This window comes from Perognathus longimembris, chromosome 5 (assembly GCF_023159225.1).
Source record: "Perognathus longimembris pacificus isolate PPM17 chromosome 5, ASM2315922v1, whole genome shotgun sequence".
Classification (NCBI taxonomy): Eukaryota; Metazoa; Chordata; class Mammalia; order Rodentia; family Heteromyidae; genus Perognathus; species Perognathus longimembris.
In genome coordinates, this window is record NC_063165.1 from 40,560,594 (window position 1) to 40,692,559 (window position 131,966).

At 38.8% G+C, this 131,966-nt stretch overlaps 3 protein-coding genes across 3 annotated transcripts; 1 reads left to right on the top strand and 2 right to left on the bottom strand.

Moving 5' to 3' along the window:
• Positions 1–21,424: 21,424 nt before the first annotated feature.
• On the bottom strand, positions 21,425–31,605 carry Cd200r1 (CD200 receptor 1). Its single transcript, XM_048345818.1, has 6 exons — positions 31,562–31,605; positions 28,976–29,298; positions 28,618–28,866; positions 24,011–24,110; positions 23,240–23,288; positions 21,425–22,487 (listed from the first exon to the last, which is right to left on the bottom strand). The coding sequence occupies exons 1-6, from the start codon at positions 31,603–31,605 to the stop codon at positions 22,347–22,349; spliced, it is 906 nt and encodes a 301-aa protein (XP_048201775.1). The 3' UTR covers positions 21,425–22,346.
• Positions 31,606–60,704: 29,099 nt separating this feature from the next.
• Gtpbp8 (GTP binding protein 8 (putative)) lies at positions 60,705–70,688 on the top strand. Its single transcript, XM_048346614.1, has 6 exons — positions 60,705–61,467; positions 63,512–63,610; positions 65,233–65,363; positions 66,549–66,648; positions 67,903–68,021; positions 70,490–70,688. The coding sequence occupies exons 1-6, from the start codon at positions 61,132–61,134 to the stop codon at positions 70,563–70,565; spliced, it is 861 nt and encodes a 286-aa protein (XP_048202571.1). The 5' UTR covers positions 60,705–61,131; the 3' UTR covers positions 70,566–70,688.
• Positions 70,689–72,107: 1,419 nt separating this feature from the next.
• On the bottom strand, positions 72,108–88,388 carry Nepro (nucleolus and neural progenitor protein). The gene is made up of 9 exons (XM_048346613.1): positions 88,221–88,388; positions 86,366–86,520; positions 82,187–82,266; positions 81,492–81,623; positions 80,987–81,064; positions 79,178–79,539; positions 78,844–78,905; positions 75,436–75,695; positions 72,108–73,625 (listed from the first exon to the last, which is right to left on the bottom strand). Exons 1-9 carry the CDS (start codon positions 88,324–88,326, stop codon positions 73,160–73,162), a joined length of 1,701 nt encoding a protein of 566 aa, XP_048202570.1. The 5' UTR covers positions 88,327–88,388; the 3' UTR covers positions 72,108–73,159.
• Between the last annotated feature and the right edge of the window lie 43,578 nt (positions 88,389–131,966).

Here is a 131,966-nt window from a genome sequence, read left to right on the forward strand (position 1 = left end):
GTGCACATGAGAAATTGGATTTTGAGGAATTACTTGAGAAATGAATTTCTAGGTCACACAAACTGCTCTCTGGAATGGCTACTCTGGTTATACAATCTCACCAAAAGCAGCTTGTATCCCATGCCTCTTTCAGTAGTTGATGCTGTCTAGATTGTTAATTTGGCCAATCTGAAATGTGAGAAACATATTTTGATCTTCTGTAAAGTTCTAGGAAATGTTTATTTTAGTATAAAATGGTCAAAATAAGAATAAATGCTGCTCCCCATGCAAGATATGAGAGTTCAAGACTCCTATCATGGCTTTTTAAAAATCAATACTTTCTTTACTACAATTTAACTTCAATGTTATAATCATAGTTCCCATTTTATAAAAGGGCAGGCCTTTCAAGGCATGTCTGGTTTTGCTTCTTTCCTTTTGATTTGTTGGAGCTGATATATTCAAAGCAATAAGAGTTTGTCTATTATATTACAAATATTTTCTCTCATCTGTCTTTGACAGACAGCTTCATTTATTCACAGTCAAATGTATCCATATGCCCTCTCATGTTCATATATTTCAGAATTTATGTGTTTTAAGTTCTGTAATTCAAATTCAATATACATTTATCAAATACTATATATATGTATATATATATATATATATGACATCATGCAAGTTAGTCGGGAGTTGTAAAAACGTGATCTAACATCTGTCACTTGAATCTTATAGCTTACTAGTAGAGGGCATAGGTCAAGTGCCTTGATATTCCCCAAAATATTATTTTAAATTGTTCTATGGTGGGTCCATGCCTAAAAACCAGGCACCTGGAGGAGTTTCACAGATGCAATAGCATTTTAGAGAGGTTATAAATGGTCTCAGAAGGAACAGTATAAGCCCAGGCAAAAAGTGGAATAACACAGGACCAGAGAGATGTTTTTGATAAAGCTGGACAGTGAGTGTGTGAATACAAGGTCCGGGTACAACTATCTTCATCTTTGACCCATAAGTACTACTGTCCTTGAAAAGTAGTCATTAAAGAGCACTACTATTGTCTACCAAGAAAGCAATTGTAATTCAGGATTCGATAAAGACATCTGCACACCATGTTTGTTACACTATTACAATAGCAAAGCTATGGAAACAACCTAGATGCCCTACAACTGGCCAGTGGATAAAGAGAATGGTATATATCAGAATATATATACATATATATGATACATCAGAGTATTACTCAGCCGAAATAAGAATGAAATATGTCATCTGTAGGAAAATGGATGAAACTCCAGATTTTCATGCTAAGTAATGTAATCCAGACTCAGGCCAAAGACCTTATATTTTCTCTCATATGTAGAATCTTGTCTTAAAAGATATACATATGCATAGATATAGATATGTAAATATATAGACATATCTAAATATAGATATATGCTATGTACACCTATCAACATATATATCAAAATATGCTGGGTACTGATGGTTCACACTTATATTATCCTAGCTACTCAGGAGTCTGAAATCTGAGGATCAAGATTCAAAACCAGCCCATGTAGAAAAGTCCATCAGATTGTTATGTTCGATAAAGTACCAAAAAACCAGCCTAAATTGAAAAGTCCATGAGATTTTGTTTTCTCCGATTGACCACCAGAAGTAGAGGTCTGGCTCAAGTAGCAGAATGTCTGCCTTAATTGAAAAAGCCAAGTGAGAGCCGGAGGCCCTAAATTCAAGTCCCAGTATCAGTACATACACACACAAAGAAAAACAATATCAAAATAAATTGGGTTTATGTATGAACATGGTATAAGGAAACTCATTGGAAGCAATTTAATAATAAAGAAGTAATGAAGATGTAGAAGGAGAGAGTTTATAGGGGTGTTAATCTGACTAGAGTATAATATATGCATGAGTAAAATACAATAAACTAAACCTTTTGTATAATTATTACGCAATAAAAACTGAATAACAAGAATGTATAACAGGTTCTCTTGTAGGGCAAGTACCAGTGAAAGGGGAAGAGGGAAACTGAGAGGGTGAAGGAGGGTCAATATGGTTGGAGTATTTATATTACATACATGTATACACAACAATGAAATCTACTGAAATTGTTTTCAGAAGCAGGAAAGGGAAATAATAATGGCATGAGCATGGGACATAATGTGAATGGATAGAATTATTACTATAAACTGCCCTTGTTTAGCTAATGTTTGCTGACAAAAATGTAAAATAAAACCTTGGAGAGATCCCATTAAAGATAGTCATGTAGTCGGTCTTGTGTGCGCATATGCTTTGCCAAAGTATCTGCTGACTCCTGCCTGGGTCAGTACCCCTGTGCCCCCCAAACACCTACATTTTAAAGACTTAATTCTGTATTGCCATCCAACAGAGGTAAAAGTTGGAAAATTTATCATCTGTGACTTTACAAGTCCTCTGGGGAGACTGCCAAAGGAAGCAAGTTTGGGGTAGAAATAGTTTCTAAGCAAAAATAAAATAAAACATTAAAAACCCTAGTTCAGTTTGGCATAGGGATTAAGTTTCATAAACAGATTGATACAAGGGTCTTCCATTTTAATCGTCCTCTGGGACACAAGGGTTGTCATAGGTTACTGTGGGTAGCGATAAGCCACTTGTGTCTGCACCAGCCCATTCTTTCTAATAAGCACTGCAGTGTAAGGAGATTTCCGTTTTAGTTGTAAAAGAATAGTGGAAAATGTTATAAATAGATGACCTTCATTGCCCCCAATGACATGGCAGCCTTGCTCTGCACATTTTCTCTTCCAATGGGGATAATGAGAAAAGACAGATGTACTTTACTGGAATGCTAGTGGTTTCATCATTCTTTCTAGTTCCATGACATTGACTGTAGCTTCTTCGAGCTGACATCTTGAGTTGCTCCTAGGCTTTCAATGTTTGATAAGTGATAATGCCATTTTCCATAACATGGAATGTGGGAAAGTCCTCCTCCTCCCCCTCTCCCTCCCCCTCCCCCTCCTCCTCTCCCTCCCCCTCCCCCTCTCCCTCTCCCTCCCCCTCCCCCTCTCCCTCCCCCTCCCCCTCCCCCTCTCCCTCCCCCTCCCCCTCCCCCTCTCCCTCCCCCTCCCCCTCCCCCTCCTCTTCCCTCTCCCCCTCCTCCTCCTCCAAAAATACTATGCCTCCTAAGATGGTATCCTCAGGCCAAAAGCATTAAAATTAGCAATGTAGACATTTTTTTAAATAAATTGTAAGTTCTTATAGTGAGACAAAAAAAAATGCCTAACCTGGTTTGGCTCTAAACTCCTACATAGCCTCCATCAGAGCTACAGTAGTGTTTGTGTCCATTGAAAGACCCAGCAGATTCATTTTCTCAATAGCATGGACAGCCGCAGAGCACCCACTAAGGAGGAAAGCCACTTGCTCTCCAGGTTAGCGCTTCCCACAGACTCATGAGCTCTCACTTGGCAGGCAAAACACCTTTGAAAGTCATAGACATCTCACCTCACTCACAGACCATCCTCTAGAAGAGCTCTATTTCTAGAAGAGAGACTGAAAATTTGTAATGCAATCCAACATTTTAGTCATGTTCAGGAAAAACAATGATAAATCAGTATCTCATCTGCAACCTTATTTTCCCAGGAGGATCCCATGCTGGCTAACAGGCAAATTGTAACAGATAGTGCAATGATTCAGTCTCTTTCCCTAAAAGTTATAACATTTAGTGGACCTTCACCATCCCCATTTTAATGGATTGTGTTACAGCTACTTTTTTCTGCATATGAGCCTGTGAATGTTTTTCCTCGAGGTGGACTTGCAGGTTCTCTTGATTCACCCAGGGTCTCCCTCTGCTCTGCCCATTTCTTGCTTCCCTCTGGTGACAACTATTCCAAAGAGCTCTCTCTGACAGTGGAGTTTTCAAGAGAGCCAATACCTCTCTACCTCCTACACCTCACTGGTATCTGTGGTTTCCATGTGTGGGCTTCTAAGTCTATCACCCTCCATTCTTTTTTCCTATATATTCATATGTGCACCAAGGGCAACTGGAAGCAAGTAGCTCAAGAAATTCGATTTTGTGTTTCTGTGGCACCTTTTCCAAGGACATTTAGAGACATAAAGATTATCTTCAAAGCTCTTTTAGGGCTGGGAATGTGGCTTAGTGGTGCAGTGCTTGCCTAACATGCATGAAACCCTGGGTTCGATTCCTTAGTATCACATAAACAGAAAAAGCCGGAAGTGGCACTGTGGCTCATGTGACAGAGTGCTAGCCTTGAGCAAAAGCTCAGGGACAGTGCCCAGCCTCTGAGTTTAAGCCCCAAGACTGGCAAAAACAAACAAAAAAAAACTCTCTTTAAAACAAAGAGTGTGAACTGTTTTTCTACTTTAGAAACCAGAATAAGGAGAAGCACCACATCTCTGCCAACTTCATGCAGCTCAGAAGGGGATCCCAGCTCTTCCAAGGTCAGCACCTTCAATGCAGCCCGTTGCCTCTCTTTTGTTTTCCACTGTGTGTGAACGAATGTTCTTGGATCCTTATTCGATCTTAAATTTGACATTTGGTGAATCAGTCAGAAGATTTGAACATTCTGTTCAGAGAACCTTACAAATGCATTAAGATTTGCTGGATCATCAAAACTCTCCTAGCACTCTTAATAGAATAACTTGTCTTCTGTCCCCAGATGACTTCATGAAATGTAAGATTTGTGTAAGGAGATAGTTTGTTTCCTCCTTGCCCTGAAAAAGATCAATCCTAGCACATCTCTCCGCCTTCATTTCTTTTTTTTTTTTTTCAAATTTTTATTATCAAACTGATGTACAGAGAGGTTACAGTTTCTGCCTTCATTTCTTTAGCCTTCCTGGAAGGCTTTTCCTCCCAGCCTGAACCTTGGGTTCTTCAGCATCTTTTGGGGCTCAGTTCCAGTCTCATCATCTTCTTTATCAAAGCTTCACACAAAGCTTAATTGTTTAGCTCTGCCTTAAGAATGCCCCGATTTTGTTCAGATCTCCACTCACTCTTCTACTCAAACATGAGTCAAGTGAAAGTCATTGATCTTACCTCCAGTTCCACAGAAGGTCTTATCAACTAAGTATTACCTCATTCCTTCTACAAGTAATAAGATAACGAACTGTGACCTTGACAGTCAGGCAAGAGAGCAAGAATAAACATGGGAACTCTTGGCCCTCACTAGTAAGATAGTTACTAAGGGGTCAATCCTTTTCCATTGAAAGTTTCAGTAAGTAGATGGCTTCATTTTTCTCAACACAAGCAAAGCAAGTAAGCTAGCTTTTTAGTAATACCCTATGGTCACTTAGGTCTGAGAGTTTCAAGTTCCTCTTTTGTAGAATGAGGAAGTTGGCATAATTTATCTGTAGCTTCCTTCCTACATAATAATGTTTGTAAGAGATGATGGAAGAGTACCTAGGAAATGGAAAGACCAGCTAATTTTATTTGTAGCTGCAACCATCTGAAGTCATTAACACTGACAATAATTTTGGTTTTCACAAACTAGGGAGATTTCAGTTCTCTAGCTTAAGAGATGAGTGCTCAGTTTAGCTTACCATGAAAACATGCTCATACTTCCCTTTCCCTGAAGTGAGGGTGTTAAGATCCACTCCCCTGTCATTTGGTAAACAAAATGATTCTACTAAAATTAAGTGGGGGGAAAATAGTACAAGTTTAGAAACTGAAAAGAATATTTGTTTCTCCTTAATTTTAAATTTAACCGTTCCACCCTTTGTGTAATTATTTCCAAACCACTGTTAGGAAAAAAAATTAATACAGAATAACTTTGCTTCATAGTAAACTGATTTTAGCTTGCTTCAAATATGTTAAAGAATTAAGTTGAAGCACCACCTAGTGGCTCACAGTTCTGTTTTGCTAAAAGGTGCTCCAAATTTTCTTCCATTCGAAACTACCATGAATTTGTTGTGCACATATATACATATGTATGTATAAGTATGCTCAGGAAAGAAAAATAAAGGATTTTTTTCCATCTTTGTGTAGAGTTGGAAAGACAGGAGTTAGGAAACAGGAGTCGTAGCTTTGAAATGCTTTTCTAATGTCACAGCAGCCACAAAAGCATGGCAGTGAGAATGGGAAAGAAAAGACACATGAATCCATCCAACTCCCACAAATGATGGAGTCCATTTATTCAAAAGAGAATTAGCACCATGAGGTCCAACAGCTCTTGGTTCCTCTGTGTTTCCTTCTCACCTCCTTTCTTAAAGCCCACAGTGGTCAATCCCACAATGCAGACACATCTTCACAGAGCTCTGGATTGGCTGATTACCAGATGGTTCCACAATCTCATACCACTTCCCGAAGCCTTTTCATCCACAAACCCACAGCATCCCTTCAGCTCCCATAACCTGCTGTTCTTCCATCATTATCGTAGAAATGGTTCTTCTACTTATAATTCCTACCTTCTGAAATGATTTCCATTCCATTGCTTTGAGAACAAGGACAAAATGTAGGCTGTAATATGCACACAAGTAGAGCATAACTAATGCTTGTAAGATGGACAGGAAACCTTCAGGTTGACCAATTAGGTGTTTGTTTCAATTAGGATTAAGTTTTGTTGTGTGTAAATTAGAGCAGCGGTGTCATGAACTAAGTAGTTTATTTCTCTAAGTCAATAGATGGGTGGATAATATTTTGGGTTGGTAAGGCAAATCCATGGTCATAGGCTCAGTATCTTCCCTCCTAAATGTCACTCATGGTTCTGAACCTCTGGTCATCTCACCAGTGCTGCAGTCCAGGAGAAGAGGAAGAAAAGCAAAAGAGGACCCTTGCTTTCTCTCTAATGGGCTCTCTTGAAAGTGCCTTACAAACTTGATGCTTGTATCTCATGTTCTAAACCTAAGGTCATTCTTAACAACAAGAGAAACGTCTTCAGCTACAACCATCTCTACAGCAAATAGAAATTGCAGTTAGCTCACTAAGTGGTGCACTCGTTATCTGATTTCACAATAAAACTATGAAAAATAACCACAGAACCACTGCAGTAACTATTGTTCCGGTCAGCATCAGTGCAAGAGAGTGATCTATTTATCTTTGAGCTCCCTTACATGGCTAACCTGGATTATCCAGGCTGACTTCAATAGAGAGATGGGGAGGTTAAACCGATTCAGCTCAGCTGTGTGTTGTTCTATCTCATCATCGAGCCAGCTAGGCCAGGCATATTCTCCTGGAATAGCAAATAGAAAAATGCAAGACCTCTTGAGACCCACATTCAAATCTGCTCTACTCTCATTTCCACCTCATTTTATAGGCAAAGGAAAAAATAGATGCAGCAGATAAACATGTGTTCTCTTTCGAGAAATAATTTTAAAGTCAGATGCTGAAAAAATCACATGTGCAGAAAAATGATGAAGATTTAGTCATGGATATACTCATTGGCCACAAAGAGAAAGGGGAGGACAGACATAGGATCAAACAACTTGCGTTTTCCACCATAGACTTTTGTGGTTTTCTAGAAAATTATATTACTATGTTTTTCCTTTTCTATGTTCCACTGAACTAAAGTGTAATTTTTAAAAATTGTAATTTTTTAAAAGGAGGTAAAAGAGATCATATCTTATAGAAAGTGACATTATTTCCTAAATCAATTCAATAGTTAGCTTTCAATTGAATAATTTAATCATTTAAATAATGAAATAGCTTAAATGATTACAATAAATTACCAGTAGAGTATATGTTCATCTCACTACTTAGCCTGTTCTTTGTTGTACACAGACTTTGCTAGATATGTACCAAGCTTGATTCTTCTTCTTCTAAGGCAGTGAGACAATTATTCTCAACCTCTGTACACTTAGTCTAGCCATACCACTGAGTTCTTGCCAACAGACTGTGAATAGACGTGTTTGCTTCTACAAGTCCAGCCTATACAAAACTCCCACATAAAATCCTCTCTGTTCTCCATGTACTAGCAGAATAAGGAATACTCTGAGAGAAGCACAGTCATAGGATAAAATACTGTTTTTACAGGGGTGGAGAACTCCAGTTGTTGGTGCTATCAGATTTGTGAGATCCACAAGAAAACCACAGACAGGACGCAAAACTAGATACATCTAAGGGCTTTTTTCAAAGTGAAATTCAACAACTCTAGGCCTACATATGATGTTATAAATATCGAAATGGCCTTTTACAGGAAGAAGCCTTTTTGTAAACTCAGCTCTGGTTAGATTAACATCTCTCTATATCCTGCCCAGGTCCAACCAATGACATTAGAGTATGGCATGAGCAAGAAATAAAGTCTTTTAGTGATGAGCAACCAAAAAACTAGGAGGAGGTCAGATATCATGGCTCATGCTTGTAATCCCAGTCACTTGGGAGGAGGAAATGGAGAGGACTGTGGCTGGCCCAGATAAGAAAAGTTTGGAAAAACATCTCAAGTAATAAGCCTGTCATAATGGTACATAAAATCCCTTCTATGTAAGAAGTATAGGTAGGAGGGTTGAGGTCCAAGACAACCTGTGTAGAAATGCAAGATAATAGCCCTCCAAATAATGAAGAGCAAATAGAAAAAGATCTGGGGGTATGGCTCAACAAGTGTCTGACCTTGAGTTTAAATTCCAGTACCTAACAAGTGTCTGACCTTGAGTTTAAATTCCAGTACTGCCAAGACAAAGAAAGAGAAAGAGGAGAAGAAGAGGAGGAAGAGATAAAGAAGCCCAAACCATTTACAACTTTACTTAAGATATGATTTCTTTAGAAAAAGATACTTGTCCTAGGTTTGCCATGTGTGTCAAATGGAGATAAAGTCTCACTTAGAGACCCCAGAAGATATTATGGTTAAATCAGTGCCTTGAGAGGTGGGAATTTGGCTTAGTGGTAGAGTGCTTGCCTACCATGCATGAAGCCCTTGGTTCAATTCCTCAGTACCACATAAAAAGAAAAGGCCAGAAGTGGCACTGTGGTTCAAGGGTAGAGTGCTAACCTTGAGCACATAAAGGCTCAGGGACAGTGCCCAGGCTCTGAGTTCAAGCCCCAGGACCAAAAAAGAAAAAAAAGAAAAAACAGTGTCTTGATTTTCTTTTCTTTCTTTCTTTCTTTTTTTTTTTTTTTTGGTACTGAGGCTTTTCTAATTAAATTTTATTGACAAGGTGATGTACAAAGAGGGTACAGTTACATAATAAGGTAGTGAGTATACTTTTTGTCACATCTGTTATACCATCCCTCATTTTTCTTTCTCTTCCCTAGTTTGGGTAAGCATATATACAATATCCAGTGTGCCAAAATCATATACAGTAACCACATGGGGTATGCCAAAGGAAATTCACCTAGTACATTAAACTTAATGGCAACAATAAAATCCTCCTGTTTCCTTCTCTTGGAGTTCATTTTGCTTAATCTCATCTTATATAATCATATGTACATAGCTGTTGAGCTATTGTGATCCTCTGATAGGTCTATCCTAGACCTTTTATGTTTATTTAGTAATTGTTTGGTTTTGGATACATAATATAAAGTCCCTGACCCAGACATGTGGAAATAGCATTTGAAAAGAAGTTTGTAATTTTACAGACATGATCTCTACTGTTCTCCCCCCCAACAATCATATATCAAGAAGACCATGTGCCTTTGTTCTCTGTGTTCTAGGCTTGTCTCACTCAACATTATTTGATCAAGATCTGACCATTTCCCTGTGAATGCCATTACTTTCTCATTTCTAATTGCTATGTAGTATTCCATTGTGTACTGGTACCACATTTTTTTATCCATTCATCAGTAGTGAAGCATCTGGGTTGCTTCCATATTTTGGCTATTGTGAATTGTGCAGTGATAACATGGATGTGCAGATGTCTTTGTGGTATCCTGGATCCTATTGTTCAGGATAGATGCCTAGGAGTGGTATGGCTGGGTCATAGGGTATGTCTATGTTGAGCTTTTTGAGGAACCTCCATACTGTCCTCCAGAGTGGTTGTACTAAATTGCACTCCCACCAACAGTGGAGAAGGGTTTCTCTTTCCCCGTACCCCCTCCAGCATTTGTTGTTGCCTGAGTTCAGCGTATAGGCCATTCTAACTGGAATGAGGTGGTATTTCAGGATTGTTTTTATTTGCATTTCCTTTACTGCCAGGGATGTTGAACATTTCCTCATATGTTTCTTTGCCATTTTTATCTCTTCTCCTGTGAAGTCTCTTTTTAGCTCCTTTACCCATTTAATAATTGGTTTACTGGGTTTGGAAGGGGTTAGTTTCTTGAGTTCTCTGTAGATGATGGATATTAAGCTTTTGTCTGTTGCTGTGCTGATGAAGATGTTTCCAATATGGTTGTCTGTCTTTCTAGTTTAGTAGCTATGTCTTTAGCTGTGCAGAAACTTTTTATTTTGTAGTAGTCCCATTTGTCAAGTCTCTCCCCTATCTGTTGTGCCCCTGGGACTCTGTTCAAGAAGTTCTTGCCTATGCCTATAAGTTCTAGCGTCTTTCCTACTCTGTCCTTCAGTAGTTTCAAAGATTCACGTCTGATGTTGAGGTCCTTGATCCATTTTGAGTTGATCTTGGTACATGGTGATAGGCTAGGGTCCACTTTGAGTTTTCTACATGTGGCTTCCCAGTTTTCCCAGCACCAGTAGTTGAAGAGGCTATGTTTTTTCCATTGTATGTCCTTAGCTCCTTTGTCAAATATCAACTGACTGTAAGTATGTGGATTTATTTCCGGGTCTTATATCCTATTCCATTTATCTTCAGGTCTGTTTTAATGCCAATACCAGGTTGTTTTTGTTACGGTGGCTCTATAATAGAGCTTGAAATCTGGTATTGTAATACCTCCTGCGCTGCCTCTTTTACCTAAAATAGCTTTGGCTATTCTAGGTACTGAGGCTTTTTATCAGGGCCGCAGGCTCTCACAACTGGTGCTCTCCCACTTGAGCTGTGTCTTCATTTCTAGCTTTTTTCCTAGTGAACTGGAGATAAAAGTCTCTGAGATTTGGGTCCTCAGGCTAGTTCCAAATGTTGATCCCCAGATCTCAGCCTCTTGGGTACCTAGGATTATAGACATGAGTCACCAGTGTCAAGCTTTCGATGCTAGCTTACTCTTATCCTCATTAATCCATCCTAACTTCTGTAAGTTTGAGTATAGAAAGCAAAGCGAATTGGGACACTGGAGCTCTACAATATAAAGGAACTTTGGAGTTGTCTCCAATGGCAGTAGCACTTCTTTACTTGGGCTCAACTTATAACTACAATGTAAGCACTGCTAAAAATTTTCCTGGACATTTATTCAGTGATGAGAGGAAACAAGGGTTTCTACGGCTTGGTTACTTGCTAGCAAGTACCAAGTCATGGGCTGCTCCAAGCAGGCTTGCATATTGATTGCAAACAACTGCTTTCTGTGGTGTCTCCTCAAGTCTGCACTGACTTGCAGCTCTTTTGATGGAGTTGGTTTAAATCATTAACCAAACAAGTGCTAAGAAGAGAAATCGGGGCAAAAACACAGAAGAGTAAGGAATGAGGCAATAGTTGAAGCCATGTGTATGGTCCTGGGCTCATTCAAGGAACAGAGAGAGATAAATAAAGAAGAGGGAGAAGGATGATAACCACTAAAATGCTTTTGATCACAATATGAAAACTGAAAAACTGACTAAAAGATAAGAACAGAACCAAGTGAGAATCCAATTCAAATGGTGACTGTCAGGTTGGTTCACCTATGATTGAGTACTGGATTGTTTTAGTTTACTCATGCTTGCTTAGTTGATATTAGGGGGACATGAAACAATTGTTCAAATAAAGTTGATATTAGATCAGCCTGATCACGAAATTCTGCTTCTGTAAATGGCTTGCTTAATGAGACTTGCTCTATCCCTGGTGTTAACCCCCAGAGTCTGTGCTACATGACCACCTGCTGTAGAATGCACAGCTTCTACCTTCAAAAACTCAGCCCTGTGGCTGAGCTCTTTGCTGTTCTTTACCATCCCGATGGTGGAGAGCAGATGCTGTGCACAGCTAAATAAAGACTCCTAGCCCAATTGACTGAGTGCTGGTAACTTTCTTGTCGTGGGTGCAAGTCCTGGGTGGCCAGGATACTGCACTTCCCTGTATAACTTCTTCTGCTGTTCAAGTATGTCAGAAATTCCATTCTCCCCAGCCAGCTTGCATCATCATCATCCTTCTCCCCCACCTGCCTCTCTAACGTGCACATCTAACATTTAACACAGAAATGGCTGTCCTCATGAGTTTCCTGTTGAGGTTGAGGTCAGCATAGATACTTCCTCTGCTAATAAAATCAGATAATATTGCTAATTGTACAAATGCAAACAGCACTCAGAGCAGGTATCAGGTTTTCACAGTGTGGTCACTTGTGGTTGCTACAACGGCCTTAGCTTAAAGTATACTTGTCTTTTGTTTGTTCCTTATCAGAACCATGGCAAAGTAACTTGAATCTTACAGCTTTTGTATCTGCTCAAACATTTGAGAGGGAGAAAAAAATGGTTTAATCCTAATAGGTATTTTAATTTAATCTTTTTGTTATTATAAAGGTGATATACAAATGGATTGCACTTGCGTAAGTAAGGTTAAGAGAAATTTTTTTTCAGTTATAGGGCTTCAACTTGGGTCCTGGGCTCGGTCCCTGAGCCCTTTTTGCTCAAGACTAGCACTCTACCACTTTGAGCCACAGCACCACTTCCAGTTTTCTGGTGGTTAATTGGAGATAAGAATCTTGTGGACTTTCCTGCCCTGGATGCATTTGAACTGTAATCCTGAGTTGTCAGCTTCCTGAGTAGTTAGGATTACAGGCATGAGCCACCAGTGCCCAGCATTTTCTTTTTGGAAAATGTTGACCCTTCTCTCACTCTCTCCAAGTTTTTCCCTCCTGTTCTCATCTATAGAATCTATGTAATGTCTAGTAATTACCACTGCTGCACTTGTTTGCCTCTTGTCCCTCCATTTCTGTGCCCCCCCTTACTCTCCTAAAGATAGGTAAAATGAACAAACAGACAAAAAGAAAAGAAGCAACAAAGAAAAAACTCTTGCTTCCATTTCCAAGAGTTCATTTTCATAAATATTGTTTTATATGATCAGGTGCACATAGGCACTATGCCTTTGTGTTCCTCTCCTAAGAGTATCTTCCAAATCAAACTATCCCTATTCGCAGATGACATGATCTTATATCTGAAGGACCCAAAACACTCAGTCCCCAAACTCCTACACCTAATAAGCCATTTGGTAAAGTAGCAGGATACAAAATCAACCCACAAAAGTCAGCAGTTTTTCTGTACACCAGAAATGTACAAGCAGAAAAGGAAATTATGAAAATAATCCCATTTACAATAGCTAAAAAAAAAAAAAGAATAAATTACCTAGGGATCAACCTAACTAAAGACGTGAAGGACCTATTTAATGAGAACTATAAAAATCTAAAAAGGGAAATAAAAGAGGACACAAGGAGATGGAAAGACCTCCCATGCTCATGGGTAGGCAGAATCAATATAGTGAAAATGGCCATATTGCCCAAATTGTTATACAAATTCAATGCAATCCCCATCAAGATCCCAGCCACATTCTTCACTGAAATAGAGAAAACAATCCATAAATTTATATGGGACAGCAAAAGACCTAGAATAGCCAAAGCAATTCTAGGCAAAAAAAGCAGTGCAGGAAGTATCACAATACCAGATTTCAAGCTCTATTATAGAGCCATCATAAAAAAAAAATAACAGCCTGGTATTGGTATAAAAACAGACCTGAAGACCAATGGAATAGAATAGAAGACCCAGAAATAAAACCGCACTCTTACAGTCAGCTGATATTCGACAAAGGAGCTAAAGACATACAATGGAAAAAACATAGCCTCTTCAACTACTGGTGCTGGGAAAACTGGGCAGCCATATGTAGAAAACTCAGAGTAGACCCTAGCCTATCAGCATTCACCAAGATCAACTCAAAATGGATCAAGGACCTCAACATCAGACGTGAATCTTTGAAACTACTGAAGGACAGAGTAGGAAAGACGCTAGAACTTATAGGCACAGGAAGGAACTTCCTGAATAGAGTCCCAGGGGCACAACAGATAGGGGAGAGACTTGACAAATGGGACTACTACAAAATAAAAGTTTCTGTACAGCTAAAGACATAGCCACCAAACTAGAAAGACAGCCAACCATATGGGAAAGGATCTTTACCAGCACAGCAACAGACAAAGGCCTAATATCTGTCATCTACAGAGAACTCAAAAAACTAACCCCCTCCAAGCCCAGTAAACCAATTATTAAATGGGCAAAGGAGCTAAAGAGAAACTTCACAGGAGAAGAGATAAAAATGGCAAAGAAACATATGAGGAAATGTTCAACATCCCTGGCAGTAAAGGAAATGCAAATAAAAACAATCCTGAAATACCACCTCATTCCAGTTAGAATGGCCTATACTTTGAACTCAGGCAACAACAAATGCTGGAGAGGGTGCAGGGAAAGAGAAACCCTTCTCCACTGTTGGTGGGAGTGCAATTTAGTACAACCACTCTGGAGAACAGCATGGAGGTTCCTCAAAAAGCTCAACATTGACATACCCTATGACCCAGCCATACCACTCCTAGGCATCTATCCTGAACAATAGGATCCAGGATATCACAAAGACATCTATCTGCACATCCATGTTTATCACTGCACAATTCACAATAGCCAAAATATGGAAACAACCCAGATGCCCCTCTACAGATGAATGGACCCAAAAAATGTGGTACCTATACACAATGGAATACTACGTAGTGATTAGAAATGATAAAATATTGGTATTTTCAGGGAAATGGTCAGAACTTGAACAAATAATGTTGAGTAAGACAAGCCTAGAACACAGAAAACAAAGGGGCATGATCTCCTTGATTTATGACTGTTAAGGTGAGGGGGTGGGGGGGACATCAGAGACCAGGTATGCGAAACAAAAAACTACTTGTCAAATGGTATTTCCCACAGGTTTGGGTCAGCTACCTTACATTTTGTAAATAAAACCAAACAACTACTAAACATAAAAAGGTCTAAAATAGACCTCTCAATGGATCACAATAGCTCAAAAGCTATATATGTATGATCATATAAGACAAGGATAAGCAAACTCTATTGTTGATGTTATATTTAAAGTTCTAGCTGAATTTCCTTTGGCGTATGCCACATGGCTACTGTATATGTTTTTGGTACACTGGGTATTGTGTATTTGCCTACCTGATCTAGGGAAAGGAAAGAAAAACAAGGGTGTAAGATATCACAAGAAACGTACACACTACCCTATTATGTAACTGCACCCCTTTTGCACAACACCTTGTCAACAAAATTTAATTAATAAATTTAAAAAATTTTTAAAGACATAATAAGAAAAAAAAGAGTATCTTCCTTTGGTCTCACTTGAGTAAATACCTAGAATCCTGTATAACTTATCATGTCTCTGTGTATTTTAGGTCTAGCTTCCACATATGAGAGAAAATGTGTGCCATTTGTTTCTCTGAGCTTGGCTTATCTCACTTAGCATGATTTGTTCTAACTCCATCCATTTCCCTGCAAATGATATAATATTTCGAATAGCTGTTTAAAATTCCATTGTGTATAAGTACCACATTTTTGATCCATAATGCTAATAGGCTTGATAAATCAGTTTGTTTAAATAAATAAAAACAGAAAGGCAAGAAGAAAGAAAAGAAAATAGGGAGGGAGGGAGGGAAGGAGGAGGAGGAGAGAAGTTTGGAGATCAGGAACAAATCTTTATCTTGACTACTGGGATTATGTATTTGCATCACCATAAAATAAAATCAACTTGCTGGGCTGGGGATATAGCCTAGTGGCAAGAGTGCCTGCCTTGGATACACGAGGCCCTAGGTTCGATTCCCCAGCACCACATATACAGAAAACGGCCAGAAGCGGCGCTGTGGCTCAAGCGGCAGAGTGCTAGCCTTGAGCAGGAAGAAGCCAGGGACAGTGCTCAGGCCCTGAGTCCAAGGCCCAGGACTGGCCAAAAAAAAAAAAAAAAAAAAAAAAATCAACTTGGAAAAAAGAAAATAAAAAATTTATGTACTTGTGTTAATATGTTTATATTTCATTGTATCTTTGTAACTTTATATAATGGCAAACATATATTTTCCAAAGTTAAAATTAATTCAAATATAAGTGGTCATAGTATATTTTTATCAACAAAAATGACAAGTAAAACTCTCAGATGGTTTAGTCTCTAGGTTATTTATATCCTTAAAATTTATTGAGAATCCTGAAGGATATACCTTAGAAAATTCAAAAAATATACAAATATTCATTCTATAAACTATTAGAGCAATTCTATGAGCACATGCTATGTAGCATCTGGAAAACTCCACAAGCCCACAGAGGAGAATGTCAAGTGCCAAAAGCAAACAACACCTTAGTGTGATACAATCTTGAGATCTTTAAGGGGACCACATTTGGTTCTTGGTCCACACTTTAACTACAGCTAAGTTGAAATAAGCTTCAAATCCAAAAGATTGAACTTTCCTATCTTCCTGAGTGTCAAAATATTAGGGAGTAAGAAAATATAGAGTAAGAAAGGAAAGTGATTTTGTAGTAGCTCCTCTCTGCTAAGCAATTGTGAATAAGAAACTATTTCCACTTAACAAAGGAAAACAGGTTTCTCCTCTCTCTCTCGGCCTCCCTCTCTCCCTCTCTGTCTCTCTGTCTCTGTCTCTGTATCTCTGTCTCTCTGTCTCTCTCTCTCTCGGTAATTCAGTAATGAGGTTTTGAAGAAACATGTTTCCTGTTACTGTTTCCTCCCCAAAGGTCCTTGGAAACTGTAAACAATAAATTATTTCCATTTATAAAGGAAAATCTGTTCCTTCCTGTTATTTTCTTCCATAATGATCACTTCTGCAATCTGATGTAGATTTTTTTAAGTATATGTATAGAGAACATAAATACAACACAAACAGTAACCCTTAATCTTTAATTCCATCCATGTTAATAAGAAAAAAATAACAAGGAAAGTTCATTACAGTTTGATGACTCAGAAGCAAATTAGTTAAGTAAAACAGGCATTTCTTAGGATTGGAGGTTGCATCTTATGATTCACATACATTTTCCATAATATTCAACAGACAGTACTTATGGCCTGATGTATTTTAGGAGTGGCTGAAAATTTAATGAAAGTAGAAACACGGGCTGGGGATATAGCCTAGTGGCAAGAGTGCCTGCCTCGGATACACGAGGCCCTAGGTTCGATTCCCCAGCACCACATATGCAGAAAACGGCCAGAAGCGGCGCTGTGGCTCAAGTGGCAGAGTGCTAGCCTTGAGCGGGAAGAAGCCAGGGACAGTGCTCAGGCCCTGAGTCCAAGGCCCAGGACTGGCCAAAAAAAAAAAAAAGAAAGTAGAAACACCAAATAGACACAAATCTCTTCTATTCCAAATGTATGAGGAAATCCAAGGGCAAAGCCAGTTCACACATGGCAGGTTGGGAATCTGTCAGATCTACTTTGTCCTTCATGATCCTGGCTCTCTCTAAACTTCTGATTCATTTTCCCCACTGATTAATGAATAAAAGGGCAGGAACATGTTAAAGGCAGGCAGAGCAGGTTTACTTGAAAGCAGAAGAAATGGTGAAAGAACTATGGAAAAAGAAATGCTCAAGGAGAGGTGTCAGAGGTGTCTGCTGACTCTGCTAGACAAGGCCCCTTACCTCCACCTCCTTAGGGTGTACTTCTGGTCTGACTGGTGGAGGGGTGAATACGCATTGTGGGGAATCTCATGACTGATTCCCTCATCTCATCCTGGAGCTGGTCTCTGCTTCATCTTGGACCTAGCCAGAGAAGCCTCAATCTCACAACCAGATTAAGATTAACAACGGGTCTGAAAAGACTCTGAAACTCAGTTCCTCGGAGTTGAGCTCCACTTCTAACTGCAAGGAGATGTATTCTTCATTTTAGTTTGACAGAGATCAGTTTTGTTCCTAATCCAGATAAATCAGTTAGAACCACAAAGATAAGGAAGAAAAAAATAATACCACAACAAAACAGAGTTCTCATGCACCTTTGCATTTTCACAGACAACATCCGGGTTCCTTCTCAAATCTGTTCACATAAACTCTGGAGGAAAACTGATAATTCAAAGCATGGTTAAAATGTAACCCTATAGGGTGCTGGTGGCTCACACCTATAATCCCAGCTACTGAGGAAGCTGAGATCTGAGGAGTGTGGCTTGAAGCCAGCCCTGTCAGGAAAGTCTGTGAGACTTTTTCCCCAATTAAACACTCAAAAGCCAGAAGTGGAGCTGTGGCTCAAAGTGGTAGATCTCTTGCCTTGAGCAAAAGAGCTCAGGGACAGCGCGCAAGCCCTGAGTTCAAACCCTATGACCAATGAAAACAAACAACTCCTGTAACTCCTTCTCACCTATGTATTAACAATAAAAAAATTAAGAACAGGGGCTGGGGATATAGCCTAGTGGCAAGAGTGTCTGCCTCGGATACACGAGGCCCTAGGTTCAATTCCCCAGCACCACATATACAGAAAACGGCCAGAAGCGGCGCTGTGGCTCAAGTGGCAGAGTGCTAGCCTTGAGCGGGAAGAAGCCAGGGACAGTGCTCAGGCCCTGAGTCCAAGGCCCAGGACTGGCCAAAAAAAAAAAAAAAATTAAGAACATACTGAGCCCCACATGGGAAAGACAATCCACACTATGGGACTCACAAAGCACAATTTTGATATGTCCATAAGGGAATTTACAGAGGGAATTAACTAAGGAGAAATCAACACACCTTGAATATTGGCAACATTTTCAGAAACTGGGGCCCAGATGAAGATGGAAAGGGATTTTCCAACTAGCAAACCACATGAAGGAAAACAATAAAATAAAAAGAAGGGGAGGGAAGAACACAGTATATGAGACATAAAATGAAGTAACAATATAACAAAACATGAAAGTAATTTCAGTGAGTATATAGTTTACATGGCCTTAGTAAGATAACTTAACACAGTGAATAAAAGTCTATCTACTTTACCAGAAAAAAGTTGATAATTTCTTTATACAAAGTTTACTTGAAATAAAGTTCACAGAAGAATTGAAAGAGTGACATACCACAGCCATGCAGGTGCACTGTGCAGATTTTCCATCAGTAAAACATCCCACTTTACTGCCAGGAACTCAGTTAACTGATGATCTCCAATTGCTAACATTCTCAGGATCCACTTCCATTTGGTTTGAGTTTGGGTTTTTTTTTTTGTGATATTAGGGCATGAACTCAGGTTCTTATGCTTGCTACAAGAGTACTGTACTGCTGAGTCATACCTCCAATTCTTCGTTGCATGGAACTATTTTTGAAATAAGGTCTCACTTCCTGCCTAGATTTGTGCCTAGACTGTGATCTGCCTACTTACACTTTCCATGAAGCTAGGATGAAAGACCATTGCTAATACATCCGATCATTGGTCAAGAAAGGGTCTTGTACAAAGGAAAGAGTGACACTGACCCAAAATCATTGTACTCATAACCTGACTTATAGGATTACAACCCCTTTCTACAACTATTTAATACATAAAAAGTTTTTAAAGGGTCTTCAAACCTTTTTTGAGGGTGATGGAGCCAAAGCTATAACCCCAATCCTCCCTCTCTCTGCCTTTCCAAGTACCTAGGATTGCACACATGAGCCACTGGCTCCTAGCTCATTCTGCTCATTCTGCTCATTCTTCTCATTCTGATACCATTCTCTTTCCAGGCACCACCCAGCTTATGCCTAATTATGAAGGGGTATCAGGGTCCACTCATTTCTTCACTTGAAAGATTAGATTTGTCTAGGGCTTCCCCTCTGGCTTGGCCAAGACTGGAAGAAATCTAGTGTGATAATCTGAGGTTCTTGTTCATCAATCCTGCTTCCTCCCCTCTTCTCTCACAAATTTCATTCTGTTCAGCACCACAATCTAAAGGCTTGTTTTATTCTCCCACATGATTCTAATGTTCAGCCATGTTTCCTCTGCAGAGTGAACAATTCTCATGCAATTTATCCAGTATAATAATAATAAAGTTCATAAGCATTTATGAATTCTTTGGCATTATTTTCTATGCCTGCTTTGGCATTATCAAGTTAAAACAAAATGCAGTTCTGTTATCTTTTACTTTTCAATAAAGTATGGACAGATCATCTTAGAGCTAACTTATGAGCCTCAACTCAACCTGGGAGGAATAAAGAATCAATGAAATTCTAAGAACAGGGTTAAGAGGTTATGATTGCTATTGCTTCCACTGCTTGGTAATATTTACATGCAGAAACTTAATGGATTGGGTTTTCTCTTGGCCAAGTCAAAATTGTTTGATCAAAATATCATATGCCAAATACCATATTGGTTTTATACCTGAAATAGAATAAAGATACTTTTTATAATAAGCCTATAATATCCACAACATCTGTAAGAGAAAAATATATTAGGATAAACTGTCTTGTTTGTCTCAGAAGACACAACTGAAAAATGAATAAATTTTGTTTTAATTTCTATTGTAAGAAAAGAACTTACACAAGGCCTGGTAGCACACATCTGTAATACCAGCACTGGAAAACTGTAGCAGGAAGATTCTGATGTCGAGACCAACCTAGAGTACATAGTTAATTCACGATCAGTCTGATTGATTTTCCTGCTATGGAACAAACAGGTTTATTTTTTTATCATTTTCATAACTAAAATATTTTCTGAGATAAAATATTATTAGTATTAATATTCATGTTTTAGAGTAGAACTTTATAACTCCCATGTGCACTTTCTTAGCATGTGGATATTCCAAGTATCTACAGAGACAGCTACCTGCTAAGTGATACAGAATCTGGCATCTCCACAGTGCTTGCTAAGCTATCTATTAGACCACAGATATTTACCCTATGATAAATATATTAGAATAGAATGTGCGCCACAGGAAATACACAATTCCAATTTATAACATCTTCACATGTCGGGCCTTATTACCTCCTGTGTAGTCCCCTTTCATCCTCCAGCGTAAGCGGCCCATCCCGCAGGCAGCAAAGCCTTGGCATGTGTGGCCCAGAGACACCCCCCACCCCTACTCACTAAGAATAAGGATGCAGGACATGCGGGCTGTCTCGGGGAAAACTTCTGGGAATTCCACCGGTTTACTCAGGGGAGGGGTTTATATGACAGTAATGGCACCACAGGAAGGGGAGGGATCTGGAGTCACTAGTGATAGGCTGATCTGGGCTGTCCATCACAGTGATGTCACGGAACTTCCCCCAGAGGCTGAGATCACAGCCCACAGGACCTCCCCTTTGGGCTCGGGGCCATTATGATATCCATGTGCTGTGAGACAGGAGGCGGGCTGGTTTGGGCTGCCTTTCTGATGGGGGGGGGGGGGGAAGGTAGGAGTGGCTAACAGCCACCCAGCCCCAGGGCAGGAGAAGAGGCAGGCCTCTCGGGACTGCCCCTTAAAGGTATAGCCAGAGCCCAACATTCACACATGTGTTCTCTCATGCAAACATGAAGAACATGACAAAAATAGAAATCCAGTTTTATTAAATAATATAATTCTTATTATAATCATACATCTTATTAGCCAACTTGTTAATGAGAAAAGGAAAATAGAAACTAAAAAGAAGAGATCTTGCAGATACAAAAATGAGAATACACAAAAAAGCACATTCCAACACTGTTGGAGGAATGTAAATTGATACAATTCAACATATCTATCAAAAACAAAAATGCATACCAAATGACCTGACAACTCCATTCAAGGAAATTATCCAAAAGATATACACCCTCACAGAGAGAGGTGTCCACAAAAAACATTGTATATTATTTAGACCAGGATGAAACTTAAAATGTTCTAAATTTCCATTGCTAGGGCCGTGATTAATTATACTATGACAGTAAAATGTATGAGCTATTAAGAGAATGAGATAGCTTTGCTTGTGCTGATATAAAGAGATTTCCAGGATATAAAAGATTTCCAAGACTCACATTATTAGTTTTTCAGAAGTACAAAACAGAATTAAAGTATGTTCCATTTGTGATGATAGATTTTTTTGTGTAAACATATATATCCATCTATACACATAAACACACATATGTAAACAGATATAAATGTATATGTACACCATAGGCATATAGACATGTTATATATACAGAAGAAATTTCTGGAAGAACACATAGGAAACTGTTAATGGTTGTTTTTTCAGAAGTCAGTCTGGAGGAAACTCAGTGTCCATTCTGTACTCTATTGCACAATTTGAGTATTTAATGAGCATATGATTTCTTGGTAACAATAACATCAGTTCTTCAAAGAACTAGCTAGCAGCAGCTAAGATTCTAAACTTCCCATGGTAGATAGATATCAATGAAAATTCATTCACTGAATCTTTATGGTCTAAAAACCTTTTTCCAAAAAGAATAACTTCAAACTAGGCCCTCCATTCTAGAAGCACAAGACAACAGCGATTGCAATGTATCTCGATGCGTTTCTCCTGGTTCTAGACTCCAGTGACCAGTGAGGTAGGCAGGCCCATGTGGTTAACCTTACTACCAGACAGTTGAGGCATCCTCATGAGATTTGCGGTGTCATAGAGTGTGTTGCTCTTCTCTGTGTAGCTAGCATAGGGTTGCATTTCATCCTAAGAAAGAACTCCAAGTCAGTTCACAAAAGCTACAAATCATTACTGTAAAGACCTATATTTTCCCAACAGGCGACTACCACTTTGGTATCCACCAGTACCACTTATATCTGTGTCTCTGACCCTATGTGAACACAAGGGCAAAGCTTCATTCTAACACGTAATTAGACAAAAGATTTTCATTCTCTGTGTGAAAGTACAGTTGGAGAGGAATGATATGAGAGTGAAAGGCTCAGTAAACCACTGATTATAGGAGATTAAGAAGCAGGCCAGATTTTCAGTTTTGTAAGAGAGAAGTGGTAACAGTATTGAAAAAGAGAAGACAAGAATTTGGTGGGCATGTAGCTCATTCCTATAATCCCAGCTACTCAGGAGGCAGAGATCAAGAGGACAGCAGTTCTAAGGTGGCCCCAGAGAAAAAGTAAGTGACTTTATCTGAAAAGAACTAAACATAAAGAGCTGGAGATGCAGTAGAGTGTTTTATTTCTCAAAGGATAACAGTTCAAATGAGATAAAAATGTGATTAGGATGCATTTTTGAGATAAAAATCTGAGCTTCAGTAGTGTACAATAGCACTAGATAAGCAAATATATATATATATATATATGTGTGTGTATATGATGACTACATTGTAAAATTCCAGACCTTTTGGATTTTTTAACTAAAATACCAATATTGAGGACAATTACAAACTACGTGGCTAGATTTCAGATCATGTAGATTTAAAATTTGAAAATGTTATTTCTTCTTACCTCCTCTATAACAGCAGTAGTGTCTACAGGCTTTTCTGATTTACATTTTCTAAAAGAAAAGAAAAGACATAATCTTGAATGAATACAGGAAACATCATTATTTATATTTAAACGTGAAAATAAAACACAGTTTTGAATATTGTGGATAATTTTGATAGAAGTAATAAATTAGAAATGCGTTGAAGAATATTACTTGTGATTAATATACCCAAATAAAAATATTCTAGATTTTAGAAAAAGAAGTAAAATTATGAAATGGGAAGTTGGTACAATAGAACATATACAGCCTCTCTCTTTGATACATGAATGGAATTACTGTAACCATTTCCCACTTAAAAAATTATTGTCAGGTTCCAGTGGTTCACATCTATAATCCTAGCTACCCAGGAACATGAGCTCTGAGGACTGCATTTTAAAGCCAGTGTGGGCAGAAAAGTCTATGACATTCTTATTTCCGATTAATCAACCAAAAAAGCTAGAAGTGGAGCTGTGGTAGAGAGTTAGCCTTGAGCAAAAATTGTGGGCTGTGCCCTGAATAAAAGCTCCAAAATTGGCACGCATGTGCACACACACACACACACATACACACACACACACACTTAACCTTTGCCTTCTTCCCCATGCTCAAAAATCTACCACCTTCAAAATACTCTTTGAAATTATGAGAGAATTACTCTTACACGCTAATTTACCCATTCCACCAGCTGCATCTTTTTTACTCTTTTCTGGTCCAATGAAACTGAAGAAGAAAACACATTCATCATTCAATACCTGAAGCTGCTGCTTTTCAAGAAACAAATGAATCCCATGATGATCAAAAGAATAATAGAGGAAATGACGTATTTAATATACATTTTTTCTGTTTGGGCACCTGTAATGATAGATTCAAAAAACAAATGGTTGAAATATGGTAGTCCAAACAATGGGATATTATTCAGTGTTAAAAAGAAATGAGCCCCTGAGTTCAAGCTCGACCACCAACTGAGAGAGAGAGAGAGAGAGAGAGAGAGAGAGAGAGCTATCAAGACTCTGCATTACATATTACTAAGTGAAATAAGTCAGTCTAGAAAGACTCTACACTGCATGATTCTAACTGTAAGACACTTCAGAAGGGCAAAACTGGAGAAACAGCAAAAAAGAAAGAAAGAAATCAGTGATTTTTCAGGTAAAGGAAGATGATGATGAAGTGTCATTGTACATTCTTGCATTGTAATAAAAGTACACTGTGATAAAGATTGTCCATAGAAAGGCTTTCCTTGGTGGGGTCAAGGGTTATATGAGAACTTTCTGTATTTGTATCTGATTTTGCTGTGAAAAATAAAAATATTGAGCTCAAGAATTTCTCTGAGCACATAAATTGATTTCTGCGATTTTGTTTTAAATACTTTTTTTGACTCATTCATAGTTCAAAGAATTATTATAATAAAATTGCTTTATCAATTCAGTCTCTGGAGTTTCCAGCAAGATATCATGTTGGTTAAGCATTCATGAATGGTGAATTCCTAGAGGAGAGAGGGCAAATTTTGATTTCACTGTTTAGTGACAGTTCACTGGTTTTATTACCAATGGTAGAAATAAATGGGTTATTGTAAGAAGGTAGTTGGAAAAAATAACACTATCACTGAAAATCATCTTTCTTTCAAGACACTGACATGAAAAATGCCAGCCCCAGCCCAAAGTTCAGCAAGGACATACCCGTTCCAGAAACTGGCCATTTCCAAAACCAGCTTCTGGTGTTCCAGGTGTGCAATTGGGGAGTGGCCGAGGAGGTAATGTGGAAGATGGCACTGTGTCCTCAACACCCGCCTTCACCAATGCATAGTTTGTTTTTTATTTTGTTTTATGCCAGTACTGGTGCTTGAACTTAGAGCCTCGGCACTGTCAGCTTTTTACCCAAATCTGGTTCTCTAACATTTGAGCCACAGCTCCACTTCAAGCTCTTTGATGGTTAATGGAAGGTAAGAGTCTCAGAGACTTTACTGCCCAGGCTCACTATGAACCACAATCCTCAGAGCTCAGTCACCTGAGTAGATAGGATTGCAGATGTGAGCCACCAGTGCCCTGCCTAACTCAATTCTCTTTGAATACTAGATTTCTCAAGTATTTTGTTTTCAAAGAAATAGTTTGTTTTTACTGTAAAAAAAAAAAAAGAAAGAAAGAAACAACATTGCTATAAAAATTTCAAGCTAATGACCCCTCTCTTATTTGATATGTGGGAGAGACCTCTGCACTATATGGACTAGATGGTCCCTTCAACTCTGACATTTGATATATATGGCATTTTATTGTAATGCTGGATAGTAACATTTCATACATAACGAAGCTACAAATATTTGGAAATACATGAACTTTAAAAAAAAAGAAAGAAAAACAACAGGAGGGAAGATTAGAAAATGATGGTTGAACCACATCATTTTTCTCTTCTCCTTTCCCAAAACTTGCCAAAATACTTATAAGAAAATGTTTGAAATGCAAATTTACTAAGACACAGCTAACAGGGATGCAGATAAAATATTTCAGTCTGCTTAATCAATATGAATAGAAGAATGATGAATAATTTACAAAGGAATAAGTAGAAATCTTGGTTGCCCTCGCTACCTCATGAAGAATAGGAACCTATGAAATATTTCAAGGTAAATGAAAGGAAAGATTTTACTACACATTCTTACCATAGGAAAATTTAAATGTTTGAGGTGATGAATGTGCTAATTGTCTTCACAATGGATAAATGTATTTAAAATACCACTTTATACCCATGTATATGTATGTATTATATACACACACATATATAATGGTAATTTGACTACTAAAAGTAAAACAAAGCTTACGGTCAGATAAACTGGAAGAAAAGCAATAGAAAAAACCTGTTGTATGGGAGGGGAGTGTAGAGCTAAATGTTGGGAGCTTCCTTGCAAATCTATGTTAGAACAGATGGGCTGCCAAATCCTCTGTGCAATAGTCTTCACCATTCAGAAGCAAAATGAAAGTCTAGTCTCAAAAAGATAACACAGGGAGACTTCAGAGTCCAGGATCCACACATCACTGGGAGTAGAGATGAAGCTCTAGACTGATGAGCTATATTAAAAAGAAGTCAGAGCTCCAAACAGTGTAATGGACTCACACACACTTCACTGCTTCTCACAACACTCTCATACTTAACCCTGCCAGGCAAGAGACTGAATTGTCCCAGGAAAAAGATCTTCAGTTATATATGGAAGCCCTAAGAATTATTTTCCTCTATTTCCCTGTATCAACTGCTGATTGGTTGGTGAGGCCCACCCTTGGAAAGAAGAGTTACTAATCTGATTGGCAGTGTGTGTGTTTGTGTGTGTGTGTGTGTGTGTGTGTGTGTGTGTGTGTGTCAGTCGTGGGGCTTGAACTCAGGGCCTGCTGCCCCTAAGCTCTCAAGTGCTCTACCACTTTGAGCCACAGCTCCAGTTCTGGTTTCAAGTGCTCTACCACTTTGAGCCACAGCTCCAGTTCTGGTTTCTGAGTAGTTAGTTGGAGATAAGAGTCTCTAGAGGAGTTTTGTTTTGTTTTGTTTTCTAAGAGGACTTTTGCCAGGGCTGGCTAATAACCATGATCCTCAGATCTCAGCTTCCTGAGTAGCTAGGATTACAGGTGTGAGCCACTGGTGTCCAGTTGGCAGCATGTATGTTACAACAAATCTATAGCCAAAGATTACCAAAGAATTAAGAGAAGATTCATATGTAAAGGAAGGAGATTAAATGTGCAAGTGTCTAGAAGACTGAACTCAGATTAAATAGACACAGATCAAGTAGAGGATGGAGGGAGAGTAGACAAGCCAATATCTATGTAGGAGTTCACATGACCAACCAGGACTGATAAGTCCAAGAGCACAGAAAGACTCAAGAAGGGATGGCTACAAAAAAAGAATTGAACTGATGAAAAATCTAACAAAGTAGAAGATTACCTAGTGAGTCTGATGATGAGAATAAGATTATATATGGCTAACACTCTGCCAACCTGAGCCACAGCGCCACTTCTGGCCTTTTCTATATATGTGGTGCTGAGGAATTGAACCTAGGGCTTCATGTATAGGAGGCAAGGCAAGCACTCTTGCCACTGGGCCATATTCCCAGTTCCAGGATAATATTATGATAGATTCTCTAAATTTTGTCTGTGAAGTTGGAGAGTTTCTGCATTTTCTTTTATGGATTTTCTTTCATTTTCAAATAGATGTTTCCTTACTCAAAAAAGAAAGAGAGAAAGAAAGAAAGAAAGAAAGAGAGAGAGAGAGAAAGAAAGAAAGAAAGAAAGAAAGAAAGAAAGAAAGAAAGAAAGAAAGAAAGAAAGAAAGAAAGAAAGAAAGGAAGGAAAGGGAAGAAAAGGATTATTACTATGAAAACCACTAAAAGATTTGAAAGTGTGTGTCTCAAGGGTAAAATGAACACAAGAGGTATGTTTAGAAAGACAAGGATAGAGATAGTATTTGAATTTATGTAAGTTATGATGATTAAAATTAATACTTGGAATGTTAAGGAAGAAGAAAGGGGGTCCAATTAAAGCAGAGAAGGCAGAATATAAATCACAGATATTATTTTAAGATGTTTAAGAAATTTCACCAGGAAAAATCTAGATGAGAAAACCCTACTAGACTAAAATCATGAGGGTAAGTTATGGGTGGCTTTGTTTTTCTAACAAAATCATAAGTACCTATTTAAACTAGACTTTATTCTTCAATTACAATCAAAAATAGGCTAGGCACAGGTACCTCACTGCTATAATCTCAGCTATTTAGGAAGTGAAGCTCTGAGGATCAAAGATTGAAGCCAGCCTATGCAGACAAAACAGATTCTTATTTCCATTTAACCAGCAAAAAGCTGAAACTAGAGGTGTGGCTCAAGCAGCAGAGTCACCCATGATTGAAAAAGCCAAGTAAGAGCCTGCAACCCTGATTTCAAGCTTCAGTTCGTCCACAGAGGAGGGAGAAAGGAGGAGGGAAGGAGGGAGGTAGAGAGAGAGAAGGAGATAGAAGAAAGAGAGGGAAAGGAATGAAAGAAGGAAGGAAGGAAAAAAGGAAGGGAGGAAGGAAGGAAGGGAGGGAGGAAAGGAAAGAGGGAGGGAAAGAAGGAGGTGTTCTTTCAAAAGTACAATACTGGAGTTAACTTCCTACTAATATAGGAGGGAACACTATTACAAGTACAATAAACTATTGCAAATTATGGCTTTTATAATGAACTTCTGCAATATTTTCCTAGACATGTCTTTGTGTTTTGAGAAGGAGAAGGGTAAAATAGAAGCTGAAGAGTCTGAGTGAAAGGTTGTCTGCATACTACACTCTTTTTGTCCTTTTCAACATAGCTTCTCCAACAGAATGAAAAAAGAATCAAACCAAAAAAACTAAAATTACCAACCAAAAGGCAGCTCTATGGACAGATTCCTGTTGCCAGTCAAATGGAAGATGAAGCAGGTCACAACAGTTACATTACTACTTAAACAGCGACATGTACTCCTGACTGTTCCTGTGCCATTGCTGGGCGATTTTGTCTCAGTGACACAACCCCACTCTGGGAACCAGAAGATCTGGGCAGCTGGCTTGCCTGCGATGGCCTCACACACCGCAGTTCTATTCTTGTGTACAGACAGGTTCACTTTAGGGGGCACTGCAGAGATGGAAGGGGGAGAATGCTTTAGTCTTCCCACACTGAGGAGGAAGTTGCTTTCATCGCAAATCCGGTGAACTGAAATACCATGGTACATGACATTCTTTACCTAGCACTTGTAGGTTATAACCAAGATAGTAATTCCCATTAGGTTCTGCCATTTCACACTTGTAATACCCCTCATGAATGGGGGCCACCACATCAATCTGAAGATCCAGACTCTGATCAGGCTTGGAGGCCCATGTTATTCTCTCATCCGTACAGTTTTTTTTCACAGTCTCATTTGTGGAACTTCTGTAGGCAATTTTGCAGGGAACCTTGTTTGTCAGGATTATTTCCCACGTTGTTACCAGTACTTCTTTCCAAGGTAAACGAGGGCAACAGAGGATAGCCCGATCACCCATCTGTGCCATCACCGTAATGTCAACTGGACTTACACAAAAGAAAAAACAGGAAGAGAAAAGTTTAATAAAATACCCTGTGTGTTCAGTTTATACATAGCAGATTACACAAAACTGTACTAGAAAATTGCTTTGCATTCCAGAAATATGAGATTCACATAATAAATTAATATTCATCCAATAAGTATGATGGATCAAATTAAATACATGTGTTAATCAAATTTAATCTGCAGGATATATATTACTCATGAATCAATATATATTATCAAGTATATGGAAATTTTAAAAAAGACTTGATAGCTAGAAAGAGATGAAAATATGTAATCTATACATAGGCTTTTGATTATGGGTAATACTAAATTTATTAAATTTATCATATAATTGTGATCCTCAAGAAAGAAAATAGAGAAATTACTCTTGTGGAATTCACTTCCTAAATTTTGATTAGTGTTGGGTCTGCTTTCTCTGCTCCGGCTCAAATGCTTATTTTCTCTCTTATTACCCTCGTATCGTCCTCTCCCCTAACCCTCGGCCTGCAGGTCTGTCAGGGTGAGACGTAGGGGCGGCTCCGGTCTGGCGTGCGCGCGACCCGCGTGGCAATGTGACCGCTATCCTACCCTGGGAGCTAACGTACATAGACCACGGGTCAGCTTCTGAGAGCGAACTAACTTTATTGAGAGAGGGACAAGGGGAGATGATCGGGGGAAGGGGGTTGGCCAGGATTCCCATAGGCCATGAGCTGTCCGGTGACCTCCAAGGGGCTGGTCACTTGACCTCCAAGGGGCTACGTCACTCTGAGCGCGCCAAACCAGGGCGGGGCTGGTAGGCGCCAGGCTGGCTGCCAGCTAAGTCGGGGGTCTCTTTGCCCGACCGGTTTCTCCGGATTCCAATGTAGAGAGGATGGAAAGGCCGCATTCCCCAGCTGGGGGAGGTGCCTCAGGCCCCTTCCATCTAGGGGGGAAGATGGACCCCAACAGATTAGTGCAAAAAAATCAGGAAAGGAATAATTAAATGTCTGTCACTAAAGGTAATATTTCAGAAAAATCATAAATGTGACAAGCACATGGTATATGAAACATTCATTAAAAGTAATACTCAGGCTTAAATAGTCAAGAGCCACTAAGTATACTTTTTAATAGAAAAACAAAAGTCAGTGAAATCAACAGAGCTAAAAATATGACCTATAATTTTACCACCTAGCAATTCCAGGAAAATGAATTTGGGGTGTCTCAGAAATATTTGTTTCTGGTGAAAAAAGACAGAAATATTCAGTTTCATCTCATATGTATTTATATATGAAAGAGCAAATTTCTTCCCAAATTTCTTCCCTTTGGGAGTTTTACATAAAAGGATTTTATTTCAAAAGAGTGTTATCAAACATACCCTTCACATAAATCCACTCACATGCAACTGACCTGTGATCTGAGATAGCATAGTTTATTTCTGTATGTTCATTTAAATTATCAGAATTAAATGTGAAAGTTGGCCCTTATGCCCATGTTCTAAAGTAAAAATCTGTTGGCATATAAGTGGCATCCATCATGCAACTTCACACTTCTGCTACACTGACTGAAGGGAACCATTACTGATAAGGGTTTTCTGAGAGGTGATTAGTCACTGAAGCATCGGTTTCGATTTATCTGTGACTTAGGTCAGTGATATCATTACTTTTACATGAGCAGAACTAGCGACATTGAAGAAAATGTTTTATATGAATGAGCCTTGTTCTTGCTACCTTCTACATTTAATATCATTCCTTCTCTGCTTTAGTGTCAATGGTCTCTTGTAGGTTTTGTTGTTGTTGTTGTTTTTGTTTTGTTTTGCCAGTCCTAGGGCTTGGACTCAGATCTTGAGCACTGTCCCTGGCTTCTTCTTGCTCAAGGCTAACACTCTACCACTTGAGTCACAGAGCCACTTCTGGCTTTTTCTTTTTATGTGGTGCTGAGGAATCAAACCCAGGGCTTCATGCATGCAATGCAAGCATTCTACCACTAAGCCATATTCCCAGCCCTCTTATAGGTTATTTATCATAGTTCATAGTGAAATAAAGATCACTTAACTAGTTGAAAGAAAAACAGGTAAGATTTAATCATAGACTTGAGAATTAAACACATGAATTACACTCTTTTCTATCCACCACTCCAGGTCGGCAAAGGTTTAGAGAAAATCAAGAACATCCTTTTTTGAGAAACAGCCAGAGATTGAGCCATTCAAAGTCCCCCATACCACAACATTAAGGGCTACTGACTCTTCAAATAAGTTACAAGAGTGGCTTGAACCAGATTGTGAGTTACTGCTTTTCACCAAGGCCAACTCCACCACACAATGCTAGAGGCATACTAGATAAGGAAGCACATTACCTACTGCAGGAGGCAATGTATTGTTCCATGTCTGTGCTTTGTAACTTTCATCTGGACATAGACTAGTTGAATCTAGAAAATATGTAGAGAAGAGAAAATAAAATCAATGATGTTTTTTCAAATAGAAGAGAAGCCACTGTACCCCAACAGTTTCATTCAATATGTTAGGAAAGCAGTAATATTCAAATGAAGTATGCTAATAGTTTGAAGATTACATTCACAATGCATTTATGGTTGAGGATTCATAAAGAACTGTCATTTGTCAACTATATTACACAAAATGTCTCCCATTGCTTTCTCTAGCCCCTTTCCCAACCACGGTGTTTAGTACAATGTGGGTATCAAGCATGTATTGCCTACATAAACTCTTTTCCCAGGTGCTACTCTATAATTTAAATTATCTGGTCCACTGGTGATCACCTCACTCCTATGTCAAGACAAAGCATGTTCTTGAGAATTTTAAAATCAGAACTGTCCCTTCATATATATTTTTTTATTTGTATACTGTCCCTTTATTCCTCATTTTTACCTTGTAAGCAGGGAGAAAGGATGGGACATAAAGCAGAAACAGAAAGAGGGAAAGTCTTCATCAACGTCAGCCTTCTTGGTCAAAAGTTCCTGCAATATATATGAGCTCCCATATATGAGCTTTACTTCAAACCTGGCTTTGAAAAAAGTCTGAAATAAAAGGTCTTGTACAAGGTAGAAAAAGAAGGAATCTGGATTATTTTGTTACTATACAATACCCACAGAACCCATGAATCTATTATATTATTTGAAAGCTGATATGTACTAATTGTAAACATTTGTTGAAACTGTTGATCAACCACTAAACAATAACGTATCTGATTTTCTAAGTTTCTGCATGGCAAAGAACATAGCTACCAAGTTAAATAGAAAGCTCACAGAAAGGGAGAAGATTTTTTACCAGTTATATATTAGATAAAGGCCTAATATCCAAAATATACTTAGAGCTCAAAAAATTAAATCCTCAAAAACAAAACCCTCAAAGAAACAACAATCTAATAAATAAATAGTCTAATGACAGACTTCTCAGAGGAAGAAGCAAAAATAGCCAATAGACACACGAATAAATGCTCAACCTCTCCGGCCATAAAGGAACCATGAATCAAAACAACACTGAGATTCCACCTAACCCCAGTTAAAATGATCTTTATTAAGAAGACAAGCAAAAACAAATACTGGAGAGGATGTGGCCATAAGAGAACTCTATTACCCTGTTGATGGGAATGTAAGCTTGTTCAAACGCTCGGGAAAGCACTATGGAGATTCCTCAAAATATAAAACATAGGCCCGGCTCTACCACCTTTGGATACCCCACCGCCCTCGGGTACCCCACAGCAGCCGCCATGTCCTCGGGGCCAGCGTCAGCGCCCTGCAGCGCCTGGTGGAGCAACTCAAGCTGGAGGCTGGCGTGGAGCGAATCAAGGTCTCCCAGGCAGCCACAGAACTTCAGCAGTACTGCATACAGAATGTCTGCAAGGATGCCCTGCTGGTGGCGTTCCCGCAGGAAGCAACCCCTTCCAGGAACCCAGGTCCTGTGCTTTATTTTAAATAGAAAAGAAGTTCGCTGAGGAATGCCTTCAAGTACAAAGTGACGAATGCCTCCAAGTCTCAAGAAAACACTTTTTTCTAGTCAAATAACTATTAGATCTATTTCTTATCTTGTCTGTGGCCTGTACAGGCAGAGTTACACAGAAATTAATGATTTTCTACTCAACTAAGGTAACTGAGTGAAGGAGTACAGTTCTAAATAATAATGACCTAGTTCTTTTGCTGAAGTGATTTTGTATTAAGACAACCACCCTAGCCACCAAGTATACCAAAATACACCTTTTTCATAAGTGAATTTCTGGTTTTGCTATATCTGGAATATTATATATGTTTACATTTAGGAAGGAAAACATTTTTGTTTATTAAAACAATTTGAGTATTTGTAACTTGTTCCTAAGACTTTTATACTAAATACAGCTACTAGATAAAGTATAAAATTAAGAGGAATAAATAGGCTTTACTAACCAAAAGATGTCTTTTTTTCCTTTGCATGAAAAGATTTTCATTTTTAAGTGAGAATGTAATTTGTTTTAAACACTAAACTTGGGAGATGTATCTCAGTAAACTTAAAATTATTAATGTTAATGATGTGTATTAGTTTTCCCACCTTGTACATGAAGCAGATTTGTCCTTTTTCTTAAGTTCTTATAAGTTACAGTTGTGATGGTACCTTAAAAAAAACTAAAATACTTATTTTGTCTTTAAAAATGCTTAAATTGTTACCTACAAACAACTTTTCAAATGGTTAAAAACAAAGTAAGGTGAAAATATTACAACCAAAGGAATTCTTCATGTCACAAGGGTTTTACTTGGAAGATGTGCCTTTCATTTAGTTTGGGGATACTTGTAGAAGACTTTCTGTAATAATCTTTGAAGAGCTTGGAAATAAAATTTCTTATATATATATATATATATATATATATATATATATATATATATATATATCACAGACTACCCTGTGATCCAGCAATCACACTCATGGGCATTTATCCAATAGAACACAAGCAAGCTATTCATCATAGTCAAGATACAGAATCAGCCTAGATGTTGCTCAATGGGTGAATGGATCAAGAATATGTGGTACATATATACACAATGGAATTTTACTCATCTATTAGAAAGAATGTTATTGTGCCATTCCTAAGGAAGTGGAAAGACTTGCAAAAAATTGTATTACGTGAAGTAAGGTAGACCTGGGGAAACAAAGATTGCATGGTTTCCTTCATTGTGATAGCTAAAATGTACCTATAAATCTACAAGTAAACACACTGGGTGGTTTGCAAGTGGTGACAAATGAATTCACTGAAGTATAGTAGACACTACGGAGAGATGAAATAGCATAATCTTTTAGAAAGACTAGGTCAGAGTCCCACAAAATCAGTACCAGGAAATGGGTCCAACCAAGGGGGCAGGCAAAGAGAGGGGGAAGATGAATGAAGGGGGAAAGGGAGGGAGAATGCAGTCAAGAACTCATTGTATATGTCACAAAACTAAGAAAAGTAAGGGAAGGGTGGTCCAAGGACAGGTGAGAATTTTGAAGGGGAGACACTGATCAAGATGCATTGTACTCATAGACTGCTTTGTTACACAGCACCTCTTTTGTACAACTACATAAAGATAATGTTAAAAAAAAAAGCAGAAACATAAAAATGTGTTGAACTAAAGCTATAAAAGACAGTAGATAATGTATGACAGATATAGGAACAGATACCAAGAGCAGTCAGTATAAAATAGTAACCATTATGATAGGTAATAATTCAACTATATCAGTAATCAGTTTCAACATCAATGATCTAAATGCACCAGTAAGATTTGTCACAGAGAATCAAGGAGTAAGATCCAATTAAATGTTTTCTTTGAAAAAAAAAACTACTTTAAACACACACACACACACACACACACACACACACACACACACACACTATAAATGTAAAGGGATGGGGAAAGTTATACTGTATTAACACAAATCAAAAGAAATTAAATAGTATGTTAATTTTGGGACTGAAGTGTTCAGAAGCAAGCATGTTATCATAGAAAAAGAGAAAAATCACATAACAATAAATGGGTCAATTCTCAACAAATATTTAGCAGTCCTTAACATATTCGTGTCTAACCATAGAACACTAAAGTACATGAGACAAAAATGGATGCAAGAAGAAATAGATGACCCAATATTACAGTTAATTCATACTTCCATATTCAAAACAGACAGATCCAGCAGGTATGCAATCAAGAGGGACATAATTGAAAAAAGAAACAACACCATCAACACAAGGAGTATAATTGACATAAGTTATGTTCACTAGAATGTGAACATAAATTTATAAGTAAACACACTGGGTGCTATGCAAGTAGTTACGAATGAATTTGTTTGTTTTCTTGATGATGGCCATTCTAACCAGGGTAAGGTAAAAAAATCTTCCTAAAACAGTAAAATATACATTGCTAACTAGCTTGTATATTTGTACCAAAACAAATCACATCTGAGCCATGAAACCCATTTTAACAAATTAAAAAAATAAAATTCAATGTCTGCCCCCAGGCCACAAATTCTTTGAGATTATACCAAACACTTGAAAATAATACATGGATAAAAGAGGAAAACTCAAAAGAATATATTTAAATATTCTGAGATAAATAAAAATAAAATCATTATCTACCAAAATTTGTAGGAGGTAATAACAGTAGCACTTAGACAGAATTTAATAGCATTGAATGAACATATTAGAAATTTTAAAAAATCTAACTAAAATTATCCAACATCAACTTTAGGATACTGTTAATAGAACAGCAAATTAAATTCAAAGAAACAGCAGAAGATAATAATTAGAGAAAAATTCAATAAAATTGAAAACAGAAAGTGAAGAGAAAAATATAAACAAAATTGAAGTACAGAAATTGAAGGACAACAAAACTAAAAAGAATGATAAATGTTTATATAAACTACTTTGGAGTGACCAAGATATATAGGAGGAGGTTTTGTGTGTGTGTGTGTGTGTATATATATATGTGTGTGTGTGTATGTATATCTATCTATATATATTATATCTGTTATATACAAATGGATCAATTCTCAAAGAATATATAATAATCTTTAACATATTTGTGTCTAACAATAGAGCACCAAAATACCTGAGGCAAAAATGGATACAAGAAGGAATAGATGACCCAAAAGATTACAAGCAAGACCACACTAAAACCACTAGCACAACAATGTTTATCACAGCACAACTTGTCATTGCTAAAATATGGAACCAACCCAGATACCTCTCAGTAGATGAGTGGATCAGGAAAATGTGGTACATATACACAATGGAATTCTATGCCTCTATCCGAAAGAATGGCATTGTCCTATTTGTAAGGAAATAGAAGGACTTGGAAAAAAATCATACTAAGTGAAGTGAGCCAGACCCAAAGAAACACAGACTCTATGGTTTCCCTCATAGAGAATAATTAGTACAGGTTTAGGCTAGTCATAGCAGAAGATCACAATTGCCCAATAGCTATGCCCTTATGAATACATAAGATGATGCTAAGTGAAATGAACTCCACGTTATGGGAACAAGTGTTATATCATTGTTGTAATTATTTTCAACATGCCATGTGAACCCATACCTTTGTTTGGTTTGTTTGTTTCTCTCGTATTCCCTTCCTGTGGTTGTACTCGCATTTTCACTGTATCTCATCTGAATACACTGGATACTGTATATATGTGTATTAGAACTAGGGAAGGGAAAGGGAATAGCAAAATCTAGAGACAAAGGATAAAAAGACAAATGATTCCAAAAGCAATACTTACAAAACCATTTGGTGTAAACCAACTGTACAACTCATGGGGGGAAAGAGGGAAAGGAGGAGGGGTAAGCAGGGGGGAAATGAGAGAAGAGATAACAAGTTGAACAAGAAATGTACTCACTGGCTTATATATGAAACTGTAACCCCTCTGTACTTCACTTTGACAATAAAGGAAAAAAATACTTAAAGAAGAAGAAATAGGTGACCCAATATTACAGTTAATTCACACTTCCATATTCAAAATGGACATATATGTGTTATATATATATGTATGTCCATTTATAACATATGTTATTATATAACATTATTGTGATAATAATATACAGAGGGATTACAATTACATCAGTCAGGTAATGAGTACATTCCTTTTGGGTTGTTTTTGTTTATTTGTTTTTCATTTTGGCTGTAGGGCTTGAACTTAGGGCCTGGGTGCTGTCCCTGAGTTCTTTTACGCAGGCTAGGACTATACCACTTTGAGCCACAGTTCAAAAATACATGAGTACATTTCTTTTTGAGCAATGTCACTCCCCTCCCTTGATCTCTCCAAGTTTTTCCCTCCTATCCCCACCTACAATTGTAGAGTTCACTTTCCACATAGTGTCTAGTGAGTATCGTTGCTGCATTTTTACCCTTTCTCCCTCCATTTTTGCGCTCCCCCTTATCCTCCCGAAGACAGATAAACTAACAAACAAAAGGAAAAGAAAACAAAAACAGCAACAGAGAAAAAAACCTTTTGTTTCCATTTCTTGGGGTTCATTTCAATAACTTAATTTTTTATGATCACATATAAGCACATAGCTATCAAGCCTTTGTGATCCTCTCCTAAGAATTTCCTCCTTTGCTCTCACTGTATGAACGTCTCCAGACCTGTATAATTTATCAGGTCCCATTGTGGTTTTTTTTTCTTTTCAAGATATATTGTCAAGTGAACAAAGCAAAACAGATGGAAGTATATGAAGTATACAAACCAGGAGCAGGGCAAAAATATCTGTTCTTAGTACTTCTTCTAAATTTGTTCATGGAGTTTCTAGCCATTGCAATAAAGCAAGGTGAGAAAAGGAAGGATATAGATCACAAAGATACAAAACTGTCCCTTCCTAGATAACATAAGGATCTACAGAACAACTTCTAAAATCAACTGAGTTCACCAAAGTCATAATATAAAAAAAAACATTTTGAAACTTTAATTATATTTTCTGTACTGGCTCAATCACAAAATATAATTTTAAAAATCAATTCCATTTGCAATAGTACAAAGACAAACAAAATAGAAAGAAATGTAACAAAAAATAGGCAAGACTTGTACACTAAAAGCTCTAAATAAAATGCTTTTCAGGGATACATTTAAGAAACCCCTACACACATAAAGTAAGCTGTTGTGAGGCAGTCTCAATATTGTTTATTTATTCTCCTCAAATTGATGTTTAAATTCAACATAACAAAAATCAAAATGAAGTGATTGTTGTTATAAAAGTTGAGAAGCTGTCCCTGAATATATATAGGAATGCAAGCCTAGACTGATACATGCAATTTAAACACACACACACACACACACACACACACACACACACACACACACACACACGAAAAACATAAAGAAGCAACCAAAGTTCAAGCTTCACTTTGAAGCTAACCAAGACACTTTGAAGCTATAGTTAACCAAGACACTTTGGTACTGGATAAAGGATAGACATTGATCAATGGAACTGAACATATAGTCTGTACATAGATTCACACTTCTATGATTTATGTATTTAAAATAAAGAAAAATAATGGAATGACAATTTAAAGTAGGTAAAAGTCTTTTCTTTTCTTTTTTGCCAGTCCTCAGGCTTGAACTGAGGGCCTGAGCACTGTTCCTGACTTCTTTTTGCTCAAGGCTAGCGCTCTACCACTTGACCCACAGTGCCACTTCTGGCTTTTTATATATATATGTGGTGCTGGGGAATCAAACCCAGGGCTTCATGTATACGTGGCAAACACTGTTGCCACTAGGCTATGTTCCCAGCCCTTCCAGTAGCTTTTCTCAAAATTAAACATGTACCCACCAATTTGGTCATCCCAGAAGTCAAGTGTTTAACAGAAATGAAAATATACTGCCACATAAGATAGATACATGAATTTTCAGTGGCCTTATTCACATGTATTTATTCTCACTAGCCAAAAACTATTGACATCTAGTGTCATTAGTGGATAAATGGATAAAATAACTATATTGTAGTACTATTCAGCAAAAAAAAAACAACAGGAAAGCACATAACATTGATGAACCTCAAGATCACTCTGCTAAATACAAAAGAGAGAGATAAATACATCCTACATACTGTACAAAATAATCTTCAAATACAAAATGGCAAGTCTTCTAGATGACCACTGGTTTCCTCCAAATGACAGAAGCAGTCTGTAGAAATCCCTATGAGACACTAAAAATGGTGGAAATGTTTTATGTTTTCTTTGTTTTGTTTTTTGCCAGTCCTGGGGCTGAACTCAGGGCCTGAGTAGGAAATGTTTTATATCTTATGTAGGGTGCTAACTCTCAGAGTACATAACTCACAACACTCATCAAATTGTATATTTTATACTACAGTGTACAATAAATGATGTGCAAATTATTACTCAACAGAATTGAAAAGGGGACAATTAGAAGTAACACAGATTAGAAGCATGGCTCTGGTGGTAGAGCCCAGCCAATGAGCAAAAGCATCAGATACCGAGTTTGAGTCCTGGTCTTGGGCAAAAAAAAAAAAAAAAAAAAAAAAAAAAAAAGAAGTCATAACAGAAGTTCTAAATTTTAACACATAGAACATTAGAGCATACATCCACAAAAATAAACACAGCATACAAACCAACATCTTTGGCCCTTAGATGTTTAAAAACAAACACCTGCGTCTGAGTCATCAGCAAGAGTATGTTTTATAATTTTAGCACTAGTGAAACCTCTTAATTTCCAGCACTAGTGATGAATTTACTTTCCCAGATCATCAGTTGCCTGAATAAGCAAAGCCACCCCCACACTGCCCAACTGGTGCAGCTGTGACTATGCAAAACCCAAACTCTAGAGAGGCTTCACCCTCCCAGACAGCACATGACTTTCTCGTGATGTTGAGCAGTTTTTAATCTATTGTAAAATGCTGCAGTGTGAGCTCTGATTTCTAAAAATGAAAAACCCTACATATATTCATTTCTGAAATCACAGCATTAGGGATGAGGCTTGGTTAACTGTTATTAACCAAAATAGAGCATCTTTTCTGCTGGACTTGTTTAGACAATTTTACTTTCAATACCCACTTGTTATTTCTAATGTATAGGGATAAGAGGAACCCTTTCCTTCATTTGCAGGTCTTCTAGAGGAATATAAACAATAATATTTGTGGTCTAATGAGTGAATAAACTTCACTTAGCACTCTTGAATTCGTGGAAAACTGTAGACCTAAAAAAAAATAATAAAGCTATGATTGTGTAAGATGCCTCTATGGCTGCAAAAGAGAGTAGAGCATAATGGTTTTTATTTTTTATCTTTATGTTCAGTTCTTTATATGTCTTGGGGCCTCTTCATAGAACTGTAGCATCCATCCTATGGCTTAATATGATCCTTACAACATCAGTATAATCATTACAATTTAATGAATTTACTACTCCTAAAAATGGCCACAAAATAAATAGATGTTGAAATATGTGAAAGTAGCCTCTCATTTTGTATTGGCAAAGCCAAATGAAATAATTTCTCTCTTCATTTGGTTGTTCTAGCGTTCAAATTTCAAAACTGTCTCAAACTTCAATAACTTTTCAAAATTATTTTAACAAATTTTGTGGTGAATCTTAGAGTTTAAGCATTAAGTCATTTTTAATAGCTAGAAAACGATGAGGGTTGTTTTACTTCTCCTTTAGCTTCCTCTTTCGCCCCTAAACTTTTGTCAATAATTAAATGAATTCACTTTGATTTGTTTTGGGGTTTTGTTTGGTGATACTGAGGTTTGAACTCAGGGCCTTGTGCTTTTTTAGGCAAGTACTTTACCACTTAAGCTGTACTTCTAGCCCAATTAAATGAGTTTAAGTGTCATTATTTTCCCTCTTTATAACATGGATTGTTGGGATTTATTTACCTAACAAGGAATGAACAAAATATGAGAGAATGCCACAAGCTGATGTGTTAAATACATTATAATCAACCAGTACATTTATCCTAAAAAATCAAATGTTTCATTTAAAATAAATGCAGCTTTGTGACAGAGGTTTTTGTTGTTGTTGTTTGGAGCTTTTTGTTGTTTTTGTTTGTTTGTTTGTTTGTTTTTTGTCATGGGGCTTGAACTCAAGGCCTGGCATCATCCTTGAGGTTTTTTGCTCAAGTCTAGCAATCTATCCCTTTGAGCCACAGACAGCATCACTTCCGGTTTTTTGGTGGTTAAATGGAGATGAGTCTCATAGGGACTTTCTCAACAGGGCTGGTTTTGAACTGTGATCCTCAGCCTCCTGAGTAGCTGGTATTATAGGTGTGAGCCACCAGCACCTGGTGTGACTGAGATCTTTTTTTTTTTTTTTTTTTTTTTTTTGGCCAGTCCTGGGCCTTGGACTCCGGGCCTGAGCACTGTCCCTGGCTTCTTCCCGCTCAAGGCTAGCACTCCGCCACTTGAGCCACAGCGCCGCTTCTGGCCGTTTTCTGTATATGTGGTGCTGGGGAATCGAACCTAGGGCCTCGTGTATCCGAGGCAGGCACTCTTGCCACTAGGCTATATCCCCAGCCCGTGACTGAGATCTTAATCACACGATGACTCAGAAGTTCAAACAGCAATGACAGAGACTTTTATTTACTGCTTCTAATACCTTTATTTAAGCCCATGACATTTTCTAATCACCAGTAAAGTTAACATAGTACAGAAACTTTTAAAGATGAGTTCTTTGGTGTAATATTAAATATTAAAGACAAAAGTGTTATTTTAGAAGATTTGGGAGTTATGAATGGATTTAAGTAAAAATTAAATTGCCTCTTTTTTATGAGGTTCTAAAAATAAGATTGTCATCCACATGGGTTAATAGTATTTCTACCTCTCTGCAGTCATTTTTATTGAATTATATAAGCATTGGTTGAAATCCATGATAGTTGACCAGAAAGTACAAGAAATTTGTAACTGTGGGGGAAGGAAGTCCTAAAATTACAATTTTATTTCTGACACACAATTAAAAAAAAGTATCATCCTGAAGATACAATTGAAAGCAAGACCAATTTTTCCCTAAATGCTGTTATTTCTAAGAGCTAAACAGGAATGCTTGGAATTACAAGCCTAGGCAATCTTTTCCTCACCTAAAGCTATCTGAGGAGTTACTATTTATTTTATGGTGAATTTATATGATTACTAAGTAAATGAGACTATAAAGATGAATTGCTAAAATAATCTATGATAATGATGAGTTTCTGAAAAATTTTGCCATTAGATGGTACATGATTGGCCACTCATCAATCAGTACATTAAAGTTTTTAGACTGATAGAGTATGGGAACTTTGAGAATATTCATGTAGAGTTATAATATCTACACATTCAATGTCTGTTTATCAAGGGGCTTTTAATCTAATTGAGGCAGTAAATATTAAATCAATTAAACAATTTGCACAAGTATGTGATATTGCAATAGCAATAGCCAGCCTGGCCTGGTTCTGAACCTCAATTCTCAGATCTCCACCTCTAGAGTAGCTAGAATTATAGGCATGAGCCATAGGCTTCAGTTGCTTTCTCTCTTTGGTTTTAATGCTCATTTACTTCGTATGCATTATCTGATCTAATCTTCACAGCAACCCCAGACAGTAACTTGGGAATGACCAGTAAAATCTCGCAAATTTATTACTAGTTGGCAGCTAATTGGCTCATTAAAATTCTTTTTAAAATATTATATGAGGGGCTGGGGATATAGCCTAGTGGCAACATTGCCTGCCTCGGATACACGAGGCCCTAGGTTCGATTCCCCAGCACCACATATACAGAAAACGGCCAGAAGCGGCACTGTGGCTCAAGTGGCAGAGTGCTAGCCTTGAGCGGGAAGAAGCCAGGGACAGTGCTCAGGTCCTGAGCCCAAGGCCCAGGACTGGCCAAAAAAAAAAAAAAAAAAAAAATATTATATGAGCCAACAAAAAGATCTACAAGCCAGAAATTGCCCAGAAGCCTGCCAAATTGCTGTCTCTAGGGTAAATATTAGAGAAAAGGTCACACACAGAATCATGAAAACACATAACTAGAAATCTGTTGAAGGCAGTTTTCATTAGCAAAAACAATAACAAAAAAATTAGAAAGAAAATGCATTGCTATAAAACTAGACAAAGACAAAGTTTCGCGACAAGAAAAATCAAAATCAAATCACATGGAGACAAAAACTCTAAAAGTTATAACGGAATGCTTTATGATCAATAGCAAGAATGTCACCATGACCTTTAAGACTGTAAAAAAAACATGTTTTAGTAAAGTGATAGAGCAGAAACCAGACTAGAAAACGTTTTACTGAGAGAACAGAGGCAACTAAATCAACAGATGCAGATTTAGTCTCTCAAGGATTCTGCCTTCCAAAGAGTAAAAGAAAGGGCATGTTGGCTTCTTTATCTGTCCATGTCAAACTTACAAAAATTTATAAAAGAGGTAACTATGGTCCTTAGAACCCAAACTTAAACATTTCTAATGCTTATTCTATTATTATTTCTAGGTGTATTCTCATTGCAGGCTCATTCACTCCACAGATGGTTCACTAACACTGGAATTTTCTACACTTCTCTGTGACCACACTCTAAATTGGGTTTAAGTTCTGTCTCCACAAACTTTCTTCCTAGCAATCCATGTGGCATCATGACACTTTCAAAAGTAGGAACCCCAGAATGGAAATCCTTGATTCCTTCTTCACAGTAAATTGTGTACTAAATGCTGCTACTACTGCATAGAGTATTGTTGACACTTTAGTCTCCAAAAATATTGCCTTAGTTTACTTTTCAGAAGTAACAGATGGCTTATCATCGTCTACTTCACAATACACAGATTCCTCTGTTTCGCTATCAAGAACCCATGAAATCCAGCCTTATTTCCTACTGCATGATACACAATCTCTATTCCATCCAGATAAAATTCATTCTCTCCAAGAATCATCATGCCTTTGCACTTGTTGCACATTTCCTCCCAATTTCTTTTTCTGAATTCCCCCATCGATCTAAATCTATTGTTCAGGCCCAACTCAAGACACTTCTCTCTAAGAGAGCCTTCAGCAAGAGAAATATACCATACTTTTGACATTCTTCAGATCTAAACTCAGTTGCTAGGCTGTTACTAGATTTACTGATTTTAAATGCCAACAGTTTTATCTTAGCCCTGGCTTTCTAATTTAGATTGTTATAACTCTCAGACACTATTCTACAGAGACACCTCAATACATAGTGCTTTTGATAAGGAAGTATGATTTGTATTACTTGCTTAAGAATAAGTAAGTAAAAAAATAAGTAAAAATTATAATAACAACTTCACAAGGATCATCACAAGCAAGGAAACAAAGGACTGAAATGAATGAGAACTAATCTTTACTGTTCCACAACTGCTATTTGTCTCTTTGTCCATCTTCAACAAATTTGCTGAACCTACCAAAAGACTAGACTGTCTAGATTTTATCTCCTCTAGTTACAGTCTGCTCTCTAGTAGAAGATAATGACAAATGAGTAAAATTAACCCAAAGAAGGAAGATAGATATATTCAAGGTTTTCTTTTCAACAACGCCTATTATCAAGACCAATAACTTGCATAAAATATGCAATTATTTTACTTGGAACAGAAAAATAAAATTTAGCACAATAAAACAAATCTAGAAACTATGAGGGGAAAGAAGAAGAAAGAAATGGCAAGCATATGCATAAAGAATGGAAGAAAAGAGGACCTAGGTATAAGGTTGCAAACCTGACTCTGGGGTAGATTATTTAGATTATTGGCAGTTTTGTCCCCAGGTATTTTCTTATTATATCCTGTTTAGCAACTAACACATTGCTGGAAGTTATGAACAAATAGAAAGTGAAAAAATGACCAAAAATAGCTTGGGTTTTACACTGATAGTACGTAGATGTACAGCAATCACAAACCAGAAAACAAAAGCAAGTCTGAAATTGAGACCAACTCCTTTCTTTAATTTCTTCCTCCAGGTCTCATGCTCTTTTGTAAACGTATCTTGCATATCGTAAGTTATTTCCTTTGGTAGTACAGTCAACAATGCATTAATGGTAAAGTGGAGAAAAAGTCATTGCTCCATGTAGTTTTATTATGACTTATTCTAAATCATTTGGTAAATCCATCACCAAATCACTTTACATAAAGGGACTTGCTTTTCCATATCTTGATTAAAAACACTTTGATAATTTTAAAATGATACAAGCATGGGCATCAACGATGTGATAAGCATAGTATCTCATCCACCTTACATCCAGAATCGTTTTAAAATTTAGACCTTTCATTTCTTTTAAGATTCAAAGTACTTAGTTCGTTCATCTTGCTATTTTTTCCCTTTTGTAAAAGTAATAGTTCAAATTGTCATTGAGAGTTCCTTGTCTACCTCACTTCCTTTGCCAAATTGGATCCTGTACAGATTTCTAGAACTTCTCTATAACAAAATCACAATTATGGAAAGATTCCAATCATATGTTCTGTTTAAGTGAGTAACAGTCCATTAAGTTTAACTAAATTTTAAATCTAACTTTGAGTAATTAAATATTAGCTCAGCTTTTTTCAGTAGTGTTATGAGTAGCATGCTCTTTAGTGAGAAGCATAAGGGTTAAAAACTGAAGAAATCCAGTTGGCCAACATGCATTGTACTCAGAAACTGACATGTTGAGTTGACAACCTTTTCTACAACTACTTAAAGATAATTTAATTTTTTATATTGAGGAAAACTGCCCTCTCAAATGGTTCATGATGATTGCTGATATATACTATCACTAAACCTGTTCTGCTATACACTAACTTGTACCTAATTTTGTATAAGTTTGTATCAAATTATTTCACCTTTCTAAGCCTTAGTTTCTATATTTGTAATGTGGAGAAATACAGTTTATGCCCATTGCACTGGGTTTCTGAGAAGATCAAGGAAGAAATGTATGCAATAATTCTTGACAGAAAGGTACATTCATAGAGAATGGTTATTTAATGTATATTCACTAGTAAGATTAGCATGTGGCGTTTTTGCTGGAAGACAGGCAAAAAGATTTTGATGTCATACAGATGAGGAAAAAAATACCCTTTGTCCTTTCAATGACCATAATGTAAAATTTTAAACCACCTCTACTGTTCCCTTACAGCTGGCTCCATCTGCTAAAAACAAAACCTGAAAACTCCCTCCTACACCAACTCCTACCAACCCTCTATAGTGAAACAAGGACACACCCACAGTAGCCCCAAATTCTCTCCCACTTCTAGGGAACCCAGTAACTAATTAATCCTTTGATTCAGAAAATATCTTCTATAGCCCATATATTTTCAAGGTAAATACAGATATTCCAAAACAACTGTATGCATATTGTGTTTCTTTAATCCTAGTCATAGAAAGTGATATATATATAAACATTCACAATTTATGCTATTAACTATGTGGATCCAGGTGGTACGGGGTAATTTTCTCAATTTTTTTAAGCAGGGAGGAAGAGACAATAAAGTGACTTTGATTGCCTAATTTTTCTTGCCTCCTCCAAAAAACAGGGGATGGGAGAAATGAGAAGAGGGAGGATAAGAACTGTAGAAATGCATGTAATCACCATAAAATAAATAAGAAAAGACACAAAGCAAAGGTGACTCGGTAATACAAATCTAAAGATATATCTATGATTGCAACTGGCTTGCATTGTCCCATAAGAAAGCTCAAACTCTAGGAGAACTCAGATCAGGTCTCTGACCTGTCATTTTCCCAAAAGGAATTCAGACTCACCAACCACCGATAGCGTCAACATCAGGAGTAGCACTGGGTCCAAAATTCGCCGAGGAATGATCATTGCTGTTTTCCTGGTTTCTGCCCTTCACTCTGTACTTTTCCTCCTAGGTAGAGAAGCAGCATGTAGCATGACGAAGCTTGCGCTGGTTGTCTTTGTGGCTCTGGATCCTCTTAGCCCAGCCACCACTCCTTTCCCACTGCTCGTTCTTCTCCTCAAGAGATGTTTGCACCTGATGAGTAACTTGGGAGAGAAGAGACTCTTCTCTGGAACTTGACACAGCACTAGATTTCCTGTATGAAGCACTGAAGCAAATACAGAGGAAGCAGATGGTCTGAGAGAGCTTTCAGCTCATTGGCTCTCCTCTCACTTCTGCTGCTCACAGATAAGCTCCAGTAAGGCCCTGAACAGGCCCCAGATAAATGGATTTGTCTAAACTTTCATGAAAAAAATAAAACAGGATACTTCTTTACTGCTAGCTCCTGCGTGTAAATTTCCCAGTTACTCTTAGAGGCTTCTTTCAAGTCTCAGTATTGAAGTCTGCAGGAGAGTATTTCCCCTTGACAATCCTTTGATGAGATTGCTGTCTAGAATGGGAGTTTACACACAACTCAGTAAGCATCATTAATATGTGAATTTTCCATTGCTAATTTAAAAAAAAAAGCAAACAGTGGCTTAACACAACACAAACTTGGTGTCTTTCCATTGTAGAAGCTGAAAGTCTGAAATTGAGTTCACAGGATTATAATAAAGGTGTAGAAAGGGCTGTACTTTTCCTGGAAATTAACGGAAAGAATCTTTGCCTCTTCTTTTTGAACTACTACACAATGTCTGCTTTCATTGGCTTGCTATTCCATCATGCCAGCCTCTACTCCATTGCTGCATCTCCTGCTCTGATGTGACACTCCAAAATCCCTCTTACAAGGAACCTTTGTGATTATTTTGGTCTTACGTAGATAATCCAGGATAAGATCTCTATCTAAAAATCTTTAACCACATTTGCAAAATCCACTCTGTGTGTGTGTGTGTGTGTGTGCGCACATTCACAAACTGGTCCTGGAGCTCAAATTCAGGATGTGGGCACTGTCTCTGAGCCTTTTCTTCTCAAAACTAATACTCTACCACTTGAGCCGTAGCTCTACTTCTAGCTGTTTGGTGGTTAATTAGAGATAAAGTGTCTCAAGTACTTTATTGCCTGGGATTACTTTGAACCTTGGATCTTCAGATCTTAGCTTCCTGAGTAGCTAGGATTACAGGTGTGAGCCACTGGCACCCTGCTACAAAATCTATTTTGCCATGTCAGTGAACATTGTCACAAGCTTCAAGAATTTGTAGATGGACATCTACTTGGGGAATCTTTATTCTACACCAAAATTCAGTACCTATGGCCATTCACTTTTACCTTTAAAGAACTAGCATAATCACTTTAACAAAATCATAAACATTCTTCTTTTAGATATTACTCATCTGGAGTTCTGACTTTCCAGAAAAATTCTGGAAACTTAATGTGCATTAAGATTACATTTGAGAGGAAAAAAGAAAATATGGGTACACCAAGACAAAACTCCAAGAAAGGGAAGAAAACATTTCAAACAGGGGGGAAAAAAAGGATTAAACAATATGCACTTTTTTCTCTACGTTAGCAGTTCCATCTTCCCTCTTGCCAAACACTAAACTACACATATTTCCTCTTCCTCTTCTCAATCTTTCCTTCAGTATAATCAGTTTGATTCAGTGAAATGAAACCTTTACAGGTCCACACAAATGAGTAGGCTAAACTCTTCTGCCCAAAGTTATCTAGACTCAGAAAAAAACAGTGAAGAAATGTCACTTAAATAGTAGTACTCGGGTTTTCTACCACACAAAATCATTAACCCTATGGATTTGATAACAGGCAGATTTAGTATACTATTCAATTAGTCCAATGATACTGAGTAATTTTCTTCAGTTGATAACTGTTTTCCTCTTGCTTAGTTTAATTTTTATTCTCTTTAAGTAGTTGTACAGAAGTGTCAGTTTATGAGTACATTTCATCTCGATCAATATCAACAAAACTTTTTTCCACTTCTTATCTTGTCATGAGGTTTATCTCAGGTGAGATAAAAAATTGAGGATCACTTATTTTATTTTTTTGATCATTTATTTTAAAACCTTGATGGCATAGCAAAATCTGAAGCAGAGAAGAGCAAGGTAGCCTGTCCAAAATCTCAAAGCTCAGAACAATTGTTACATGTTTGGTAATGTTGGGGCTTACAACTAAACTCCTCTGTTGGAAATTTCAGGCAACACCATTCATAGCCTCACTCTCTGATGCATATATGAGATCAGACCACACTCTGTAGTCAGCAGTGTAGGAATCAAGTGAGTGGTGGTGTCAAAACACATAGAATTCACAAAGTAGATTCCACAAGATTTTTTTCTCTCTTTGTCTTTCAGTTCTACCACCCTCAAATCTCTTCCCCATCTCCCAACTCCTACTTTTACTTCTGACAGAGAGCAAATATTTAAAATAATAAAAAGATCAAGAATTGGTTAGCATGGTCATAGCAGTGTAATAGGAGAAAAATGAACATGGCTGGGTAGACATCTCTGTAAAATCTGAAAACCCCAAATTCTTCTTGTGGTTTCTTTTTTTCTTTTTTTTTTTTTTTTTTTTTTTTTTTTTTGCAGTCCTGGGTCTTGGACTCAGGGCCTGAGCACTGTCTTTGCTTTTTATTGCTCAAGGCCAGCACTCTACCACTTGAGCCACAGCTCTATTTCTGGCTTTTTCTGTTTATGTGGTGTTGAGGAATCAAACCTAGGGCTTCATGTATGCAAGGCAAGCACTCTACTACTAGGCCATAGTCCCAGCCCCCTTGTGGGTTTTCTTTAAGTACAGAAACCTAGGAAATAAAACATAAGAGTAGAAAAAATGGAGAGAAAAATAATGCTTAAAAAGAAAGCAAAATCTTTTATTCCACCATTCTTCCAAGTACTTTTCTAATTTTTTAAAAAATAAACAGCAGCTACAGCAAACAAAACCAGAAAAATGAGATACAAGTCAATATTGTAGTCGACCAAAGCAAAAAGTAAGCTTATTAACTAGAGCTCCATTATGGCATAATGTCTCAAATTTGTACCACCAGTTTGTTCAAAATGGACTATCTTCCTACAAATGTTATTAACAGAGACTTTTTTCCCCAGACTTTCTGTCTCTATGTCAGATTTACACTTATTCACAAACTACAATCATTTAAGATAAAGACATTGCACTTTCCCCTGAAGATCCTTCCCCGTTTCATACAAACTTAGATTCTTACAACAACAACACTATGACTTTGTATTGCTCATCCCATGTTCCCTGGGCCCCTTGTCCCTATGTGCTCCTCCACCTCCTAGATTTCAGCTTTCACTGCCTGGGGATCCAGTACCCGCCTGTTTCTCCTACTGTAGATGAATTCTCTGCACGTGTATCCTTTAAAGAAAATGGGTTAAATGCCTACTTGCCTTGGTATCTTTACTTTTGGTTAGTTCTCTCACTTAGACATCTACCCTGATGTAACCTTTCATGCACACACATGCACACTATGTATGTGCACACACACAATCATGAAAATAAAATAGCTAAACAGTCCCAATCCCCTCATTCTATTCTGTCACTCAGGAACAATATACTAGTTTCAGGGGGGAAGGGGGAATGAGGAAGGAGGTAACAAACAGTACAAGAAATGTATCCAATGCCTAACGTATGACACTGTATCCTCTCTGTACATCAGTTTTGAAAATAATAAAAAAAGATTGCAAAAAATATATATACTAGTTTCATGAAAGTAAGAGAATAATGTGTAACAGCATAATTTCTCTGTGTTGTGTGTGTGTGTGTGTGTGTGTGTGTTGTATAGTGCTGAGGATAGAACTTAGGGCTTTGCACATGCTAAGTGAGCTTTGTACCAACTGAGCTACATTCCCAACTCTTGGTGTTCTGACACAGGGTCTCTCTCTACCCAGCTCAGGCTAGCCTCAAAATTGCAATCCTACCTCCACCTCCCAAGTGCTGGGGTTACAGGCTTGCACCACTAATACTCCACTCTGTTTTTATTTTTTTCCCTGCTCCCTGTACAATGCTTAGAGATTTAAATCTAACAAATAACTGCAGAAGTCCTATGAAAAATAAGCAAAATGACTACTGTCCTGGCAGTATCTAATTTCCTGTTTTCCAATTTGCCTCACTACCATTTTATTTGCCTCCAGTTCACAAGATTCATTTGAAATCCTGGACCTTCTACACACAATGATTTATAAGTGCTGAATGTACTGAAAACATACTTCAAAGAGCCATACAAAATGCATATTTTCTATTTTTACATCCTATTGTTACATTGATACTTGCCTTGAAATTTCGCTCTTCCAACAAACATTTGATCTAGTCATATACATAAAAATTATCCTAGAAAGCTAAAGAAAATGCTTATTACATGAGATTTAATGATTATATTTCATTATAATATTACAGGGGTACAAGAGAAATATTTAGGATTACATATTTGAAAGCAAAATGTGCACAATATCAAATAAGCAAGCAAAATCAGAGGAATTGTCAATATTTGCTTGCTCACTAAGTGTTATTGCTAGCTCTCACTAGTAACAGTCATAGTAATATTATCAAGTCCTGAATCCTTTTCTAAGCACTTTTTTATATATATATATATATTGCTTCATTTAATCTTCTTAACAATCTTACACAATAAATATCAGTGTGTGTGTGTGCACACACACACATGAGTGTGCACAGGGACTGGGACTTGAATTCGGGGCCTTCCAGCTGTCCCTGAGACTTTGGCTTAAGGTTAGTTTAGCACTGAACCAGTTAAGCCACAGCTCCACAACTCCTGGCATTTAGGTGTGGTTGGAAATAAAAGTCTCAGGGACTTTCCTGCCCAAGTTAGCTTCAACGGTAATCCTCAGATCTCAGCCTTCTGAGTTGCTAGGATTATGGGCATGAGCTACAAGCACCCTGCAGAAAATACCATTTGAATCCTCAGTTTCTATTTTACCTTTGTTACTCACAAAGTAAAAGTAAATTTTCCAAAGAACCTTATAATAAGTGATAGAGACAAGATTCAAGCCCAAGAAATCTCACTCCAAAAACTACCTCTCACCTACTTATACTCTTTTCCTGCCTACTTTGTCATTCTCTTGTGTCCAATATGTAATCTTATTAGTAATCTACTTGTGTTCACTCACTTTTCCTCCCATTGCACTCCCTTACCATTTCACCGTTAATCTGTTGTTATTTAAACTCTGTGCTGTCACTGATGCTGTTTACAATAAGATTACTCTCTGCTGCCCCCTGCAGATAATTTGATGAAAACAAATGCTAATGTTTTCATATAGCTAACAAATTCATTAACAGCTGCTCTTTGAGACATTGATTACAAAGCATTCTAATATGCCTAATTATTGCACATTACAATGTATACGAAATTAAAAAAGAGTGAAGGAAGGAGTGAGTTGGGAAGGAAAGGGTAAGAATGCTGAAAGGGTTCACACAGATCAAGATTCTATTCATAAACATTTTTGATAAATGGCAATTTCTTTGGATAACTACTTAAAGATAATATTTTTAAGTAAAAAAAATCAGAAAAAATAAAGTTAATATAAACCAAAAGGAAGTTATTTAAACATTAAAAAGTGGCTGTCTAAAGGATAGTATAGATGTTATAACATTTTTTAAAATTATTGAAAAGAACAATAATGGATATTCTCAATTGCCAGGATAGTTTAATAAAAACAATAATATAAAGATATGGATGGATGCATGCATGCATGCATGCATGGATGAATGGACGGACAGATGGACATAATGTTTCCCTTGCCTATTCCAGGGGAAAAATAAATATTGTCATTATTAGTGTGGAAGATGATTATTAGTAGCAACCTTAGATCATTACTGTAGAAATGAATGATAGAAATTGCTATGGGTGGGGGTAGAACTCAAATAAGAAAATAAATCAACACAAGATTCCTCTAACCACATGTAGAGCTCTGGAGTTTAAATTGTCCCTTAGAATTGTCTTCTATTGGCCCCAAATGCCCAGGCCTTTATGGTCATGAATCTATCCCTCACTAGAAGTAGCTACAAGGAAAGACAACTTGGGTAAAACAATTCGTGAAGGGGCTGAACTGTGGAAAACACTGTCAACACCAGAGCAATGAAATAGTTCACTGAAAAGGACTTCATACTGTCTGCCACGCAAGTAACTACTGGAAAATAATCTACTCTAAGTTTGGTCTCAAGTACAGTGGTATTTCACTCAACCAATTGTGTATATTCCCACGAAACCACACTCATGTGAAATCTTAAAAATATGACCTTCAAATAGTTCTGTATTAAGATGCTTCCTATTTCAGGAATTTACATTATTTTCTTTTATGAGTGGCAACTGGGAAGTCCAGAAAAATACAGAAATAAACTGAAAAACATGAGAACTCTTTTCATATATTTTGGCTAAAAGTTAACATTAGAGCAAAGAAAGAAAAGGATCATCTGATTTCCAAAATACCCTAATTATTAAAGTCAAGGACTGAAGATTTTTAAAAGGAGTAGTCCAAATGTGGACAAAAGAGATTATCTTAATTGTCTCAGGCAATATTAAATTAATAAATTAATTCTATACAATCATGTAGTAAAAATAATTGGAAATATGAAAATCTCACTTATCATTGAAGCTCATACTTATCTGCAATTTCATTCAAATTTTATTAGGCCTATATTTCTCAGGTGAATAACAAATGTCCACTGAACTATCATGATATCGTTATAACAGTGGTTTAAAATTTTGTTCCTAGGTTATATATCTGGCCATGCTGTTGTTCATAAAGTGATATAATGTTTTCAGTGAATAACTGAAAGGTAGTTTAAAATGGCTGAACTCTAATATGTTAAAATTGGAGTTTAAGAAAATCACAGTTTTTCCACAGTTTTGAAAGGATGTTGAAAGCCATTTTGAAAGCTTTCAGGATTTTGTTCTGAAAGTTGAACTTGTCTCCAACTTTACTTCCACTACTTAGTTTCAGGTTTCTTGTTCTTGTTCTAGAATGTCTATTTGAGTCTTTTCTTTAAAAAAAAAAAAAAATCGTACTCGGGCCTGGGCACAGGGGGCTTAGGCCCTAGCTACTCCTAGCTACTCAGGAGGCTGAGATCTAAGTATCATGAAAGCCAGCCCAGGCAGGAAAGTCCATGAGACTCTTCCCTCCAAAACAAACTACTTAGAATAAGGCAGAAATGGTGCTGTGGCTCAAGTGGTAGAGAGCTAGCCTTGAGCACAGACAGGCTTGGGGACAGAGCCTAGGTTTTGAGTTCAAGCCTCAGGAAGAGCCTAAAGAAAAATTCTTATTTTTTTTTATCATTTCCAATTTTCCACCAACTTTTTTGTCTTTGATATTCTGAAACATCAAAAGAATATTTCAAAGTTTCTGTGGGTAAATGTCTATTGAACATAGCCATAGCTGTGATGCCAGCTCCCTTTACATGCCAGATAAAGTAGATTTTTTTATTGTAGAAAATTTGAAATAATTTGAGCCCCTGTATCATAACACTGGCAATCTGCAGTTGCCTTAAACCAATTTTAATGACTGTGATTTGACTGACTACTGGGTGACTTGAAGCCAGAGGGAAATCTGTGTGAGAAGAGCTTTTATTGTTTCCTCTATCCCACCATATGCTGAAAGCAACCAGGTCTTATTCATTAATCTGCAAATATCCTCAGGGTAAAAGTAGTTTGCAAGCTCTTCCACCTTTCATTTGTTTCTTTTTCTGAATCTTATGTGAGTAATTCATCAATATGTCCCTAGCTCTCAAATACCTTCCAGTATTTTACTGCTGTTTTGTCTAACTTTTCTACTTGTCTTCAATGGGAGAAATAATCGAAATATCTTGGTCGGTCATCACCTCGTATGCCTTCCCTTGATTCTTCCTCTTTCCTCATTTTTGCAATGCATCAACACGTCTTCTCTGTTTCTTCTTTAGTGTACATTCTGAACTTGACCATTTCACCCAATCTCCTCCAAAAAAGATAAAGTTACAAGTTCAAAAGCATGAGATGGTTGTTTGTTCCGTGTGTGTGTGTGTTTGTGTGTGTGTGTGTGTTGCCAGTCCCTGAACTCAGGCCCTGGGCACTTTTGCTCAAGGGTAGCACTCTACAACTTGAGCCACAGTACCACTTCCAGCTTTTTCTGTGGTACTGAGGAATCGAACCCAGGGCTTCATGCATACTAGGCAAGCGCTCTACCATGAAGCCACATTCCTAGCCCACGTTTTTGTTTTGATTTTTTAAAATAAAACACTGTATATTTTAACCTTCCTGATGACAGCAAGAAAGATAACCAAAGCAAAAGAATCCTTGTGTTTGAGGTTGTACCATTTGATCACAACTTTCTTCACTCAGTTTTATTAAAATTTTTGTGTATTTTAGTCACTTGAAGCATTGATTATGTTAATGAAATACAAAGGTCAGATAGGCTATCCATGAATTGAAATAACTTGAAGTCCTATAGTATGATACTTCTTCCTAATATAGTTTATGCTATTTTAACATCAAAGTTATGTTTCTATAACTATTTTCCATTTATAGTTGCAGTATCTTGGCCACCCAGGACTTGCACCCATGTCAAGAAAGTCACCAGCACTCAGTCAATTGGGCTAGGAGTCTTTATTTAGCTGTGCACAGCGTCTGCTCTCCACCATCGGGATGGTGAAGAACAGCAATGAGCCACCACAGGGCTGGGTTTTTAAAGGTAGAAGCCATGTAGTCTATAGCAGATGGTCATGTAGCACAGATTCAGGGGCCTAACCCAGGGGGTAGAGCAAGCCACAAACGGGTTAAGCAAGCCATTTACAGAAGCAAAATTTCGTGGTCAGGCTGACCTAATATCAACTTTATTTTAACAATTGTTACTATGTTTCCCTAATTTCAGCTAAGCAAGTGTGAGCGGGCTAAAACAATGTGGTACTCAATCTTAAGTGGACCAACCTGACAGTCACCATGGTATTTCTATAACTACTACTACGATTATTTCTATAATCTATTACTATGATCATTTTCACAATCCATTACTATGGTTGCTACCTAGACACAGAGGGAAACAAGGGTTACCTATATTTTTAAATGTCCAACTACAAGGAACTAGTCTCACGGGTAGGGGTGCAGCCCTTTGCATGGAGTCACCAAAATGGAGTTATAGAAGCTAAGTGTAAACTCTAAGACAGTGAAATTTTACAAGGCTATTGTTTTCTAGGAGCTTGGGGGGCTACACTTTTCCTTGGTTCTCACAATAGTCTTTCTTTGTTGTATGCACTGATTTATTTTCTTACTGCATGATGGTGCCAATAATTTTGGAGTGGTTTAATATGGTGTGAAAGTGTATCTAGGGGATTTTTATTTAAAATATTGCTATGGTTATCCCAGCTTGGGAAAAGAAGAAGTATAAGAATGTTGAAAGTGTTTAGATATTGAGTGGTTTGCATCAAGAAAAGGAAGTAGACAAGGTCTTTTTTTTACTTAGCGTTTTTATATTTTACTTGGCTGAATATAATAAAACAACTAAACATGTAAGAGATGGTGTTCTGCTTCTAATGAATTTGTCCTAAGTGTAAACAAATCAGTTTGAGCTCCTGCTGGTGATGTAACAACCTTGTTAAAAATGAACCTGGGATGAGCTAGCACCATGAGTGGACCTGAGAATTCTTCCAAATAAGAACCCAGAAACAATGGTAGAGGGACCTCAAGTAGCCACACTCCCATCTTCAGCAGTTAATTGCTTTCCATCTTCAAAAGCAATGCGCTTACATAATACTATCTGCAGACACATCCATCCTCAAGAAAGAAAGAAAGAAAATGGACTGAGGGCACAGTTCTAAAAGCATGGCACCACCATTGGCTTCTGGTGAAGGCCCCACATCCCATAGAAGCACATGGTAGGAGCCGACACATAGCAAGAGAAGGAGTTGAGAAAGCTGAGGACAACACACTGCTGTGGTTATTTATTCAATCCCACAAAACCTAACTTACGGTTGTAAGATGGGTGTCAATGTTTTCCAAGTGTCACCATGATTGCATCTCACTAGACTCCATCTCGCAAATGTTCTAACACTTTTCAACATTGCCACACTTGGAGAACAAAGCTTTCAGCACATAAAATTTTGTTAGACAAACTATTTCCAAACCATAGCACTGTGTATTAAGTAAATATCTTTTTAATAAAATGTTTTATGACTGCTTAAATTTTGTTTCCTATGTCAAATCAGAGAAAGAAAAAAAAAACTATTGCTGCTGCTGAAACGTACAAGCTTTCCTAAACATTCCATAAAGAATTTAACTTAATATTTACCTTGGACCAATTTGGAAGTAACAACAATTTCTTGGCACTAGGACAACAGTATTAATGAGTAAGACAATATATAAATTGGAACTGACTCTGAAGAAGTGACATACTGAAATACTTTCTGAGCCTCTTTTTTCTGTGCTTTATTTATAGTTTTTAAATTCCACTCAGTTCTTCTGAAAGCTATTCCTTCAAGTACAAATATTAGATAATGCAATGTTCACTGTGTGCCAGTTTGTATCTCTGTTAAATGAGATTATTTAAACACAATGACTCTTAAAAATACATTTTAAATTAACTACAGGTATCCTTATAAGGGAAAAAAGGCAGAAGAGTCTGAGGCAGGGGAGATATTATACTGCTGGCTTTGACGATAAAGGAAAAGGCCATGAGTCAAGGAATGTAGGCTGCCTCTAGAAGCTGGACAGATTTTTAAAAATAGATTCACATTGATCTCTCAGAGGAACCACCAGCACATAATTTTAGTCTAGTAAAAACTTTGGTATGTATGACCTCCTTAAGAAAAAATATTGATGTTGATATAAGTACTTGCTTGTTTTGGGGTTTTTTTTGGGGGGGGGTTACATCGTTAAAGCAACAATACTTAACCATGCCAGAATTTGTACAGTCTTCCACTAGGAAAACCTGAGGTGGCTCTTGTTTATTATTCTTCCTTCTTTAATATATCTACCCCAATATTTATGGGGCTTAGGTAAGGATATAGATAGAGGCCTACAAATCACCTGTCTAGATATTCTAAAGATATAAATTAAGGTATTGTCAAATGAAATGTGTTCTATCATGCTTCCTTATCATATAGTATAAACAACTGTGTCAATAAGACAGGTATGGATATACCAGCCTTTGATAAGAAACTTAAGCTCCAAGGAGCTTTCCTGATAGACAGCAACATTTCACCTGTTACAATTTGTTGTTACCAGAATTCAGTGCATCCTGTGCAAACTCCACTGGGAAAGGACTCTGAGCAGCTTGTGTCTATTTCCTTTAGAACACACCTGAAGTGCTTATACACTTCGCCTATTTTACTTTGTACTTTTATGTGTGCTGTGGTAAAGTACAGCCATATGCAGAAGCTAGTAAATCCCACTAGTGTATCAGCAAATTTAGGATCCAGACTTGTAGACACTTAACACTACCCATGAAAGAGTTTGATAAATGGAATATATATGCCATATCTTCTGGTACAATATTGCCTCACTTTCTCGGGAATCAGAGTGTATCATTCTCATCCAATAGGGGAATAATATGCAAACGAGAGGTATAGCACAAAACACTGTCCACCAAAATAATCTTGCCTAATAAGAAATAAAAATTTAAACAATAATAATTAGTCAGAGCAGCAAAATCCATTCTTTTAAAAAAAAAAAAAGCCACATGCTGATGGCTCACACCTGTAATCCTAGCTACTCAGGAGACTGAGATCTAAGGACCAAGGTTCCAAGCCAATCCAGGCAGAAAAAGTCTGTGAAACTCTTATCTCCTCTGGAAGCACTCAGAAAAAGCTAGAAGTGGCTCTGTGGCTCAACTGGTAGAGTCTAACAGCCTGGAGCAAAAGAAGCTCAGGGACAGTGTCCAGGACCTTGAGTTCAAGCCCCACAACCAGCAAAAAAATAAATTAATTAATTAATTAAGAACTTAAAAATTCATATTTTCAATATGAAAGCTCAAACTGAATATTGCCAAATTATGAAAAAATACTTTAAGAGCAATCTTATGACAGAATCAAATATCAATGAGAAAATTTATGCTTACCTAAAACAACTGGTTTTCTCTCTGTACTGATAAAAAATACATCCTTGAGGGAAGCGGATCTTTATTCTTCTTCCTGAACCAGTATAATTCTAAAAACTTACCTCCTACACATGTCTGATAATCTCCAGATCTATGTAGAGAAATCTGTCTGTACAGCAGATTCAACCTTAAAACAAAGCTTAAAAGGCTTTTTCTGATAAAAGGAAGCTTCTACAGTTAGAGATGTTCTCTCAAGGTACATCAATGAGATACAAATAAAATTCAGTGATGTGGTGAACTTCCAAAGATGATCACTAGAGATATGTCGCTGCTGGTTTTTGAATAATGGTAAAACAGTAGATCTGAATCATAATATATACTTCAATAAATAAGATGAAAAGGCCATGTGTCACACTGTATGTGTGCCACAATTCTGTCAGTGCATTGAGTGATATATAATGTAAATTTTTAGTGAAATATTTTGCAGATTTGACAAAAATGTTATTGAGCTAAGTAAGTCCTCCCAATTCTAGTTTTCCTTCCCTTTCACTAGTAATTCTTTCTGTGATGCATGTTTTATCTTTGACCTGCCTTTACTGAAAGTTCAGAAAGTTCCCTCATATATTTCTGAGGAAATCATACCATATTCTGACTGTAAACTATGTTACTGAAGTTTTATATGCCTAGTTTATACAGATGTCTTTTAAAAATGGAAACACATAGGAAAAAAGATGAATAGTCAAGTGGCTTGTCCTAGTCAGATTTATTTCCAGTGAGCTATGTGCTTGACTTCCCAACCTTTGCATGACAAGACAATTTAGGTTGTAAGGAATGCTGTCAAGGGGTGAGTCTGACTGAGATACAATTATATGTGTATGGAAATATCACAATTGTCCAGAAACCTCTTCTTGTACAACTAACATATGTTAATAAAAATAAATTTTAAGAGTGTCCTGTCAAATGATTTCAAAATGATTTGTCCTGTCAAATGAAAACTAAAATGATTTAGGACTCCCTCATAAAAGATTACAAAATGAACAGCCTGATGCCCACAATGGCTTCCAAAACTCCTTCAAGGATTGCCAAAAGTGCTTTGTTTTCGGGTTTATTTCCAAACCTGCAACTGTCGTTTTTGGAAATAAAATGACATACATGAAAGCATTCTCTAAGTATATAAGATACACAGTAACATTTTGTCTCCACTTCCTGGATGTGTTCGATATAGTGCCTTATCATGGGGGGAATGAATGAGGAAGTAGAGGGGAACCTCAGGGCCGAATGGAAAGTCCAGTCAAGAACTAGCCAGCTGGCAGCATATTCTGCTGCTGGGTTAGCTATCCGCAAAGTTTTGCTAATAATTTAATCGTGCTTATGCCCTGCTTTGTTACTGGGCAATCTGGAAAATAGGTCGAGATTGTGAGTTGCAGTGTTAACTCTGATGTTACTTTACACTGTATTTGGATTTTCCACAAGCATATGCTTCAATTACTTATCAAAGAAGACCTGTCATTCTTGAGAATAAATATTTGACATGAGTGCAACTTCCATAAAACGAGTTTGTAACACCTGTGCCAAATTATCGGTTGCTTTCATTTATTTGCTTTTAATCTCAAAAGTATAACACTTCCCATAGTTATAAGAGAGCTGAACAGATCCCCACCCTCCACCCCCCATAAAAAAAAAACCAAGGTGCTTTTCCAACCACATTTCTCACAAGCTCTTCCTTTTTTATTTTTCGTCACAAATGCTTTTCTTAGTGAGATGAATTTATGATGTCAGACAACCAGAAACTGTGAAATTAAAACAGGCTTCAGATATATCTTGAACTTCACACCAAAACTCCTTCCACGGCCACCGCGGGGGGCGGGGGGATCAACTTTCCCACAGTAAAATACTAGGCTAAAGGGCTGTGGTTAAAGCCAGATGTTAAAATAAGCCACTGGGCTTACCCTAGCTGGCTCCCGCCAGCCTTTGGGGCCAGGCAAAGAACTTGAATAGAAGAGGGAGAAAGGACACTAAAAGACTACAATTCCCAGCAGGCACAGCGGCCACGGAGGTCACGCATGCGCAGCTCCCATGATTTCTAGGAGAAAGAATGGCGGCTCCTGGTCTGCGGCGCGGAATACAAAGGCTCTTAGGTGGGTCGCCGAGTAGGGCCCGTCTGAGCCGACCGTACAGCTCGGGTCCGACCTTGGCTGAGGTGCTACAGCTGCCGAAGAAGCAAATGACGAAACTGCTGTACCCGCTGCAGGAACTCGAGCAACACCTGGTTCCGGACACGAGGCTCAACCTTCACCTCAAGCTCTTCGACCCCAGCCCGGAAAACATTGAAAGGGCTGAGGGCATCTTCGCCGCCACCGCCCGGAACCGCATCGAGTACCTCAGCTCCGCGGTCCGTCTCGACCACGCCCCGACCCTCGCCCAGCCGGAGGTGAGGACTGCCAGGCTCCTGCTTCCCCAGCCCGCCCGCAGAGAGACGGGAAAAGTTTGCTATGGGGTGGGGGCTCTGTCACTTCCTGTCACCCTGGGAAAGGGGGCTGTCACTTCCGGTAACTCTGGGAAACGGGGATGGCTGTCACTGGTCAGCCTGGGAAAGGGGGGGGGGGCTGTTACTTGTTAATCTGGGAAAGGGGGGTGTCACTTGTCACCCTTAGAAAGGTGGGGGGAGGGGCATCAGTCACTTCCTATCACCCTGGGCAAGGTGAGGTGTGTGGGTCACTTATCACTCTGTGAAAGGTGGGGAACTGTCACTTCTGGTCACCCCGGGAAAGGGGGTAGTTATTTTTTGTCACTCTGGTAAAGGTGGGAAGATGCTGTCACTTGTCACCCGCGAAAGTGTTTATTAGCCTTATGTGGACGTACATATGTGATATTTATATAATATAAGCTATTACATATAAACTACTATAGCACATATACCGTTTACATTATGATGATGATGAACATGTTAAACGTTTTTTAACACTAAGCATCCAGAATGTTAATAATGCCCTTTATCTTTTAACTATTTAGTTGAAATAGAGGGAAATTGCTGAGACAAATAAGTTTAGACACCGAAGAATAGGGAATGTTTCATAAATGCGATGATCCTTACCAATGTGTAATTTTCTTATCACGATGCAGAAATCTGGCAGTAATCTGGAAGAATTTTACAATTACTTTCATAAGTGAAATCCCACGAGTGTGCGCTTTTTGCATGCCCTACAGCTCAATAATACAACTGTTTAAGTCTGGAAAGATGGCTCAGATCTCTCTCTACCTGTGTTCTTCAACTGGACCATTTCCCCTAATTTTTTCTTACAAATTATATTCAACTCCTATAATTAATGGGCTCTTTGTATACTATAATTCATGTTCTAAATTCAGTTTTATTTGTCTATTAGTGTTGGGCTTAATCTGGCCAGAGCATTTGAAATCTATGCAGGATTTACAAAGATTAGTTTGCTGTGAAGGACTAACCTGAATTTCACAAAACACAACAGCATCACTGGTCCTATCCCCCTTCCTCCAAAAAAAAAAAAATGCTCCTCAATTGTACTGATAACCAAGAATTGTCTTTTAATTGTATAGTGGCCCCAAATGGGCGCTTCTGACCTCATTTACAAATGGTTGGAGTTGTCTCTTTCTATACCATGTTAAAAGAATGGGATGTGTAAGAATGGGATTATCCAGAGAGCTTTGCTTTCCATACTGCAGAGAAAAGCATGACTACTAAAACAGAAGCGATCAAGGGAAAAAATAAACAAGAAAATCCTTAGATTGCAACAGTGGTAAAGGGTACTGTGAAAGTTCTTGAGAAAAATGTTAATTGTCTCGAGTTGCACTTTTGAGCACTTTTTTTTTTTTTTTGGCCAGTCCTGGGCCTTGGGCTCAGAGCCTGAGCACTGTCCCTGGCTTCTTCCCGCTCAAGGCTAGCACTCTGCCACTTGAGCCACAGCGCCGCTTCTGGCCGTTTTCTGTATATGTGGTGCTGGGGAATCGAACCTAGGGCCTCGTGTATCCGAGGCAGGCACTCTCGCCACTAGGCTATATCCCCAGCCCTTGAGCACTTTTTTTTAATATACTGTTTTCTACTTCAGAAAATCTTGTAAATATGTATTAATAGAGCTTGCATATATTCTTGAGTGGCATTGTGAAAGGCACAGTATAAATGATATAAATATTCTGAGTCAAATCCCAATCCCTCCTGTCTATCTCTATAATTTGGGGCCACTATATGTTGTTAAATATAAGATAGGAAAATATTATGCATCTCATAGAAGTGTTGTGAAAAAAATAAACAATAGAGTTTAAATAGTACTTGGCATTTTAGTTCACTGAATTGGCTGTTAATTAGAATTTAATTTTTGATTAGTATAAGCCATTTTTACATGGCTTAGCAAGACTGGATACTAGACAGTTTGACGGGAAAAAATATCATTCAATGAATAAACATACATCAACTAATCCTCAGTTCTCTTTTTTTCTTGTGTAAGGTATGTTTTATAGGCAGAAGCAATGTTGGAAAATCCTCTCTAATCAAGGCTTTATTTTCACTGGCCCCTGATGTTGAAGTCAGAGTCTCAAAAAAACCGGTATGTAAAGATTTTTAGATATATCTGGACTGTCTCTTAAATTGACTAATATGAGTAATAAATACCAGAAGGTACAAGAAAGTTTTTGGAGAAGAGGTTTCTTTCAAACAAATAGTAAAGTAAGACATTTCACTATTACCTATGCATTTCTCTGAAAAAAAAGAAGTATAGCTTGATGTATTTTAATAGTCTTGCCAGTGAGGAAAGCTTCCTTTTCCAAGGAGTTGTCTATAAAGTGTTTTATTGTTTGATATTTACTTCTACAAGAGTGATCATCAAGTTTACATTGATTTTCAGAGTGAACAGCTTTAAAGTTCACTTTTTTGCTTTTGTCCCTTTCCAGTGCACATGCTTTCCTTTTATACCCTCCCCCACATACAAACACAAAATACACACACACACACACAACACACACACACACACTTACACATATACTATCAGGCATATTATTTTACCAAGAGTCAAGTGATGTGCTGACATTTCCACTTACTCGGCCTTACTAGCCTAGCCTTCTGTCATTCCAGTTCATTTTACTTGCCTCTCAATGATGTTAACTTTGCCAGTATCTAAGATAGCCTTTCTTCAAAGCTCACCTCCACTTTCCCTCCTATCCATGACAAACCTTTCCACCAGCTATAATGTTCACTGCCGCTCACCTCTGCTATTGCATTGGAGTTTTCCACTTGTTGTTTGATCTCTAAGTGTATAATACACTTTTGGGCTTCCTTAGCCCTTCCATCTTCACACTTGCTCTGTTTCACCAAATAAACCAGCTAGACTATCACTTCTAGGTAGAGTGAATCCCTTTCCTTTGTAAGAGGACACCAATTGACATTCTTTACATTCCCAATCTGTAATTTAAAAAAAAAAATTCCTAGTAGACAAATAAATGCTGGGAACTTAGTCACCACTTACAAAAATCTTTAACAGTTTATCTTAGTGTTCAAACAATTGGCTAAAATTTCAAATTGGGTATTTTTGCTTTCATGATTAGTAAATGCCCCATGGACAAAAAAGCATGAATAACTGACATTTTCTCAACTTTCCATCTGTTTTAGTTGCAGATATTCTAGAATTACATTGTTGCAGGTACTTTCTAAAAAAACTGTTTAATGAGAGTAGAACACTAAAAACCACATAATGAAAAATGCAAAACGTCTTGATTTTTAAGGAAGTATACTTTGGGTATGCAAAACTGTCAGACTTTGGGTCTAGATGTTAGGAAAACCAGTCTTCCTGACAGTCATCATCCATTTTTCTTTAAAGATACATTAGTCATCAGAAAATATTGACTAATATTACAGGTAGAACAGGGTGACTTTTTCATGGAGAGTGAAATAGGTATAACACCAGAATACTTTGCCTACTTACTTCTGATATGAACTCTAAAGTTCTTAGGTAATACAGATTCTATTTGAAGAAAAATGAATTGGAAAGAATTAGTACGATCTAAGCTTCTCTCTAGGCACTTCCCTTTTATCTGTTTTTCTCTGTCATCAGAATAACTAGGATAGTATACTTAGGCTTTAACAAATATTTTGTTGATTGAATAGAAAACATTTCAAGTGAATTTACGTCGGCTAACTTTACGTCGGCTTTTATTTTTCCATTTACTTTATCAGGGGCACACAAAGAAAATGAATTTTTTCAAAGTTGGAAAACACTTTACTTTGGTGGACATGCCAGGTTATGGCTATAGAGCACCTGAAGACTTTGTTGACATGGTAGAAACCTATCTAAAAGAACGAAGGAAGTAAGAACAACTTTTCTTACAATAGTTATTTTATCCCTTAGCACATTTTCATCAAGAGCATTCTCTACATGATGAATTCAGTTTTACCAAATGACTTATTTTATTAGGTCTATTCTATTCTCATAGTATTTTACAATACAATATATAGGACTAAGGTATTTGCTGCTTGTTTGGTTTCTGCTTGTAGGCTACTGTCAAATGTGTTCCTAAATTAAAGCTGTAAAAAGTATTCAGTAGAGAGAGTTCATTAATTTTTTTTTAAAAAACAAACTTAGCTGGAAGATTATGAAATGAAAATTATTGGTTAATGTGATATTTACTAGATTTAAATAAACCAGTAAATTCTGTTCACATTTAAAATGCCACAGACATCACATCCTCTGAAAATGTTATCTTTATTTTTTTTAGTCAAGAAATATTTCTGTGTTTAATTATATAACATAGAAAAACAATGTTAAACTTTTAAAAGTGTCTATGGCTGAGGATGTATATACAGCTCATGGTAAAAGCTCTGCCTTCAATCCTCAGTACTATAAAAACAAAAACAGAGCTGGGAATATGACCTACTGGTAGAGTACTTGCTTCACATACATGAAGCCCTGGGTTTGATTACTCAGCACCACAAAAAAGGCAGAGGTGGTGCAGTGGCTCAAGTGGTACAGTGCTAGCCTTGAGCAGAAAGAAGTCAGGGACAGTGCTCAGGCCCTGAATCAAAGCCCCAGGACTGGCAAAAACAAACAAGAAACCACCTTAATAGCATTTTAAAGCAAAAAGAAATATTTGAGAAAATGCAATGCTTTTTTTCTCTATTAGTCTTAAAGTTGTATTTCAAAACTTAAATGCTTCTATAATTAACTTACAGTAAGTTGGATTTGTATCTTTTCCCACTGCAGCTTAAGGTCTTAGAGAAAGGAGCTCACTCATCTTTGCACCACGTTTCAGGAAAACTTATTTTCAATACATGTGTATTGAAATAAATAGGAAATGTAGTACTGACACTAAAACCACATTGATACCTATTGGACTATAGGGTGAACCTCCTCTGGTGAATTAAGAATTCTTTTACCTAAAGAAATTTTTAAATTTTGAGTTGAGAATGATTGAAAGAAAAGTGTCTCGGGTAAGTAGGAAGACAGATGAATGAGTTTATCTTATTTGCCACTTATCTTTTCTGCATTCTTACAGCTTAAAAAGAACATTTTTACTAGTGGATAGTGCTGTTGGAATCACAAAAACAGATCATATTGCCATAGAAATGTGTGAGGAATTTGCACTACCTTATGTGGTAAGTGTTCCTACTGACTCATGTTTACAGTTAGATATCAGATATCTGTGTGTGTGTGTGTGTATATATGAATGTGCTACATACACACTTGGTAATGAATGAGCAGGTTTTCCTTCCTCAAAAGGAAAATGAAAGTGCCTCGTGACAGTCTCTTTTTCTTCTCACAGTATTAAGTTTTTAAATTATGGTCAAAGTTTCCTAAGCTTTCAATATTTAGTATTCTAAAGGCTTTTCTTTTCTATTTTAACATTTGTATAAACCATGTTAATAGCTTGACTTGGCAGCTTGGCAGATGGCACTTATCAAAATCTAAGTAAACCTAATTTGGGATTTAAACCTCATTGCAAGAACACAGCAGGCTCCAGCACATACAAATAGGGCTTTTCTATTCCTAACAAAACTGTACAGAATTTCTTCTGGGAATACCTTGCTGGTGTTCTTCCTGTCAGTTAGCCTAGAATAAAATACAGACTGGTGTCCACAGGTTGGTATCCACACTAATATTGCACTGTAATAACTTCCAGATAAAATAGCATCCTTGAAGTTGCTTTCTAAAGAAAATTGAAGACCTCAGTGATTGTAACTTAGTTTCCACAAACACAGAACACCACTAAAGTATAACAATGGAGATTAATATAAACCAGACTATGTTACTAATCAGCCACTTTTGTTATGAGTTATGAATTTGGGGGGATTTGCAAAATGCCTATGAAGCATTAGGAATAACAATTGCAAGACATCGGGGACTGATAGTCCCTAAATGCCTAAATATTACCAAACTGGTTTTATTAAGTAATAATATTCATGATTTCATATCATAGGTACCAGTTTGTGAAATCAAACTTTCTCAGGTGTTTTGTGTGTGTGTGTTTTTTTTTCCTGCCAGTGCTGGGGCTTGAACTTGAATTCTACTAAGTTAACCTACACATGGCCCAATTTCTAATTTTTTCTTTAGAATACTAGTTATGAGGTTGAAACATTTTTGGTATGAAAAATATTACCAGTTGGAAGTTTCATATCAACCTAATAATATTCATTTATACATCTTTGCCCACAGGATAGATTGGGATCTTTGAAATAATCGCAATTACAAATACGGCTCCAAGGTCCTTCTCAATGATCTTAAGTTCAAGAGAGTCAAACATATGGTCAAATAAGTGGTACATACTTTAAACATTAGTTCACTCTTCAGAGAAAATTCTTCATGGGTTATTTTTATTACTACTAATGCTTAAAATTTTTGTTTTCTTATAGATGGTGTTAACAAAAATTGACAAATCTTCCAAAGGACATCTTTTAAAACAAGTACTTGAGATCCAGAAATTTGTTAACACACAAACACAAGGATGTTTTCCTCAGTTGTTTCCTGTAAGGTAAGAATTGTTATAAATACATTTATGTACTGTAAACCTTTAATATTAAATTCATGTTTCTTAAATTGAAGTGTGACTTAGGTATGATTTGCTGGTAGAACCCATTTGCACGCCTGTTCTCCATCCTCCAACTTTCTTCTCTTGTTTTTCTACCCTAAAGGCATGTAAATTTCTATCTACTTTCTATTTTAATCCTAGACCACCACAGAAATGAATTTTTTTCTTTTTTGCTGGTCCTGGGGCTTGAACTCTGGGCCTGGGTGCTAAGCTTCTTTTCCTCAAGGCTAGTGCTCTACCACTTGAGCCACAGCTCTACTTCTAGCTTTTTCTGTGATTAATTGGAGATAAGGCTGGTAATGTTTCTTAGTGGTAAAATGCTTGCCTAGCATGCATGAAGCCCTGAGTTGAGTTCCTTGGAACCACATACACAAAAAATAAATGGAATACATTTTTAAATACCCTCTTTAAAAAAAAGAAATTAGCGATAAGAGTCTCATGAAGTTTCCTGCCTGGGCTGGATCCTCCTCAGACCTCATCCTCCAGAGTAGGATTACAAGCATGAGCCAGTTACAGGCACCCAGTGATGAAAACTTCATTTCTCGAAACAGCCACAAAAGGAGAATAAATCATCTCTTCCTTAATTTCAAAGACATCTTATCTTTAGGGGAAAAAGCTCATTCTGGCTGGGAGGGGTAAAAAAATTTTCTGGAAATTTTTATGAAAAATTTTTATGTCAAAAGACTTAAGAAAAAAATTATAAGTTCACAAGCTCAGCAGTGGTAATAAGACATGAGTATTTCCTGAACTGATAATTTTTGGAGATATCACTGTGGTTTTATGGCAAAAAGTGGATTTCTACTTTGTATATCTAGGGTACTGTAATGGAGCGATAAGAGTCCCACTCCTGATTTCTTCTACTCTTTGTGGATGGCACTATGTGTTAATTGTGAATAACTAGTGAAAACAGGTGATGCTTTGTTTTATGTGAAACTCCCTCAGCAGTTAATTTAGGTCCTACCAACCAAAAGTGTAATTTTAACATGCCTATCAGAATTCCTCTTCCAAAAAAATTTTTTTAAAACTTACATTCTAGTATCTATCTTGTTCATGTCTTTGTCTCATATATAAATGAAACTCGAGTGAAATCCTAACTCAGAATCCTGAATGTTGAAGAAAAACAGCTGTTTCTCTTAATTGTTTAATAAGGAAATGAGACTTAAGCTTAAAAAAACAACACAAATCCAGCAAACCCTGGCTAACCAGTGGCATTTGTTGAAATATATTTTAAGTTTTAGTTGACTGTAAGTTGAATTTGAATTAAAAGTGAAATGAGGCTGGGGAAAATTGATGGTTGTGGCAAGGATACACCAATGGAATTATGATATACCAATGGAATGATCAAGCTAATATAGCCCACATTACTATGAACTACTACCACAAGGCCATTCCACTCAGTGGTCGGTTAGTAAATGGTAACTGTTTACTAGTACTTTTTTTTTTGTGTGTGTGTGTGTGTGTGTGTCAATACAGGGGATTAAACTCAGGGCCTGGGTGCTATCTCTGCTTTTTCACTCAAAGCTGGTGTTCTATCACTTGAGCCACAGCCCCCATTTCTGGGATTTTGGTAGTTAATTGGAGAGAAGAATCTCATGGACTTTCCTGTCCTGGCTGGTGTCAAACCTTAATCCTCAACCCTCAGCCTCTTGTAGCTAGAATTAAGGCATGAGCCACCAGCGCCCAACTCTAGTACTTTAAAATAACTATTTCAAATGGTTGTACCAGGGCATAGTTTAAGATGTCCTTTTAGGTGTCCACTCCTTCTTGGTCAGTAGCACTTAGAATCCAAGAACCACAGCATTCACATTAACACAGTGACATACTTTCACTTCTCAAAATCCCATCCAGAAAGTTGTTTACACTTGTTGCTTTTACTTTCATGACCAAGTCCCAGGCCATCCCCTCCAGGACAGAGTTTGGCTTAATCACAAAGTTAATAAGTCATTTTATGTCCTTCTCATGTGTGCTTTTAGTAGAAAGGGAAAGTGTTTTGGATAGACATTTAGTCTAAGGTTTGGCTTTCAAGCCTGAAGTCAAAATTTAAGTACTAACCTTTATGTCTGTCTGACTTTGGTTCAGGAGAGTAGAAAACAATACATGGAAAAGGCTCTTAAAGATTAATGTTAGATCAGTCTATTTTATAAACGTAGGAGAAATATATGAATAGACATGGTATAATTCTAAGTAGTGAGGATTGATCTGAAGGCAGAGAATTTTAAGAGTTGAAGAAATGTTAAACTTGATTTCAAGATGTAGTTACTTGAGTCATATTTACAAGAAATTGGGAAAAGGTAGGACAGATTAAAAAGTCCTGCCTCACATGGAATCAGTATTTGTAAGTAACTGTAAGTTAGATGAATTGAGATGTTACTGTGTGAAGTAAGAAAATTATTTTTGCTTTCTCTTTTCAGTGTTGTGACTTATTCCGGAATTCATCTGCTGAAGTGCTTTATAGTAAATATAACAAAACCTGTAACTACTATGTAGAGAAGTGCTGACCCTGTTATTTAAGTGAGCTTTTAACTTTTCAAAGAAAATGTCTTATGTATATACTATTCTGTTAACTCTAAACTGGACTAAGGGGGCTGGAAATGTGGCATAGTGGTAGAGTGCTTGCCTAGCATGCATGAAGCTCTGGGTTCAATTCCTCAGTACCACATAAATAGAAAAGCTGTAAGTGGCGCTGAGGCTCAAGTGGTAGAGTATTAACCTTGAGCAAGAACAGCTCAGAGACAGTGCCCAGGTCCGAGTTCAAGCCCCAGGACTGGCAGGAAAAAAAAATGGACTAAGGCACTGATGTTAATTAAAGGGTAAACACTCTATATAAGCCTATATAAACCTGTCAATCTTTTCTTGAGTCTTTATTTTAATATTAAAAACAATTATTCTTGGTAAAATTTGTCATAGTCCACAGACCAGCCTTTTCAGGATGGAGTCATGAACCTTCAGGTGAACACAAGACTGAAAATGAGAAACACAGAATTAAATTCCAGTTTTAATATCAGTTACCAATTGGTTCTTGCACAACTCATTTGATTTCTCTTAAACTAATTTCTAAATGTAACCAAACCACACTAATAAGATTAAAGTGGCATTACATGAGGTAAGACATTATCTCAGGACAGCTGCACATTTGCAAGCCCAAACAATCAGGCAAAATTCAAAGACATTTATCATAGAAAACATCCTGCCATGGAGGAAGTAGAATTTTTAAAACTTACTATTCAGAATGCAGAAGCAGAAGACTGGACCTTCAATCTCCTAACTCCCAGGGACTTTTGCTTTCTGACTTTTGTCTTCCAGACCATAAGTTGGGATGGAAAGTCTTCAACAGGTCATCTGAAGGAGTATGTGACTGAATGTAACACTCAGAAAACAAAGCATTCCCTCTCTGTGACAAAGCTATACACACTAATTGTCTCCTACTATTTCACCTTCAGTTCCCAGTATGTGAATGGAACACACTGAACACAAAGCTACTTAGAAGCTGGTGACTATTTATAGACCTGTCATGAACAAAATAAAATACTCAATGGGGAGAGGTTGTATTTTTCTTTGAAATTATAAAGAAAAAAATGTTTATTTGAGCTCATAATCCCTAGGCATTGCATGGCAAGAGACAAAACGCACCTGTATATGTCACCATGTTTTAAGGCACCAAGTATGTACTTCCACCTGAAAACCAGAAAGTGACTAGCAGTTGGAGCTGTGCATTACAACAGGCTTCAGAAAGCAGGGCACACCTGTAATCCCAGAACTTGGGAGAATGAAACAAGAGGATTGACTTGAAGGCCAGATGGGGCTAGAAAGTGAAAATGTCTTTAAAAAACAAAGTTTCAGGGCTGGGGATATGGCCTAGTGGCAAGAGTGCTTGCCTCATATACATGAGGCCCTGGGTTCGATTCCCCAGCACCACATATACTGAGTGGCGCTGTGGCTCAAGTGGCAGAGTGCTAGCCTTGAGCAAGAAGAAGCCAGGGACAGTGCTCAGGCCCTGAGTCCAAGGGCCAGGACTGGCCAAAAAAAAAAACAAAGTTTCAGGAGACAAGCTAACACCGGAAAGCCAGCATTTACATATTAACTCTGGATTTCAGTCCACCTGCATCAAAATCACCTGGGCTCCCTGCTAAATATGCATGCCAACATCTGGCCCCATTCCCTGATCCATGGTTATTAATCTTTGTAAAACCCACCAAGAGACTCAAAGTCTCCTGTGAGGAAATGCAGAAAGCAGAAGGGCAAAGCAGGGTAATAAGTAGGAAGGAAATATAGAGAAAATCACAGAGTGGCCTTACCAGAGTACCTTTTTCTTTTATGACATCTATTTGGTGTAAATAAACAACTTAAGGTGTATGAACTTAATTCTAGTGGCTAAAGAATTTGAAAGATACCTCTCACAGCATTATTTAGAAATATGTTAAGATCCTCTCACAGCTTGTACACGCATCAATCTCAACACCAAATTTAAATATATGATGATTAGCCTTCTATCCCTGGGCACATTTTGTCACTTATTTCACTTTCACATTAGCACTTAAAGAAAATAAAACCTTCTGGGAAACCCCAAAAGCATTTTTTATGTCCTATGAGGTAAGGTGATCAAATGGAGAGAAATAATAGCTGTGATCTGATTCCTTTTGGTGGCCCATTCCAGTTCATAAACAAGACTACAGAAGTAACACTGGCAGACCAATCCACAGTGGAGCAAATAAGACAAAAGTAATTGTTTAGGGTGCCTCCTTGACATCCCTCTCCATTCTTGCTCCTTTAAGGCATGGAGGATTTTGCAAACTTAAGTCTTATTCTCCAGGAACTAAACTATTCAAGTTTTCAAGGACCTATCAGCCTCAATCAAGAAATGTTTCTCACAGGTAGGCTGTGATGGAGTTTTCAAGTTTAACACCTGCATACCTGGCTGATTAAGTGGAACAACTATAAGTGTTTATTAAGCTGAAATGCCCTCCTATACCAAGCGCACTGACACAGCTCCTCACTGGGCCAATGGTATTTCCAGATCTCAGTAGTTCCTCTTAAAACAGCAGAACCTGCCCACTAATTCTTAAAGTCTTACAAATGAACATTTAAACTCCCATTACAGCAAAAATGTCATCAATGTCATCTGTTTCCTTAACAGTTCCTGACGTACTGTGTTTGCTTATGTGCATGTTTGTCCATGAGTCAGTTTTGTTTTCATTGCTTCCTGTGAGATTTCTATGAACCTGTTTCTCCTTAGTCTGCATGATGGGATCTGGATATCTGCTACTCAAAAGCTGCTTATTGCTGGAGCACAGATTGGTTTCCTGTGCTGCAAGGCATGAGCACCTCCACTTAGCACTGCTGTCCATAGCACTCTGCAGAGTCCCTTGAGAAAACTGCTGAATTTCCTTTAATAGAGTTGGCTGCAACTTTCTCTGTGGTTTCCTTTGTCTCAGTGAAAATTTAGTCTGTGATCTTCTTTGTCTAAGATGCTTTGAAATGTTGACACCAGAGCCACGAAGAAGGCAGTTGCAAATGGATGCTTTTATGCACTCCAGTTTCTTGGGCAAACTAAAGGACAGAGAACAGGAATCTGAGCTCGTTATGATAAAAAAAAAAAAAAACATTTTCAAACACTTAATGTGTGTGCTTTAAACCAACTTCCAACACAGAAAAGGACTTAATCTATTTATAGGTCCTATGTCTATACAATCAGAATCATAACAAAACCAGAATCATGTAAAAAAAAAAAGTTTCAACCCAAATTTCCGTTTTCAGACTTCCCTCTGGTTCAGATTGTAGGCAAATATGTCTCCACTTTGCCCTCAAAGTACAGTAACTTCTCTACTGATTTATGTAGCTGACTGGTGAGACAACTCCAGACTTTAGTATCTACAATGTGTCACAAAGTAACAGGAGTGAGTGGCAATGCAGAAACAGCACAAATGAAGAGCTTTACAGTGTGTAAGAATTCATGTCTGCTAAACAACTTCATAATGCGGCAGGATGAACAAGGGAAAGTAATAAAAATGAAGAGAAAACGGTTATTTAAAAAATGAAATGATAGGACTGGGGATATGGCCTAGTGGCAAGAGAGCTTGCCTTGTATACATGAGGCCCTGGGTTCGATTCCCCAGCACCACATTTACAGAAAATGGCCAGAAGTGGCGCTGTGGCTCAAGTGGTAGAGTGCTAGCCTTGAGCAAAAGGAAGCCAGGGACAGTGCTCAGGCCCTGAGTCCAAGGCCCAGGACTGGCCAAAAAAAAAAAAAAAAAGAAATGATAGCTTCTGGCTCAGATGAACTGACAGCCTTGAGCTACCAAAGTGGGATTCATACTAAGTCATCTTCAGGCCTACAAAGTTCGGATCATTCTAGGTGTTTTGTACTATCATACATTCATCACTATGATGGTCAAACTACCCACCCTCCCCTCCTCCCTTCTAACTTTTAAACACAAAAATTTAAAGAAGTTCATTATAATGAAATAATGCTTCACTATATGTCAAGTACTATACCTGACGGTATAAGCATACCAAATATACAAAAGTAATAATGCAAGAGCAAAAACAAGCTAATAGGAATACTGTTTTTTACCAGATACAAATGGCTAGCCAATAAACATGAATTTATTACCTTTTCTCATCAACTGCTAATCATTATCATCTCTGCCTCATCTCATCTACCACCGACTTCAAACCCAATCTTGAACAGAATGCTTCTCTCCAATGGCCCTAACTACTTAGGAGATAATTTCTTTCATGGTTCTTGGAGAATATTTTTGAAGGACACAGAGACATTAAAAAGACTGTTTCTGGGAAGGAGAAAAGGATCTTGATACCATCTGTGTCTGAAATTGTCCTCCTTGGCATCTGTTACTTTTTCAGTAACTGTACTAGCTCACAACTCAACAGTTCCATGTGTAAGAATCACAGGAAAAGAAGTAAAATAGGTGAGTCTAGCTCATGTCAGGCTTCAAACTTGAGCCTGGTCCCAAGAGCCCAGGGTGGGCGTTGCAAGCCACAGGCTCTGCTCTCACACCCTCACCAGCTGTACTAACACTTGTCTGCAGAAAGGCTGAACCTCCCATGGGAGTAGGAGCCCTGAGGACTGCCTGTTTCTCACTCTTGTTCCCTACGTTTTGTACACCACGCATTCTTAGTGCTCTCTGCATGAGTGGATAGGAATAATAAATAAGCGAGGCTGTTACCTGTTTACTGTTTCCTGCCAATGATACAACTTTGCCCATATAAGGAAAGAAACAAGTGAAATTGTAGTCGAAGTAAATCTCACTTTTAACACTTGGAGGATTCTAAGACATAACACTATAAGGAAATAAGTCTATATTTTGCGCTAAACAAGGAATTTTTGTAATGTGCTTACCTACAACCTTGAGCTTCCACATGTTTCAGCCGGTTACTTTTAAGAAGTTTGTTACCCAAATACATAGCCCGAACCTTTTGTTTTTTGCTTCGGTACCATGCAATTGCCATCTGGATTTCTTCAGAAAGCTGGGTGAAAGTTCTGGCTTCTCGAAACCTTTGTACAAAACGTCTGACATGGGGAGTTACTGTCACCTTCCAAGAAGGATGTTTGCTTGTCTTCAATTTGGATTGAGAATATTTAAACTCAGAGCTAGCATCCTGAAAAGGTAAGAAAAACATGCTGACTGGTAAGCACAGGACAAGAGGGGATGCTGACTCAAAGCAAAATTTTAAGCCTTTTTAAAAGAAGGGAACTTTTTGCTCATTCAAGTTTCCTTTTGCCTTAAAAAGGTGTTTTATCCTCCTAACATCCCCCCAACCCTTCCTGTACTAAGACAGGCTCCATCTGCCTTTAAACCAAATGTACACAGAAAATATACATTGATTCTCTAAACATATTGAACATGTATGTACATGAGAATAAAACTCCCCACAATTAAAAACTGATCAAAGCCCAATGGCAGAAAAAATAAATCATTGATGGACCCTTTATCTCTATATCACTGGATTATCACACTTATTTTTCGCCTGTTTCTATCCCCTCAGTAACTCTCCTAGATCACTTGAGGCCAGGATGCCCCGTATAGTACCCAGCAGAGCAGTTTTTAATGAACATAGTGTTAACATGTTAAAAATGCTGATTTATCTGAGCAACATTTCCAGTTCTACTTGAACTTTCGAACAAGGGGGTCTTTTGTTTTTCCCTTCAATCCCTTCTTTGGTATATATGGGTTTGGATTTTCCTTTTTTACTTCTGTATGAGAATATGCTATCTATCAAGTATACTCTCTCCATTCAAAGCTTACCTTTCCAAAGTCTCACACTAAACAAGAACTTTAAGAAGTCAGTTGAACTGAAGGACAGAGTAGGAAAGACGCTAGAACTTACAGGCACAGGAAGGAACTTCCTGAATATAGTCCCAGGGGCACAACAAATAGGAGAAAGACTGGACAAATGGGACTACTACAAATTAAAAAGTTTCTGCACAGCTAAGGACATAGCCACCAAAATAGAAAGACAGCCAACGATATGGGAAAGGATATTTACCAGCACAGCAACAGACAAGGCCTGATATCGGTCATCTACAGAGAACTCAAAAAACTAAGCCCCTCCAAGCCCAATAAACCTATTAGGAAATGGGCAAAGGAGCTAAAGAGAGACTTCACAAGAGAAGAAATAAAAATGGCAAAGAAACACATGAGGAAATGCTCAACATCCCTGGTGGTAAAGGAAATGCAAATAAAAACAACCCTGAGATGCCACCTCACCCCAGTTAGAATGGCCTATACGCTGAACTCAGGCAACAAAAAATGCTGGAGAGGGTGCGGGTAAAGAGGAACCCTTCTCCATTTTTGGTGGGAGTGCAAATTAGTACAATCACTTTGGAGAACAGTATGGAGGTTTCTCAAAAAGCTCAATATAGACCTACCCTATGACCCAGCCATACCACTCCTAGGCATCTATCCTAAACAGCAGGTCCCAAGATATCAAAAAGACATTTGTACTTCCATGTTTATCGCAGCACAATTCACAATAGCCAAAATATGGAAACAACCCAGATGCCCCTCCACAGATGAATGGATGCAAAAAATATGGTACTTATACACAATGGAATACTACATAGCGATTATGAATGGTGAAATATTGTTATTCGCAGGGAAATGGTCAGAACTCGAACAAATAATGTTGAGCGAGACAAGCCTAGAACACAGAAAACAAACGGGCATGATCTCCCTGATATATGAGTGTTAAGAAAGGGAGACAGAGAGACAGTAGAGACCAAGTCTGTGAATACTGTATATGTTCTAGATACATTGTATATTGTATATATATCTACCTGACCTAGAGAAAGGATAGAAAAACAGGATGTAAGATATTACAAGAAATGTACACACTGTCCTACTATGTAACTGTACCCTTTTTGCACAACACCTTGTCAAAAAATTTGTGTTCAATAATAAACAAATAAAAAAAAAAAGAAGTCAGTTGAAAATGTAAAAGTACAAGCCTATTAGAATTTTATTTGGTGATCACTTATAAAAAGAAGTCTGTCCTAACAGGAAACAGGCCATTAGTGCCAACTACTGAAAATAGAGCATTGCTTACTCTTGAGTAAGGAAGATGCTGACAGAACAGCATCAGGACTGGCTTGCTAACCAGCAGGTGGACAGGCTGTAGATGTCTCAAGGGCTGCAAAGCATTGTGGTTTTCCTTAAAATACAAAATCATAAAAATCTAGCATCAAGACTGGTGTGATGGTAAGGAACAGAAACGGCACATCCCAGCCAGCCCTGCCATTAACTAGGGCCTAGACCAATCTGGCTGACCCATGCTTCAGTTTCTACAAGGATATATATGAAAAGAATAACTAGAGAGTTTTTCTGTGGGCTACATGACTTAATACACCCAAAGCTTTAGAATAATTCTAAGCTCAGATAACATTAGTATTAATGTTATTCCTCTCTCTGAACTCATTAATTGGGCAAAGGTCAATAAAGAACTCTTGAGTTGGGGTTGGGAATATGGCCTAGTGGTAGAGCAGTTGCCTCATATACATGAAGCCCTGGGTTCGATTCCTCAGTACCACATTATAAAAAAAGGCCAGAAGAGGTGCTGTGGCTCAAGTGGTAGAGTGCTGGCCTTGAGCAAAAAGAAGCCAGGGACAGTGCTCAAGCCCTGAGTTCAAGCTCCAGGAATGGCAAAAAAAAAAAAAAAAAAAAAAAAAAAGAACTCTTGAGGTATTAGAATCAAGAGTTCTTAAAAGGAACAACAACAAAAAATAACCCACAAAAGACATAGCACGATAAAAGTAGTTACTGGGTAAAACCAGGTGGCACTGCCTGCTTACCTTTAAATCCAGAATAAACTGAATTTATAAGTACTAACTGAGGAATAGAAGCCTCATGTCAAATAAGGAGGACCACAAAAATGATTACTAGTTAACGTTACTATTAACATCTAATACCAGTTAAAAGCTTAAAATACTTTAGACTGCTGAATACTCTATATGGATTAAGATTAGTTTACAGGTCACACCAGACAAGGTTTAAACCATTTTTCTGATTGTATTTTTAAACTGCTGAACAACCATCCTTACACTGGGTCTTCAGGTCATTTTAAAATTCTATATAAAGACTCCTACAAATTAATTAGGTAATATTAACAGAATCCACTCTCTACTAAAAAGCGCACAGAACTAAAAAGGTACCAGGCTTTGAGAAATAAGAATCAATCCTTGTCCTTGGTAAGAAGCATCCTCTACAAATTAGCAGGAATCCAAAGCTGTATCAAATCTAGCCAGACAAACCTGAATAGCTTTGTTTCTCAGCTGTTTGCAGAAAGCCCTCACATCAAATCCTGATGAATTTTCTGTGGAGATGGAAAACAAAAATTACAAATACAAAACTTTACACAAACTACTTTCAGATCAACAAATTCTTAAGTTCATGACATTCATGCCAACTACTACAATAAGGGGAATAAAGCAAGCAAAGAAGTATTAGAAAATACAGGTGTATCCACACTTCTCTAAAGATAATCAAAGTAGATTGACATTAAGATACTAGATTGCTCACTATACAAAACATTATATTTAACAAAAGTTTTATTTAATTACAATGTGCAGTATCAAAGCAAATTACCTTTAATGACCTTTTTACTCTTTTTTACTGGCTGTCCAAGGTCCACATCCTGAATGTTGGCTTTCATTTGTTTAGCTGTTTTGCATATTTTAAGTGAAGTGTCTTCACCTGACTTTGGCAATTTTACTTTTGTTAAAAATAGTTTATCTAGCAACTTAGTTACTCCTTTAGACAAAAAAGCTTTAGGCATTTTTTTCTTAGAGAGTTCAAGATAGGGCTGTCCTAGGAATTCAGCAATATTAGAAGGAAAGGTGAAATCTTTGAAGTAGGGCATAGGTTGAATCTTGGAGACTTCTTGTAGTAATCCAAATAATGACTCATATAAAGAAATCAATCTTCTTAAAACAGCTTTGTATAGAACCCTGCAAAGAAATAGAAGCTTGTGAATTAGCTAGTAATTACAATTTTCTGATTACATAGTAAACTGTAAAGTTCAAAACAAAATAGCAAGCAAAGCTCTGCCAAAGTAGACCAAAAGAAAGTACCTGCAAGCAGCCATTCCAGACTAAGCAGAAAAACCCAAGTACAAGGTGTTACTCAAAAACAAATTACTCCCTGGAGAGATGTATCAAAGAATATACATAAAAAAAAATCTTATGAATGATTTTATCTAGAATTGTGGGGCACATCTGACTTTCTACACTTTTTTTTTTTGGATTTCTTAAACATGTATCATTTTTTAATAAAAATTAAACCTCTTTTCATTAAAAGAATAAAAATAATATGATGAGTAAGCCAATATGGTACAAGTTTATACTAACACTCAGGAAGCTGAGGCAGAAGGATCATAAATTAAAGGCCATCCTGGGCTACCATGCAAGTCCATGTGTCAAACTTTTTAAATTTAATTAAATAAAATCATTTTATTAAGTGTTAATGGTAGTTCAAATGTTATTACCTCTTATTCAGATACAAGTGAAATAGCCAGGTGCCAGTGGCTCATACCTATAATCCTAGCTATTCAGAAGGCTGAGAGCCAAGAATTGAGGATTAGAAGCAGCCCAACCAAACAGTAAAAAGCCAGAAATGGAAGCATGGCTCAAGTGATAAAGCACTAGTTGGAAGCAAAGAAGCAGAGGGAGTGTATAAGGTCCTGAATTCAAGCCCCAGTACCACACACCAAGAAGAAAGAAACAAAAAAAGAATAAGCACAACAAAAAAGATTAGCAACATTTTCCAGCTATCCAGGTTATCACATTAAAACAAAGTTTTCAATCTCTGAAGATAGTAATTTTCAGTTTTCTTGCATCCAAATTTCAGCAAATAATCTAATTCCAAGTGGAATTATCCATCGAGTAATTACTACACACACACACAAACACACACACACACACACGTTTCTTTAGTTTACTAGTATTATTCGTGGTCTTTTCATGGATTAAATATGCCTCAAAACCCATCAGTTGTTTCTGGCAGAAGAAAAAGTCTGGAGCACAAAAAAAGATCAAATTTATTTATCATTTTCCATTACAAATTTAGATAGCAATCCAAGAAATCACCATTTTCAATAATCTGCTACAATGTAATTACTGCCAACAATTTATCATTCCAGCTCCTAGGTCCTAGGATGCACTTGCTAGGTTATTCCGTTATTAGTCGAAGGCTTCAGATGAGTAACCGACTTCTCTCACATAACCATCAGCACTTAGGCTCCCAGCCACTAGTAAACACATCAAATGAAGAAAGGGGACCCTCCTCCCACCATCAGTCCATGGGAAAATATGAAATGAAACTATATAAAATAAATAAGAAAACCAGCTTGAGGTATAGATTAAAAACAAATGATGGATGTCTAAAGTATGTACATACCATAATCTGCTTACCAGCCCGACCATCACAAGGTTTAAAATGATGAATTCTTCCAATCCTAGGTGTTTCACAGTCAAGCTGAAGAAGCAATTTAAGGTAGAACAACAAAACTAAAGAGATCTAGGGTTTGCAAGCTACAATTACAAAAGAAATACACTGGAGTAAAAAAAAACTCCTCTTTAAGAATTAAAAGTCTTAAAACATGCTCCGCCCACATCATATAAAACTTAAGACACAGTCTGCTAAAACTCCCATTGTTCAATTTAACTTTTAAGATTCAGAATTTCTAGCTGTCAAAGATCTTAGGATAGATAACACAGGCTAGTGACAGTCTCTGGCAATGGTTATATTCAACAATTACTGAAACAAGGAGGGCCAGAAACAAATTTGAAGAATCCTCACAGGCTCTAATGTCTCTAAGACCCCCAGCTTTCAAACAAATTCTGTTAGATATATTCAAATAATTCCCACTCCAAAGAAGGAACTTCCACAGACTGGAGGATACAGAAATGCCTTACAGCAGCAGTCCAACAAGCGGAGTAGCAACTTACAGGCACCCAAAACCTTCATCAGCACAAACTCCATCACTGGTTGGCTGGGAATGGCACACGCTGTGGTAGGTACAGGCTGCTTTTCTCTTGACAGAAATAGGAAAATACATTACTTTCATTTTTAAGCAAAGCATTTTGATAGCTGTAGTCAAATGAAGACCTGCTTTAAGCCCAATACGAGGTAGCTATGCTAGTAACAACCCACCAATGTTTCAATATAACCTGCTATAGTCATACATTTCAGTGACACACCAGTCGTCCTCACACATTTTTAGCAGTACCACAACAGGTACCCCTTATTAAAACAAAATTAAGTGTCTGGCACTGGCATGCCTGTAATCCTAGCTTCTAAGAAGACTTGAGATGCCTGCAGTTCAAAACTAGCTGGAGCAGAAAGTCCTTAAGACTCTCATCTCCAATTAACCAACAAAAAACTGTAAATACAGCTGTGGCTCAAGTGGTAGAACACAACCTTGCAGCAAGTAGACCCTGAGTTCAAGCCCCAGTACTGGCACACAAAAAAAGTACATATATAACACAAAATTTATTCACCTGAACTATAATCCAAACACCAAGAAAATCAAAAGGGAGACGGGTACTACAGGACATCAAGTTCCCTGCCCTTATCAGAAAGCAAAGGAATACCTACTTGGAAGAACACAACCCATACAGGTCTTCAATTGAGCCCACCAAATCCATGTTTTTCAAACGTTTCAAACATTGTTCAACCTGAAGGAAGAAGATCAGCTCAAGTTAGTATATAGGGAGCTGGGAATGTGGCTTAGCAGTGCAGTGCTTGCCTTGCATGCATGAAGCCCTGGGTTCGATTCCTAAGCACCACATAAACAGAAAAAGCCAGAAGTGGCGCTGTGGCTCAAGTGATAGAGTACAGCCTTGAACAAAAAGAAGCCCGGGAGAGTGCTCAGGCCCTGAGTCCAAGCCCCAGGACTGGCAAAAAAAAAAAAAAAAAAAAAAAAATTAGCATATAGGTAATACAGACAGGGTCAGTGATATAATCAGAAAAGCAAAGGAACCAACCTTTCCAAGTATGGAAACACGCAAAATACCAGAGATTACTATTTTCATGTTTAGGATAAAGGAATCCAAAGACCAAAAGACAACAGACTTCTCAAATCAGGAAATGATTATGAAATTACTAGCTAACCAAAGTAGCTCATATCCCAGCTCCTCAGGAGGCTGAGACTGGGAGGATCTCGGTTCAAAACCAGCCCTCAGGAAGTCTGTGAGATACTTTTTTTCTTAACCAATAGTTGGGGGTAATGGTGTACATCTGACACCCCAGATTGGCAAGGAGATAGAGTTGGGGGAGGGGGGAGATTGCAGATCCAGGCCAGCCTAAGGGAAAAAGTTTCCAACAGTCCATCTCAATCAATGGAAGAAGCTGGGCATTGTGGCGCACATCTATCATCCCAGCAACAGCAGTAAGCTTAAAATAAGATTACATCCAGGCATGGGCTCAGGCAAAAAGTGAGATCCTATCTCAAAACAGCCAATGCAAAATGGGGCTGGAGTATGGCTCAGCGGTAACATGCCTGCCTAGGCATCTAGCCCTGAGTTCAAACCCCATTACCACAAAAAAACAAAGAAAAAAATTTTTAAAGGAAATTACTATGTGCCAAAAAATTGTGCTTAATGGTATAAAGGGAACCAAAACAAGTATAAAATATTGTAATCATACTGAAGCCAAAAATAATTTTTTTGTGTGCCAGTCCTGGGGCTTCAACTCAGGGTCTGGGCACTCACTGCCCCAGAGCTTTTGTGTTCAAGGCTAGCACCTCACCACTGGAGCCACAGCTCCACTTCTTTTAGTGGCTTTTTAGTGGTTAACTGGAGATAAGAAGCTCACAGACATTTCTGCTCAGGCTGGCTTAAAACAGTGATCCTCAGATCTCAACCTCCTAAGTTGCTAGGATTACAGGCATGAGCCCCCAACTCCTGGCTCCAACTGTAATTTTAATAGTGAATCTATTATTACAAGACAGTGAATTATTAACTATTAAATTTCAAGTCTATAAATACCACAGAGAAGAAGAAAATGACTTACTCCCTGGACAAACATATACTGAACACCTACTAAAGGCAAGGAAGGCTGGGAAATAAAGTGGCATATGAGTCACTTCTCAATTTCTAGTAATACAACTAAGGCAATACACTAAATACCTAAACACTCTAACATTTTATTCAAAATGCAGCCTCTCCTATTTTTCTCCATAGGATTTATTACTGCCTGACACAAGAGTGACTGACTTCCTTTCTCTCCAAAGTACACTGTAAGCGCCACGTGGACAATATATTTATCCATGTTCTTCACAACTCTTTCACACTATACAAAATGCTATAAGAATTCTGTACCTGTAAGTAACCACATACAATGGCATGCACTGGGCAGCACCCATACTTTAAAGGAAATAAAGATCTTAGATGGGCACCAATTCTGGCAACTACAGTACCTTCCAAGAGTTGCCTATATACTATTAACAATCAAGTCAAAGCTATGAATTCTATCTTAACAATGGTTTTCAGAATAATGGAGATAACAAACTTCAAATTGTCTGAGGTCAGTACCTGTTTTTCTAATTTTTAAGTCTAAACACCATCCCTTAAGAGGTACAGCACTTAGAACATACACTAAGTAAACTATGGTTCCCTTATAGTAAATAGTTCAAAAGAAGGAAAAGAAAACACTTGTCCTTAGCAAGGACAAGAGGAGACACGTAAGACTGTAAGGAAATCTTTATACAGTACTGTCACAAAGAGAGAGGACTCAAGAATGTTTTCTGTATTCCAATTAGGGCTTAAAGAGGACCTAATGCTAGTGGCCTGCTTTTGAAGAGTCCTCCCCACCCCACCCCCACACACACTAACGCTTACAGCTTAGTTTAAGCAGGCTCTCTGTAAACTGTAATGTCAAATAGAAGGTGGCAGCAGCTGCAGCAGCAGGACAATCACAACACATGTTCCCTACAGAAGGATGATAGGGAACACAAATATATAAACATACACAAAGATGTATGAGCACAACGGACTGTTAAATGCTGTAAGAGAAGTACTATGAGGAGGCCAGAAAGCAAAGAATCAAAAATGAGAAATCTGAATTCACTAATAATGAGAAAAATGTGACTGCCATAACATACACTCATGTTATACCTTGGAAAGAATATCATTGCCAGGAAGGTTGAAAATGGGACTTTGAAGATGTAAAGGCCTTTCACAGGCAGATACCACTGGGAGGCTGGGCTTTCTAAAACTCAGGACCAGGTGAGCAAGGAATGAACACACTCTTAAGAGTTCAGCTTGGCTGAAATACATAATGCCTGAAGGTGAGAAAAGCCTGAGCTAAAGACTAAGGAGACAATATCATCGTTGGCATTATAAGCCAAACTAAAGAGTCTGATCTTTATTTAGAACACCAATGGAGAAATAAATGTTGTGCCAGGATTAGTGGCTTAAGCTCGCAATAGCTACCTGGGAGGCAAAGATGGGGAGATCAAAGTTCAAAGATGACCTAGGCAAAAAGAAGTTGACCAGACTCTATTTCACTAAATGGCTGGGTGCAATGATGCACATCTGTCACCTCAGCTACGGGGGAAACAAAATGGTTGGGCATGGTGCTGCATACCTGTCATCCTCCTCAACTCAGGTAAGCACCAAAGGATCCAAGCCCAGCCTGGGGAACAAAGAGAGACTCTCTACGTTGAAAATAACACAAAAAGGGTTGGAGGCATGTCTCAGTGGTAGACTCCCTGCCTCGCAAGCTCAAAGCTCTGGGCTCAATTCCCAGTACTGCTCAAAAAACCTGGTTAACCAGGTTTTGGTGGACATATAATGCGCCTAAATGTAAGGAAGACTAGAGGACTATGGGTTGATAAGATTTAAACCATGAAAATGGCAGCCAAGAAAGGCTGAGTGTGTGACAGCTGAACATAAAATAGGCTTTACATTTGGCAACTTGGGAGTAAAAGCTGCCCTACAGAAGAAAACATAAGGAAAGACCAGGTTCCCAGATCTTTTTTTGATGGGGAAATCTTCATCCTTATTGCATAAGTAATGGGAGTGGAACAAAACCAGAAAAAACGAGTCTGTAGGTTACAGACAATACTGTCTTTTCACTCCTGTACAATTGCATCAAGCACAAAGCCAGACGCAAAGAAGTTTGTAAAAATAAACCTTGCACAGTGGCTGTCAAACAATAGATAATAAACTGTACTTCTGTGAAAGAAGAAATGGAGAATTTATAAAGTGATTGAACAAGCACATAAATTCAGCATGAGACACTCTCTGCTATGATAGTCCCTGAGTTAGGACTCAATTCTGTCTTAGGTTCCAAAAATTACATGAAACTACTTACTATGAAACAACTTACTTCCACTTACTCTAACACACCATTGCTTCATTATGACTCTACAATACATAAAGCATACTTCGTTCATTTTTATAAATTTAGGATTTAAATTATACCAAAAAATTGTTTCTTAATGGTCAATGCTTTGGCCTTGATCAAAGCATTTTACCTTTGAACTTGGCAAAGGCACTTTGCATACATACGCATACACACACACACACACACACACACACACACACAGAGATTGCATATAATGAAAAATGACTGGGAAGGAATCTAAACATACTTCCTCTTGAACAAAAATTATTTTCTGAACTAGCTGAGAGAAAGAGACCATATGTAACTACAAGCTTATAAATCACAAATACTCCACAAATAACAAATAGTAAATGTGTATGGTCTACATGTTCATCAGGTAACAAGGTATGGATGTGGATCATGCGGTCCTCAGGGCTTCCTCCTCACCTGTTTGAGGGCCAGATGGGGCTTGTGATGGCCCATTCGGTTGTGATTGCTGTAAAGGACTGCGCATAACACATCTTCTTCTTGTTGTAAGGTTTGGCTCCTCAGTGACTGTGTGATGAGATGGCATTCTTTAATTACAGCTGCAATGCAAATGTCTAAAGCAAAGACATTTAATAAGACTTGGTACACGTTTATACATGAAGTACAATACATGAAGCACCCATGCTTACTGGCTTTAAAGGAATCATACAACAAATTAGTGTAACAAGCTTCAAGTGTTCAGACATAATGAAGGTTTCTAAGTCTAAAGGATGTTGGAAAATAATGACAGATGATATTAAGTTTGGGAAATCATTAAAAGACTATACGATAAACAGGATTATATCCTTCACCTCACATTTTATCATGACTTAAGTAATCTTTATATGAATACTTTTGGTCAGCCCTTTAGGGTATACCTACACCTGAAGCTCCTCAATGTAGAGGACATTCTGCACACCCTATGAATCCTTCATTTTGTTCTGCATACAAGAGACAGAATGGATAAATTCACAACTTTCAAAGTCAAAGGACCTGTGCATTTAGCCTTTTGTAGCTCTGGACTCCACATCTATTAATTCAACCAGACTCACATGAAAAATATCTTTTTAAAAAATCCATTTACAATAAGTACTTTTTTCTTTGTCCTTATTCTCTATGTCAAACAGCATAACAACTATTTACGTAGCACTTACATTGTATCAGGTGCCCTAAGCAACCTGAGATGATATACAAAAGTTTGTGCATAGGTTATATGCAAAAAAACATAAGTTGAGCAACAGCAGGTTTTTGGTATCCAAGGTCCACATACAGGGACGACTGTTTTTAGTAAAGAAAAATCACCATGGACCCTAGAAATTACATTATTTGTTCAACAGTTGACTGAAGGCTGGTGACAAATGTTTCCTAATCTGAAAAGCTATTGAGTATATAGGATATATTTATCGTACTATCTACAGCCACAAGGGAGGCACCTAGATTAAGGGTGGAAGAATTTCCTGTCGTTGCTAGGTATCAGCTACCTTGAGGCATGAGGAGTGGGCTGATGAATTTTCCGTAACAGGAATACTGTTATTTAAAAAAAACAAAAACCTTTTGAACGGTAAAAAAAAAGTGTAGGATGGATACTTGCTAATTAAGTTTAGTGTTGAATATTTAGCATTTAAACATTTAAATTTGATCATAAAATTTACTTTAAGTATTTAATACTAACAACTGCTATCATTTGAGTGTTTGTTCTACCAGGTAGTGTTCCAAACGCCTTATCAACTCATTTATTCTGGAAAGGGCCCTTAAAAGCATTGTGCTCTTTTTATTCCCATATGAAAGTGACCTGAGGTTAGAAGTCCCCCCAACCCACTCCCCCAAGGCAGGGTCCTGCCTCTTAATCCCCACTGCCCCCAAACAGCAATACTATCTATACTATCAAATAACACCGTCCTATTACATCAAGCGATCCATCACACTGGTGGAGAATAGGGGAGACCAATTCCATTTTACAATATGGAACCGAGGTCCCGAATGCCCGTGGTTTACGTCCGGAACGCTGGGATGGGGCTCCCAGCTCCGGGGGACAGACTCCCGCGCTGCACGTCCGGCAGACGTGAGTTGCGCCCGGGTCGTCCATCTCCCCTGCCAGGCCCCACGGCAGCTCCGTGGGCTCGCTGGGAACCAGGACCCTCAGCCCCACCGATGCCCGGGTGCTCGGCCCTTCCCAGAGGCCCCTAGGCCCCGAAGTCCCGCCCCGCTCCCACGTGCGGCCTGCCCGAAGAATCCTCGGGAAAACTCAGCCATTTGCGCCGAGCGCCTCACTCACTCAGGGCGGCTCTGGGGTCCCGCACTACCACTGTGCTGCGGGTCCCCGCCTTGGGGATCCTCACGTGGTTCCAAGGCTCCAGACCCGGCAGCACCGTAGCAGCCATCTTGAGCGGCGGGGGAGGGCTGGGGTGGGCGGAGCCGGGCGCCGCTAGGCCAAGCAGCCTGGGGCCGGAAGGTAGGAAATGAGGGACACGGAAGGGGCGGAGTTAGGCGAGACCAAGTGTAGCTCCTGGGGAGGGGAGATAAGGGGTAAGGGGAGGGGGCTGGAAGAGACCAATTGGAGGGGGGAGACTGGAATGGGCTGGGCGAGGATGGAACTGACTGCTGGCGGGAGGCGGCCTTCTGGGCTGGACCAGTGTGGGAGGTGAAGCCGTCACACCTACAGTGGTGACCTAGAAAGGCCCATATGGTGGTTCAGCGCCAGTTACCAAAATCTGACCGCCTGTCCAAATCTCTAAAGAGAGTTTCTTCAGACTGTGGTGGGAGGGTTATCTGGTACTGCTGGTACTGCTCAATTAGACTCACTAGAGATGGGGTGAAGCAGTATTTTGTTTACATTCTCCCCCTGGTATTTCTGAGGCACAGCCCAATTTGGAACTACTTTGAGGCATTTACAGCCCAGACCCCAATTCTGCCTCAGATATTAGGAGAAATGGGAAAAAAAAAAAAGATTAAAAAGGATAATCAAGGGTCTGGGGATATGGCCTAGTGGTAAGAGTGTTTCCTCGCATACATGAAACCCTGGGTTCAATTCCCCAGCACCACATGTACAGAAAATGGCCAGAAGTGGGCTGGGGATATAGCCTAGTGGCAAGAGCGCCTGCCTCGGATACACGAGGCCCTAGGTTCGATTCCCCAGCACCACATATACAGAAAACGGCCAGAAGCGGCGTGGGAAGAAGCCAGGGACAGTGCTCAGGCCCTGAGTCCAAGGCCCAGGACTGGCCAAAAAAAAAAAAAAAAGAAGAAAATGGCCAGAAGTGACCCTGTGGCTCAAGTGGCAGAGTGCTAGCCTTGAGCAAAAAGAAGCCAGGGACAGTGCTTAGACCCTGAGTCCAAGCCCCAAGACTGGCAAAAAAAAAAAAAAAAAAGGATAATTAAAGAAGGTTCCTTTGGTTATAGTAAAACCAAGACCCATTAAAGAAAGCTAGAAGTCACTTGACTGACCCTCACTACCACAAACCATCAGAATCCTAGGAAAAAATGATATTGCATAAACCTCGATGATCACATTGATTTCCTTCTGATAGTTCATTTGTCCTCAGCCACACTGATCAGTCCTTTGCTTAGACTTATGGCTCCCTACCCTGCCACAATGTGGAGGGGACGGTTCATGGTTTCTAAAGACTACCATTGATTGGTTTTCTTAGGAAATTGCCCATATCCCTATGGGCAACATAAGATGGTAATAACTACCACTTAGGTTATAGAGTATCCAGCCTACAAACAAATATTTACTCTTAGTAGAAGTTAATACTACATTGTCCAAGCTCTTGTGTATCTTTGCAGATATTACTTCTTCCATCTAGACCCTGTCCGAAACAGTCACCCTTCCTCAGCCCCTGGGCTATCATCTTTGATAATTCTTCACAAATATCCTATCCTCATACCAAAACTTTATAGAGAAACTCCTCTCATGAATTACTATTATGCCTTGTGTTGGTCTATATATTAACAAGTCATCACAAACTTTCTGACTTGAAACAGCATAGTTATATGGTTGTGGAGCAGGAGTTCAAAAATCAGTTTTGTTTAACTAAAATTGACAGAGCTGTCTCACTTAAGCTCTAAAGTAAAACTTATTTCCTTGCCTTTCCAGCTTTGCCACTGCCTTCATTCCAGTGGCTCACTTCCTCATCCTCCATGTTGGATGTCAGTTTAACACCTTCTAGTCTCCTTCCCTTTCTCTCTCAGTTCCTACAGGAGATATGCAGAGATCAAATCAAGTTCCTGGCCAAGGGATATAATTGAAGGTGTTATGGGGTCTGGAAATCGACTATCAATGAGACCACTCAGATGACAATTGGGGAGGAAAAGAATTTTATTGAGTGTGAAAGTACTAACATGGCAGGACTGCACCTGAGGTCCGGATCTGTAGATGCAGCTCTGAGCCATCTCAGAAGGCTGCTTTTAAACCCACAAACCATAGAAGATTTCCCTTTTTATTAGTTGTAGTGTCTTGGTAATTTCAAAAAGTGTCCAGGTACCAGTTCATTACGTTTGATAAATGTTCAGAAACTGGTTACAAATGGGTCAGGGCATCTTGACCATGATGGGACCCATCTGCCCATCAGGTGATAAAACAGGATGTAGCTCTCCCAGGTGTTAGAGATGTGGGCAATAAATAGCAAAACAGGTGTGGGCAATTGCGATTACATAACTTCACATCAAGGGACAGCTTCAGAAAAGTTTCACATTGAACAATGAATGACATTAGTACGGAACAATATTAGCAATGCTTGTTGGGTAAAGTTAGTATAGTATCAGATTATTTACATCACTTCAAAGGTCCATCTCATGGCTCATGATTTCAAAGGTTTCAGTACTGATTCAAAGGTTTCTGTCATGGCAACTTGTTTGGATCACTGTGGGCCTGTGGTGAGGCAGAGCATCAGAGTAGAGCGAGTGTAGAAAGATCACTTACCTCATGGTGGCTTGCAAGTAGAGAGACAGACACAACACGCTCTCCAGTGACCCACTTCCTCCAATTTAGTCCCACCTACAAAATTTTCCATCATTTCTAAATAATGCCATCAAATTATGAACCAATCAACAGGCTGTCCAGGTTGATTAAGTCAAGCCCTTGTGATACAATCACCTGCCAACAATTAGATCCATTTGGTGGACATAAGCCTTCAACACATTAGCCTTTGGATGGGAGGCTGGGGGAAAGGGTTCATATTTTTTATTCAAACCATAACAATGTGTTTGTCTGTATATGTAGCTTCTAACTTTGTTCTGTGATGTTAGGACCAGGACTCTGTAAACACTTTACTAAGTGGCTGCCATACCAATATATGCCACTAGAGAGCCAACTGATTCCTGCAATGTTGCCTAGCAACTGTTTTTCAGTCCTGATATAATGACAGTTTGCTTTTAAACATTCCCTAAACTACCCTGAGAAGTACTAGCAGCACCCTGATGGAATTCTCAGAAATCTGAGCCCCCCCCCCACCCATTCTGCAGATTCTTTCCTCTAAAAGTCTAAATTCACTAAACTCCAGAACTAATTCTGTGTCCTAGTTCTTTAGCTCCAGGCTGTATAACTGCTCTAAGTTACCTCTGTGCTACCTCTGTGTTGTAGTTTTGAATTTCAGTTCTTGAACATGTGTCTAACCAATTCCCTATCATCTTAAAATTGTCTCTAGTGAAATGTATAACAGGGTGCTGGAGGCTCACATCCATAATCCTAGCTACTTATGAGGTTGGGATCTGAGGATCACAGTTCAAAGCCAGACCCCGGGCCAGAAAGACTCTGAGACTCTTATCTCCAATTATCCTCCAGAAACCCAGAAGTGGCATTGTGGCTCAAGTAGTAGAGCACCAGCCTTGAACTGAAGAGTTCAAGCCCCACGACTAGAAAAAAAAAAAGTGTAGTATCTACTCTGTTTTACTAAATAAAGGGTTTTTACTCCTGTGAGGATTAGAACCAGAACTGGTCCTAGAAAATGACCCCTCAGTATGAGATTCTGTAGCTGGTTTTGCCACATCCTTAGTTTGTTCCCAGCAGTGATCTTTTTCTTTAAGGGGCAATGGATTATGAAAAGCCTATGGCATGTTGTGTCATCCTGCTTAATCACCAAGGTTGATCTTCAAGGTTGGAGGCTTCTGCCCAATGGGGACCAGGTGACTATCAGAGCCTAAGAAAATGACACTCTCCACCCAAACCACAGAGAATCACTCTTCTAAGATGGCCCATTTCTTGAATGAATCAGGACTGACCCTAACTCAAAACTCAAGTCTATGAGCTATAAAATTAAAATTCAATTATATTGAAGTCATAGAATCACAATTCTTATATGACTGTTAGAACCTTTGGTAATAAGGACTCTGAGCTGTAAAGTAAGGAGCAGCTAGTTACACTCAGGAAAGGATGGGAATCTTGGCAAAGCCTGACTTCCTGTGCCTCAGACTGTGTTGAGACCCTGTCTCATAACTTCAAAATCTATGCCTGCTACTTTTCACTATCTCTAGCACACTACCAAGAGGCAGATCTTAGTTTGACCCAGGGGACAGGCATAAAGTTTGGCATGGAAGGATATTATAGTTCATACTCCAAAATAATTGTAAAATGCTGTTCAGTTTTAGTGACAGAATTGAGCTTATTTTTAGACCACAGAGGATGTGATCTAAATACTAAACTAAACCAAATATACTAATATAGGTATCATACCACTTACTAGAGAGTCTTGAAGCTAGAAGCATGCCTAACATTTTTTTTTACCAATTGAATTTCTTGCATTTCCTCAGTATAATGCAGAGGGATGGATACAAAGGCTTAGAGAATGCAATATTGGGGTGGGTATGTCATCTATGGGGTGGACTTGCTCATTCACCCCCAGCTGTGCCCTCTGAGAATGTTTGGAAGTCACTCTCTCCACCAAACCATTGATAAATACACTAATGAGTGGCCATAGTTTATTCACTGATGTTTGTGGTATCTGTTGTTGGTAGGCTAGGATGACGGTGGAAGATATTGCCATTGTAATAGGCTCCCAGATTACAAAGAGAAAATGGGATCCCACAATGATGGAGGCTGATTGGCAATGGTTGACTATAAAAAAAACAAGAATGATATGTTTGCCAGTGGGCAATAAGAACACAATGGTGAGCAGATTGTTTAACAATCATGGATCTTTAGTAGTGGCTAATTGATCAAGTTATTTGTAGAAACTAAACATATTACAACTTACTAAACTATTACTTCACCTGTATCACAGGGTCTAGAAAATTGACCTGAACACCAAAATGAGGATATATGACTTCTTATTCAATCCTGAGACTTGTGTTCAGTAACATAAAGTCCTTAGTAGAGAGGGAACCCAGGACAAGAGGCTCATTGTTGTCATTTACAGTGACAAAAATTTCAAAAACATATAAATACTGTTGACTTCCAGTACATGATGCTCCCAAATATGGCACACTGGAGATCGAGAAACATACAGGAGCAAGAAAGTCAGTCTCTCTAGGACTTATCTGTCCACACTGACTGTCCAACAGAATAACTTAGAATCCTTGTGCAGTAGCTGGAATCCACCCAAATGAAAGCAGATGCTATAAGACCTAAGATCAGAGCCCAGAACCTTTCCTGCTCAAATCCTCTAAAATCCAGACTAACTCAGGTCTCTATAAATCTAGTCCATGTTCTCCTTATTCCTACGTGCCCACCTTAGCAATTATCCCCAACTTCTCTTGGCATTCCAGCAATGGGTGCCATTTCCAGGCTTAAGCATTTTGTGTATGTGTGTGTTGGTCATGGAGCTTGAACCCTGGGTACTGTCCCTGAGCAATTTGGTTCAAGCTACTCTACCACTTTGAGTCACAGCGCCACTTCCAGTGTTTTGAGTAGCTAATTGGAGATTAAGAATCTCGCAGGGAAAACAAAGGGGCATGATCTCCCTGATATATGACTGTTAACAAAGGGAGACGGAGAGACAGAAGAGACCAAGTCTGTGAATACTGTATATGTTCTTGATACATTGTATATTGTATATATGTCTACCTGACCTAGAGAAGGGATAGAAAAACAGGACGTAAGATATCACAAGAAATGTACACACTGTCCTACTATGTAACTGTACCCTTTTTGCACAACACCTTGTAAAAAAAATTGTGTTCAATTAATAAACAAATAAAAAAAAAAGAATCTCGCAGGGACTTTTCTGCCCGGGCTGGCTTCCAACCATGATCCTCAGATCTCAGCCTCCTGAGTAGCTAGGATTACAGATGTGAGCCCCCAACCCTTGGCCAGACTTGTGATTTTTGTTTTTCTATAAGAAAGTTTTACTTCAGAGTTGTATATGCCTGTACACTGCTGCCATCACAGAAGCAGAGCCACACCATGGGATCAGATTTTCCTCATACAAAGAAAGCTAAATGTACTAGATAGTTACATGATTCAAGAGAAACAACCCCAAAGCACTCATACCAGGTTGTTTATTTTTCTAGATTTGATTTCCATTTTTAACCCTAGACTTGTGCTTTTTAAAGAAGCTCACAAGCAGAGCAAAACCACAAGATGGCAGAGAGCCACTGCAGCCCAGGAACACCTGCTCACGCCTGTAGGTGAGCTACGACTCCATTTCTACTGAAAATTGAGGGGCAGAGATTGTCTAGTTCAAGATCTCCCTAAGCAGGTCCCTTCAGGAGGCATGAGGTATTGTGGGTAGGAGTGGGGAGAGACAGGAGCCCTCATGAATAGGAATAGCAGGCTCAAGACAGGTCATTTGCCCAACCACCTTGTAAGGCCATGGTAAGAAGTTACCAATGAAGAACCAGGACAAGAGACACCCTCATATAGCATACATAGCCTAGTGCCATAATCTTAGACTTCCTAGCCTCCGTATCTCTGAGAAGTAGATACTGGTTGTACAGGGCCATCAGGCTTGATATTTTCATGGTAACAACCTCAGTGGAGGCTGAATTTAGGGAAAGGTCTTCCTTTATTTCATTGTTTTCAGGTGAGGGAGAGTAGAGTGTTTTGAAGAAGACTGCAGGAATCTTTTTTGTGTAAGCAGAGGCTGACCTGACACACAGAATTACTTTATGTTCTTGATGGTCCTTTAAGTCCTAGTTTAGATGATTCTTGTTTCACTACCTCAAAAGCTAGTGCTAGAATCATGCTCTGCCTCTAGCTGGCTCATTACTGCCTTGTTGCCCTTGTTCTTAAGACATTCATGCTCCATTCTAATAGCATTTTCACAAGGATGAGAAATATCTCTCTTAGTGCTGGTACAAGGTGCTCAGTAAATACTTGTGGAATAAATGCAGGATGAATTGATTACCTCAGGAGAAAAAAAAACACCTTCCAAAATGAACCAAGTACTAGGCTGACATTACAGTTTCATAGTAAAAAAACCACAGTAGGTGAGTAGAACACGTTTGCGTATCCACTGATGCATGTTGGGTTGGTATCCCATACCTGCCTTCATTTATTTCCCCTTGATTCTAAAAAGTATCTTTCCTGCAGATCTTAACCTAACTTCTTTCTACTTGGATGTTCTTTCTAAGAATTTTGTCATTTTCAAACATTTAAAAATAAGCATATTACAACATAATTTAAATGCAATCTTCTTATTTTCATGGAAGGATTTAGTGAAGGTATTAGTTTAACATGTCACCTCACTTAAATTCCTAAAGTGAATTTGATCTGAATGAATCAGTATAAATTCTAGTTTACAAAGTCTGGCTTGTTTAAGAATGCACCCATTTTTCTGGGTCAAATGCTAATGTCCACTTTTCAAGAATGTTAAAAGAGACTCTTACTGTTATCCTAAGATATATGAAATGTAGTTGAAGAAAATAAAAGGTTTAGAGAAATGAGAAGTGAGTTCATCCACAATATTGAGAAGTTAGACTCATAGAAAAACCATTCAAATGCCATTCATTTTGTGTATCCTTCCTTTGTAACCCAGAAATTCACACTTCAGTGAAACTGGATAGCTTTCAGGGTAATTATTCCCATTGGGTCTTTTATTTGCCTGACACCTTCAAGTGGACTTAGGAAATCAATCATGCATGTTCAATACCCGTTTGTTCCTCCAGAGGGCAGCAAGAAACTATGCCCAGATTACACTCTAAATTGGTCACTGGTTTCAGTTACAAAAGATGAAGAGTAACTTCATCATTACAGCTCCACAACCTCAGACAGAATGGAGACAAATCGATTTATCCCTGGCAGAGGAGATACAGATAATCAAACAAATGTCTCTCAAGAAAAGTAGAAGCACATAGTTTTAAGGCTGGGCCCCTGAAGAGAAAGGTCATGTGACCGGAAAGCCTAATTTTAAATGGGTGTGGCCTAGCCTAAACTTTTTCTTCAAAGAGCAGAATCACCTGACCCTGAAAACAGCTAGACTTTAAAAAGAACAAAGAGAGGAACAAAGGGAGCTGGGCACACACCTATAATCCCAGCACTTGAGAGGCTGAGCAGGAGGATGGCAAGTTCAAGGCTAGCCTGGGGCCTGGGTTGTGTAATGAGTTCCAGCAAACCACATAGTAAGACTCTATCTGGCAAAAAGAAAAAGAACAAAAGAGTTCACAATCAGATCATTGCATATGTTTTGCTTGCAGTAAACACTAAATACCCAAGATTTGGACTCAAAGAAAATGGAATCATTCTTCCTATTTTTTTCACAGTCAACTTTGTAAGGTGTAAGGGATTCAGTTGCTTGTTTTGCTTTCTTCCCTCTTGCCAGTTACCTCCTGAGAGCTGGGCACAGATGAGTAAGATTCCCTCCACTACAGCTGCCAGCAAGTCTGTGCCTGATTTGGCAAGTTTCTGAAAAGGTACCAGAACTGCCTCCCACCAGGGCTTCTAATGGAACGTAACACCCTAGAACCATGCTAGAAGACAGAGCCAAGCCACGTTTCCGTGTCTGTTGCTGAACCAAAGGGACATCTTTCCCTGAGAAGTTGTGCCTGAAATCATTGAAGTGCTGCCTTGGGGGACTAAAATGGTCAAGAAAAAAAAATCTCTATACACTCTATATGTTCAAGAGAACCATTACCTCTACACTCACAGAAGCACTAAATGCACATGCACACATATCAGGAAACAAAGTTCTCAGTCAAGAGAGTTGTGTTCTTAAAATCTTTCTCTTACACCAGGATTTAATGCTGTCTATTCTCATGAAATCAGTTATTGCAAATGCTGGCACAGGAAGAATTTTGCCGCAGGGAGCATATATATCCAGCAGTAAAAAGATAGGTTCTAATTACAACAAGGTGCAACTGTCTGACAGAGGCAATATGTGGAATAACATCTCAATTGGGTTAACTTTGGGATTTAAAAAAAATGAATAACTAAAACAAGCCTGGAAAAAAATCTCTCCCTAAAAGGATATGAGTACCATAAGAACAGGAATATTTTATTTCTTGTTTCATCTCAAATGCCTAGAACCTTTCAGATGCTCAGTGAATTGACAAATGAAGAAAATAGTTAAATGTACCACATCAGAGACCACCAGGCTATCTCCTAATATATTCAGTGTCAATGATATTTTCCTCCTCCTAGCATTAAAGCAGATGACTGATCCTTCAGCTCAAAACTAGGTGAAGTTGAGAGCCTGGATTTGGGACCCATTTAGCATTTAGCAGTCATAAGAGAGCCCTAAAGAAGCAAGGTTGGCTAACTGACTGGGTGGAAAATTTCCATCTCATATTCCTTCTGGAACAGGGTTGCTAGAATTAGCAAACAAAAATACAAAGTGCTCCAGTTAAATTTGAATTTCAGATAAATGGGTTTAGCATGGGACAAACTGATACTACAAAAATATTCATGGTGTATCTAAAATTTAAAACTTACTGAGCATCCTGTATTTTGACTGGCAACCCTACTTCGGGTGTCCACCTTCCAGATGAAGAATGAGAGGATCGTCCAACTTTTAAAATGATGATCCGTCTTTCTCTCTAGCTGTGGAAATTGTATCCTTTCAACTTCAGAGTCTGAATGCCATTTTGAAAAAATGATATCAGCAGATTCCACTGAATCCCTCCAAATTAGAGCCATCAAACACTTCAGTATTGAAAAACAGTTCCTCACATATTTTTGTTTTGTTTTGTTTTGTTTTTGTGTGTTGTTTTCAGGAATGAATTGCAAACTACTGCTATGTTTGTTTTGAAAACTGAAGTCAAGGCCAAGTCCTGATGCTTTACACAGCCTTGGTCTTCAGTTTCCATGGACTAGGCTGGGCCCAGGCTCCTGGGAAAAGAAGAAGCCTTTGCATAAAATGGCCTGCCTCTTATCACCTGAGATATCAGTCATATTGGTGATGCTCTTTCTTCTTGTAGACACTCAGACTCTCATTACCAGATCTGACTGGGAAACTCCAAAGTGGAATGGCCAATCCAGGTGCCCTGGATGGGATATAAGTTTTTAGTGTGGCATGCAGTTGGGATTGTCAAGAAGTGCACCTGGATTATTATCTTTCTGCTTGGGACTAGCTTGTTGGGGCCATCAATAAGAAATGCCCAGTCCCATGAGTCCACCTCCCCAGGGACTAGCAAGTGCTGTGTGCTGAAGGGCTGGGAGGAAGCACTGTCCAGGGCCTGAGTAAGGAGGTGCTGGACCTTCTGACAGTCTTCTAGAAGACAAGATCCTTGGGTCTAGACCATCTGTGCTGAGGCTAGACAGAAGGAGCTGGTAGTCTCCTCAAAGCCTCACTGATGAACTTACAATACATATATCTGGTGGACCCAGACATTGTTCTTGATGGCTCTAGCATGGCATCTGTTATTAGACCTGGTGCCACTGGCCCAGGTTCCTGGATCCCTGGGCAAGAAGACATCCATTCATCCACCTGCTCCTGTTACTCTAGAGATGGAATCTGACACCCCTCTGAGGTGCCTTGCTGTGAACTCAAAATTTTGAGACCATTTGTGTCAGACTTTATTCATCCTTCCTTGACCTGAGCAATGGGTGTACCTGGTAACCAACTTTATGCCCCAAATGTTTAGGAAAGTATTCCCAGATAGATCTCCAGAAGATAGAAGCATAGGCTTAGAAGGCCTTGTATTTTCTAAGTGACTTGTGATGTGTTATCAACTCTGTCATCATAAAATAGCACTACCACTAATGCTGGGCAGTGCTTCATTAAACAATTATATAGATTCAGCATTTTCCAACATCAGTATGATTTAGAAAATATGATCTCCACACTTCTGCTCATGAATATCCAGAGTGGGCCCACCAGCTGTGACTCATGGAGAGATCAGTTCCTGGTTAGACTCTCAAAGGAACTGGTCTACCTTATCCTGAGCTCAGCTCTGTTATTATTCACAAAAGCCTCTATGGGTAGATGGCCTGGTGCCTGAGAGGAGGAGGAAGTGGATGACTGCATGGGACAGAGGAATCTAGCCAGTAACCACAGACACAGATCAATGCCTTTCTATTAGAAAAATATCTATTGGAATGACATCAATTCTTAAATTAACAGAATTTTGATTGTGTGTGTGTGTGTGTTTGCCAGTTCTAGGGCTTGAACTCAGAACCTGTGTGCTGTTCCTTGGTTTCTTTGCTCAAGATAGTGTTCCACCACTTGAATCACAGTCCCACTTCCAGCTTTTTTATGATAATTGGAGAGAAGAGTCTTACAGATTTCCTGCCTGGGCTAACTTTAAACCTTGATTCTCAGATCTTAGCCTCCTGAGTAGATCAGATTATAGGTGTGAGCCACCAGCATTCAGCAAGAATCTTGTAAAGAACGCGTTCTTTTGCCTCTTGTAAGCATTATCACTTCATTAAATTATGACATAAATGAGTATCATTGAATCAAAAGAGAACTTTAAATAAAATGTTTTTTTTCTAGAAACACCCATTATATCATATGGCTTTCAAGCCTGCTGATAAATTAACACCTTTCCAACCCCCAATGCTGCTGCTTTCTCACTAGAACTGCCATTCTCTTCCTCAGGCCTTCTGAATCTTGGCACTATTGACATCTTGAATGAAATAGTTACTTCTTTGTTCTTAGAGGCATCCTTTGCATTGGAGGAAATTTAGCACCATCAATTTCAAAATAGCTGGAGACACTGCCAAATGATCTCTGAGGAGTACAATTACCTCCCATAAAGAGTCAACAGAAGGCAAAATCACCCACATTGAGAACAATGCTCTGCCTTAGAAGGCAACTTTCCCTTCTACGAACATGCTTTACTGTCCACCAACCTACCCCACCCCCCCCCCACACACAGAGTGATCTTTTTTTCTTCTAAAATCATTGATTTATAGTTGTCCTTTTCTAGCTCTCCTCATGTTGTTTATCCCGATGTTCTTCTCTTAATGTTGGATTCTACCCTTTGAGGCAAGGAGTAGAATGGTTTTACTTCTGCAAGCTACTCATAGAAAGACTCACATGAACTAGGTGCTGAGTAAGAATGTTGTACAGGAAAATACAAGGCTGCCTTTGAAACACTCACTTAATATCTAGAGGCAAATGTAAATAGAGGAAGGTGAGAAGTTATAATCATCAGAATGAAGCCTTAGGAAGCCTTGTGACTTCATATGGGAAGGAAAGATGCTCCATCAGGCATCCTGGCCTACAAGCAAGTAAAACTACTGCTTGTTATAAGAAAAAGGCATCAGGAGACACTCGGTTTCACATGTTATAGGACCAAATTAAAAATGAGGAGAGTGAGGAGAGAGTAAGTACTATCAGATCCTGAGACTGAGTGCTGAGTTCACCATTGGAGATATCCAATAGCAACTTTGGTGAAATCACAGAAATGGTTGGAAATATGAGGGTGGGGCTCAGAGGAGCTGGGGAACACAAAGCCGGGATTTAAGAAACAGTAGCTGAGGACAAAGAATAGCAATACAGAATAATGGAGGGGAAATATCTGCCAGAAGATAAGAGAAAAGAGGCTGGGAAGGAAGATGGGAGCTGGGGGCACAATGTTATGGAAACCATGGTAGAAAAAGAGTTCAAGGACTTTAACGTAAGCTAAAGTCATGATTCAAGTGGTATAGTACCCACCTAGCAAAAACAAGGTCTAGAGTTCAAATCCCAATACCACCAAAAAGAAAACAAAGGAAAAACAAAACAAGAAAAGGAAGGGAAATTTAACATTTCAATAATTTGAATGATATCACAGGTGGTATGAACAAAGGCTAGAGAAGGGCGGTGGATTTGTTGACCTGGAGGTCTGTTGAATTTGGGAGATGAGACTCAAGCAGCGGAGAGGCAGGAACCAAACCATTATAGAAGGTAAGGAGTAAAGGAGTAGGAGGTACTGAAGGGTGAGATAGAAGAGACTCAAGTGCACACATGACAGAGGGGAGAATGAGACTCAAAAGGGTTCTGTTTGTTTTGAGTTTGTGCAAGCCTGAAACTTGTTTGTTGACCAAAGGAAGGGAGCTGGAAAGCAAGAGGCGGGGAAGCCCTGACAGAAAACTTCCTAAGCAAAACTTACAAGAAGGTGGGATGGATCCAGCTCCATGAGAATGGGTGAGGGCATCTTCTGTGAGAGAGGGGAAGAAAGGCGATGAATAGGAATGATGCATAATCTCACCAAAATCAAGAGGCCAATGGAAGGACTTCATCTCTGCACAGTCTCACCTTGCTTGAGCAAAAGGGTGCATTATTTGCTGAAGCCCTCAAGAGTTTATGAGACTGGAGTCCTGCAGATGACCCTGGATCAAATATCCCAGGAAACTGGCCAGAAATGATTTAAAGATTCTGAAGCTGCAAGGAGAGTCCAGAATTCCATTCAAATGGATGCACTTCTTTCTTGCAAAACTTCTAATGACTCTTCAACACCCAGCTCAGATGTTCCATTCTCTGATCTCTCCACGTGGAACTGGAACTGTGAGGGGCATTCTCTCCTTCCCATCTCCATGCTCTTCCTAGAAAGCTTCTTCTAAATTCTATTTGTTTTCCTCACATTTGCTCTTGAGCCTCTGAAAGGTTATAATTGGTCCCTGAATGCCTAGGATCTGCAGAGCTTCATGATGAGCACATGTTAGTTGTTCAAGTAGCCACAAGTGAGAACTTAATGAAGGAACACATGAATGGATGCTTTTTCCCTTCTGGTAGAAACTGACCTCTGCTCATGGTGCCTTTAACTGAACAAATTCCAAGGACTGGCGGGGCTTCTTTTCACAAGACCTGAGAAAAGATTCACATGTGGACACGTGGAGTAAGAGCAAAGGAGAATGATCTTCACTGTGAAATGAATGTCATATGCGCTCCTGTAAGTGGTTTTTTTCTTTTTTTTTTCTGTCCCTCTTTTTTTTGTAATTTATTTATTAATTAAACACAAATTTTTTGACAAGGTGTTGTGCAAAAAGGGTACAGTTACATAGTAGGGCAGTGTGTACATTTCTTGTGATATCTTACGCCCTGTTTTTCTTTCCCTTCTCTAGGACAGGTAGACATATATACAATACACAATGTATCAAGAACATATACAGTATCCACGTGGCCAAGCCCAAGAAAATTCGCCTAGGGCTTTAAATGTAATGTCGATATTAGACAATATGTCGACAGTAGTCTTGTATGAACGTATATACATAGCTTTTGAGCTATTGTATTTCACTGAGAGGTCAAGTTTTGACCTTTATATATTGAGTAGTTGTTTGGTTTTAGTTACATACTGTTGGGTCGCTGCCCCAATCCTGTGGGAAATACCATTTGACAAGCAGTTTTTGGTTTCACAGACCTGGTCTCTACTGTCTCTCAGTCTCCCTTTCTTTTCTTTTCTTTTCTTTTTTTTTTTCTTTTTTGCCAGTCCTGGGCTTGAGCACTGTCCCTGGCTTCTTTTTGCTCAAGGCTAGCACTCTGCCACTTGAGCCACAGCGCCACTTCTGGTCTTCTCTATATATGTGGTGCAGAGGAATCGAACCCAGGGCTTCATGTATACGAGGCAAGCACTCTTGCCACTAGGCCATATTCCCAGCCCCCGTCTATTGGCTATTGTGAATTATGCCGCAATAAACATGGAAGTACAAATGTCTTTTTGATATCTTGGGACCTGCTGTTTAGGATAGATGTCTAGGAGTGGTATGGCTGGGTCATAGGGTAGGTCTATATTGAGCTTTTTGAGAAACCTCCATACTGTTCTCCAAAGTGGTTGTACTAATTTGCACTCCCACCAACAATGGAGAAGGGTTCCTCTTTCCCCACACCCCTTCCAGCATTTGTTGTTGCCTGAGTTCAGAGTATAGGCCATTCTAACTGGAGTGAGGTGGTATCTCAGGGTTGTTTTTGTTTGCATTTCCTTTACTACCAGGAATGTTGAACATTTCCTCATATGTTTCTTTGCCATTTTTATTTCTTCTCTTGTGAAGTCTCTCTTTAGCTCCTTTGCCCATTTCCTAATTGGTTTATTGGGCTTGGAGGGGCTTAGTTTTTTGAGTTCTCTGTAGATGACAGATATTAGGCCTTTGTCTGTTGCTGTGCTGGTAAAGATCTGTAAGTGTTTTTTTTCAAGACCCATATGTAATCCTGATTAGCAGCAGAAAGAGTGGGAGGATTCAGCTTAGTGAAAAGAGTAATGGGCCCAGGAGATAATATTTAGCTGGGACTGTAGTGTGTGATTCAGAAAGCAGAGCACAGCAGATACGTTTAGGGTGGAAAAACAACCCCAATATCTTTGTTGTTAGAGAAAACAAAGACTGTGTTGAAACTGACCATTTCTCTAGCATAGCCTTGCCTTAAAAAGCCACTGTTTGATGAAGCCTTGTTTCAGAAGGACTTCAGTGAATTGAATGTGAACACATGGTACCCAGAAACAAGGAGGGTGTTGCTTGCTGAACCCTTAACTCTGTGCCCTGTGTGGCTATCTTCACTTATCACCTTTCTGCTAGGTTGATGTGATTATCTGTTTTACACAGGAGGAAACTGAGGCAGGGAACAGTGAGGTAAATAACCTAGGATTGTTGCGCCCAATGCACAGGGTCAAGATGAAAGGTGAAGGCTTTCTAGCTCAAAGCCCACTTTCTTCCAAGTCTGTCAGGAAGAGGCTCCATTGTGTACCATGAGAAAAGAACAGTTGTAGGGACACAAAGGATGAAGGCCAGCTTCATGAGCGTGCCAAAGATTAAGGCAAATTAGATGCCTCAACAAGGGTGCAGTGCTTGGCTTAGAGTTTTACTGTTGCTGTCCTAGAATTGTTAAAAAAAATTTTTTTTCTTTCTTTTTTAACAATGGGTGCCACACTTTATTTCACATATAATTCTTCATGAGATCCTGGCATGTTTGGAGGTGGAAGATCTATAAGAGACCATCATTTCCCCTCCCATCTTGCAAATGAGGAAATGGAGCACAAGAAGTGGCTAGCTTTGGTCACAAAGCACATTAGTAGCATAGCATCAGTGTAACCCAGAAGGTCAGAGTCCTTATTCCCTTCTCACCCTGCCTTCACCTCACAGCCTAGATGGTTAGAGAAGGAAATTAGCCTTCTTTATTGAAGAAGCTTATCTGTGGCTGGTATCATTTGTAACTGACCAGGATTAACTTGTTTCACTCCTGGGCAAAAAACAAATGTATCAATCTCAGAAAACCACAATGTCTACTCCGTGGTCAAAGAAAATTTGAGCTGAGTGTCTTAGCAAATCTCTCTCTCTCTCTCCACCCCCCCTTCGTCTCCCCCCCCCCTTCCAGTGTGCATTGTTTTTTTTTTGTTAGCCAGGCTTACTCAGCCAGGATCAGGTGTGGATCATTGCCAGGGCAGCCACTGGTAAGTCAAGACAAAAGGCCATGGCTGGGTTTTTAATCAAAGCCCACCCAGATGGATAGGAAATTTGGGCCTCAGGCATAGATATTTCACATCTACTAAATTGTTAGCCCCCCCCCAGCCCCTCAGAGCCACATCAGGTGATGAAGAGTCTAATGAATCATTTGTAAGGGTTTGTGCCCATTTTTGCCCATGCCCATATAGGTAGAGGGTTTACTATGAAAAAATAGAATTAAAATTTTATCACTAGGGACAGAAATTAGAGATGGGAATAGACAAGTTCGACTTACTATCTTCATCATAAAACTACATGGAACTATTTCACGGTTAGGTGAACTTAACTAGGGTTCCCCCTTTGCTTAGTAAATAATATATTTGTTTTAATTTAAAATTAAAAACAGGTTTCAGTCAAGTTGTATATCACTTAACTACAGGGATGCATTCTAAGAAACACATGCATCGTTAGGCAATTTTATCATTGTGCAAACCCCACAGGTGTCACCAGGACACAGGAACTTTTTAGCTCCTACAAAATCTATGGAACTGCCATCGTCTATGCAGCTGGCAGTCAGCTGAAACATGGTTGTGACCGCAGAGACTCCCTTTTAACAACAATAAACACCCTTCTGCGTACTGTCATGCAGCTTCCCAGTCTGAAGTACACCTTCAACACAACACCACTGTCCAATCCATCTACCACCACCACCCCTCCCAGGCAAACTTCTCCAGCAGCCCCACACCAGCCCTTTTCCCTTGTTCCTTTCGACAGGCACACATGGCCTCACTGATCTCCTTCAGTCCAGAACAGTTCCTTTTCTTCATTCTCAGACTAGGAGCCTCACTTCACATCTGCTCCCATGCTCAAACCTTGGATTCTTGGTAGAAAAACTAGAAAGTGCAGCTGTCTCAGCCTGTCATTTCGGGAGGCTGCCCTCTATCCCTGCCCCATTCCTTGTGGTTCACCCAGCTAGATCTGTCTGCCACATTCTCCCATGTGAAGTCGTCATCGTTGTTCATGCTTTGTACTTGAATGCCAATATGTGAGATCTTCTGACATCACACACATGAGTTATTCCTCATTAAACCTCTACCCACTACTCAGTATCCATTGAGGACTCCTGATTTTATTAACCACTGTCTTGACTGTCACGTGGAGACTGTTGCTTGCCATCATCGATTAGTTAGTCTTCTATTATAAGAAAGGACTTTGCTTCTCTCATTTGTTTATTTATGCATTCACTGATTTGTGTCAGTATGGCGTCATAGATTTTTGTTTTATTTCCTGAAGTTCCATACAGTATTTCCATTATTTATTTATTTATTTATTTTTGCCAGTCCTGGGCTTGGACTCAGGGCCTGAGCACTGTCCCTGGCTTCCTTTTGCTCAAGGCTAGCACTCTGCCACCTGAGCCACAGCGCCACTTCTGGCCGTTTTCTATATATGTGGTGCTGGGGAATCGAACCCAGGGCTTCATGTATACGAGGCAAGCACTCTTGCCACTAGGCCATATCCCGAGCCCCCCCATTCTTTATTTTGATTGTCTAGTTCTCCTAAGTTTGGCCTGTGGCAGCACATTCAAACAATCTCCTTTTGACATAATTTCTGAGCTCTTCTTTACTTTCTGCCATAGATGATCAGGCTCAGCTTGTTATTTCCTTCCCCTCACCCTACAGTCAGCCAGGGATCGTGGCTCCTTTCATGGAGGATATATTTAAAAGCCAAGATTCAAGGACTAAATATGCTTCTTGCTACATGTATCTATTTCTACATATGTCCTAAAATCCTTAAATGCAAACCAAGAATTCCAATTTTAATCCAACACATGGGCATCTTTCTAGCTTTTCCTATTTCCATTTTTGTACATATTATTTCAGATGGTGAGAAATATGGATCTGCCTGTCCCCTATATATCTATTACATGCTCAATTGACTAACTTACTTGCTGAATATAACCAATCCCCAACCTTCTACCTCTATCTGCCTTCCATCCCCCATATCTTCCTCACTTTCTTCCTCAGCCATCTGACTGTTTCTCACACCTCATGATCACAGAACCTCCCCTTCTCTTCACTCTCCACTTCCTTGCATGAAGATGAGAAGGGATTCTAAATATAGAGACATCATTGGATCAGAGGAGCTATAGCAAGACAATATTTGCATCTAAACCTGAGGTGCCAACTGTCAAATTCACCTGTGATCTTCTCTTGGCATGTCTTTCTTCTAACTTTTTATAAATGTTCAATGCTGTCTCAGAGTCAGGGTCTCTGGTGGAATGGAAATGCCCTTGGAAATGGTGGAGAGTTGTACAAACTGAGAAAGAAGATGGCATCTAAATCTGTTCAGATTGCTGTAACAAATTATTATAAGAATGGGAGCCTTGAAGAACACACACACACACTTCTCAGAGTTGTAAAAAATGGAAAACCTAAAGTCAAAGTGGGAGAAGATCCCATGTCTAGTGAAAACTTGTTTACTCATTCACAATTGCTCATCCTGTTGTTTCTTCACATGATGGAAATATGTGTTTGGGGAGACATCTTCATAGGCTAAAGTATATAAAGACTATTTCTACTTTACTATTTTATTAAAGCTTCCCTCGATTTCTTAAGGTCTTACTGTGCTCTTTTTTACTCCAAATAAGGTGCTAAACTCCATGGAATGAGTCTAGACAATGGATGCAAGTTTTGTCTTGAGCTCATCCTACCAGTGCCTTAGTCTTAAGGTCTGTTTTAGAATGTTATAACCTTGTACCCCTACTCAACAACCTCATTACCATCTTTTCTTTGCCTTTACCGTAAGACCTAATAAGAATCATAAACCCAACAATAAACTCCACAAGCCAGAATAGCCAAGGTAGGGAACTATTCATCCACCTGAGCCAAACTTATTCAGTTTCCTTCAGCTCCACACGAATGAAGAAATTTGTCAAATATTTATTCTGGAAAAGAAATTAAAATCAAGTTAATAGGAAAGGAGAGTGAATGATTGAATTTTGTTATTGCCTTTCTTGGCTCCATAGGTTTCTGGAGAAAGTCATAAAACCTTATTTGTGCTATTCATTTTCATATTTTCATGTTTATATTATAGCTGAAAGAAAAGTCAAGGCTGGCTTCAGATGAAACATCTTTGCCTGGAAAAGGAACACTGTCCCAGAACCACCACTGGCACAGCCCCCAGAGCAAACACACACAATAAAGTCAGAGTGAAAGCTAAACAAGAGAAGAGCTGAGAGGAGAAAAACCCAGCAGGTGTAGGTCCTTTAAGCCTTTGAAGCTTTGAGAAATACCTACTGAGAATACAGGAAGTATATAGCTCTTGGCTATATACCTGATTTTCAGTTCCCAGAGCTCACATGCACAGAATTTTATAAAGGAATCATACAGTAGATATCTCCCAGAATCCATGGGTCAAACTGCTTAGAGTTTACCACTAGAAAAACCTTTTCTAACATAGAAGAAGAAAACATGAATGTTATTTTGTTTTTTAAGGGTATATCGGCATTAGCCTCCTCTTTGACATCACTTTGACAATAAATAGATCAAGTTTTTAAAAAGTCAAAACATAAGCCTGCCATTGGTGGCTCACACTTATAATCCTGGCCACAAATTAATTTGAGATCTGGAGACTTGTGATTTGAAGCCAGGCTGAGAAGAAAAAGTCCATGAGCATCAGTCTCTTTAAAAAAAAAAAATCAGCAAAAAGCAAGGTTGGCAGCATGGCTCACGCATAGAGCACTCCAGATAGACAACTTCAAACTTCAAACCCCAGTACCTTAAAAAAAAAAAGTTTTTTTTTTTTAAAGTATCAATAGAGGAAAGGAACAGAGTCAAAACAAAACAGACTAATTGGTGACCTGAAAAGAGTACCACAGTACAGAGAATAAATTTGGGTCTGGAGCAAAGACTAGACTGTAAAAGCATTTCAATTGCTTTCATAAGAAAAATTATGAGCTGAGTATTCTGGGACACACCTGAAGTCCTAGCTGCTTAGGAAGTAGAGACAGAAAGGTTATGAGTTCAAGGTCAACCTGAGCAAAGTTATGAGATCCTGTCTTTAAAACAAAATACAAACAAAGGGTACGGCTCAAGTGACAGCTCACTTGTCTAACAAGTGTAAGATTCTGGGTTCAGTCACTAGGATAAGAAGAAAGGGGAGGTAAGAAAGGAGGGAGACAGGAAGGAAGAAAAGAAAGAGGAAAAGAAGGAGGAAGGAATGGATGGAAGGAAAGAAATGAAGGTGAGGAACTGTACTAATAAAGACATAAACCTCAGTCCAGGGCTTCACTTCTCTCTGCACTATGTTACATTGGCCTTGGACTGTAAAAGAAGGTGTGGTTTTTATGTGCAATCTTTGCCACACCAGTGTGCTGGTATTGGTTCAGATTGGCTCATGGACATAGATAGCTAAATATTCAAAGAATTCTCAAATAGGTTGTTAAACTATTAAGAAAAAGTTGAAACTGACCACAAAATGAATATTGAAATGATGAAAACAAATAAATGCTCTAAACCAGGACCTTGCAGACAGCCTGTTTGACAATACCCCACCACTGCTAAACATACACGTTCCCCCAGGATGGAGATGATCTACTTAGAATTAGAATAGCACAAGAAACCAGATAAAAGGACCACTGGATCACTGGAGCCAGTGTCCAGAAGAAAGCAAAACCATTTGGTATTATGGAGTGGCTCTTGTTGAGCAATCCTTGAGAGAAGAGAAGGAAGAAAACATTGTGCTTCATCTCTGAGCCATCCCCCTGCTCCCCATCCAGGACCCTCCCATCAGCCTGTTTACTTTGTAGGAAAGAGCAGAAAGGAATACCAAGAAAAGAAGGGAAGGGGCTGAGAATGTGGCTTAGTGGTAGGATGCTTTCCTGGCATGCATGAGGCCCTGGGTTCAATTCCTTGGTACCACATAAATAGAAAATTTTAAAAATTAGATTTGTTAAAAAAGAAGAGAAGGTAGAAAAGCTATGGACACAGTGAATTTATTAGCCCTTACAGATGGAAGGACTTTAAAGGTTTTTCAACACAACACAGTTTCCACAGAGGCAAAATGACACCACAGTCAATCATATGGCCTCTTAAGTGACTCAGCCATGGCCATAACCTGTTCTCAACCATTGTCCCTGCAATCTTCTGAGTGCCTTGTTGGTCCCTAATCTTGACCCTTCTACTGCTGCCTCCAGTTTATCTTACTTACCGAGAAAATACCATCCCTCCATTCCAGCTAGCAGATTGAATATGTATTGTTTCTGAGAGAATTAAATGTATTAATTCCCACAATAAAGGATCTGCCAACTCAGAAAAGGGATGTGTGGTTGAAGAGTTAATTGTAAAAATGCTGTGTATGTAGCAGCTGGGGTAACTGAAAAAAAAAGTGCTATTGGTTCTAAGTTGAGTTCAAAGTCATAATTTTAAATCATAACCTTTACTCCCAAAGAGACTACCAAAAAAAATAATAACCTGGTGATCTCAATTCCTTCCAGATGGAAAAACGTTGATGTCATTCTGAGCCTTGCTTCTGGGAGAGTCATTTTTATAATAGAGCAGCCAAGGTGCAGGTGACAGAGTTGGAAAGGGTCCCTAAGACCAAACAAATCCCTCCGGAGCAATTTTCCTACCTGTCAGGGTTGTAGCTCTGACATTGAGGAGAGAAACTGGTGCTGTGGTTGGGCCAGCGGTGCCTTCTCAGAGAATAGAAGAATTGGTTCTGTACTTGCCATCCAACCCCTGCATCTGCACTAAACTCATGCTGTATATTAAGAAAAGAGATTCTTGATAAAGCATCCATGAGAGAACAATTCTATACTAGTTCCTTGAGGGGTGGGTGGAATATAAGGCTTGATGGGCCTGCTCTGTCTTCGATGTTAGCTATTATTCAGCCAGAAGGCACAGGCGAGAATCACACCTACTTTGGACAAAGGAAACTTTTTTTGACAAGTAGATGACCCATAGTTTCTTTAAAGGAACATTTTGGAGAACTACTATGTGAGAAAGAAGCCATATTTCATACCATTTTTTTAACTCTTACTTTGTGCCTAGTAATTGTTAGAAATCAAATAATTTAATGGGCCAGATCACCATTCATAGACATGTCCACCAAACAGATGGCTGACACCTCATAGCTGGAAATAAGGCCTAAAACCAAGAAAAACTGAAAACATTTGCTACACAATTGTCCCCTGAGGGCTCACTCTAACCCCAAAGACAGCAGCTGCAGGACGAGATGGACTCTTGCATCATAGGCAAGCTTCTGACAACGCTGTTCGGTTGGAGAGCAGCCAACTGTTCCAGACTAAGAATGGAGAGGGCTTCTGAGATGTCAAATTTTAAATTTTCAAGTCAAAATCATCTGTGTAAAGTTACTAATACCCAATTTTCCCCTTCCTCTTCACTCCCAAAGTAGGAAATTGAAACTCCAAGAAATGAAAAACCTTACTTAGGATCACATACTACTTGATAATAGAAACTGGATTTGTACCACACCCCACAGTAAAAAGAAAAAAAGGATATAATACGCTGGAAAGAAAAGAAAATTCACTCTTTTGGATTGGGAAATTGTGAAAAGAGACAAATAAATAAAAGGGAAATAATGGTAGATAAAGGAAGGACCCCAGGCAGTGAAGTAGTAGAGTTAGCTTATACTGGTTGGCAAAGACCCTTGTCATATATTCTGCAGTTTTCTGGGCAAGTTGTTAATTCACTAGTCCTTGGAAGACAACCATGATGGGAATATTTAAGTCACAAAAGTAGGAAAATACTATACATCAGGGCCTTATGATTCTCAGATCTAGGTATGCAGCTGGTTGCAGAGCATTCAACTTCTCATTTCCTCTCTCTCTCTCTCTCTCTCCCTCCCTCCCTCGCTCTGAGCTATAATGACAGGAGCACTGTAGAAGAACCTAATTAACTAAATTCCTAGAAGAGATCTTTATTCTGGCTTCTCAGTTGAGATTCCGGTACTATCTCTTAGGCATCAATGTAGGACGTGTTACTTTAATACAAACCAACCAGAATAGCATAAGTAGGCAGAGAACATCACATAAATTTAGCTTTCCTAAGCCACTCTCAGTTTTCCATGACATGCAGAATCCCAACACTCTGACAACACACACAAAGACTCTTTAAAATGTCATTTTCCATTTGCACTATGTTTATGGGTGCCCTGATGGTATAAAGGTAATGATGGGCAAAACTGCAAGTGTATTAGTCAGGAATCAAGGCAGTATCACAAAATGGGACATTAGTCACTGTAATCTTCACTACCATACACCAACAATAAGTTCGTGCAAGTTCCACTTAAGAATATCCTGATGAAGTAGTGACAGTATTAATTCAATTTCAGTTCTTGAAGGTGCATCTACCTCACGTCCTGTGTTGAAATGGAAAGTATTTACTAAGCACTTTTGGCTCTACTGCATCTTGATGGGCTGTCTTGAGAAAAACCACTCAGATTCCTTCCGTTGTGAGGGTTTTTCAGGAAATAGCATATTTTACTTCAAAGAATGACTAAGAAACTATACCCATGTTGATAATGAATGAATTGGGATTTGCTTCAGTTATAACAACTAGCTGCTTGACAAAAATGTGACCTTCCAAGTGAAAATAAGTTATGGAAAATTTGTGTCTTCCAGTTAGCTTTGGCAACGCTCCAATTTCTGCTATCAACAAATGTGACTTTTAATCTTGTACGATGAAATGTGCCAACATTTAGATCTACATAACTCAGTAAACCAGTATTTTGCAAAGGACGGTTCTATGATGTTCCCAAACCATAACAGATCCATTCAAAGTTTGAGATAGACCAATGATTTTTAACAGAGTACAAAAAAGTTGTGTTCACATACTTCTTTTTTGTTTGTTTGTTATTTTTTTGTGTTTTTTTTTTTTTTGCCAGTCCTGGGGCTTGAACTCAGGGCCTGAGCATTGTCCCTGGCTTCTTTGTGCTCAAGGCTAGCACTCTACCACTTGAGCCACAGTGCCACTTCTGGCTTTTTCCATATATGTGGTGCTGAGGACTAGAACCCAGGGCTTCATGTATGTGAGGCAAGCACTCTACCACTAGGCCATATTCCCAGTCCCCACATACTTCTAATTTAACATTTTAATTAACTTTTAAGAAAGTATTCTCTTTACCAAGTTTTGGTATTATATCAAATAAATAATTTTGAAATTTCCTTGATAGACAGATAGATATTTTCCCTGTATACCAACGCTTGAATTCAGTGCCTCATGCTCTCATTCAACTTGCTTGCTCATGGTTACTGTTCCACCTAAGCCAGGCCTCCAGTATCCCACTTTGCTGATTAATTGGAAATGGAGATTCAAGAAGAGCAATAATCCTCCAGGTCTCAGCCTCCTCAGTAGCTAGGATTACAAGTGGGAGCCACTGTCACTCTTAACTTTAATTGTTAATATGATAACGATACCTATAATCCAAGTGTATAAAAACTCTTTAGAGTGCTCAGTAATTTTTAAGAATTCAAAGGAGTTTGGTACTTTAAAAAAAAAAAACTACTAGAAAGGAGGATGTGCAAGGCTTAATTAGGTCTGGCTGACTAGACTACACTTACTGTTTAAGACCTTCTTTCAAATATGTTCCCCAAGAGAGTCAAGAGGACACTTCTGCCAAATCTGTAAGAAACATACTCACGAAGGGAGCTCCTGTAGCCTTGCTCTCTTCTGTGTTGCCCCTTCACTGGTGAATGGCTGGCTCTCTGGGTGGCAGAGGTCAAGTGGGGAAAGCTAATCACCAAAAACAAAGATGTGCTTACTGTCATGGGCAACAGAGTCAGAGGAATAAACAGAAAGGTTTGTACTTCAGAATTCACTGGCATTCGGTATTTATTTTGGGTGACCTTATCAGCTTGCCAGTCCATTGAAGTCTTTTAATTTATGAACGCAGAAGAGTGATAGATTTGCTCCATACCAGTCGGGAGTTAAATCACTATAGACAAGACTCGTGTCCTCTTCACCAGATCCCACATTTGTGCCACTTCACAGACCCAGAGCACTTTCAGTAAAAATGCACTGAGTTGAGGCGCTTCTCTTCACCTAACCAAAAAGGCATATGGTAGATCATATCCTAGCTTTATTAACAAGACCTTCATGGCAAATAAATATTTTGATATATATAATAAAATTTTATAATGTATATTCATCTGCCTTCTTTTTTGGACCAAAGTGATTTTTTATTGTATAGTCATTTAAAGATATTAGGCTTAGCAAATCATTAGATAATTGGGTCGATCTCTCCACCCCCATCCCTGGCCAAATGCCAGACTCCAAATTTCCACTAACTGGAGAAAGTTATATCTGGAACATTTTCACAGCTGCCTCTGGGGGCCATCTGCCTTTTTAACCAGAACATATTACTCATAATTCACTGTCTTGAGCATCCAATTATAAAAACCAAATATGGTTTAATGTAGCAACCAAGTTCCTATGGCAATTGGATAGATACATCTAGAATTTGACCAACAGTGAGGCCTAGTCTCACTATTTCCAAAGACACTGAGATTAACTAAATATAAATTCTGTATGTTCCATGGAACAGTTCAAGAACTGCATGTTTTATGTGTCTCCTTCTTGCCAAGCACTGGGCTGGGGGTGCCGAGAAAGAAGATGCAAAGAGAGCGCTTAGTTCTCAGGAGAGTTCCTTTGAGAAACCACCATTGGGAGCCTTGCCCACCACAGCAATTTGTCCTCTACCTCGTCCAAATTGAATTGTGACCAAGTTCTTTTTCACTGCTCTATTTTCCTTGGAAAAAAAAAGTTTTGTCTCAGCAGCAGCAGCAGCAGCAGCAGCAGCAACAGCAGCAGCAACTCTTTCCAGTGTGATGTTGAATACTTACACTAATCAGTGATTTGGCACCCATGTACTGATTCTTGGGTCTGATTATTTATTATTTATACAGTGTGGTAAGTGCAGATGGCATTTTGCAAAGCATGGAACACAGAGAATGAAACCTCAGCCTCAAGGCGTTGACTGTCTGATTTAGACATAAACAGAACACTGAATAAACAGTGAGACATCTAGTTGAGTTGATGTGGCTGGAAAGGAGGGAAAAAATTGGGGTGACCAAGTGAAAGAAGTGAGTTTTGTGGAGGGATTTGAAAGAGAGAAAGGAAGGAAGGAAGGGAAGGAGAGAGGGAGGGAGGGAGGGAGGGAGGGAGGAAGGAAAGAGAGAAAGAAGAAAAATAACAGAAAGAAGGAAAGAAGGAGAGAAAGACAATAAATGTAAGTTATCCCAAGAGAAATATAGGAAAGGTTACCAAATCAAGGAGTTAAAAAGGAAATAAAAGGAGTATTGAGGAGAAATCCCTAGGGGAGAGAGAGGGCAGAACTCAGTGAGATTTTCTACTTTTGTCTTTAATGGCCATGTATTTCTTTGACCTTGTATAACGAAGTCACAGACTGGTGTTTAGCTTGTGGAGAGCAAAGGAAAGCTGGCAGTGGCAAATATGAAAAGAATTGGAGAAAGTCTGTAGCAGAAGAGCTCAGATGATGAGATTTTTCTTGTGAGTCAAGGGACCAAGTAGCCACTACTGTCAGCTAGGCCACCTATACCTGACCTTGCCTTATAGGTTCAGAGATTTCTTATTGATTCACCCACAGATGATCAAATTCTCAATATCTTACTCAAAGTAATGGAATTAATACAAGGTGGTTTTATTTATTTATTATTCATTGTTGCCCGTCCTGGGGCTTGGACTCAGGGCCTGGGCATTGTCCCTGATCTTCCTTTTGCTCAAGTCTAGCACTTTACCTTGTGAGCCACAGAGCCACTTCTGGCTTTTTCTGTTTACGTGGTGCTGAGGAATCGAACCCAGGGCTTCCTGCATACTAGGCAAGCACTCTACCACTAAGCCATCTTCCCAGCCCCTAAAAGGTGGTTTTATACACAGAAATTTAGCTGTATTCACTCAGAGTAGACATTAAATGTTGACAATATCAGATAGGAAAGATAAACCAGGAAAGCTCTAAGCATAGATAGGTGACTAGTTATGTTATTAGATAAAATAGGCTACCAGAACAGAGTGTTTCAGGAATAAAAAGGGACATTTCATACTGATAAAGAATCTTTTCATCAGGAAGATAAAGTTATAAGTAAGTATACATCTAGTAACAGAACTTCAACACACACAAAACAAACTTGGCACAGTAAAAGAAGGCAATAGATAAGTCCAAGTAGCCCACAATCTTACAGGTAAAATTATAGTTGGAGATTTTAGCACCTTTTTCTGGGCAACTGAGAACTAAGCAAAAAGAATTATTAAAGACATAAATTTTGTTTTTCACCAGTCCTGGGGCTTGGACACAGGGCCTGAGCACTGTCTCTGGCTTCTTTTTGCTCTAGGCTAGCACTCTGCCACTTGAGCTACAGCACCACTTTTGGCTTTTCCTGTTTATGTGGCACCGAGGAATCAAACCCAGGGCTTCATGCATGCTAGGCAAGCACTCTACCACTAAACTACATTCCCAGCCTCACATAAATAATTTTAAGAACATATCGACCACTTTGGCCAAATGAATACATTGGAACATTTACTCCGAATCTTCAGAATGTACAATTGGCAGAACATAAAATCTATGAAATATAAATCACAACGCATTTATTTGAATAAATTATGTCCACAAAGTGACAGAGCATTTTAATGTCTTTCCAGATCTTGGGGCCTCACATTAAAATACACCATATTACCTTACATTTATTTAAGGTTCTGATTTTGTTGTTATTGTTGAGTTTGTTTGTTCTTTGAGGCAAGTTTTTGCCGTACTATCCAGGCTGATTTCAGACTCTGGATCCTTCTGCACCAACCTCTGTTAATTCGTTCTGATTTCTGAGTAGTGATTCTAGCTTTCTTAGCAAGCTTTGGGGAATATTTTACTCTATCAAACTTATACATTTTCCTTGCAGTGAAATTATTTTGAGAGTCTCCATAGCTGATATTAGCTTAACTGCTATAAAGAGCAAATTATTTTCTGGAAACTTCCTGGGTTGAGGTCCGGAGACCTGGCTCCTGGCTCCCTCCCCAATCTCTCTGTTCCCACTACTCACTAGAACCTCTTTATGCCTGATGTATGTTCTTCATCTCTACAACTCTTAGGACTGTAGTGAAGTTCAATTAAAAGACTATCTGAAACTTCTTTTTGTTGTTGTTATCTACATTTTATTGTTTTATTGATTGGTTATTCAAAGGGGTTTCATTTTTTAATTTCTTTACAGTTTCATATGTAAGGCGGTGAGTACATTTCTTATCAAACTTGTTACCTCCTCCTTCATTTTTCTCCCACCTTTCCCCCTCCTCAAGAACCCCCTCGAGTTGTACAGTTGGTTTACAGCATATTGTCTTGTAAGTATTGCTGTTACGTTGGTTCACCTTTTACCCTTTGTCTCTCCATTTTGATGTTCTCCTTCCCTTTCCTACTTCTGATAAATGTATATATAATGCCCAGGGTACCAAACTCAGTTACAGTGACATCAGGGGTAAAAACATGGAGAAGGAAAACAAAAGGAAAAGGCATAATTTCACATGGTACATTGAAAATAATGACAACAAAGACAAACCATTTATTTCCATAACTTGGAGTTCATTTTGCTTAGCATCATCTTATGTGTTCATATGTATATAACTATTGAGATATTATGATCTTCTGCTAGGATTATCCTAGACATGTACTAATTATTATCAATGAGAGAAAAACATAGAGTCTATGTTTCTTTGGGTCTGGTTCACTTCTCTTAGTATGATTTTGTCCAAGTCTTTCCATTTCCTTATGAATGGGGAAATGTCATTCTTTCTGATAGAAGCATAGATTTCCATTGTGTTTATGCACCACATTTTCTTGATCCATTCATTTACTGAGGGGCATCTGGGTCAGTTCCATAATTTAGCAATGGTAAATTGTGCTGCGATGAACATAGTTGAGCTGATAGCTTTAGTGTAGTCTTGCTTGCAATCCTTTGGGTAAATGCCCAAACAAGTGGGGCTGCTCTATGTTTAGTGGAGCTCTATGTTTAGCCTTTTGAGGAACTTCCACACTGTTTTCCAGAGTTGAACAAGTTTACACTCCCACCAACAGTGTAGTAGGGTTCCCTTTTGGCCACATCTCTGCCAACACCTGTTGTTATTAGTTTTCTTGATAATAGACATTCTTACTGGGGTAAGGTGGAATCTCAATATTGTTTTGATTTGCATTTCTTTTATTTGCATTTCTTTTATGGTGTTGACCACTTCTTTATGTGCCTCTTGGTCATTCTCATTTCCTCTTCAGAGAAGTCTCTCTTTAAGTCTTTAGCCCATTTATTAAAGAGAGAGTTGTTTCTTTGAGGATTTGTTTTGGGGAAACTTAATTTTTTTTAGTTCAAAGTATATTTTAGATATGAGGTCTTTGTCTGTTATATAGCCAGTGAAGATCTTCTCCCCATCTGGGGGCTTTCTATTTATCTTGAAAGCTATGTCCTTTGCCATGCAAAAGCTCTGCAGTTTGATGCAATCCCATTTGTCCAATTATTTGTGTTTCTGGGCCTTTATTAAGAAAATTTCAACCTGTGCCAAGGAGCCCAAGTGTTTCTCCTATTCCTTCCTGAAATGTTTTTAAGGTATCTGCTTTTACATTAAGGTCTTTGATCCACTTGGAATTGATTCTGGTGCAGCATCATATAGAAGGATCTAGCTTTAGTTTGTTACAGGTGTTTAACCAGTGCCAGAACCATTTGTTGGAGAGGCTTTTTTCCATCCTTTTTTTAAGCTCCGTGATCAATGATTAAGTGGCCATAGATGTGCGAGTTCATTTCTGGGTTTTCAGTTCTATTCCACTGGTCCTCAGGCATGTTCTTGTGCCAGTACCAAGCTATTTTTATTACTATAGCTTTTTAATAAAGTTTGAATCTTGGTGTTGATATTCCTCCAGCACTGTTCTTCCTGCTTAGGATTTTTTTTGCTATTTGGGGTCTTTTATTGTTCCATATGAATTTTTGGATTAAAGAATGGTGTTGGGATATTGATGGGTATTGCATTGAATTTGTAGATAGCCTTTAGCAGTATTGCCATTTTCATGATGTTAATCCTCCCAATCGAGGAGCATAGGAGGTTTTTCAGTTTTCTTAGTTCTGCTTTAATTTCCTTTTTCAGGTTTTTAAATTTTTCATCATAGAAGTCTTTCACTTCTTTGGTTAAGGTTATTTCTAAACTGTTGGGTTTTGGGGGGGGTTTTGGGGTTTTTTTTTTTTGGCTATTGCAAAAGGAATTACTTTCATGATTTCAGCCTCACTGTTTGCATTGTTGGCATACAGAAAAGCCATTGATTTTTTTTGGGGGGGTTGGGTTTTTCTTAACTATATTTTTTGTCTGTTCTTTTCTGGTACTGGGAATCAAACCCAGGACATTGCACTTGCTAAGCAAGCACTTTGCCACTGAGCTACATCCTAGTCCAACCCATTGATTTTTGAGGATTAATTTTATAGCCTGCTACTTTGCCAAAGTTTTGGATCAGTTCAAGTAAGTTGGGAGTAGAGTCTATGGGTTTCTTTAAATACAGATCATGTCATCTTTGGCACTGTCGCAGTCTTGCTCCTCTCTACAAGGGGTTCTATTTGGACATACCCATATATGCCTACAATGTACCTTGATCAGATTCACCCCCTCCAACATTCTCGCTTATCTTCCTCTTCCCAAACCTCCACCTCTTCTCCTTCCCAGTCCAATCTTAATAAACTTCATTTTCCCTTTTCACATGTGCACATAAAGTATTTTGACCACATTCACCCTCTTTTACTCTCTTTGTTTAGCCTCTTCTCCTCTAGTAGTACTCATAACCTGGAGAAGATATGCTTTGCATTCCTGTTATTCACTTTAGTGTATGTTAATTGTTTCATCTTGGTGTTTCATACGAGCATGTCCAGTATTTTAATCAGATGGAACCTCCTTCACTCTCACATTTCCCATCCCCACTACCCCATATTATTCAACAGCTTTCAGTGAGTTTCATTTTGCTCTTCATTCACCAATATAACTTCTTTCTTTCTCTTTGATTCCTTCCTTCCTTCCTTTCTTTTCTTGCTTCCTTCCTTTTTTTTTCTTTCTCTTTCTCTGCATGCTAGGCAAGCTTTATAATACCTGAGCCATACCTCTAGGCCTTTTGTTTTCATTTTGCTTTTGAGACAGAGACTTGCCTTGCCCAGCCTCAACCTCAACCTTGTGATCCTCCTATTTTTGCTTTTATTTTTTAAAATGATCTTCATAATTTTGAGAAAGGAGCTTGGGAGCAGTGATAGCCTACTTCTGTTTCTGAATAAAATCAAGTTAAGCCTAATGTGAATAGAAGATGGAAAAATAAAGTGTTTATTCTATCATTAACCCTGTAAGACTCGTAGACTTGCTATCTCAGCACAGATTTTTAAAAAGTGGTATAACTTTAGACACTGTCTAAAGTTTATAAAAGAAGGAGGCAAGGGGCTGGGAATATGGCCTAGTGGCAAGAGAGCCTGCCTTGTATACATGAAGCCCTGGGTTCAATTCCCCAGTACCACATATATGGAAAACGGTCAGAAGTGGCGCTGTGGCTCAAGTGGCAGAGTGCTAGCCATGAGCAAAAGGAAGCCAAGGACAGTGCTCAGGCCCTGAGTCCAAGGCCCAGGACTGGTTAAAAAAAAAAAAAAAAAAGAAGAAGAAGAAGAAGAAGGAGGAGGAGGAGGCAAGGAGAAAGCTGGGAATAAGCTGTTGGAAACTTTATGACCAGATGTGTCAGAAAGGTGTGGCTATCAGCGGAGGAAGGATGGACTCCACTCTTAGTTCAACTATACTAAGTAATGTTGCACTAGAGATTTAATTCCCCTGATCCTGTTTTCCATCTCAGAGCTAAAGCTAGTAATAAGTACCACCAGCACCCTCCTGAGGCTGGAGTCATATTTGTAAATTCTCCCAGCAATTGGGAAAAATGGATTCTTTTGAATGAACATAACATTTTACTTCAAAAATGCAAAAGAATTGTCAGAGAAGATGGAGCATCTACCTATGAAGACTCTTAGGAGATCCCTCCTCTCCTCTCCTCTCCTCTTTTCCCCTCCCCTCCCCTCCCCTCCTTTCTTCCCTCCCTCCCTCCCTTCCTCCTTCCCACTGCCTCCCTCCTTTCCTTCCTTCCTTCCTCCCTTCCTTCCTCCCTTCCTCCCTCCCTCTCTCCCTCTCTCTCTTTCTTTCTTCCTTTCTTTCTTTCTTTCTTTCTTTCTTTCTTTCTTTCTTTCTTTCTTTCTTTCTTTCTTTCTTTCTTTCTTTCTTTCTTTCTTTCTTTCTTTCTTTCTTCCTTCCTTTTATAAAGGAAGAAAACCAAGTCAGGAAAGGATTCTCACAGGCTAATCTCTCCCCTTAGCTCTCTCCACATTCACTCCTCTCCTCAAGGAGAATACTGGAATTTGGCCCCCAGCTTCCCTCATCAATACACATTCTTCTCTTGAAACATGACCGTGGAAGATGAAGGTTGTGGTTTTGTGAGGACTTGGCTGTGGGCCCAGCAGGCAGATGTTCATGATCCCTTGTTCTACCTTGGGCCTTGTACAAATCATCGAACTGGCTCCACTTCCTCTTCTGCGTTACTGAGATTTAAAAATGCCACTCCCTGGGAGGTCAAATGAAAATTAATTAGCTGTGTTTTCTTTAAGTTTGTCCAGTACTCTCTACAGTTATTAGCTGGACACTTGTAGACATTATCCCGTGACCTCACAGCTCTCATTGGAAACTGAGTGTGAAAGGATATTAGAAGTTTACAAATCATGAATGTTTGGGAATCTCAGGGATCTTTCTTTAACTTTGTAAAAGACACCAGAAACCTCTGCCAAATCTCTTGATCTCTTTCAATTATGTTTCACTAAGACTCCCTTCCCAACATGTAAGGAAGTTTTCCTTCCCTCCCTCTTTTCCTGTTTCTTTCTTAGTTGTTATTGCTCTCAGAATCTCTGGCTTTCTCTCCTTCTCACTCCTCTGTTCATTTCTCACTTCCTTAAGGTTTAACAAAACTTGTGAAATGATGTTTGGCAGAGATCTAACCATTTTAGCTACTCTGCCTCCTAGCTGGGAAGTACAATTCTTCCAACATAACTGTCCTCACCCTCCTTAGTGCCCTCCTGCCTCCCTTTGCCTCTTTCCCATTGGGTCACTAACAAGTTACAATGTTTTCCTCTTGCCTTTCATTCACCCTTGTTTGGGGTTTTGTTCTCTTCTTCCTCATGGCTGCTTCCAGCCCCAGAGGCCTGGGCTGTCGCTGCCCACCACCACACTCATCACCCGGACAGCAGACCCAAAGGCTGAAATGTCAGAGGATGCGCGAGTTGCCTGGAACAAAAGCACAGATCAGCTCAGAAAAGGGATAAATATGATAGGGGGCACAATAATAACAGGGCGTACTTGTTAACTCCAGAGGAGTTGAGGGCCTGGAGGGGGTGGGGGAGGTAGAACAGCCTGGGCAGGAGTCCCTGGGGGAGAGCAGAGGGGGGTCCTCCAGCAGCCACCATCAATTATAGGCCTGGTTTTGTTTTGTTTTGTGAGGTCTGAGCTGAGACTCAGCTGATGGGCCAGGGGGTGGGAAGGGGGTGAATAAGGGATTTTACCCAAACCAGTGACTCTGAATGGAGGTCTTGGGCCCTGTTGAAGGGGCCTCAGCAGTGAGAGCTTGAAAAGAGGGTCTTGGGGCTGTGAGAGGGAAAGGGGAGGTAGGGGCTGGGTGGGGGCTGGGAGAACATTCTGAGGTGAGGGGTAAAGGAAGGAGGAGAATGGCTCAATAATGGGAAAAAGGAGGGCAGCTTCTGAGCTCTCATTTCTCACAATGCCTCCCATGTGGTTCCCTTTATCTCAGCCTTTCAGGAGTCAATAGAGGGTGCTTTTTATTTTCAACTCTAAGTATACAGCTACTGCCAACACACACACACACACACACACACACACACACACACACACACTGAAATGAGGTACTAACAACCAAGACATTAGAAATATATGAAAACCTGTTTCCTTAGGGCAGAGTTACATAATTTTGCATCTGTCTGCAGTCTTGCATTTATGGAATTCATTTTACCTACTCCCCACTGGTCCTGTGTGGCTCTCTCTCCCAGCCTCAGATCCCTCCCTCCTCCTCCAGAGAAGTTTAGACAAGATCTCACTACATAGCCCAGGCTGGCCAGGAACTCATCATCTTCCTGCTGCAATCCTGGGATTATAAGAGTGCACTACCACACCCAGCTGGGAGGAGATCCTTGACTCTTTTTAGAAAGTGAAGAGCCATGATTGAAAGAAAAAAAAAAAGAGTAATTTTTTTTTCACATACCTGGCAAGTGGCAGAGCCAGAATTTTTCACTGGGCTATATGATGTGAGCTGTAGGGCAACTCCATGTAGGGGGAAAGAAATGAGAGGGCAGTACAGAGGCAGGCCTTCCCCCAGCCATTCAGCTATATCCCAGGCTTGCTCTTATATTCTACATCCAGGACCTGGAGCTGGGACAACCTGCTCTTGCCTTCTCATCAAGGGCTCCTAACTTTGTTTTCACCTCTAAAAAGCATCTTCTTCCTAACTCAGCTTCCTTTGCTGGGAAAAGTGCCTCAATTAGGCATAGAAAGAAGATGAGAGTTATTTTCTATCTGACACTTAGCAGTATAATGAGTGTAACTTATTGATCTTGCTCAGATATGAGTAAATCACAGGTTAGCTTCCCTTAGCTCACGTAAGGATGGGGAGGAGGTAGAGAAGATAGGGGAGGAGGCAACTGTTACTCTGCTACCCTGGTAGATTCTCACTGGACTCTGCTGTGGCCAGTTTATCACAGTACGTAAAGTCATGACTCTACTATGTGAAGGAAATGCACTCACAGGATCCAAAGGACTTCATCCCCTCTTTCTAGCTTTATTGAATCTTCTCAGAAACTCTGCCTCCTACGTCCCTACCCTCAGTATGCCTAAACCCAGTGTTGATATGGTGCTCAGTGAGGAATTATCCTTTAGGTGATATGCCTTTGAAATTGGAAACCTATGGGTTGACATAATCTCTTGGTTGTTTTTGTTTATTTGTGCCAGTACTGGTTACTGGGGCTTGAACCTTCAGGGCTTTGTGCTCTTGCTCAGCATCTTCCTTTTTTCTCTCATGCTGATGCTCTACCACTTGGGCCATGTCCCCATTGCTGGCTTTTTACTAGTTAGTTGTCTTCCCAGAGTAACTTTGAGTCTTGATCCTCAAATCTCAGCCTCCCAGCATCAGGCTTGATCAGCATTCTTCATTGCCCTCCTCTTTTGAGATGCTACAGTTACTGGATTCTTCCAACTTAGTTATGTGAACCCTGTGTGGACTCATGTGACATCTCTGTGCTATCCTCACCAGCATCTAGCATTTTTGGCCCACTTCACTTCCCAGGCTGCTGTGCCGGTTTCCATCCTCGAGTCATGCCTGCTGTCTATAATCTTTAGGTCTGCATGTGTGCTAAGCTAACTCATGTTCATACAAATCACTGTTTAGAAATACATTTGTTTACATTTGACAGTTCTCTAACACTCTGGTCAGCCAAAGCATTCTCCATTCTTATAATACCTTACCTCCAGTTTCCATCCTGTCTCCCCTTTTTTCCCTTAAAGGGAAATCCAATTTTTTTTTTAAAAAAAATTACTTCCTTATTACTTCCTCTCTTGTCATATGGTCTTCAGCCCTACAGTGTGCACACTGAGAAAGGCCTGGTGGCCTGGGAGGGCTGTTTTGCTTCTTTTTGGTGTTCTGCTTTATTGATTTGTTTTGTTTATCATCATGCCTGGTTTCTTTGCAGCTTTAGTGTTGTGGGCACTGCCAGTCCCTCTTCCTTTGCTTCTTGATTATTGTGTGTGCTTCTGTTTGTTCTTCTACTGCTGTATTCCCATCTAGGCATTTCCCAAGGTCCGCTGTGGAAACTCTGGAACCCTTTGGGGACTGTGACTAGTTTCAGGAGATTTGACTGGTATTTGAATGACAGCAATGGAAAACCCTGGTTATGTATGTGTGAATGTTTGACCTTCTGCAGTAATCCAGTCAAAACATAGGAGGAGTGTTGGTATATACTTATCTCAGGGATTTCTGGCATCCTGGATCTGTTACTAGTACTTCCTGTTTCTTGTTATCTATCTCTTGGGATGTGCCCTTTCACTTCTCTTCCTCCTTACTCCCTCAAGAAAGCCCTGGCCAATCTGAACCTTTAAAAGTGCAGGTTTAGGCAAACACCTTTGTTTTTACCATGTCTCTCAGTTAACCCATTCCTTATCCTGTGGTGCTGTTGAAAGTTTATGAAGGTAACACTGCATGGGCATATTTTTTGCCTCTCACTCTAGAATCTGCTGGTTGGAACTGACAATTCACTCTCTGCTTGAGTCTCCCGAGATGCAAATTCCACACTGTGACTTCAATGGGCGTCTCTTGTCAGGGTCACACACTTGTCATGCAAGTATTTGATTTCATTAGCTCTATTCTCTATCCCATCTCATACACAAGCTATATTAACAATAAGTCTGTTAAAATGCTTTTGTTAAAATCTTCTCTTCTACTCAAAACATCCATTTGTTGTCCAATTACTCATGAAATGAAGTCTAACTTTCGTAGCCTAATAGTGAAGATCTTCCTTAATCTAGTCCCAGCTTTATTGTTCCTATTGATTTTCCTTCCCTCATATTTACCTTAAGCAATAAATCAAGCTGTAGTGAGAGTATTCTGCTCACAAGCCCAAATAATTTGTACTGTCTTATACCACACAATTCTTCATGTTCTTTCTCCCCATCTGACACACCCATCCTTCCATTCCCATTCCTCTTACTCCCATCTGCCCTAACCTTCTCCAAATTCTTCTAAATCCTAGACCTTACCAATCTAAATCAATCTCTTCTTTCCACAAGCTCCCTTTAACTTTCACAAACTCTTGGTAGTTTCTGATTATGTAAATTATTCCTAAATTTATTTGTGTTATCTTCCTATCTAAATTGCTTGCTCCTCCTGAATCTGGACTTCTAACTGGCATCTAGCTAATTCTTAGAAAAATGCCACATGCCTTCTCTGGAGTCTCTATGGATTCATACATCATCTCAAACCAAAATTGATCCACAAGCAAAACTATGTTCAGGTATAGATATTCTGCTGTATTTCCTTCCAAAAAATCTTATTTGTTGCCTATCTAATGTATCTTAGTCTTGTAACTTAGTCTGGTTATGCCTGAGACTAGATAAATTTGTAATGCATAGAAAGTCAATGGCTTATAGTTTGAGAGGTTTCCCAGTCCAATAACAAAGTACCAATATGCGGCAAGAATCTCCTTCTTGAGTGATAGCATGGTGAAGGTATTACATGACACAGGTTAAGAGAAAGAAGGGCAACAAACTCACCTTTTCACAATGATATGAATCCCACCAAGAGGACAGAGTTCTCACAGACTTATCACTTTTTAAATGTTCTAGTGTTCCATTAGCAAATAGATTCCAACATACATTTTGAAGGAATGAACATTCATATTATAATATCTGACTCTACATGTACTTCACTATAATCACATTTTGCCTTTTCTTTACCTTCCAAGGTAGGCAGCAAGTATGTTCCAAGTATGTTCATTTGTCAATACAATGGCAATTTCTTTCTTCATGCCAAGTAATCCTGATACTTACAGGTAAACACAGTGGAGGGAGGGAGGCAGGGAGGGAGGGAGGGAAGGAGGGAGGGAGGGAGAGAGGGAGAGAGAGGGAAGGAAGGAGAGAGGGAGGGGGAGAGAGAGAAAATTGTAATGATTTTGGTCTCAAGTGTATACAAAAAATAGAAAATTCCACTTGGGCCAGCCACTTCAGTATATGTAGGTCCCAGCAACTCCTAAACTCATTTACCAAAAATTAAATACCAAAATTATAGTCTTAAGTACATGTGTTTTTCTTGTCTGTGGAACCAAAATATATATTAATGAAATTTTGCTTGTTTAATTTAAGTTACAAATGATTCATCTTTACAAAGTTCCCTCCATTTCTGGCCAAGATGATGAAGTGATGCCAGCCCCTTGGGATGTCAATGGACCAGCAACAACAGAATTGCCTGGGAGCATGTTACACACTGAATTCTCAAGACCCTCCTCAGAATCAGCATTTTAGCAAGATTGCTGAGTGTTTTGTCTACATATTCAAGTCTGAAAGGCACTGAAATAAGTCTAACAAGACAGCCTTGGAAATAATTTCAGATGGCATTAGTATAAAGCTCAGCGATTCTGTAGGGATCTCATGATAGCATGTGGATGGTGGGAGTCCTGCTATGGCTACAATATTTCCAATTATCCCCTCTACAAGAACCAGGAAATACACCTGCTGTCTTACCCTTAGGCTTCAACACTCACATTGCCTTCTTCCAGGGCTCTCCACTCTGAAGTCTAACAGATGGCTGGATAAGATGGGATGGGAATGCCTCCTTGCTCCAGCCTTGAAGAACTTCTTCCCTAGACCAGGCTCCAGAGAGGAAGGAACTGAAACTCTGAAGAAGAACCCAGGCATGAATTGCCTGAGAAAGAGACAATGTCTTTTTATAGTAGGTCATTTTCTGCTATTTTTACCATGTCATCTTTCCCAAACTTGTTGGGGGGAATATCATTACTTTACACATTGTATTCATTATTTCTATTTTGTGTCTACTACTTTCTCTTCAGACTATCTTCAATTTGTATAATGAGAAAATCCTGGTTTTCATATGAGAAAGCAAAGAGAGCAGACTTGTAGGCAAACAAACCACTTTGGTGTGAAACTGGATTTTCTTTATCCTTGAAATCAACCAATGGCAATACATTATTTTCCATTCATTCAATTAAACACATATTATCAGGTTCCTAAGTGAGGCTGGTGGTATTCCATGGAGTGAAAATTGAGCAAAAGTCTTTTGTCTCATGAAGACATTCTAAGGGTAGGGGCTGTAAACATCCGCATATAGATAAAGAATACAACTTCAGATCATGAAGATCATGGGTCAAGCTGTAGAGATAATAAAGCACAATGATGGGAAAGAGTAACTTGACATTCAATTGTAGCTTCCTTAACTTAAGGCATTTGGAATGGATTCCATCTCCATGTTGGTGGTGGATGAGTTCAGATATAAAAGAGGAGTAGGAGACAGCTATCCAAATCTCTAGGGAAGGTGTCTTAAGCAATGGGAGCAGCAAGTGCAAAGGACATGAAGGAGGATCCTGTCTTGATAAATACTGGGGGGAGAGGAGAAGTTACATGAATAAACAAAATCCCTGCCTCAAGTCTTGAGAGTAAGTGGAATGATTTAGACATGGAAATGAGGAGAGAGGGGAGCAAATGTTGGACACTGGGGGAGAAAAAGGCATGAGGTAGAGGAAGAAGTCAGAAGAATGAGGGTATAATAGAGATGACCAACGACAGTCCCTCTGCCCAAGCCACCAACATTACATTGCAGAGGGCTCCCTACCCAGAATCTGTGGCCTAAGACTGTTGCTCCTTTGGGTGGGTGGAGAGCTGTGGAAGAAAAATATACTAGTAAGCCAGAGACTGAGAAGGCACTTAGTAACAAGACACTTTCTGAAGAAAATAAGTTAGGAACCAAATTATAGCAGAGACCTAAGTGAGAAAGCAAAAGTGGGTTCTTTTCAGAGGTTATGAGGGCATTTCTGTCCCTTATTCTGAAAGTTCTCACAGTCTGTGTGATACCCACAAAAAGATGTCAATGTATGAATATATGAGTGCATGTGTATATATATATATGTGTGTGTGTGTGTTGGGATTGTGGAGGGTGCCTGGGACAGAGGAAAAGAAAGAAGGGAAGGCCATTAAATGCCTTGCTGAGAAAGGTATTTCTTGTAGACAAAAAAGAATCAGGCCCCTCGCTCCTACTGAGCCCATTTCTCCTGCCTTTAACCCGAGCTGTCAGGCATGAATCTCTGTTGCATTCCGTAACTAATTGACAGTAATGGGGGCCATTGGGAGCCTAAGAATACATGGCATTACCCAGCATGCACTGCAAGGAAGGGGGGAGGCTGGGGACAGCTGTGGGGAAAATAAAGCCTGTCTTTTATACTTTTTTTTCTTTTTTAATTGAAGGTAGGAGGTGGAAGTAGGGAGGAACAGATAGAGGCTAACTTCTATTTTGGTTTAAACATTTAAAAATAAATTGTAAATCTCACATCTTCTCCTGAGCTAATACTCAGATAACTATGTCTGCCACACAGAAGAAGCAGATGGAATTTCAATTAACCCCAGGGCCCCCTGTGAAATCTATATTGTACCCTCTGGATTTACAACATATTGTAATATATGACTGCAGACTCTGGAGATTCCATCACAAATCAAGCCTCTTTATTCCAGGAGTTCAGAAAACTACTACAAAAGCTCATACAGAATCTAAAGTGGTCAGCCTCCTACAACTTCATCCTCAGAGTAGAAATTCCATTTTAATTTTTATAACAGGTCTTATTTGTTGAGCAGCCTCATGTTATTTTTATTTTATAAAAAGAAGACATTTATTTTTTCCTTTTATAAATGATGATATTGGTAGGCTATAGCTGTTTATAACAAAAGAGGAAATTGGGGGAAACTTTTGAGATTATCATAGTGTAAGACCTGACTTAGCACACACCCACAGTCACTTATTTTCCAAAGGATTTTTGTATTTTACAAATTAATACCTTTGGAGTTTTTGAGACTCAAGATTCTCACAATAGAAATAAACAGAGTGACCTATGTTATACATAGCACATAAAGCTGGAAATGCTGAAAGAATTTGAAGAATTTCAAGTTGTTTTTCAAAAGTAGAATTGTTAATAAGATACTCATAAAACTGTGGCTTTGACTTTCATCTCTATTATTTTATTATTGGCCTTGTCTTTCTGCATTTCTTTATTTCAATAATAACACTTGAATTTAATAATACTCATATGCAAAAGAACTTAGCTTTTCAGAACTGAAGATATATTTTTGGCACATTTTTAGCAGGCTAACCTTTCCTTCACATTAAATTTCCAGTCTTTTCTGCAGTGATGTATTTTCTCCCAACCCAATGATCTGGATGGCTGTTGTGTTATCCAGCATCCAATGGGAGATGTGCATCTGGACCCCCAGCAAATATCTCATGGAAATCAGTTAAGCAACTTCTTATAACAATGAGGACAACAGGGTTAGCCTCAGACACACAGCTATAAGACTCAGGGGTATGAATAAAGCTGGAAAGATTGGGAAGAACCATCATCTGGCAGCTAAAATACTGTCTGTTCCCATTGTGCAGTCTCATGCTAAGTCAGCCCCTAGGATGTTCATCTCCAAATTGTCAGAGTTCTCCAAAGAGCTCTTCTTTTGCTTCACAATACCTAGAAGAATCTCCATCAGGAATCTGTCTTTCTCCTGGTGTCTGCCACTGTGTGACTGGAACAGGAAGCTCATACCAAGGTGTGGACCTACCTTCTTAGTCAACCAGTCTTGATCACAAAGACTAGGAACCATTGCAGCAATTCAAAGAACTGCTCAAAGTGGGCAGGTTTAAAACACTCGGCTCAAAGACTGAAGAGAATTTTAATGGAACAAGTCTTTACCAGTAAAGTTGGATAACCCTTTAACCTTTTCTTTTTTCTTTAACCTTTTCTTTTTTCTTTCTTTCTAAAACTAGGGTATACTACTCAGGATTGGGGGCTTGTGCAGTCCTACTTGTGCTTCCCTGAGTTGCTGGGATAGCAGGCACAAGCCACCATACCCAGCCATTGGTTGATATGGAGTTGTTTGAACTTCTTTTTTCTCCTCGGGCTGAAGTCTTCCAATTTCTGCTTCCCAAGTAGCTAATATTACAGGCTTGAGATGCCATGCCCAGCTACTTGTCTTTAATCAGAAAAGAACATGTTATTTTTTAAAATAAGCTGAATATTCTCCTATGTTGGATATCTTAATTTAGGCCATCAAAGGTCATTTCGCATAATTATTAAAGGTTATTTCCTTATCTGGACAAAAATATGGACTTGTTATGAAACCTAGACTCAAGTCATTTATCCTGTCTCAATCTTATATTAGATAATATTTAGCTTGGAAAGAGCAAATAAGATGTAGTTTCTTGGGGCTGGGGATATAGCCTAGTGGCAAGAGTGCCTGCCTCGGATACACGAGGCCCTAGGTTCGATTCCCCAGCACCACATATACAGAAAAACGGCCAGAAGCGGCGCTGTGGCTCAAGTGGCAGAGTGCTAGCCTTGAGCAGGAAGAAGCCAGGGACAGTGCTCAGGCCCTGAGTCCAAGGCCCAGGACTGGCCAAAAAAAAAAAAAAAAAAAAAAAAAAGATGTAGTTTCTTTAAAATAATATACCAATCAAATGTTGAGTATCTGCTTTTTCCCCCTTTCTCTCTCTCTCTCTCTCTCTCTCTCTCTCTCTCTCATGCATTTATTACATATGAAGAATAAAAGTCAATTCTCCTGTACATGCCAGGGCACTGTTCTGAATACATTACATACGTTAATTACCTAGTCATTACAGGAATACTCCTGGAGGCATTTTTATCCTCCTTTTCTAAACAAGCATATTATGGCATAAGCAGTGCTCCAGGGATACAACTCTTCCTTAACCTTTAGAGTAAGTGTCGTTTTTGAAGCTTCTACAAAATTGAAGCATCTACAAAATTGAGAAGAGTATAGTTTAGCTGGGTACTGGTGGGTCACACCTGTAACCCTAGCTATTCTGAAGGCTGAGCTCTGAAGAGTGGTTAGAAGCTAGCCAGAAATTCCCTGAGACTCTTATCTCTAATTAATCATGGAAAAGGCCAGAAGTGGAGCTGTGGTTCAAGTGGTAAAACACTAACTTTGAGCAACAGGAACTCAAGGACAGTGACCACACCCAGAGTTCAAGCTAAGGACCAGCCAAAAGAGAGAAGAAGCAAAGGAAGGAAGGAAGGAAGGAAGGGAGGGAGGGGAGGGAGGGAGGGAGGGAGGGAGGGAGGGAGGGAGGGGAGGGAGGGAGGGAGGAAGGAAGGAAGGAAGGAAGGAAGGAAGGAAGGAAGGAAGGAAGGAAGGAAGGAAGGAAGGAGAAACATCCACCTTTCCAAATAAAGTCAATTGTCTTTTTGTTGTCCTCATAGTCCCTCCTCCCAGTCTGTCCCAAACCCTGCCTGCACTACTTTCAATTTATTTGAGGTTCCTTTAGCTTTATTTGTCAACTTACAGTTTTCTTGCTTTTATTTTTACCCTGTTATTTTCATATCCCAGCACCACCAGAAGTTAAGTCAAAATAAGAGGGAAGAATAAGATGGGAGATAGTCTGAAATCATCTGTAAAACCTCATGGATTAATGTAGGGAAAATATAATGAGTAACTCAATGAAAAACTGTTTTTCTATTTTATC

What these genes read in the sequence shown, in the direction of transcription:
- Cd200r1 (XM_048345818.1), bottom strand. Translation starts at nt 31,605, where the DNA reads ATGCCTCTAGCATTGTGTGGTGGAGTTGGCCTTGGTGAAAAGCA. An exon ending in GTCCATAGAGCTGCCTTTTG is followed by an intron (nt 24,111 to 28,617) that starts GTTGGTAATTTT and finishes CTATCATTACAG; the next exon opens with GTGCCCAAACAGAAAAAATG. An exon ending in CTACTGCTGTTATAGAGGAG is followed by an intron (nt 22,488 to 23,239) that starts GTAAGAAGAAAT and finishes GTTCTTTCTTAG; the next exon opens with GATGAAATGCAACCCTATGC.
- Gtpbp8 (XM_048346614.1), top strand. Translation starts at nt 61,132, where the DNA reads ATGGCGGCTCCTGGTCTGCGGCGCGGAATACAAAGGCTCTTAGGTGGG. An exon ending in TCAGAGTCTCAAAAAAACCG is followed by an intron (nt 63,611 to 65,232) that starts GTATGTAAAGAT and finishes TTACTTTATCAG; the next exon opens with GGGCACACAAAGAAAATGAA. An exon ending in TATCTAAAAGAACGAAGGAA is followed by an intron (nt 65,364 to 66,548) that starts GTAAGAACAACT and finishes GCATTCTTACAG; the next exon opens with CTTAAAAAGAACATTTTTAC.
- Nepro (XM_048346613.1), bottom strand. Translation starts at nt 88,326, where the DNA reads ATGGCTGCTACGGTGCTGCCGGGTCTGGAGCCTTGGAACCACGTGAGG. An exon ending in GGACCCCAGAGCCGCCCTGA is followed by an intron (nt 86,521 to 88,220) that starts GTGAGTGAGGCG and finishes TCTTTGCTTTAG; the next exon opens with ACATTTGCATTGCAGCTGTA. An exon ending in TATGGGTTGTGTTCTTCCAA is followed by an intron (nt 81,624 to 82,186) that starts GTAGGTATTCCT and finishes ATTTCTGTCAAG; the next exon opens with AGAAAAGCAGCCTGTACCTA.